Here is a 111,988-nt window from a genome sequence, read left to right as displayed (position 1 = left end):
AACTGATAGATCCAGGAAACTTTCTTGATCATCATATACTGCAAAACAAGATGATCTCATCCATTCCTGGGGCAACCCCACCCTCCTTGACTCCATGTGACCCAGTGGCACTGCCCTAGGATGCAAACACAGCTGTCCCATCAGGAAAAAGGACATGAGACAGGGCAGGTTGGTGCATGGACTCTGGAGCCAGGTCCTGTGGAGGCCTCCTCTCCTCTCAAAGCTTTTTCTAGGCTTAAATAAATATCAGATGCTACTTGGTCCAGAAATCATGTCCCATTGGCTCCCAGGGTCTGACATAAAGCTGCTCCCTAGCTAGGCCCCCTCCTCACCCCACAAACCATGTCTAATTTTCCCACCACTTTCTGCATCCCCCTACTGACCCAGCTTTTTCAGACTTTTTTTCCCCTTCTTCCTGGGATTAAGGGCAGGAGGTTTATTTAGCGCAAGTCACTGGGTGGAGACTAGAGTTTCTCATTAACCCCTTCCCTTCTGGCCTCCTCTGCTCCCCTATCCTGCCTGCTGCCACATTGGCTGTTCCTGTGTGCCATTCAAACCGCAGTGGGCTTTAGGTGCCCCACCTGCTGCATGGGGCTGGCCAGGTGAGCATGGCTGGGCCAGCCCGGAGCTGGTCAATTGCAAGGTCAAACAGAGAGGACAACTCACTGCGTGTTGTGGTGCATTCAGTGCAAGAGATGAGGTGCCACTATCCAGCCTCACAAAAGAGGGAAAGGCGGAGAAACTCCTCACTGGGACCCCGCCCCAAGCTGCATCCGGTATCTAGAGCCAGATGCTCTGACAGCACCCAGGCAGCTCTTGACCGAGAAGGAGGCTCCAGGATTATGTTACAGGGGCTCCCAGCCTGGCCACCCTGGGTCTCTCAAGTCAAGAGAGGATCCCACTACCAGCCAGGGCTGCAAACACCTCAGGAGCTGGGAATCCAAGCAGATTCTCTCCACTGCTCACGTCCCCAGAGAGAATAAAGACGGTGGAGCTGGGGAGAAGTCGGGAGCTTCGCTAACGCTGGGCAAGGGAGGACAGAGCCCTGCAGCACAGGACAGAATCCAGCTCTCTCCCTGCAGGGACAACAGTAGTCAGAGCTGGTGTCTGAGGTCCAAGGAAGTAGCTGGGACTCCAAAGGTCTGGGGTGGGAAGACTGGTCCAGTGGGCACTAAACTGGGGCTCAAGAACCCAGAGTCATTTTGGGCAAGTCCTCTAGGGGCTGGTGTCAGCGTATGCTCCAGCTGTAGTGTAGACACAGACTATGTGCCAGAAGGGGGTTTTCCGTCACTGTAGGAACTCTACCTGCCCAAGGTCAACGCAGCTACATCTCACTGGCAGAAAACAGCTGGTGCAGCCAGTTTAGGTGCTCAGGGTCCCATGCAACTTAGAGAGCCCTGGAAGGCTCCAAGGTTTTATTAAGGCTGCAGATCTGTTATGATGCAAAAAAAAGTCCCGGAGTATGTGCTTTTCCTGTTTGCCTGTGACTTGTTTCTGCATTCGTGACTTGCCCCAGAGCACTGGCTCCAGTGTCCCGCCACTTGGCCTGGCACCCTGCACTAGGCATTGCAACCTAGCACCTGGGGTCACAGCACAGGTCAGGTTTGGTGCCAGACCTGAGTGGGACTGCAACTGCACACATCAGGCTGCAACTTCCGGAGCAAAGGGCCAAGCCCTGCCCTGCGGAACACAGAAGCCTCTGCTGGGGGGGTGAGAACAGGGTTGGCATGCTCTCCAGTCCTGCGCCCCACTCCCCCGGCCTCCCCTCCAAATGGTGACAGTTAGAGTGATGGTGCCGGGCAGGGAAGGATACTGCCGCAGGCAGTGCTGCTGGAGGAGGGGGCCCATCTATCTGTTCCTGGGCACTGCTATGGCTCTCAGGGGTGGGACTTGTTAGTACAGACCAGGCCTTTATCCACCCTGCGCCTCCATCCCTCGGAGGTTCTCTGAGGACAGAGCCGTTCCGGATTGTGAAGTACCTGGAGAGGAAGCAGAGGAGACAGAGAAAGGGTCATTTATACAGAGTTTTCTGCCCCTGCACAGCCAGGGCTGGGGATGTACATGAGCTGGGATCTTCGGGGATTCCTCTGCTATTATCCAGAGCAGCCCCCATCAGCCCGGCTGTAAAGTGCTGACTCTTGGCTATCACACAGGCACCAATAAAATGGGGATCCACACCAGCCCAGTGCACCCTGTGCTCTCCGCTCACTGCTACACAACGCCCTGGCCGGCTGCGGGCTCTGGTGTCGCCTCTCAAAGGCTACTCGTAAACCTACTTGGAAAAGGAGGCCTCCCGCAGCGAGCTGCATGTGTGAACCATAGAATTTATCTCCAGGGTGGCTGGCAGGAGGTGGAGGAGCTGGACCAGCCAGGCTGGGGGCTGCCCCCCTCCAGCCCTAGGAGGTAGGAGCTGCGGGAACCCTTCGCCCAGCACAGAGAGGGAGCTCAAGGCAGCGCTGTGGAGCTAGGGGGTGGATCTAGTGGTTAGAACAGAAGACTGAGAGCCAGGACGCCCGGGTTCAATTTCTGCCTCTAGTTGTACCTGCAGGTGAGTGTTGTGCCTCAGTTTCCCCCCTTGCTATAAGGTCACTAATAGCATTTTCCTACCTCCCAAGGGATCTATTAAATTGGCCTTTGTCTCGTCAGTCCCCAGCCAGAGAAGGCCCTGGCCCAGATGAGCATTGTAGATGTCCCCCCCCCCCGCCCGATCCTAACATCAAAAGAGAAGCTTATCTGCTAATATAGCTGTTCTAAATAACATCACACACACACATTGCAGTTCCCTGGAAACCTTTTCTGACACCAGTCCCTCCCATAACCGGTCTGAATAAGTCAGGAAGTTCTGGGAAAGGTTGGCCCCAGGGTTGAGGGAAAAGGAAGCCCAGGTCACAGCTTACAGGGGCATTTCCTAACACTGGATGCCCTGCTGGAGCCCTGATGGGGATAAGTACACATGCCTCATTGTAAAAGCGCAGGACTCCTGGGCTGCCGCGGGGGCGGTTCTGTCACTGCTTGGTTTGTGGGGCGATTGTCAATGTTTGTTATGGCAGAAAGCAGAGAGATTTTGGTCTTTGATTAACACCTTCTTGAGCTGTCTAACCACGCCTGTCCACACTCAGCTGCCAACACCCAGATTGGTCAAGAGCTGGGGATTGAGACAGATTAGACCAGGAGTAGGCAAGCTATGGCACGTGTGCCAAAGACAGCATGCAATCTGATTTTCAGTGGCACTCACAGTGCTGGGGTCCTGGCCACGGGTGCAGGGCGGCTCTGCATTTTAATTTAATTTTAAATGAAGCTTCTTAAATATTTTAAAAACCTTATTTACTTTCCATACAACAATAGTTCAGTTATATATTATAGATTTATAGAAAGAGACCTTCTAAAAAGTTAACATTTATTACTGGCACACAAAACCTTAAATTAGAGTGAAAAAATGAAGACCCAGCACCCCACTTCTGAAAGGTTCCCGACCCCTGGATTAGACAGACTGGACTGAACTGGTGCCCTAGAAGGGAAAGACCCTATACCCATTCTCTGATCCCCCTGAGCCAGCCAGTCCCCCCAATTTGGGGTGGGATTAGAACTGGCACCCTCTACTGGTGAAAGACTCCATATCCCATTCCCATGCGCACACTCTCGGGGTCAGCCCGGACCCCTGACTTGGGGCTGTACTCTCTAGAGAGGCGAAGGACCCCGTACCCCATTCCCAATGGCCCCATCTTTCAAAGACCCAACCCCACCTATATATGTATAGGCGCATAAGGAAAAAAGAATCCCCTCGGTGGAGCCGTGCATTGTCTTGGACAGATCTGGCTCCAAAAGGACTGTGCTAGAATAGCTGCCAATGGTTCTGCTTAAAGCACTGAGGAAATTGGGCAAGATTTGCATTTCATACCAGTTGCGACAGCCACATTCTCACATATCATGGAGCATGAACACCCAGGCCTGTAACGGCATATCACAACCAGGCGCCTGCATTGGAAAGCGCAACCCTCTCCGCTGGCAAGTACAGCGTGGTGTAATATTTACCTATGTCCTATGGCCCATGCACAGGGGGCTGCATTAAAGCAAGAGATGGTAGTAAGGGTGTGAGATTTAGCACTGTAGTTACTGATGGCTTCGAAAGGAGTTACACAGCATGTGCCCCCAGAATCTCCCCAAGGAGCTGTAGCAGGACAGAGAGGTGCTGAGACATGCTACACCAGGGGATCAGAGAAGATTTATAAATGGATCATTAAAGATTCTGTAGCCCAGGTCAGGTTACCTGCATGTATTTCCACACTAGCTCTGCTCTAGAAATAACAGCATGACCTCTAGGGCTGAAAGCAATATCGAGTCAAGCCAGGAATACCAAGCCGTAAAACTGGGAGGGGGGGAAAGGAAAGTGCATTGCCTGGTGGCTAGAGCAGGGGGACTGGGATTCAGGGCTTCTGGGTCCTGTCCCCAGATTTGGGAGGATAGTGGAGTCCAGGGACTAGAGAAGGGTGGGCTAGGAGCGAGGACTCCTGGGGCCTTCTCTCTGCTCTGCCCCTGACTTTCTGCCTCTGACACTGGGCAAAAAAGGGGGATTATTATCTGATGCTTAGAGAGGCGGACTTGAGATCCGGACTCCCAGGTTCAACTTCCATCTCTGCCAGTGCTTTGCTGTGTGTGATACTGGGAAAATAATTTTCCCATACCTTCCTCTTCATCCATCCATCCCCCCATACCTACAGCTCTGTTCATGCATCCATCCACCCCCATATCCACCCCTCCCTCCATCTAACCCCATAACTACCCCTCCTTCCACCTACCCCATACCTCCCCTTCCCGCCACCTGAACCCATACCTACCCCTTCATCCATCCATCCCCCCATACCTATGGCTCTGTTCATCCATCCATCCTTCCCCATATCCATCCTCCCCTCCTACCTCCATCCCTCCCCCAGAGCAATCCCTCCCCGACCTACCCCCATAGCTACACTCCCACCCCCATAGCTACCCCCACACCTATCTCCATCCCTCCCCCAGAGCTACCCCTTCCCCACCTCCCTCCATCCCTCCTCCACCCCCATAGTTAACCCCCACCTACCCCCATAGCTACACTCCCACCCCCATAGCTACCCCCACACTTACCTCCACCCCTCCCCCAGAACTATCCCTCCCCGACCTACCCCCATAGCTACATTCCCACCCCCATAGTTACCCCCACACCTACCTCCATCCCTCCCCCAGAGCTACCCCTCCCCCACCTCCCTCCATCCCTCCTCCACCCCCATAGCTAACCCCCCACCTACCCCCATAGCTACACTCCCACCACCATAGCTACCCCCACACTTACCTCCATCCCTCCCCCAGAGCTATCCTTCCCCGACCTACCCCCATAGCTACATTCCCACCCCCATAGTTACCCCCACACCTACCTCCATCCCTCCCCCAGAGCTACCCCTCCCGCACCTCCCTCCATCCCTCCTCCACCCCATAGCTACCCCCCTCCTACTCCCATAGCTACACTCCCACCCCCATAGCTACCCCCACACTTACCTCCATCCCTCCCCCAGAGCTACCCCTCCCCCACCTCCTTCCATCCCCCCTCCACCCCCATAGCTACCCCCCCTCCTACCCCCATAGCTACACTCCCACCCCCATAGCTACCCCCACACCTACCTCCATCCCTCCCCCAGAGCTACCCCTCCCCCACCTCCCTCCATCCCTCCTCCACCCCCATAGCTACCCCCCCTCCTACTCCCATAGCTACAATCCCACCCCCACAGCTACCCCTCCCCCACCTCCGCCCATCCTCCCCCTCCCGGGTTCCGGATTGCGCTGGGGCGGCGGCGGCCAACCAGACTATTCACCCAGCCGCTCGCCCAGCCTCGCCGCGCCTCCTTTGTCCCCTCCCCGGCTCGGGGAGCCGCGGCCGGGCGCGCCAGGACCAGCGGGGAGCCGCAGCGGAGCCCCATGGCGCGGCCCCCCGCGCGCCCCCCGCCGCAGCCCCGCTGAGCCCTCGGGCCGCGCCTCGCCAGGATGCCCGAGACGGGCGCGCCAGCCCCGGGCTCGCAGGAGGGCGAGCGGCAGAGGCGAGCCCCGGGGGACGCGGAGCCGGCACCGGCCGGGGTCTTGGGTAGGCTGGTGCGCGCGGCCCGGGGGGGCCCTGCAGCGCTGCGGTAAAATCCCGCTGGCCCGGGCTTGGACAGACCCCCCCAGCGAGAGCAGCCCCTGCCGGGGCCCGGCTGCGCCTCCCGGGGGCTGGAGCAGCGCGGGGGGGGGCTCGTGTTCCTTGTAACTCGAAAGCTCCTTTGCGGGTTCCCTGCCTGCCCAGCAGCCCCGGGGGGGAGACGGCCAAGGCAAGCGGGGCGGGGGGGTCGGTTCTGCCTTTGCTTTGGGCCATACCCCACTGACTGTGTGCGGGGGGGGGGAGCGCTCCGTGCAGATGCCACCCAGCTGCTGTCAGTGAAGCCAGCAGGTGGGGAGAGCTAGGCTGGGGGGCGGGGGCAGGAATGCTCCTTCAAGGCAGTAGGATGGGGGAGGGGGTTTGGTCCTAAAACGCCCTGGACCATGTGGCCTCCCCCTGACTTCCTCAGTGCTGGGCCCCTGTTGCAGTCAGGGCCCGTCGGGGCGTTGTGGTTCTGCTCAGATCAGAGGGCTCAGTGTGGGGAGAAGAGGGGGAGACTCCCCAAAGGCCCAGGCAGCCGCAGGGATCTGCGATAAGGGGAAAACCCTGCAACTGAAATTCCCAGACAGATGCGGGCGCATGAAGAGTGACCTAATTTATGTCCTCCTAGGAACTGGGCATCTGTGGCAGCGTAATTGGCGATTAGAGCCTAGTAAACAGCAGCGCTGTGTGTCAGAGAGCTGCCTCCGGCTTCCCTGGGAGGCCAGGGCTGGTGGTGAATTGGTACCAAAGCGCTCTGCGGCTTCCGTGACCTTAGTGTGGCGAGTCCAAGGTTAGCTGCACGGGAGCTTGGTGCCGGGCTGGTATGAATGGGAAAGGGAGATGCAGCAGAACCAAAGAACGGGCGTTAAAGCCCCGAGCCAGCCCCTGGCGTGAATGGGAGGTTTCAAGCCCAAAAGAATCCATTGATTCCAAGGGGGTCATGCCAGCGCTGAGTGCGACCGGTTATTTCTAGAAGGCCAGGTTTTGCTCCCATTTACACAAGGAGAGCAATCTGGAGTCACTTCACTGGCACCAGGGGAATGACTCCTGAATTGCGGTGGTGGAACTGACACTAGAATTTGGCCTTGTCTCATGGGTTCTGCAGGGAGCTGTCAGCGTTGCCATTGTGTCTGTTCTCACAGGGGGACTGAACCAGGACTCCTGGGTTCTGTGCCCCGGCTCAGGGAAGGGAATGTTGTCGAGTGGTTAGAGCAGGGAGCCGTGAAAGTTGAGACGTCTGGATTCTGTTCTAGTCTCTGGGATGGAGCATGGTTAGAGCTGGGGGCTGGCAGTCAGGACTCCTGGGTTCTTTTCCTGCCTCAGCCACTTGCTTGTTCCGTGACCTTGGACAAAATCACTTCACGCCCCCTGTGCCATGAATAGAGTGAGGATAATATTTACCTACCTGCCAGGGGTCGGGTGGCAGTCGTCAGGTTTGCTGCATTCAGGTTCATAAAGTGCTTTGAGATCCTTGGTTGAGAAGCGCCAGAGATGGGCTCTGGATTATTATTCCCTGCTTGGTCCCCTGCATCAAGGATCTCTCCAAGGCCTGGAACAGGAGTGCTGCAGACCTCGCTGGCTGGCACATGATCCTGCCATGGGAGAAACAATTACATTACCCAGAAAGTCACGCTATTCAAGAGGCTTTTGTGATGGAGCAGTGGGGCTTCCTGGGAGCTAGAGACTGGAGCACAGGCTCCTGCGTAGAGCCAGGGTAGCTGCCCCTGATCGCAGAAGGGACCGGGCCAGGCATGATGCAGCTGCAGACTCAGCACTGAGGGCAGCTGGGCTCTGGCAGGACTTTCCTGCACTCAGTTCCCGTCTCCCGCAGTGGGAGCTGGAAATGAACCTGGGAGGGGGCTGGCTTTGGATGTCCCATTGTACCAGGGAGGGAGCAGGGCCCAACCTCCAGAAGAAGAGATGGTGCTGGCATGGGGGGAAATGTAAGGCCCTGGGCCCCTCCCCAGCTGGGTGGTTGCAGGGGGCTCTGCCTTGCAGGGGTGGTGGTGGAGGTTTTGTTCATTCACTGCCAGAGAGTGGAGCTCTGCCCAGCCTGTGCGGCCAAAGCAGAAAGTCTGAATCACAGACAGCAGCAGTGCTAGTCCTGGGCCCTCTCACCGACCCATCACACACATGCTCCCATTCCACACCGGCCTGGGAAGCGTGTTCACATCTGGGCATGTACGTTCACATGCACACTTAGCATGTGTATCTGTGTGCACTGGCTTACACTAGTGTGTGTGCTGGCGGATGCAGGGGGTCTGAATGCTGGCAGGTGCCTATCTGTGAACGCGTGTGTCAGCATGCCGGTATGTGTGAGTGTGCATGCGTGTGGGTGGCGTGTGCATCTGGACGAGTAGCACACACCCCTGCCTTCCCAGAGCAGTGCTGCCTGCCTGCCCGCTCGAAGCCCTTTGTTTCGCAGCCTGTAATCACAACTCTTGGAGCGAGGCTTTAATAATTCATGATCAGCAGGAGGATGAGCTCATCCCGCCTGGTGCGAGGAATCTGCTCCTTGGAATCGCAGCTTGGGCTCTGGGGGTTTCGTTTTGTGGGCCCGGCTGAGCCATCTCCCTGCTCCTGCAGTGCAGAGGTCCTTTGGAACCCGGCTACCCTGGACCCGTGCTGGCCTTAGGCATAAGCAGCATGTGTGCGTGGCTTGGATCTCTGCAGCAGTGGGGCCCAGCACAGACTCTGCCATGCGGGCTTGGGCCAAACCTCCTCCAGCAGTGAGACTGAAAGGGCAGGCAGCTCTAGCCCCATCTACCCCTTGGGCAGGGGAACCCCAGCTTCTGGCCCCAGGTCTGGCAGGAGATCGGGGTTCCATTGGGCTTTGAGTGTGCTCACAGCACAGGGGCTTGGAGTCAGGACTCCTGGGTTCTCTTCCTGACGATAGGGAGGAATGTTGTCTAGTGATTTCAGCAGTGGTGGGGAGTGAGACTCTGGACTTCTGGGTGCAGTTTCCAACCCTGCCGCTTGCTCAGTATGCGATTCTGGGGGAGTCCCTGTCCTGCTCCCGCCTCAGATTTCCCATCCGCAAAACAGGGGTGAGAATCCCCTACCATTCAAAGCCACTCACATGGATGGTGCTATGTACAGTCAAGGCAGAGCGTCATCAGCCAGACAACTGGCAGCATCCATCACTAGCAATGCCCCGGCTGCTGGTGCTTGCCTGTGAAGGAAGAGCCCTTGGGCATGACTTTATTCTCTCTCAGGTTTGCCGCGGGCAGGAGTTTATTTCTCCCTTCCTAGATGTGATGAACAGGATCTCGTTAACAATAAAGATCTGAAAGAAGCTCAAGAAAACAAATGTACTTGGGATCCGGGCGAAGCTGAGAAGCGAGTTGCCTCCCTGCAGAGATGGGAGAGGGCTGCATTTGGAAGAGAAGCCAAGACACCAGAAATGAGGCAGTTAGAAACAGAGAGAACCCGGCAGGGAGACAAAGCAGGGTGGGGACACGGAGCCGGAGATGTGGGGCTGTTTCTTTAACCATCAGAAGTTCTTTTATCTAAGCTGCTTTCTTCTCTGGGGTGGCACTGCTGGGACTTGGCTCTGGGCTGATAAATCAGTAAATGGCTAGTGTGGAAATGCTGGGAAAGCCCCCTGTGGCTGAAGCCTCTCTGCCAAGCAAACCTCTTCCATGTGGCTGGGAACATGGGGGAGGAGGATTCCCAGCTGCCCGAGCCACCGCTCTGGGTGTAGCTTATTCATGAATTCTATCCCGTGGCTGGGCTCAGCTCGCTTTAAAGCCATGCCCATGTGAACACCCCACTATGCTGGCACTGCCTTAGCAGCTCCTTGCCTTGTCGGGGCAGAGGGAGGCTCTTGGGCAGGGGTTCAGAGCTCCCGCTGCGCTGGGTCAGCGCTGGAGTAGGAGACTCCTGGGGCTGCATTGCTGCCTCAGCAGGTGCGCTCTGATACTGAGCTGATGCTGTCGAGGGTGCTGCTGCTGGTACTACCCCACTCGCTGGCAGTAGGAGGGGGCCAGTTCCATCATAGGCTAATTCCATCCTTCCACCCAAATCCCCAAGGTGGTGCTGACTGCATGCAGGAGCCGCCTTCACTTCCTGTCCTAAATTACTGGGTAGTGACTCTTTATAAGGCTCCGTGTATCCTTCAGGCTGAGTGATGAGTGTAGTCAGCAAGCTGAATGGGAGGTGTGTGCACACCGCTGCCCTCTATTGGATGGAACTAAACTGTTCATCAATATGTCATAGGCCCTATGTAGCTAATTGCCAGTGGTGAGTTTCCTTTGGCTAGAGGGGTAGGAGCTTTCAGAGCACAAAGATCAGAGTTCATGGTCAGTCGGTTATCATCAGTGAGTTCCAGCAGGGAGCCCTTTGCTTCCGAACACTCCTGGGTGGTTATTCCAGAACCTGGACTCTTAGGGCTGCTTGGTCCCTACTTCCCTTCAGGCATCTGACCCGGTGGTCCCCGAGCTCTCTGTGTCTGTGGCCCAGCGTCACCATCACCACAGGCTGTGATCACTCCAATCTCAGAGGCACGAGCTGCTCCGGAGCTGGGCTGCTGCCAGCATAAGCAGCTTTTCTGGTGGCTGGAAAGGAAGGGGTCCTGCTCTCCCAGGCAGGGTGTGCTGCTACCCTCTCCTCGGGAGCCCAGCTGGGTCCTCAGCCCCGTGCAGAGTCGTGAATTCGAGGGAGTCGGGCTGGGAGCTGTTTCCCAGAGCTGGGGGCAGTCAGACTCCAGCAATGGGGCGTGAAGCGGAAAGTCTGGTGGATTAGCAGGAGACCAACTGGGGGCTGGGTTCAGAGGCCAGGCCAGGCTCTGCAGGAGCCACATCTGCTGCGGGGAGGAACAGAGCAGAACGGCGTTTGTTGGGCAGGGTCCAGGGCAGGGACAGTCGCTCCCTTTACTGCACTGGAGCTTGGCGCTGGTGGATCGGCCCCCTGGAGATGAGAGGCCTCTGTTCCTGTGTCAGGTGCGGTACAGACATGCTCCCTGTCCAGCGCCCCACCAACGGGCTCCCAAGGATCCCCCGCAGGGGGAACAGCTTCAGTCACCGTGGCCTGTTCAGCCTGGCATTGCCAGTGCCCCAGCATCTCCCATCAGTCACTGTGACTCCTATGAGGACGATGACCCAGTGCAGGGCCTGGGAGCCAAAGACCGGATCCATCCCTCAGACCCAGCTCTGTCATGCGCAGCCCGAGCTGGGGCCGCTAACTCCCGCCTTCAGAGGGCTCTGCAGTCACGTGGCTTCCCCCTCCCACCGGAGAGAGGGCTGCGGTGCCCAGGCCAAGAGCGCTGGAGGAAGGGTCAGCGTGCAGGCTGCCAGGTCGGAGAGAGCTGCGGGACCTGCAGCTGCTGCTTCTGCTCAGGGGAGCTGGGGATGGGGCAAGAGAAAGCCAGACATGGGGAAAGTGACGAGCAGCCTCGTTACTGCGCATCGATCATGTGCCTTAACGAACCAGACGGCTGCAATGATGTGGACACCAGACAGGCCGACATGTGAGTCACTGACATACAAGGGAGCCCACAGTTTCATTATAACCCTGCTACCATGTCTGTGCACCGACGGGGTCCCTGGCAGCTCACCAGGCAGAATTCCAGTACCGGGCTCCACTGCCAGCCAATCCCGAGCACTGCTGGATGCAGGATTCTTCCTCGCTTCCTGCTCAGCTGCCACATCCCACCCCAGAGGTGGCTGCATTTCGGCCCTGCAGATCACTTTGTCGCATGCAGGATCCCTCAGCACCAAAGACCAAGGATTTTATTCTGCTTAGCGTGGCCGTGGCTAACCGCAGCGCAAGGGCTCTCAGCCCTCATGCTCCAGGGCATAAACGGATTGCTGGCTGTGGCCAGAACGAAGTGTCTTCTGCAATATCTGGCAACTGGATGCATGGCGTGCACCAGCCAGTACTGACCAGCGTCAGAGCCAGAACGCTGGGCTCTTCAGAATGCAATATGTGCTGTTCTGATGTGGCAGTTTCTTATGCTGCTCTGCTGTTCCATAAACGAGGTATTTGCATGAACAAGGCAAGATGGGGGGTGGGGTGCAGCCATCTACAATCGGGTGCTGGTGCTGCACCCCATTCTCTGCAGTCTCTTCTGGATGTCGGTACCAGAGGAATTCTCTGGGTTGTTTTTTCACTATCACGCAGTTCCTCCAGACATCGCTCCCGAGTCAGGTCTGATCAGAGGATCTGTCAGGCAGAGCTGCCGACACGAGCCCACATCCCCCATTCAGATGGCCTCTTGGCTCGAGATCCAAAGACTCCACTTCAAACAATGCTCTTTGTGAAGTTTCCTGTGGTGCGGCCGGATCCTCAGCTGGGAGTAAGTCTGTTGGAGCCGCATTGCTGCGCCCGCTGACAGCCATGGAGGAGCTGGTCTGCAGTTTGTTACAACAAGAAAAACTGATCAAGGAATTAAGAAGAATCCTTGTACTTTTCATCTCAAAGCGCTTTAAAAAGGAGTATCATTTATCCCCATTTTGCAGATGGGGAAACCGAGGCACAGGAAGGGGACATGATTTCCCACTGTCACCCATCAATTCCTAGGCCTGCCACTGGCTTGAGCCGATGCCCTTAGGTCGGTCCAGTGTTCTGTCCACTAGGCAACACTGTCTCCACTGCCATTCCTGCTCCTGCCCTCTCTAGAACAGGAGGGTCTTGTGTCGAGCATCTCTCTGTCCTTTCAAACTACCCTGATTTCCATGATGAGCTCAATGAAGCACTCAGAGCCTGTCATGCGACATGGAATCACAGGTGTTACACAGCTGTTGTTTGCATCTTTAGTTTACAAAAGCGTACAAACAGGCTTCCACCCAGCTTGAGTTCCGGCTTGTCTCCCTTGTTTTCCAGAAGCCGCACCCTTGTCTGGAACTATATATTAACATGCAGTATATTACTCAGCTAATCTTATTAATCTACTGTATTGTTATAGGGTGCAAAAGTTTACAGACAATCATGGAGTCTCCTGTCTGTAAAATGCACCATTTGTCCAGTTATCAAACCTGTTGCAGGCTTTACCTTCATTCGCTGTCCCAAACTGTTGAGTAGCATTGCTCTGCAGCTGTTAAAGAGCTGCCACATGTTCCACCCCAGAGGTGGCTGCATTTTAGTGACAACAGGAAATGATCCCTGCCAGGCACGGAGAGGGTGAGGGTCAGTACAAGGTTACACACCGCTCCAGGCCCACTTAAACTCTGGGCTTAAGTGGCACTTTAGAGTGTCCCATACACAGACTTTGTCAACTTCATCCAGAGCTCAAGTGGCATTTAGGGCTTGTGCTGCCAGCCCCGGGGGTGAACGTCTCCCTTAGGGATGAAATGATCCAGTGGGAAGTCAGATCTTATTCACCATCCATCTCCAGCATTTCTAGGAAAAATGAAAAGCAAGATGCTGCTGGTATTGGAGATCCTAGAGAGGGACCAAGCCGCAGGGAGAGCGGGCGCAGGGCACTGGCATGCTTCAGGGCGGTTATTGCTGCGTGCCTCATGCCGAGGGCCGTCGCTGATTAAAGGGAGAGCAAAGAGCTAAGGTTCTTCATAAACCACCACCTCGGGTTTGCTGGGGTTGTTTGGTTTGTTTCACTTCAAAGCTGGAGCTTTAAGGACTTGAAATGAAATGGAGGGTGGGGAGGGAAAGGTCATTGGAACAGACTCGCAGACACCTGCTGCAAAGCCTGAGATTAACCCCTGGCTCCCTGGGCCGGACAGCATCTGGCTGGCTCCGTGGGACGCTCAGAGGGATTGCCACTGGCACGTGCAGAGTTAAAGCAAGAGCAACAGTGGAGGGATGGGAGAGGGGCAGAAGGGTAGGTGGGTGCGAGGTGGGGTGGCAGGAGCAGGTGATGGGCCTGGGGGAGCCTTGCCCCTTCTGTCTGTGCAGTGCAGGGGGCAGCGCTAAGGGCTGGGGTAATCTACAGCCCCGGAGAACTCCCCATCTTAAGGAGGCCAGGAGCAGGAAACCTCCCAGCCACCCTCCGCACAGCTTCCTGCCCTCCCCCTCCCCTCCTGCTGCAGCTGTGCCCAGGAACCCTGGGCATCCACAATGCTGGGCTTGTGCTCACCATCCTGGAGCTCGGCTGCAGGCGCTCAGAGAGCCCTGCTTTGTTCTGTGCCCACAGTGGGCAGCCAGCAGTGCCTGGTGGGGAGAAGGGCAGTCTCATAGCCAGGGCAGGCAGGGGACTTTGGGAAGGTGTCTATGCCCAGGTGTGGCGCCTGGCCTGGAATGTACCCCGCAAGCCGGGGAAGCTGCATTAGGAGCTGTGGCATTGGCCCAGAGTAGGGTTTGCAGTCACAGCGCATGCCAGCCTGCCCCGCCCAGGCTCCCAGCTCCACCGCACAAGCCAGCCACCAGCCCCGCATCCAGTCTCCTGCCCCTCACAGGTCATAGGAACAGCCCCAAGAGCATCAAGTCCAGCCCCCTGTGAGGGCAGGGCACAAGCCCACCCCATCCCGGCTCCGGCCAGATCAAGCCATGGGGCTGCCTAGTATCAGGTGTCTGCAGGACGTAGCTCTGGCCCTGCAGATGGGACAGACCTCAGGATTGTTCCGTCCAGTGGATGCCTCGGTGCCTCTAGCAGCTAGCTCCTGTGGGGTCCCCACCCGCCCCTCGGGGAGATGACTGCCCAGGCTGATGGGCTGCTCACTCCTAGGACATGGTGCCTGACCATCTGCCTCTCTTTCCCCCTGCTGCCTTTCCTCCAATGGGGATCAGTCCCCAGACCCATGCCGGGAGCCTGTGGGAACCTCAGTGCTTAGACCCGGGGGTAAAGGGCAGCTAAACTGTTTGTACTGCTGGAGCGGGGGGCGGGGGAGGGAGGGCTGTGCAGAGGGCCATGGTGCCCGAGGGGTTAAACGAGGCCTTGGCCCACACCCAGCCAGAACAGGGCATCCTTTCAGCAGCACTCACCAGACTGGCGAAGTCTCAGGCCTGTTCTCGCCCCCTCTCCCACCCACACGTGAGGCTGCAGCCCAGGGAATGGGGCAGTGAATGGAGAGCGAGGCGCTCAGCCCCTGAGAGGACAGTGGGAAGCTGTGCCTGGGGAGGAGGGAGGTAAAGGGTTAATGCTCTGGGGGCTGGTGTCATGAAATGAGTTTGGTGAGTCTCAGCCTAGGTGCAGCACGGTCTGGCACAGTCAGTGGTGTTTGCTCAGGAGGGACCAAGGACTGGAACAGCCTGGGGGCTGCGGGTCAGGACTGAGGGGCATCGCAGACCTGGGGCCGAGGTCCGGGATAGCAGGGGAGCTCCGGGTCAGGACTGAGTGGCATCGGCAGAGCTGGGGGAGGGACTCGCCCCCCATTATACCTGTTCTGCTTGGGTCCAGCTCGTTTCTCTAAAACCTTCACTCTCCCAAGCACAGCGTCTCAGGGAGAGATCTGCTCCCAGGCCAGGGGCCTGTTGGGGCACTTCCAGCAAGGGTCCCTGGGGGTGGGTGGGCTGGGTCAGCTTGTGGGACAGTCAGTGCCTCCTGGGCAAGGTCACCCTGGCCACATGACAATGAGGCAAGTGCCAAGGAATAATGGGGTTCGGTGCCTGCGGATGAGTGGGGAACCGGGGAGGCAGCCGGGCCCGGATTCCCCTTGCCGCAGGGCAGATCCCAGGCAGGACCCAGCCAGCCGCGGGTGGTCTCCAGCCAAAGGCAGAAGAGACATGGCCAGGAGCCCCTGGGGCAGGGACCAGTCCATCTGTCTGCTAGCCTCCCCCCCCCAGATTAGGGGTGTAGCCCATTAGTGGGGTTCAGGCCTCAGCCCAGATGGCCCCAGGCTTCTGGCTCAGGACAGGTTCTGGGCGCTGCCCAGCCCTGCTACCTCATTAGAATTGGGGGCGGGAAGGGCGGGTGCTTCCTGTGTGCACCTGGGCCTGTGCCAGCCTCTGTGGCGATGCTCCCCACTGGGCCAGCAGGCACAGCCGGTTCCCCAGGGTGGGGCAGGCCCAGGGTCATTCCCCTCTCCCTGCCTGGTGCAGTGTGGGGCACGTTTGCCCAGACAGCACCTGCCTCCCCGGGAGCCCTGCTGCCACCCAGAGCACCTGGGGGGTGGAGCTGGGTGGGTCTGAGCCCAGATGCCCACCTCACCCCCTAGCACCAGACAGCCCCTTCCCTGGCAGACTCAGAGAGATGAATGGGCCTCAGCGACTGGCCTCCCCCGGGCTGGGCTGGGTCTTGTCTGTGTGCAGCCCAGTGCCATGGAGCTGGGAGCGTTAGCAGCTGAAGGTGCCAGGGGAGGGGCAGGGCTTCATGTCATTATTGTGGGGGGAGGGGTCACAGTTATAACCTCCCCTGGATTCCCCGGTCGCCCCTGCCATCTGTTCTGTGCTCCATGGCTTTAGGGGTGGGAGGGGGGTTGAAGTATCGGCGCAGTTTGGGCCACCGTTCCCAGCAAGGGGCAGCTTCCCCTGCCCCAAAGAGCTCCTGGTCCACGGGCCTGATCCTGCAAGGTGCTGGGGGCCCTGGTATCCCCCTGGCACTGATGGGAGACGAGGGAACACAGTCTGGTGCAGGATCGGGCCTTGGTGTGTGTCTGTAGTGCCAACCCGTCAGGGGCAGGGGCAGGGGTGGTGAGTTCCTCCTAGGGCTTCTACGGGAATCTCCGCTTTCTGGGGGCCGTTGCTGCGGTTTTGTGGCATTTAATTGCAGGCAGGACGGGCGTGATGTGGGTGAGGGGGCATCTGAAGGTGCAAGGGGCATGCAGTGTGCCCGAATATGGGGAGGGGGCTTGTGGATGCACAAGTGTAGAAGGGCATGCAAGCCAGGGGCACTTGAGCACAGAAAAGCCCAGCACGGGGCTCTGTATGCCAGGGCCGCTTCTCCCAGCCAGGCAGGGAGCCAAGGATGTGCCTGCCCAAAGAGGGGGCCTGGACCCCTACTCCAGGGGGTGCTGGTGGGGGCAGAGCTGGGCAGGAGCCAGAGGCCTCGGCAGGCAGCGGGGGAGAATTACGGGAGGGATTTTTGGCTTGTGCTGTCCAGCTGTGGTCCCCTTGCCAGGGCAGCTGAGTGGCACCCGGAGAGGCAGATTTGCCTCGAAGTCGGGGTTTCCTGGCTAAGCAAACGGGGAGATGAACAGGAAGAGCCGGAGGGAAGCGACCGGCTGGAAGGAAACAGGGACCGGCCCCCTGCTCCCATGGGGGCTGCGGTTTCCATGGAGACGGGTTGCTTTTGATCCTGTCAGTTCCCCTGAGCGAGTGTTTCCAGGCAGGGGCTGCGGCTGAGGAGGGGGCAGCTCTGCGGTGGGCCCGGCGCTGGGGAGGGGCGTAGGTAAGAAGCTGGGGGGAGAAGCGAGGGGATGGGGGATGGGCAAGGAGACACAGCTGGGCTGGGGGAGGGGGTGTAGCATGGAGCGTCATGGCTCCAGCAGGCTGGGACACTGGAGTGGGGGGGCAGGCTGGGAGATGGGGCTGTTTGACTGGGGGTGGGGCAGGATCTGGTGTTCTGCCACGTGCCCGAAGGGTGCATGGCCCCAGGTCGGTTCCGTCCTCCCAGGGAGGCCTCTGGGCTGAGCCTGGCTCGGGGGCACTCGCCGTCCCTTGGTGAACACGGAGCATTTGCCAGTCAAGCTCCTCTCGGGGCAGCTACCAGGGAGCCCGGCCCAGCCACCCGGGGAGGCCATGGAGTGGGGGCCATGGACTCACTGCCCTGCATGGTCCCTTCTAGCCACCCCCTGCGCTGGGCCCAGACCCAGAGCCCTTGCAGCTCTCTGGGCAGTCGGGGTCTGCAGGGAGCCCCCTTGCTGCGCTGCATTGTCAGAGCTTTTCACCCCCCGAGCTGTGGGGTCCAGCTGCATGCATGCTGATCTGGGGAGAGGATCTGGCCAGTCTCTGTTGGTGCCGGATCAGCTGGCCAAGCTGCCAGCCCAGCGACCTGCCCGCCGGGAACGGGGATGTCATGCTGCAGCCAGGGTTGCCCAGAGGATTCAGGGGGCCTGGGGCAAAGCGAGGGAGCTGCATCGCTTGTACTCACCTGGTGGTGGTCCGGGTGTTTGGTGGCTCTTCAGCAGCGGGGGCCCTTCAGTCGCTCCACGTCTTCAGCAGCACTGAAGGCCCCCCCCCCGGCTGAAATGCTGGCCAAAGACCCGGACTGCTGCTGGGCCAGGGCTCGCGGGGCCCCTGCAGGGCCCGGGGCAATTGCCCCACTTGCCCCACACTCTGGGTGGCCCTGGCTGCAGCCTGCGCCAGCTCGTTTCAGAGCTGGGTTCCCAGCCACCACCTGCCACCTCTGTCAGGAACAGCCAGGGAAACCCAGGCGAGTCTGGTGGAAGGGAAGAACCTGCCTTCCTGGGAGAGACCCCCGTATCCCGCTGCAAAGGGCCGACCTAGCAGGGAGCAGAGATAGGATTTCAGCAGAGACCTTCGGGTGGTGCCCCCTCAATGGAAGGGGAATAAGTGGGAACTGCCCCCTCCAGGGCTGGCTTTGATCCCCAGATAATCACTTCCGCTGAGCGCCAGCAGCTCTGGCTCATCTGTTCTGATGGAAGTGCCCCCGGCATGAGGCTTTGAAGAGACAGAACAGGTGGCCGTGAACAGGGAAAGATGCAAGAGGAAACCCCTGGAGCCTGCTGACTCGGCCGTCTGGCGACGTTCTAGACAAGGGGCCACGTGTGTCTCTTAGTCACGTCAGGAGAAGACTGAGGAACCCGGCTGAGCTAGGGGAACGGGAAGCCCGCTGACGGCAGAGGAGTCCCTCCGGCGAGCACAGGGCATTACCCGTTGGCAGGAATCCTGAGCCACGCTGACGCCTCGTTGGGTTCTGCACTAACTGTACTTGGCAAAGAGACCTGGGTGTCGATGGGGACGGCTTAATGGAGACCCGAGCTCAGTGCATGAGGAACGGGACAGAGGAGAATGTGACCATGCCATTATACAACCTCCACCCCCATCACTGGGGTCCCCTGACCCGGACTGCTGGTCCCATCACTTCCAAAAGGACAGAACAGAAGTGTGGGGGAGGGAGGCGGGCGGGAGACAGGAAATGAGAACGTCGGTTAGTTATTTGTATTGTGGTGGGGCCTAGGAGCCCCAGTCATGGAGCAGGGGCTTGGTGCTGTATCACCCAGAACCAAGAGACAGCCCTGCCTCTGAGGGTTCAGCTGCCTGGAGCGACTCCTACAATGGCACTGTTTAGAGAGGAGGCAGCTACGCAGGGACAGGATGAAGGCAAACCACAGGCGTCTGGTTGACTTCTCCCCATCAGGGCACAGCCATGCCTCAGTTTCCCTTCTCTGGCCTGCAGTTGTCCTCTGACGACAGTCCCACTCGGGCCCAGACTGATCGGGGGGCTGGTGATACATGTCCAAGAGTCCCCGTGTGTCTGTGTGAGGATGGCTCTGGTTGGGTTTGGGGTGGCCTAGTGCACACGTGTGTGTAGGGGGGTGTATCTTGGGCACATGTTGTGTAAGGTGTCGAGGGGGTAAGTGTACGTTTTGTGTGTATCATGCATGTCGTGCCTGTGTCATGAGTTGTGTGCATGCTGTGTTGTAGGGGTGTTGTGCCAGCCCTCAGCCCTGGCCAGCTGCTGGCAGCTTGTGCCCACCTTGGCATGGCCCCATCCGGCCAAGACTGTGGCTCAGTCTAAGCGATGCTGGTCACTGCCCTGAGGGTGAGACCCAGCGCCAGCCCCGGCTCAGTGTAGAGTTTCCCAGCCCCCTCTTTGCTTTGACAAGCCAGAGCTCGGTCTGCCCCCACCCCATCACCCCCTCCTCCTGGGACCGCCTCATCCTTCCTCCATCCCCTGGAGGGATCAGTGTCCCCGGCTCCTTCCCTGCCCAGCTCCTTCTCTGCCGCACCCTGACCCCCTTGTTCTGGCTCCCTTGGCAGACAAGCTTTTCGGGAAGCGACTGCTCCAGGCCGGGCGCTACATCATGTCCCACAAATCCTGGATGAAGACGGTGCCCACTGAGAACTGCGACGTGCTGATGACCTTCGCTGGTAAGGGGCCACTCAGCAACACGCGTTGCGAGCGCTCTGCCTGCCGCTCTGCCTGCCGCTGGAAGGCAGCCACCTCTGGGGTGGGACGTGGCAGCTGTTCGGCGCAATGCAACGGTGTCACGACAGGAAGAGGCAAAGGCGGTTGCATCCGGTGGACGCTGCACGAGGGGGGCAGCATGGGATGATCTCCGCTGGGATAGGGCAGGATGCCTGGGCTAACACCCTAGCACTTGTGGAGAACGCCGGGGGGTTAGGGATCCCAAATGCTTAGGCTTTTAGCTCATCGGACAGAGATTGCACCCTGCAGCGCAGCACCCCCTAGCGAGGGCCTCGAGGTCACACTGCCTGGGAAGGGGGAATGCCCCTCCTACTCCCTGCAGCACCGGGGTCTAGCAGAGGGTGCTACCTCGTTTCCTGCAGCAGCCAGAGATTTTCCTCGTAGCCGACCCTTCCAAGCCTTGGCTCATAATGGCCTTTTGGCCCAACCCTGGTGTCCGGGGGGGGGTGGGGGGAGAAGGGAGGGGCTGCAAGTCAGGACTGAGGGGCGTTGGCAGAGCTGGGGCAGGGCCAGGAACAGCAGAGTTCGGGGTCAGGATCGAGGAGCGGGGGCAGGGCTGGAACAGAAGAGTTGGGGTCAGAGGAGCTGGGCCAGGGAAGAGAGCAGGCCCCTGACTGCTCCCCCCAGGCTCTCACTTGGAATCAGCGTTTGCACTCCCACGAGCCTTGCACGATATCCCCAGAGCCCACAAAGCAGGACGGTGGGGGGGGGGGTACCCGCTCCCTGCCCGAGCTGCTGCCTACCTGCGTCTCCCTGCCCCCCTTCCCTCAGACACGACGGACGACCACACGCTGCTCTGGCTCCTGAACCACATCCGGCTGGGCATCCCCGAGCTCATCATCCAGATCCGGCACCACCGGCACACCAAGGTGTATGCCTTCTTCGTCACCGCCACCTATGAGAGGTAGGCAAGTATCAGAGGGTAGCCGTGTTAGTCTGGATCTGTAAAAGCAGCAAAGAATCCTGTGGCACCTTATAGACTAACAGACGTTTTGGAGCATGAGCTTTCGTGGGTGAATACCCACTTCCTCAGATGCATGCATCTGAGGAAGTGGGTATTCACCCACGAAAGCTCATGCTCCAAAACGTCTGTTAGTCTATAAGGTGCCACAGGATTCTTTGCTGCTTTTATGAGAGGTAGGTCGCACCCCTGCCTGCGCTGGGATCTCTCTTTGGGTCACTCCCACCCCATTGTCTTTGGGGAGGGCTGGAGGAGGAGAGGTGTGTGGGTTCATCCTGTGCCCTGCTCCATGTCACCCAACCCTCATGGTTCCCCCCCTCTCTCCGGGGCAGCTTGCTGCGTGGGGCGGATGAGATCGGGCTGCGGAAGCCGGTGAAGGCCGAGTTCGGGGGGGGCACGCGCAGCTTCTCCTGCGAGGAGGATTATATCTACGAGAACATCGAGAATGAACTCTTCTTCTTTACCTCCCAGGTAGGCACTGCTGGGCCAGCCCCGGGTCTCTGGGATTGGGGGGGCACCCTGGCACTGCAGTGGGGTCAGACCTCCCCCCTGGCAGCTCTCCTTGCCTGCAGGGCTGGCACGGGCGCCATGGAGTAGAAGCGGGATTGGGAATCCATTGGGGAAGGTGGCTTTGGAGTTAATGTCCTGGGCCTCTGGTGGGAGTACTGGCTCTCCCTACACAGCCTTCCCTGTGCGCATCGGGCGATGCTGTTGGAAGAGACGTGGGGGGATGGTGGTAAAGCAGGCTCCTTTCGTGCTGCGCACCGTCCCTGGGGCTCACTCCTGCCTCTCCCTGTCCGGCCGCAGGAACGGCAGAACATCATCAGGTACTGGCTGGAGAACCTGCGAGCCAAGCACGGGGAATCGCTGCACAACATCCAGTTCCTGGAGGGGCAGCCTGTCAGTGAGTGCGGCGCCCGGCCCGCGGGAGGGAACCGATCGGTGCCCACTGCCCCCTTGCAGCCCTGCCCATGTCCATCACAAGCCGGGCTTCAAAAGGACTGGCCCTGGCTGCTCTAGTGCCAGCTGAAAATAAGTGGTCCGGCTCATCTGGCCCATTTCCAAACATGCTGGAGTGGTGGCGTGTGCATGCGTGTGCGTGTATATGAACATGCGTGTGCGTCACATAGGCCATGGCCTGACCACTTTGGGCTGGGCCAAACCTGAGTGGTGCTATGGCCCCGGGCGCCAGGTCACGAGGCCACTCGCTCAGATTTTTGAGCAGGTGGTGGAGGGGCTCATGTGCCACCGGGGTCAGGCTGCTGGGGGCGGGGAGGGCTAAGAGAGTCAGAGGAGGTTCAGATGGGGGGAATCTATGCCCCCCCCCTTTAAATGATGTTTGGCAGCCCATGAGTGCATGTGTGCATGTGTATGTGCGTGTGCATGCATGTAGCAGCAGGAGCCTCAGAGCCGTGGGGAGGTGGGAGCTGCTTATCCTGTGGGGACTATCAGTGACTTGCAAGCCCTAAATCATCCCTTAGCACCTGTCCCCAGCTCGCTGCCCTGGCTGGAGCCCGGGGCAGGGAAAAGACCCCCGCGTCTTCTTGGCCAGGGCTGCATGGGTCAGGGAGTGGCTGGCCGAGTGCCTGGCCCCTCACTGCTCTCCCTCCTCACGCAGTCCCCGAGTTGGTGGCCCGCGGCGTCATCCAGCAGGTGTTCCCTGTCCACGAGCAGAGAATCCTCAACCGGCTCATGAAGTCCTGGGTGCAGGCGATCTGCGAGGCCCAGCCCTTGGGTATGTACCCGCCGCCGCTGGAGGGCTCAGTTACCCCCCATGGGAGGGGCCAATGCTGCAGCATCACCATGGTGATCCCACCACTGCCAGGCCCCTCCGGGGTCCTGATTCCAGGGGGTCAGGAGAGGGTCTGAAAAGGGATTTCCCCCCAGAGTTGCTAATAGCCAGTCCATACACGTGTTCCTTGCGGGACGTGCCTCTTGCTGGACATGCCCCAGCCGCGCACGTGTCCCTCGCCAGATGTGCCCCGTTCCGTACGTGTCCCTCGCTGGACGTGTCCCTCACCGACATGCCCCAGCCACGCATGTGTCCCTCGCCAGACGTGCCCCATCCGCACACATGTCCCTTGCTGGATGTGCCCCAGTCCATATATGTGTCCCTCGCCGGACGTGTCCCTTGCTGGATGTGCCCCAGCCGTGCACGTGTCCCTCACTGGTGTGCCCCATCCACGCACATGTCCCCAGACAGACATAAGCACCCAGAAACCCAGACACTAAACACAGTCATCCAGGAAGGTCAGTGCCCACTTTTCAGTGCCTGGATTCAGAGCCCGGCTCAAGGCACCGGAGCATCTCCTGCCCCTTCTCCGTCCACCCCTGCGGCCGTCTATGGGCCCCAACCTGGCTGCTGACTCCTGCTCTCCCCTCGGCAGACGAGATCTGCGATTACTTCGGGGTGAAGATCGCCATGTACTTTGCCTGGCTCGGCTTCTACACCTCGGCCATGGTGTACCCCGCTGTCTTTGGCTCCATCCTCTACACCTTCACCGAGAACGACCAGGTGAGGGTACTGCGCCCGGGGAAGGGCTGGGGGAGCCCCGGGAGATGGAGCACTGCAGTGGGGCAGGGAACTGCGGTACCTGCTAGTGCCCCCTTGGGCTGACGCTCAGTGCTGCGTGCATTTCCCCCTAGCCTACAAGGTGGGTCATTTCATTACGGGAGTCGGGACTCCTGGGGTCTGTTCTCAGCACTGGGATACAGGAGGGCAGTGGAGTCTAGTAGTTAGAGTAGTGGGGACTGGGTGTCAGGACTCCTGGGTTTGATTCCTGGCTGTGCTGCTCATTGCTTGTTATTTGTAACCTGTCCCCACCTGCCCTTTGCCCCCATGCCTGTCCCTCCCAGACCAGCCGCGATATCTGTTGTGTGGTCTTTGCCATCTTCAACGTCATCTGGGCCACGCTCTTCCTGGAGGAGTGGAAGCAGCGGGGGGCTGAGTTCGCCTACAAGTGGGGGACCCTGGACACGCCTGCTGAGTCCATTGAGGAGCCCCGGCCACAGTTCAGGGTGAGTGACGGGAGTGGGCAACCCTTTGCCTGAAGTGAAGTCACTCCTGATGGCACCAGGCTATTCCAGGAGCGGGGCAGCCGTCCGCAGAGCCGAGCTCAGGCCCTCCTCACCCGCAGGGAGCCCAGGCTCCGGCGGCAAAGGCTTCCCCATCAGCCAGCGCCCAGAGCTCCCGCCACATCCTCAGCTGGCATGAACTGGGACAGCTCCCCGGAAGCCCCCCGGGCAGGACCACTTCACACCAGCTGAGGATCTGAGAGCTGGGCTCTGATGCTGACGGGAGCCAGCGAGGGGCAGGACCCCCGTCCAGCTGGGCGAGAGGGCTCCAGGGCGTGGTGAGAGAAGACAGGAAGCTGTTAGCACGCTGGCATGTGTGTTCATGTGCGTGTATGCACACACGTGTGCATGTGGCTGGGAGAGTTTTCATGGGCCCATGTGCATGTCTGTGGACGTGCATCCGCAGGAAGGTTTGTGCACGTGCGTGTGTAAGTTAAATCCCACCATGCCTGGGAGGGAGACTCTGGGGCACGTCTCCTTCCCCCCCGGCACAGGGGTCTCCCGGGAACTGTGAGGCAGATCCCCAGCTTGGTTGCTCCAAAATCCTGGAGGGATCTTCCCAGGTGTGTGTGGGGGTGGCTCATGGAGGGTCACAGGCTGCCATCTCCCCCTCCAGGGCCTCAAGAGGATTAGCCCAGTGACCAACGTGGAAGAGTTCTACTACCCGCCATGGAAACGTCTGCTCTTCCAGTGCCTGGTCAGCCTGCCCGTGTGCCTCATCTGCCTCTCCTTTGTCTTCCTCGTCATGCTGGGGTGCTTCGAGCTGCAGGTGGGTGACGGTCTCCCCAGCCCAGCCCCGCTGGCCGCTGCCAGGTGCCTCTCCTCCCGCCAGGAGCGAGTGCTAAATCCTCCACACTCCTGGCAGCAGTGCGGGGGCACCACGAACCCCTGGCTCCGTCACGATTCGGCCCAGTGCAGGGTCTGCTCGGCCCGAGGAAGTGGGGGCTGATGTTTGCTGAATGGGGCAGGGTGTGGTGAGAGGAGACACGAAGCTGTTAGCACACCGACATGTGTGTTCATGTGCGTGTATGCACATGTGTGCGCATGTGTCTGGGAGAGTTTTCCTGGGCCTGTGAGCGTGTCCGTGAACGTGCATAACGTGTCCGCAGGAAGGTTTGTGCACGTGCGTGTGTAAGTTAAACCCCACCGTGCCTGGGAGGGTGACTCTGGGGTGCTTCCCCTTCCTCCCCGGCTGGCTGGCCGGCATCATGCCAGCCCCACACCCTGCTGGCTCCATGTCCCCTTCCTAGGGCACAGGTTGGGCAGAACCAGGTGCAGGTGCCATCCCAGCAGCTACTCACCACCCACCCTGGGGCTCCATCGGTGTCTCCGCGCCCTTCAGAGTCCCCGGCCCCTGGGCTGACGCGGTCCCTGCCCCTCGTGTCCCCGCAGGAGTTTGTGCTGAGCATCAAGGAGCTGCCCCGGCTCATCCGCTTCCTGCCCAAGATCGCCTTGGCCCTCATCGTCACAGCCTGCGACGACGTCTACAGGAAGATCGCGTACTGGCTGAATGACATGGGTGCGTCATTGGGCACTGGGGAGGCCTGGGGATTCTGGGATCAGTCTGCAGCCAACACGGCAACAGGGTTGGGATGTCAGCACACACCCAGCCCACTCTGTCCCCCACGATCCGGCCCGCCTCTTCTGAGCTGGGGCAGGCCAGCCAGCAGCCCCCAGGAAGACCCTGACCCCATCCAAGCTCTGCTGACTCAAGTTTGGGAGAAGCATTGGGGTTCTGGGGACTTCTTCAAACCCGCGTCCTCTGTGGTCAACTCCCCGGGCCCAGCAGCTCCTAGCGGGAGGTCCCGTCCTGCTGTAGGAGCCGGGAACTGGTCATTTGCTTTCGTAAGACATCCACACTTGCAATCTGCTGCATGTCCAGGGGTTGGAGACACTCCAGCTCGTCCCAAGGGCTAATCCGGCCTGGCACGGAGTCCCCGGGCGATGCTCTGGAACTGCTCCTCACAAAGCCAGTCAGGACTTTCAGGAGCCTCCTTTCTCTTGTAAAAGCAGCAAAGAATCCTGTGGCACCTTATAGACTAACAGATGTTTTGGAGCATGAGCTTTTGTGGGTGAATACCCACTTCGTCGGATGCATGTAGTGGAAATCTTTCCCTTGGAGCAGACTGTCTCCAGGGCAAGAAGCTCACATAGCTTCACCTCCTGGATCTCTCCTTGGAGCATTCAGCATCCTCTGCCCCTCTGTGCGCTTCCCACAGCGAGTCTGCCCAGGCGGGGTCCTGGGGAAGCCACAGGGTCCTGCACCCCCAATTCGCAGTCAGACGTGACTCTCAGCCAGCCAGTAAAACAGAGGTTTAGTAGATGACAGGAACACGGTTTAAAACAGAGCTTGTAGGTACAGAGAACTGGACCCCTCGTCCGGGTCCATTCTGGGGCCCAGTGAGCCAGACCCCCACATCTGCCCTCACTCTTTGTCCCCAGCCAGCTCCAAACTGCCAACCCCCTCCAGCCTCTCCTTCTCTGCTGTTCGTTTCCCGGGCCAGGAGGTCACCTGACCTCTTTGTTCTCCCCTACCTTTAGCATCCCCTTGCAGGGGGGAAGGGCCAGGCCATTAGTTGCCAGGAGACAGAGGGTCAGCCAGAAACTGAGGCACCCACACAGTATTCAGAGGAAACATTAAGAACAGTCCCACTTCATCAGAGGCCTCGGGTATCCCAGTTCTCACCGGGGCATGTGCATCCCTGAGGTCAGCGCTTGGGCCCAACGGAGCGCGGCTGGAGCCAGGCACTGAGAGGTCTGGTTACTTCTCCTCGGGGCCCTGACTCTCCCCCCACCCCACCCCCTGGCCTGAGTCTCTCTGTTCTCGTTCCAGAAAACTACCGGCTGCAGAGTGCCTATGAGAAACACCTCATCATTAAAATCGTCCTGGTAAGCTAGAGTGGGGTTGCTGCCGAGGAGGAGAGGGTGCCCTTGCTGGGAGCAGCCGCAGCGGTGCATGGTGGCTACCGCAAGGAGCCGATCAGCAGCCGCGGCCGGCGGGAGAATCCTTCAACCCAGGTGACCCCAGCTCCATGCAGCCACCACACCACCCCCTGCTGGTTGGCAGCAGTGACAGTACCAGCCTGTGGCTTTCTGAGAGCGAGGGGAGCCTCCCTTTAGCTCTGGCAGCGCACACCCAGTTTGTCATGCTGAAGGGCCCTGGCTCAACCCTGGCTGCTGACCACTGTCCCCCAGGACCCCCCGCGCCAGAATCCCAGCAAGCCAGAGAGATTCCTGCTGGTCACAACCACGCTGGAGGATTAAGAACAAGCTGGGATTCTAGGGCCTGCTTGGGACCTCAAGCTGCCCCCAGGCCTTTTGGGCATGAGTCAGATGTGGGGTGGGCTGGAGGCCCCGAAGCCCAATCCTGAGGGGGGCTTGACTTGCTGTTTCACACTGACCCTCCCTCTCTCTCCCCGGCAGTTTCAGTTTGTAAATTCATACCTAAGTCTTTTCTACATCGGTTTCTACCTCAAAGACATGGAGCGGCTGAAGGAGGTAAGGGGTGTCTCCTCCCTGGGAGCCTGTGCTGGGCTGGGGAGGGGAGGGTGGGGTCCCTGCGGAGGTAAATCCATCTGGACTCTCAGCTTGGTCCCAGGCACCCAGCATGGCCCCCTCTGCTGGCACCCAGGGCTTGCGCACCCACAGCCCCCGTCGCCTTCAGACAGAGCTGTGGATGCTGCTCAGACACACGGCGTCTCAAGTCGGGCCCCCCGAATCACTGGCCGAAACTTTCCATTGGCTCCCGCTCCCATCCACATGCTGGGCCGCCCTAAGCCCTGCCTTGATTTGGAGTCTCAGTTGATTTCTCCTTTTCGTTGTCTCTCTCTCTGTGTTCGTCTGTCCCTTCCGCAGCTCCTGCTCATCTTCTCTCTCTCCCAAAGCCTCGTGCGTCAGCTCAGAGACGCTATCCTTCCCTTCATCACCCTTCAGCTCCACCTCTTTCTCATCTCCTTTAAGGGCCTCCTGAGCTTTGGCTGGAGCCTGGCAGTATCCAAAGTAGGAGGGGTGGTGGGCAGGGGCAGGCTGTGCAGGCCACCCACTGGCAGATTCATCCCACGCCATGGAAAGTTCGGCCGCGTGGGTCAGCCCAGCTGGCTGGACAGTCTGACCGTCCACCCGGGGAACAGCCACGGGACCGTTCCGGTCTCACTGGGCGCAGGGGAGCCTTTGAAAGCAAAGGAGCAATAACGCGGGGCTGGGGGGTGAGATATGGGCCTTTCCCCTTTAGGGGGCACCAGCTCTGGCCCCAGGCGGGGGGACTGGCTGGCTCAAGGGGGCAGGAAATGGGACATGGGGCCTTTCACTCAGGGCAGTTGGTTGCAAGTGACAGGGAAGGAGGCTCCATGTCTTTTGCCTCAAGTTTCCCAGTTCTAATTACACCCACCGGCAGCAGACTGAAATTTTCCGTCCTGTGCCGGCTGGTTGGGGGGTCTGGTGTGATGAGTTTGGCGCATGTCAGCTGCCAGCTGAAATTAACCCCTCCCCATCCCAGCAGCCTCAGCGGGGAGGCTGATCAACATCATATGATCAACTGCCACCCTGTGGGCCCCTTTCACCCCAACTGTGGTGGGGTTGCTGAGCCTAGTGTGCACCCCCCGATCGCCCCCGCCCTTTGTCTCCGGGGCAGGGTAAGCCTCTGTAAAGTGGCTGCTTGAGGCCAGCCTTGGGCGGTGCCGGCAGGATGGAGACAGGCAGGGGAGCGGGTTCCCCAGATGTGACCCGCCTTCCCGGCGCATCTGTCCCCTCCCCAGATGCTGGCCACGCTGCTCATCACCCGCCAGTTCTTGCAGAACATCAAGGAGGTCTCCCAGCCCCATCTCTACCGCAAGATCCAGCGGGGCGACCTGAGCTTGCAGAATATCCGCGACGTCTCCCACACCATCTTCCGCCTGCTCGCCCAGAGATACACGGCGCCCAGACCGGGCCCTGAGCCCCGGCCTGCAGAGCAGCCGGCTAGGCCGGGCCCCGAGCCTGAGGGGGCAGGCAAGGGACCCCAGGGGGAGAAGTGCCTCAACGGGGGTTGTGGCGTCCCCGAGGAGGAGGAGAAGCAGGAGTCGGACTCGGAGGACGAGAGCGTCCTGGACTGCGGGCTCAAGCTGAAGAAGGTGAGCTTCATTGAGCGGGCCGAGCGCCGGGGCCGGGAGCTGGGTGCCATGGAGGACGCCAGCTTCCTGGAGGAGGGCAGCCCCACCATGGTGGAAAAAGGCATGGACCCTGCTTCCGTCTTCGAGCTAGCTGAGGACGAGGAGGAGAGCGACGGGCCCTCTGGCAGTCCCCTCCCAGAAGCCAAGGAGCTGGCGGTGACCCTGCGGGCCCGGCGGGGCCGGGTGGCCGAGAGCCAGGAGGAAGAGGAGGAGGAGGGGGGCAGGAAGCGGAACCGGGCTTCCTGGATTGACCCACCGGAGGAGAACTACTCCCCCCACCTCACCCAGGCCGAGGTGGAGAGCTGCATGAAGAAGTACGAGGTGAGGGGCTGCCGGGAGCAGGGAGCCCCGTGCACTGGCCTCTCGCCCCGGGGGGCTCCATTTGAATCCTGCCTCAAACAACAGGCAAGAGGAGTCTCAGTAATTGCCCAGAGTGCCCACGTCACAAAGCGCCCTTGGATCCACCTTGCTTGGTGTTCTCATTGCCGGGGCGGGGCAGGATTGAGGGGCATTGGCAGAGTTCGGGGTTGGTGGTGGGGGGCAGCCCAGGGCTGGAATTGCAGGGGGAACTGTGGGTCGGGATCATAGGGCATCAGGGACTCACACCAGCATGACTTGTCTCCCGCCAGGACACGTTCCAGGATTACCAGGAGATGTTCATCCAGTTTGGCTATGTCGTTCTCTTCTCCTCCGCCTTCCCCCTGGCCGCCCTGTGCGCCCTCATCAACAACATCATCGAGATCCGCAGCGATGCCTTCAAGCTGTGCACCGGCCTGCAGCGCCCCTTTGGCCAGAGGGTGGAGAGCATCGGGCAGTGGCAGGTAGGGAGCGGCTGGGCTTGTGGCCGGGTCCCCATCCCCGCAGGGCAGCGAGAGCCACCGGGAGGGTGGGCACTCGTGTGAGGGCCCACGCATGGCGCTTTCAGTCCCAGGAGCGGCTGTAGAAGGTCCGGATCGTGGCCTGCTTTGTGCTGCCAGGGGACTAGCCTGGCACAGGGGATCCCTGCAGGGCACAGAGCTGGCACAGCCAGGCACCCAGTCCTGAGGATCTGTTACCCTTGGGAAGCAGAAGAGGAGCCAGGGTCTATATGATGCAGCAGGAGCCAGGAGGCTCCCCCCCAGTACCCTAGGCATCCTCCGCGTTCACCTCCCTAGTCTCCTTGGCTATTTCAGATGGATACAGAACTGCGCTTTCCCCAGCGCTGTGCTGTGCTCCACCCCAGAGGTGGCTGCTTGTCTCTGGCAGGAGAAACAACCATGTATTCTCTGTCAAGAGCTGTATGGCAGGAAACACGAGTTACTGTTTGTTAAGGTTTCGGCACAGGCCTTGCCATCCCAGAGTGTCCCTCGGGGACAATCCTGGCCTTGCAGCCTTTTCGCTTTGCTCTCTTCCTCAGGCTCCCGGTGTCTGGGGTGGCGACTTGACTCTCCAGATGGGTCGCTCTATGCTCTCGCCCCAAGCCGGGGCCAAAAGACTCTTCAGCCCTGCTGGGGTCAGCCTTCAGCCCCGTTCTTCACCAGCAGGCCCCAGTGGCAATGGCCTGTCTTACTGTCCAGCTGCTGGCTCCTGGGCGCCAATCATCCCCACCATCCAGGCCAGGTCTGCCCTCCTAGCCAGGGCCTCTGGCAGATGGGAATGATCAGACAGTGTGCAGCCCAAGCCAGGCTCTCAGCCCCCACCTCACCCCCAGTGCTGGGCTGTCTTCCTCTTAAAACCAACGCCCCCACACAGGTGTAGTGGGGTGAGGCTCATCGACCAGAGCTGGCTGGCCCCAGCTTGCTGGCCCTTAAGGGGGCAGGCTGCCCTGTTACATGTGATTCTATCCAATGACAGGCAGATAGGGGGACAGCTCAGCCTATCCCATAGGGCTGGAGCAAAGAGGTGCTGAGTGGAATCAAAAAGGCCCCAACTGATGACAACTGAAATGAGGAAGCACTTGTTCAACCTGTGGAACTCACTGCCACAGGATGTTACTGGGACAAATACCTCAACAGGAGGAGAGAGTGCTGATTTAAGGATTTCACTGGCAGTGGCACAAGCTGCGTGCCCCTGCTCCAGGGGACAAGCTGGGGAGCTATTGCCACGTTCGGTGCGGCTCAGAGATCTCGCGCCTTCCCCTTCAGCATCCGCAGGGACCACTCAGGACACCCTCGGCAAAAGTTCAGTGTGTCTCCTGCGTTGTCTTAGGCCTAGGGCCGCAGATTTGGCTCGGCCATTCCGCCATCGTGACAGAGGGGCGGCCAGGCCAAATCTGAGTCAGTGGCATTGTGACCTGGTACACAGGATCCTATGGCCACTCAGATTTGGCCCGGATGCCCCTCCAGGAGAGGGGCTTGGCAAGATAGGCTGGGTTCCCAGCTCAGCGCAAGAGCCGGCCCGCAGGTGGCGGGTGTGAGTGGCGCGTCTCATCCCAGGGTGTTTGTCTTGCAGAAAGTGATGGAGGCCATGGGCGTCCTGGCCATCGTGGTGAACTGCTACCTGATCGGTCAGTGCGGGCAGCTGCAGCGGCTCTTCCCATGGCTCAGCCCGGAGGGAGCCATCATCTCCGTGGTGGTGCTGGAGGTATGGAAGTGCTAGCAGGGCTGAGGTTTGTTATTGTAGGGTCTTCTGTGAGTGCTGGGGCTGTGCATGTGGTTTGTTATTGCATGGTCTCTGGTTAGAGCTGGAGCGATGCATTTGCTTTGTTGTTGTAGGGTCTCTTGTTGGAGCTGGGACTGTGTATGCTGCTTTGTTATTGTAGGATCTGTCACTGGACCTGGAGTGGTGCATGTGCTTTGTTATCGTAGAGTCTCTCCTTGGAGCGGGGCTGCTGCTGTTTGCTTAGCACAGACTGGAACAGCATTTGCCTGGGAGGGGCAGCTCAATAGAACTGCTCCGGGCTGGAATCAGAGGGCGAGGAACCCAGAGGGCCGGTCATATTTCGGGCTTCTAGCCCCATGCCGTTTCTAAAGCAGCTGTGCAGTGCCCTCCACTGGCACGGCCAAGACCCTCCCCACAGCTCTCTGCCTGTCTCCTCCCCACAGCACTTTGCCCTGCTCCTGAAGTACCTCATCCAGGTGGCCATCCCTGACATCCCAGCCTGGGTGGCGGAGGAGATGGCAAAGCTGGAGTATCAGCGCAGGGAGGCCTTCAAGGTGAGTCCAGATCCCAGGGGTCGAGCATCCGCAGCTCACACATCCCAGCTGCCCCAGCTGGGCACACGGCGCAAGCCTGGGGGGTGTCTCAGCCTAGACGTCATGTCCCCAACCCCTCCCCTGTCCCCTTGCTGGTCGTCTCAGCGGAGACGCCAGGGGTGGGGTGGATCGTGCACAGTCACTGGTCTGCCCTTTAGCTGCTGGTCTGGGGTGATGCACGTCAAGGAGCAATGTGGGGGTTGCCCTCCCTGCCACGGCCCCTCTTCTGCAGAGTCACCCCTGCCGTGCTCACATGGCCGGGGCTGGAGGCACTGAAACCCCAGGGGAGAGGCACCCGGAGCTGCGCCGTGACGAGCAGGAGGCTCCCCAAACCCCCGGACGTCCCATGCCCCTGCCACTAACCAGCTGCTCCCCCCTCCCTCCAGAAACACGAGCGGCAGGCGCAGCACCACTACCAGCAGCAGCAGCGGCGCAAGCGAGAGGAGGAGGAGCGGCAGCGGCAAGCCGAGTACCACGCCCGCAAGGAGCGGGAGACCAGCCGGGACGAGGGGAAGCCCGAGGCTGCCGGGCAGGACCCCGGCCACGAGAAGAGCCAGGCCAAAATTAAAGGGCCCAGCGGCTCGTCCCACAGCTCTGAGAAGCCCAAGAGGCCCAGCTCTCTGCTGGCCACCAACAATGTCATGAAACTGAAGCAGATCATCCCGCTGCAGAGCAAGTTCCTGTCGGGGGGCGGCGCCGGGACAGCCAGCACCGCCACGGCCCAGTCCCCGACCGGCAGCGAAAACAAACTGCCCGGCTTCCTGAGCTTCAAATTCCTTAAGTCGCCGGAGACTAAGAGGGACGGGGGCACTGAGAAGGTCCAGTCACCCACCAAACCATTCAACCCGGGCAAACTGTTCAACTTTGGCAAGTCCGAGGGGGCTGGGGGAGGCGGGGCCAGCGGCAACGGCACTACCGCCCCCCCGCCGCAGCGGCCCGGCCCATCCTCCGAGGGTGCTGAGAAGCAGCCGCCCAGCAAAGCCCACCTCAACGGGTTGGTGGACGAGGGTGGCGTGGAGGAGGGTGAGCTCAGAGCCGAGGAGGAGAGCACAGGCCATAAACTCTAACCGGGCGGACGGCGGGCAAAGGAGCCACGGATCCCGAGTCTGTTCTTCAAGCAGAATTAGGACGTGCCCAGCCTGGCGTGGGGCTCTTAGGACACCTGCTCCCCCCTGTGCCATCAGGAGAGTGGAGGTGGGTGCGGAACGTGAGCGGTGACCGTCCCATCCGCCGCAGCACAGGAAAGCAGAGCTCGGCGCCTTGGGCCTTGAGACACCAGCTTTGGTGATGAGATCAGTGGCCTCAACTCAGTGCCAAGAGGCAGTTCAGCATCCTGCAGGAGTGGAATCGGTGGGGGCAGCAAGGCAGGGTTGAGGGGCGTCGCCAGAGCCCAGGACTGGAAAACTAGCCGGGGGGGCTGAACGTTGGGGGGTAGAACTGCGTTGCAGAGGGGGTCCATGACACACAAGTCCGGTGTCTTGACAGAGCAGTGCCTGTTGAATATTGTGGGGGAGTAGCAGGGGGCTTGGGTTGGGAGCGAGGGGCATTGGTAGAGCTCCGTGTGTGCAGGGGCAAGTCGGGGCTAGGATAGGTGGCGGGGCTGGGGGTCATGCCTGAGGGGCAGCAGCAGGACCACAGGTGGATTTTCCCCCTTGAGCATGGGGGGTTTTCTCCCTGTCTCCTAGCTGAGTCGGGACCCGCTGCGGCCCTGTGCTCTGCGCACAAAGGGCTTGGGGGGCGGGATGTGTGTGTGTGTGTGGGTGCTGTATGTGCATGTTCCCCAAGTGCTCCCTGTGGGAAATCTGCCCTAATGCAGCACCCAGAGCCAGGCACAGAAGCTGGCAGTGCAACCAGGGGGAGCCTGAGCTTAAAGCTGGAGGGGTGAGTCAGGCAGATGGGGCTGGGTAAGCAGAGGCAGCAGCAGCCCACAGCGGCCTTGCGCTCAGGAGCTCAGCTGGGGTGTGCTCAGAACTCCTTTCCCTGGCGTCCCAGGGTGAGTCAGGCTCCCAGGTAGGACTCTCCAAAGCTCCCTTGGCTATGCCCTCTTGCTGAGCCCCTGGCATCCCCTGCACCGGGTTCCCTTTCCTGCCAGCTTTGTCCCCGACTGCAGGCATTTGGGCTGGTGTTGCTACTGCAAGCACACACCAGAAGGGGGCGCTCCCTGCCTGCATCCTCATAGGGCTCAGCCTTTGCTGCCACAGCTGCCCCAACCCCTGAATCTGACCCCGTGCTCAGGTCCTCCTCAACCCCTGCTACATGGCGCCAACATTGCCATGACGGCCAGCTTGTGTGAAGGGTGGGTAAAGTGTCCAGTGCCCCAGGCAACAGCTGGCAATGGACTGGATGAACTAATGGGCTTTTCGCATCCCTAAAGTCCAGGGTGGCATGAATGGGGTTGGCATCACACCCGCCTGACTCGAGTGGCAGCCATCCATCAGCCGGGGGATGGGGATCTAGCTCATAGGCCACCCTTGTCAAAGTCTCTAGTCCCTTTGGCCCAGCTGGCTCAGTGCTCCAAGACCAGGCCGGAGCCACCAATCCTGCTGGGGCTGGCAAGGAGTCACGAGCATCCCAGCCAGGGGAGCACGGTGGGAGGAACAGAGTGGGCGAGCCCAGGAATGAGGGGATGGGGGCACCGGCCTACAGGGGCGATGTGGAGGCAGAGATCAGGAGGAAGGGGAGGTGGGTCACCCCTGAATCACTCACCCCTGCGGTCTCACCAGGCGGCAGCTGGCAGAATCCCATCTGCACTGGATGCAGAGAGGAAACTCGCCCCTGTTCCAGCTCACCACCCCCAGAGCTTCCTCCCAACTCCGCAGCCTCGGAATGATGTGATTTTTCCAGTGCCAGGACATCTTTCTGCTTGAAGAACAGACCAAGGGGTGGGGCAGCGAATTTGAGCCACATAAGTTCCATGCATGGTCGACATTTCTTGCACTAACCCCCTCCACCAACCTAACAGACTCTATTCCGTTCTTCTTTAGACAGCTTAAAAGGCGGAGGCAGAATCTGGGAGCTGCTGCATCCCCAGGGTCTGGAAAATGTTGAGCTTTACAGTTTCCAGAACAAAGAGCGAGCTGTAGTTATTTCTTCAGATTTCCATTGGCAGGGAAGACGGGTATCCAGCCCTCAGTGACTTTGGAAGAACTGGGACGTTTCCCCTCTCCCCGATAAGGAGCTTGCACATAAACATCTTGGCAGACTGGGGAAAGAATCTGCTCAAGGTGGGGGGCTCAGTGGGGTGGGGAAGGATAAATAACCAATGTTCTTAGCAACCAAATAATTGCAGGGTCTGTGGAATTTGGGGTGGGCGGGAGGGATTGTCTTCACTTCAGCAGCGGGGAAGTTTTTACCATAATTAGTTTATAGTTTTAGCTAGTGCTTTAAAGACTGAATCTCAGAGGGTGGTTCCAAGGTCTGCAGATCACCCAGCGTTTCAGCAACACTAGGATTAGCAATTGAGCTTTCGGTCTGCTACAGCTAGCTCCCTACATTGACAGGTCAGTGGCTGATCCACCTCTCTGCTTGTGGCTGGCTTAGCTTTGTGATATAGTTTTGGACGGGGACGGAGGAATGTTTGAATATTTACCATAGGGATGCTGTATGAGGAGGAAGGAGCTGGAGAGTCGGCAGGGCAGGAAAGGAACTGCCAAAGAGGCAAAGTGTCTATAGGACCATCCTGCCGGGTGGTGGCAAGGGACAGCATCCACCAGGCTGAGTCTGGGGACTGATAGGCAGGTTTACTCTTGGACGTTTTGGATTAACTCTTTTTAAAGATGTCAGTGGTCCCTCTGCTGCTTTATCATAGGAAGGAGACAAGGCCAGAACCTCTAGAAATGTTGTCCCTGCCCAATGCATGCCCACAGCAAGCTGTGTCCTCTGACGCACACTGACACGTGAATCACTAGATGCGCAGAGCATCTGGAACTAACATTTCTGGAAGGGGACATGCCCACAACATCCTGAGCAGAGAGATGGGGCTTGGCTGGCCCAATCTCTGACATCCAATCTTTAGCGTACAAGTGGGGTTTGAAAGCAGCCAGTCTCCCCAAGTAGAAGGGACCTGGAGTTCTCGGAGTGGGTCCTCCAATGGCTTATTTGCAGCTCCATCTTCTGCGACTAGCCCAGTACTGTGACATTCCAGGCCTGGGGACACCAGGAGATATCTCCCAGGCCCGGAGTCTTAGGAAACAACAGTTGCTTTTTTTTTATTCTCTCTCCACAAAAAATGGTGTTTCTGTCTTATAACCAAGCCATTCTGTAGCAGCAATAAAATAGGCCAAGGTGTGTTGATCTAACCGGAGCCAGAGAGATGTAACATAGGCTGGGGTGGTGAAACTTTCCAGCGAGGGCTCAGCCCTCTCTCACCTTCCACTGTCTAATGGACAAGAAGGGAGAGAATCCGTGTGTAGAAAATACCTTGCTACCAGCCACAAAGGATAGGCAGGGTGCGGAGGCAACAGCTGGTGAAACTGCTACAATTACCTGCCGTTACTCAGTTTGCTTGGTCACATGGTGAATGGATGTTTAATGCAGCTGCATGGGGGCCTAGTGTTTCCTTAAATGCAGGTAACCCTGGTATCTCCTCTTTGCAAGATCAGACAGGGCTGAGTCATGCTGCTCGGAGCCATGAAAAGCCTTATGGACATGAAGGCTGGGGCAGAGTTATCTGACGAACAGGGAGGGGAGTCCCCTCCAGTTACGTGCCTGGATTTCCCTTCCTCAGAGATCTGCCAAGAACCTTCTGATCTCTCCCCTGCCCTCTTCGCAGCCTTGATCATAGCCATTCTCTTCTCACTGAGATGGACTAGAAGGGGCCTCTCTTGGGGCGGTTATTACTGAGCAACTCAGCATCTCTCTCGTGCCCCCCGGCCATTGAGTGCACTGCTTTGTAGCATGTCAGCCCAGGGACTTGGGGCTGCTAGGCTCCCTGGCTTCGTGTCAGCAGACGCATCCTGGGTCCTACGATAGATGGCAGGAGCTGTGACTGTCTCAAACTGTGGTGTTTTGGGGTGAGGGGTGGATACGGGGTCACCTGAAGAAAAATCGGGACAATCCCAGAAAGAGCAGGAAGGATGGGAACTCGGGATTCCAGGGGGCCAAGCGGCCGTGGAGACTGGGCATCAGAAATCCAGCGGGTGCTGGGAACAGCTGCTGTATCAACTCCTCCTGGCTGCCAGAGGCGAGAGCAGTACCTGCTCTGCAGACAGCAGGTCGGCCTATCTACCTCTCCCCTTTCAGCTGCCATGGAGCAGCAGCTAGAGAGCAGAGCAGTGGCAGCTGTAAGGTGGGGAGAGAGCACCCCTCCCAACCTTACCTTAGCCCAGAGAACCTTCCAGGCATCCCAACTCCATCCCAAGGCCCAGGGTGGGATGGAGGAGGAATCTAAGAGGCCTTTTCCATCTGCCTCTGCTACACTCATAGGAAATGCTTGTCACTAGCTTATTCCTCTGCTGTCAGTGGTGCTGATCCCATGCCAGCAGCTGGGCTTTGTGGCCCTACAGAAAACCTGGGCCCAAATCTTGCCCTCCCTTCCAACCTCTTTGACCCAACCAGGGCAGACTTTGACCCTAGTTCTACTAAATTAAGGTCTGGATAACACCAGAGGTGGCAAGGTTCCTCCCAACATTCAGTTTCTCTGATGACCCAACTCTGATGGCCATTACATACACCCAACATTATCACCTTTCCAGAGGGAGATCATCTCCCCTTTGGGGGCTCCCAAGGCTTCTCCACCCCTCCAATTATTTTCCACTGCTTTATATGTTCACCCTCCCAGGAGCGGAGAGCTAGGCAAGAACCCTTCCATGGCTGGAGAAGCTGCTCTGCAATGGCACAAAGTCATTCCTCAACTTCTTGGCGCCACAGGCAGTCCAAGGAGGGAACCCCCATGTGGCTTTATTGTGTTCAAACATCATTTTAATTTGTTTTTATAAATGATCCATGTTCAGTTTGTTGAAGCCAACTCTTGTGTTTGTCATTATTTAAATCACGCTGGTCTTAAAAGGAGCAAGCTCTTATTTATTATGTTCACATGAGAGTAATACTCCTGAAACTATATCCTACAAGCGCCACTTACCAGGGCCCCAGCTGTCCAGGGAATTTTTAAAACATGTTTCTCTCTAAATGTATTTATATGAATATCTGGCTGTCTGATGTTCTTTTTTCCTGGGCAATTACTGTACAAAGAGGGAAAAGTTTTTTTTTTTTTTTGCTGTTTTATTTCTTTCAATTGAAATTTTAAAAAAATAAAGGGATTATTTATTTCTTTTAATTTGTCATATTTTTGTAAAACCTGCAGAAATGCAATAAAAATATATTTCAACAACGTGGGTATTGCCATCTGCTGAATCGACTGGACAGTTGCAGGCTGCGTCAGCCCCGGGGAATCACTTCTCCCAGTTTCTGGGCCTATGCACTGTTTAGTGGATGTCTCCAGTGTCCCATTGGCTGTCACCAATAGCTTCTGCCATGTGAGGATAATAAACACAGGATTAGCAGATGTAAGGGCAAAAAGGACCCTGGCGATCATTTTACCTGACCTGCAAAACGCAGGCCATAGGTTTCCAAGTATGAGAGATGGGGAAAGGTGTGTGTCTGAGAGGTCGCTTCGTCTGCCCCGAGGGAGCCCAGCGAGGTTGCTTTCGTTTTGAGGGTGACTGGATTAAATGCAGGAGTGGGAGCCAGGATTTGTGGGTTCAGTCTCAGCACTAGGGCAGGTAGCCCAGTGTGGGGTTAGAACAGAACGGGGAGTCAGGATTCTGGGTTCTAGTCCCAGCTCTGCCAGTGACATGTAATGGCCTTGAATGAATCACTTCCACTGGCCCTGTCTCAGTTTCGCCAGCTGTAGAACTAGGGATAAAGAATCTTACAAGGGCCAGGGCCAGGGCCAAGGCCTGATTTTCCCCTCATGAGGAGACAAGATGCGGGACATGCTGTTCTGTGCCCCGCCTTCCCGACTGATGTCAAACACAGCAGGAACAAAGGGGAATGGGTGCCAGTGCCAGGGCAGCCATGAGCTTTGCTCCTATCCTGCCCCAAGCAGTGAGAACACAGGGCTAGAAGCGAGGACTGCCAACCCCAGCAGTTCAAAAATCACAAGTCTAGCCCCCACAAAACCACAAGATTGCCTTAAAAATCATGAGGTTTTAACATCACACATGCTGGGTTCTGGTTATTTGCCTCCTAGTGACCAAGCCCCCCTCCTTTTAGGAGGGGCAGTCTCCCCAGCCAGGGGCTGGAAATGTTTGATTGGCATATATGAAATCAGAGATCCTCCCCAGCACCACACACCCCGATTCCAGGAGCTGGAGCTTAAAGAGAAACACCCAGTCTCTTAGAGGTTGGCAACACTGACGTCTTCCACCCCACCCACACCCTCTCATACACAGCCTGTTTGGGCCAGGGAAGGGGCTGCACCCACCCTGGACTGGCTCTGGAGGACACCCTCTGAGTGGGATGGACTGACCAGGCCCAGCCAGCTCCAGTTGGAGAGCTGCCAGCCCCTCAGCAGCAAGTCACCAGAGGCCTCAGGCCAGGCCCTCAGCATGGCACAGAAAACACACAGCTCCATCCAACATAGCACTGGAGGCTGGTGAGCAGCTGGCAGCTCCAATCACCTCCTCCATGCACTTGTAGGGCATTCCCTCACCCCAAGGGCATAGTGCACAGGCCTCTGGGACCCATAGCTTGCCATGGCTGGCTAAGGGCAGCACAAAAGACTGAGGGAAGTGTAGTTCACCGGGGCAAGCAAAGCTGATACTTCGTGACCTCCAGCAGGTGGCTCAGTGATCCTGGGGGCAAATGTATCCCTTCACTTTTGCAGCCTTTGGCTGCACTTCCTCGTCTTTCCTCCCCTGCAGACGAAGCCACATTAACTGTGATGGTGTTGCAGAAGTTACAGGTTTGGGCATGGAAATGTGCCCCAGGGATGAGGTTGCCTCCACCTATTCCACAAAACAGTTAAATCCACAGTAGGCCCTGGACTGTAAGAGCTCTCTGCATCCTCCCTAAGATTAGGAGGTGCCACCACACAGCCCCAAGGAACACGGGGACGATATCTACCTTGGAAATGTAATCCGGTTGTTCTACAGCCCACCAGCACTGCTTAGGCTAGTGGGCCAGTCCAGCAGGCCACCAGCATCACCAGACAGTAGGGCAGACTGGGGTGAGCAACTCCTGAGAAAGGCATGAAGTTATCCTGGTGACTATTCTATACCTTTCAAATAAATGAGTAAAACAGAGCTTCCTGCCTCTTCCATCTGTGAAGCAGGTTATAAAACTGCTATGAATATGCTTGGAGCAGAAAGGGAATGCAAGACCCTGTTTACTCAACAAATAAAAAGGGGTAGGAGGAAGTCACAAGATAGACTCACACTCCATGACTTGTACCTGAGAGATAAAGGGGTTAGCACACTGCTGATGGAGCTTCAATTCCTGGATTGTCACTAATGAAAAATAAAGTACGAGCGGTCACCTACAGCTAACAAGGAAAAACGTATCTGGGATGAAGGGTAGTTTCTGCCCTGCTCCAAGTGCCATTTCCAACTCTGAAGCAGGGCACTTGGAGCAGGGCAGACTAGAGAAGCTACAGCATGGCATTTCTAAGGGCCTTCACCCACCCACGAAGAAAAATAATAATTAAAGCTGGGCGGAGAACAGAATGCTCTTTCTGTAGGATTTGTAATTTGTTCTCATTTTGACTGAAAATTGAAACAAGTTTCAAAGTCCTCAGCAAGAAATGTTCACAGAATTTTGTTTTAACATAAGAACGGCCATAGCAGGTCAGATCAATGGTCCAATAGCCTGTCTTCCAACAGTGGCCAATGCCAGGTGCTTCAGAGGGAGTGATTGGAACAGGTAACGAAGTGACCCATCCCATCATCCACTCCCAGCTTCTGGCAAACAGAGGCAAAGACACCCAGAGCCTGGCCTTGCATCCCTGACCATCTAGGTTAGTAGCTGTTGATGGACTGATCCGCCATGAACTTATCCAATTCTTTTTTGAACTCTTATAGTTTTGGCCTTCACAACATCCCCTGGCAACGAGCTCCACCAGTTGACTGTGTGTTGTGTGAAGTACTACTTCCTTTTTTTTTTGTTTTAAACTTGCTACCTATTAGTTTCAGCGGGCAAGCTATGGTTCCTGTGTTAGGTCAGTGGTTCCCCAACCTTTTTTATCTGGCGGGTGCCAGATGACGAGCCACGGAAGACCATGGTGGTGGACGAGCATCCGCCGAAATGCCACCAAGTGGCAACGTCAATAGACGTTGCTGCCAAAATACGACTGAAAAGCAATGTCCTCCAGAGGCATCGCCACTGATTTTTGGCAGCATCTTGGCAGCAACGCCTCTGGAGGACGCTGTTTGTTGGCAACATTTCGGTAGATGCTTGTCTGCCGGCCAGTCCACAGGCACACTTAAGACGCCCCGGTGGGTGCCATGGTGCCCCTGGGCACCGCGTTGGGAACCCCTGTGTTAGGTGAGTAGGAAGTGTTCATTTACTCCTTCACTTTCTACACCCGAGTCATGATTTTATAGACCTCTGTGAAACCCCTCCGTAGTTATCTCTTTTCCAAATTGAAGAGATCCAGTCTTTTAAATCTCACATGGAAGCTGGTCATACCTTTAATCATTTGTTTCCCTTCTCCGTACTTTTTCCAAATTTGAATATATCCTTTTTGAGATGAGGCAACCAGAACTGCATGCAGGATTCAAAGTGTTAGCATAACATGGATTTTATACAGTGGCATGATGATATTTTCTGTCTTATCTATCCCTTTACTAATGATTCCTAACAGTGGTAGCTTTTGATTGTTGTGTATCAACCTAAATGTTTTGTTTAGGCAAAAAACAAAAACTTTCCCTTTGACTGTTTTATAATCTGTAATACAACAAATTCAAAATGAGCAGCTGTTGCTATAAGAAATGTTTCATTTAGAAAATATCAAAATGGAATGTTTCACTGTTGTTGAATTCTTTCTGCCTTTTTCCTCCAAAACAAAATTTCCTGCAAAACTGGCAACTGATTTTGATTGAACTGGGTTTTCCCATGGAAAATCTTCACTCAGTTTTTCCAAGCAGCTCTATCAGTAACAGTTCTGTTTTCCTTGTGTACCTATTATTCCGTGCACTCACACAAGATAAAGTTATGGGACAGGAATATAGCATTTAAAACAAACAAACAAAAAAAAACAAACAACCAAGCCTGTAGTGACAGCTTGATTTGGGAGTCCACCAGTCACTCATGTACCAGTTTCTGCAGTCAGGCAGCAGTTGTCTCACCCTACTGAAGTAAAAACGGTAGAGGAGGAATGGGAAAGAAACACATTGTAATCCTCTACTTTCTGCAAATTTATTATACACAGTATCAAACATGAAATAGTTTAAAAATAAATGCAAAATCCAACAGCTGTGACATTCAACTAGAACAGAATATTTACAGTCGCTCCAGTACAGCAGCCCCTCTATCGCCACGCAACTCCTCAGGAGAACACATTGCCCCCTGCCCCACAGACACAGTGTTTGCAAAAAGAGTAAGGGGGAAGAGGCTGAGTTGGAACGCAGCAGGTATTTCTTGTCCACAAGCAGAAAGACGGGTTGTAAGTGATACAGGCTCCAAGGGATACACTGTGTATTGCCAATAAAATCATCCTGGGATTTTGTATTCCAGACTGTAACGGACGTAAAAGCAATTTGGGATGGCTAGAAAGATAAGGCCCAATCCCATACATTCAGCTGTTACATGCAACTGACCAAGGAGACTACATAGATTAGTCTTAATAAAAAACCCAGTAAAGCCTTTTTAACTATACACATTGCACTAAGTCATAAGAAACATGTATTTGGAAGTCCAGCCCAGCCGTATTGTGCAGGGTGATGCAGTGCCGACAAGCACCACGGATCATTCCTTTCAGATTGCATGGCAGTATTTTCTGTCACTTCTTCTACGTGAAGAATCAACATCCATTTTTGTCAGGACTCTTCTGCAATCCAAGCCAGACAGCCATCGTCACAGAACAAAGCAGGTGGCTAGCAAGTGAAGTAGTTTACTCTGCCCTCCTCCAACAAGTATGCGTGTGTATTTAAATAACTAAATGGCCAATCATTGCTAGTATCTCAGGGATGAAGATATCGATCTTTAATCACAGGTTACTCAGCAAAGCAAGGAAAAGTATTTGACTAATTACACTGTTAGAGCTCCTTCCACTTCCCAAAGGAAGAAAAGCAAAGCACATTTAGATTTGTGTTATACACAACCAACCACAAGATTACAGCACTGGGGTGCACTGGACAGCTACAGGGACCAGTTATCAATGTAGTATTCATAATATGGGAAACAACAAGCTGGCCAGTGAAAAGTCATCACTATATACCCAGCAAGAGGATTTCGGTTCACGCTCAAAACAGAAAACTTTTCCACGCACGTAAGAGTGCCAAAGCAGTAACTCCAGCCAGATATGGTGCAGGTTAACCTCCCCACCATGCGCAGCTCATTGTTAAGGCAGATTCATCCTTCCAACATGATGGCTATTCTAGTCTGGATGTTCATCTCTCACCACAGAATGCCAATTGAGTTAAAGTGTGTGCTTGTTTGGCAGAGGAGACAAAAAGATAGTGACACACAAAACTTCATTTGTACACAGGTGGCCTGAACAGCATTAGAACCCAGGACCACAGGTGGGGGTTGACTCATGCCATTTTATTTACTCAACCACCCCACCTCTGCTATCAATTAATTTTTAGATGAAAAAAAGCAAAAAAGTTGTGACAACATGGCCCTTTTATCCCACCAGCTGATTAACGACTCCCAGGTTAACAATGATAAAAGCTGAACTCAGTCATAAAAGGATAAGTCCACCAGGGCTTCTCCAAAAAACATTGAGACCTTCAGTAGTAGTTTGCCCTTCTACAGAACCTAAGAGTCATCACTAGAATTGCACCAGTTTGAATGAAAAGGCCAATCCGTACATATGATTAATCTTTTCACTCACCACATCCAGGCACAGACGGGGCAGAGAAGCTTTGCTTTAAAAAAAAAAAAAAAAAAAAAAAAATCTTAGTGCAGAACAAATGGGAAGGTTGGCATTTGTCCATTCCCACTTTTATAGTCACAATTACAAAGTTGCTCTCCTGTACAGACCAAGTTCAGTCCTCTTTACACCCGAAGGAAATATTCATCCCAAACTTGTAACAAGAAAACTAGAATTAACAGAGAAGTGCAAGTTCAACTCTAATGTTGCTAGTGTGATGTTGAACTCCACTGAAGAATCCACATACATCCATGAACACACAGCTCAGCAGCAATGCAGGAGAGAGCTACAATGCTGCTGGTGGATATAAAACGTGAGTACTCCAGGGAGCCAGTAGTACTGTTCTAATGAGCACATCCACCTATATAAGCTTGCAATTGGCAGTAAGGAAGTCAAGTAGCCTACCTGCAAATGTGGCTTTGGTCCCACATTTCTCAGCAGGTTAGTGGTACTAAACAATGCTCCAAACCAGATCAATCTTTAGAGGAGATTCCATGACTAAATTCTCCACTACAAGGAGGACAAGCATTCATCTGTGAACCAGCTGAGTGGAGATCGCTGACTGTGCATTCAATATGGTATGAAGGATAGTCTGCTTGAGTAAACAAATGATGCAGTATCCTTTATTGGGCATGTTTATCAACCTAATCCTCTCTCACACACACCCCAAACCAAATACACCTGGCCCCCTAAACAAAAATATCACACACTTTTTATACATCGGAAGTTATAACACACAAAAGTTACAGAGGACAATCACCAAGAATCCTTCCAGTCAAAGCCATAGTGTAGCATAACTTCCCTGCTGCCAGATGCCAGTCAATAAATCAGGGAAAGAAAAGGCCATTATATAAGTATAGTTGCAAAACTAAAAAGAAAAAAACTTTTGAACAGAAAAATAAAGTCACATTAGTGGTATAAACATACTAATGCTAGATGGTAACTGGCAGCTTTGCTTATGACCGAGGCCCATTTGTATGACCTGTCCACGATAAGCAGAAGTTGACGATGTATAGTCAGATCTATTTTCAAAAGGTATATTCTGAAATGAGCTCCTCCAAAGTAATCCTAGCTACTGCAGCAGCAGATTTAGGATTTTTCCAGCAAGCTCCCAAAGTTCTGCCTCAACACAGGAAACAGTCCAAGTGTTAACAACTGAATTACTGTATAAGGCACAAGAGTCACGATGCCTGGAGAAAGAGACACCATCCAACAAGAATCCAGGAGCTTCTGAACCCTGTAGCCCCCAAGAAAAGCGAACAAAAAGCAGCACTTCGATTTAGTAGGTTTAAACCACCCCCCAAGTGACAAACTGTACACAAGAGATTTCTTTGAACAATGCAAATAGCATACAGCTTGGTACGTAGGCCCTCATCCTCTCTGGAGCTCCAGACCATAATAAACAGTGTTCAAAGAATTACACGCCACTCTGCAGGGTCAACCAGAACCACGCTCAGCACCTGGTTCTGAACATGCTTTCAGCTTGTATGGTTTGGTACTTAAGGCCCAATCTACACTACAGCTACAAGTGTTAGGGGACCAGCGGTTGTCAGTGAACCTGGTTACAACACAGTTCCATTTTAGTAGTACTGGTGAATCTTCACCCTGCCCTCTCAGAGTACATTTACCCTGCAATTAGACACCCAAGGCTGGCCCATGCCAGCTAATCGGGCTTGTGGGGCTCAGGCTAAGGGGCTGTTTAATTGTGATGTAGATGTTTGGGCTACAGCCTGAGCTCTAAGAACCTCCTACCTCACAGGGTCCTACAGCCTGGGCTCCAGCACAACAAAACAGCCTCTTCGGCTAAGCCAGCTGTGAGTTTTTCATTGCAGCGTAGACATCCCCTACCTATGCTAAAGCCTCACGCCCTGTCTAGGCTGGGAAAATAGGTCAGAGTCTAGCCAAAGTTTTAAACAGATAGGGGAGTTGGTCGATTCTTCCTCACAAACACACCCTGTCCAGCAGGGTTTTCACAATGTTTCTGATCACCATTGTAGCTTGGTTTGTAACTGAGTACAGATCCAGTGCTCTTATGGCTAACGGCATTCGAAAACATTCTCAGACTCTAAGCGCCAACAGTGGCACTTACCAGCCTGCCAGTTTTACTCAAAACAGATCATCCTCCCTCAGCAGTATTTGCAATATTCCTTTGTATGTCCCTGTGTTTGCTCAAGGAAACGTCTTGAACACTGAACAATGTACCCAGATAATAAAGCAACTGGCAAGTCTGAAGAACCAACCACTGATATAAATAAATAGGGCCTTTGCAGAGCAAATGGGACCACTTATGACCACTGGAATGGAACATGTGCCAAAGTTTATTTAAAAAACAAAAAAACAAAAAAAATCCCAAAACTTCCCTTTCGAATTTCAATAGTTGATTAGGAGCCAGGGGAGGGGAAGAGAATAAAATCCCTTCGAACACTCCTCTGAAGTCAACATTTGATATCTGGAGTTAGTTTAAGACATCTTTGGTTTTGCCTTGTCAGTCACTAATCCTGTGATAACACCCACTAACTACATCCAGTCTTTGTTTAAAAAAAAGGCGATGGTTGCTATTGAAATAACTGAGATTTACCCATCACATCCAATTGCTCTGAGGGATTACTAAATAGAGACAGCACAAACTTCAATGCTATCCAGTACAGGAGCTATCTGCCTTGCAGGGGAGAGCAGATGCTTGCTAGGCTATTCCTAGGATTCAGCGTCCTCTATATTTCTCATTGAAATAAAGAGGGAAATATGTTCCTGCAGCTCCAATTTCTGCTAAAAGTCGCACTATTCACTCCAAAATTCTCTTCTGATCTTTTTGACAAGCTTCTAAAGTTTTATAAAAATTTTGTACAATATACCTCAATATCAGAAACAATAAAAATACCACTATGTGGACATACACAAAATACCCGTTTAGGGTAACTAAATCCCAGTCACTTTGTAACAAGATAATCAGAAAGTATTAGAGGAGCTACATATTATACAAACTGAACACTGTTGGAGAAGTTCTGGATCTCTGTTTAATGTACGATTTGCCTAAGACACCAGACAATCAATTGGGTGAGAGGGTTTTCACATGCAACACAAACCTAATATACATGTATTAAACAGCAGTGGAAACATTTTGAATGTGTGGCAGCTTGAAGGTGGCATTTTCAAGCCATTACCAGCATGGAAACTGGATGCTGAGGGAGGAGGCTTTCAGTTCAGATTAGAGAACTCTGACCAGCTGAGCAAGACACCAAAACTTTCAGTAAAATGCAATGATACCTGTTTGAGAGCATCAGAAATCCATGCTGCTTGTGTACAGCTAACATCAAAAGCAAAATGCAATAGTTTGACTGAAAGGACAAGAATTTTTGTTTAACTAAAGTTTTTTTCCCCCCATTGCTTCAGACTTGCTCTCAGGAAACTAAAAGCAACTATTTTTTTCCCCTAAGAGTGTGAATTGCAGAGATTTTTAGTAAATTAAACAAAATTTTATTTGTAAGATTTCAAAGGCTCCACTACCAACAAGGTCCCATTTACTGTAAAAGGAACAAAGATGGGGGTATAGAACAGGACGGTACTGCCAACTCTTTAATGGTACTTCACTTGCTGTACCAGAGAGGTCAGCAAAGCTCCAAATTCTCTATTAGCAAGGAATTAAACAGCACTTGACAAACGAGACTGGAACTCTCAGATGTAGCTAAAAAACACAGCATTCGTTAAACTTCTGTCATCAGCACTACGCCCATTTCCTCCTTTGGTATCTTACAAACCTTTCAACATGTCCTTGAAGCTAACATAGCATTTTCCGTTTACTTTTTGTATTTCACATGACACCATCTTTTTTGGCAGCACAGCTCTGGGTAAAGAAGTTCTGTTAAGTTGCAATTGCCAGTAGAACAAAATTGTAAAACCATATTTTCGTCCTCACCAACACAGCTGGTGTTTGAACCCGATAATCTGGAGGGGAACTGCTGCAGCAAAACGTAGCTATTTTAAGGGCAGGTACAATTTTAGGTTTAAATAACAATGATCTTTACTGAAAAAGTGAGATGAAGAATAGTAGAATAAGAGCTTAGCGCCTTGTACATACTTGAAAAAAATGCAGCAATAAGTGAGACTATGTCCTGCTTATAAGATAAACTGTGCTGCTGATGGCTTTCACTCCCATCATGCTTTTATTCCGAACAAGTTCTGTCCACTGGCCTGATTCGGACACAGTAGTGAAGGAGGCGGCATGAGCCCTGTCTTCACAAGTCTTTCATCTGAGTTTAACCACCACGGTCAAACTCCCTGCAGAACTAGGCTTACCCATGGTTTTCTAGAAAGAGGCTCACATGGCTTCTGGACTCAGTTTGTTTAGAATTTGCGGATGAGCAGAGATGCTGGGAAAAGAGTAATGGAAAGCAACAATCTGGATATCAACCTAAAAACAGACTCAGCTTTTCACATTAAAAGCAGAATGGACAGTCAATAGTGAGAGAGAGAGAGACCTTCAACCAACTATGCTGGTTTCCTTTGACGCCGCTTAGACATCTTGAGGGTTTTGTATTTGGTGCCTACTGAAGATAGCCAGCAAAGGGTTACAGGTGACGGTAACTGAACTGTCATTGTCCAAATGAAAGAGGGTCTGTCTTTAATATAGACTGTAGAAGCTCATCTTGTTCAGCTACTTTGCATCCAGAAGTCCTGGACTCAGCTCCAATCATGCAATATACGATTTTTCAGAATCACTGGTTGGCTACTTCCTCTCTCACAATCTAGATGCCCAGCTGTACCCATTTTGATTCTCAAATTTAACAAACAAGATTATAAGGTAGACCTACCAATTCCATTCCACCTGCTGCCATTTTAAAGACACTGTTGATCAAATACTCAGTAGGATAAAAGTATCCTTTTTATTCCAGTGGAGAAGTTGCACATACCAGTCCATTCAAGACCAAAAGGCTGTTAAAATGTAAGAGCAACCAAAGCAACACACCTGTCACTTGAATTCTCCATGACCATTGATGCGTGTGATAACACATGCTGCTGAACAAAAAAACCCACAACTGTTCTATCAAGCTGACCACATTTGATAAGATCAGCATAACCCTAATGACCCCCCAGGATTTCCTAGTACAGTGCTGATTTTAGGATCAACATTTCAGAGCGGATGAGCCCTTTCATCCCCCGCCCTCCCCCCCCAAAATAAAAAAATTACTGCTAGACTGGTTACAGCCAATACAGAGTTGACTACTGTAATATACCAGTGGGTATATGAACCAGAAAGCCTATACCACTGGAATTTGCATGCTGTAAAATCATGTCTCCTCTCCAGGCTTCCACGGCAAACTGGGTTAATTAAGCAACAGGTTTAACAAAATCTGGAAAAGTGACAATGTATGTTTTTTAAAAAAGGATTAAAGTTACAATACATCATTTGCTGACTTGTTCCACCATTGATTGCTCCATAAGTTTTACAGCATAAATAAAAACTGAAGAAAAAATAAATACATTGGCTCCTATGAAGTCAGAAGTGGTTTGGGCTGCATAGTGGAGGAGGGGAAGGGGCGCGGAAATTTACACATTTTGAGACAAAACAGGAAGCGCCTGCAAAATAGTGTAGGAGAGAGCAAGAGTTTAAGTGTCCTCATTCATGTCCTGGCTGTCTGTCCGAGCAATTTTCCGTGGTGGTGCCGAATTCTCACCTTCTATTTCCACTTGCTCTTGATCCCTCTTCTTTGCTGCATTCTGATTGAAGCAAAGAGAAAGGTACGTCAATGAAGTCCTCCACAACATTCCACTCCAGAGACGGCTACATTTCCGTACTGAATGATACATCTTGCATAAGTAGTTGGTAAAGGTCTTTGGGAGGGAAGATGCTGATGTAGATGAACTAGCAGAGGCATCTTCTTGTGAACAGAGTTCTGTCCAAAGCTGGACTATATTATGTACTGAATTGTCCTTGTAAAATGCTCTCCTGCCCCAGCAGAGCTGCTAAAGGACAATCCTTTGTTCTTAGCTTCTTTTTATTCCAAGGAGCTCAAGTGCTTTATAAACTTTAATAAGACCCTCTTTTTCTCCTATTGCTCTGATCCAGTCTCCGAACTTCTCAAACCTCCCAACTGGCTTCCATCATCACTCTGAAGCACCTCATTATCAGCTTCAGACTCCTAACAACTCTGCTCCCATCTCTGTTTCCCCTTTCAACTCCTCCTCCATCTCTATGCTTTGCCCAAACTTCTCTCAGTTGCTCCTTGTCTCTCCTTCACCCACCCCGTCTCCGACCTGCTTTCTTGCTGCTCTGTACCTCTGAAACAGCCTTCATGTACTCCTCCCAAACACACACATTCTGAAGTTACATCTGCTCTTGGAAGCTTTGTGGCTATGACCATTCCTCACGGTATGTGTGTCTGTAGAGCACAAACTCGGAGGCAGAGTGTGTGCTAGGAATTTTTTTATAACACATGTGCACCTGGCATGTACTATTACTGTGACCCTGTGACGTAAGCAAGATATATGATTTTACAGGTCAGTACGTGGAAATGATTCACTGCGTGCCTTTGAATGTGCCAACAGCAGCCAGAAAAAGAACCCAGGAGTTGTGGCTTCCACTCTCCTGTCCTATCAGTCTAATAAAAGACTATGGTCTCAAGGGGAACTGAGGCACAAAGAGGCTAAGTGACTTGCCCAAGGTCATGCAGAAAGTCTGTGGCAAAAATCAAACCGAGACCTCCCAATTCTAAGCTACCGCCTTAGTCATTGGACCATCTTTTCTCTTTCTAGAATATGAAGAGTGAGAACATAGTCTACCATGGATAGAAAATTTATCACAAGCACTTTCTGGTAGAATTGAGAAATTCAGGGTTGGCTCAGTCTTCCACTTAATTTAGTATCTATGTATTTTCCATGACTAATTACAGGCATTGGTGGTCACACAGTAGAAGCAACCGAAACAAATTGCACTTTAAAACCAGATATGAAGTTTTAAATTTAAAAATAGTCATACCTTTTTGTCCCATTGCTGATGTAGATAACGCAAAAGTATGTTTGTCTTTTCTGTTACTATGACTGTTGAAGAAAGAAAACACACTCTGAAGGCATTTCTAAGAGATAACATTTAAAACAAACTACAGTGACCAAGACTTCATAGGGGTACTGAACCTTTTAAGAAGGAGTGACAGCATCGTCATTTTAATTGTCCTTACAATCATTCAACAAGCATAGAGAAAAAGATGTGCACAAGCGGACACAAAAGTTAAGCATCCGTACTCTTCTGAGCCACATAAATCTGACACAGATTTAAAAAACAATTCTGTTTTGTGCTATCAAATGAGATTGAGCACATGCCAGATTTTTAACATTAAACACAAAATAAAAGTTCTAGTTCACCTGAAGCTTCAAGCACAGAAGGAGCATACTTACTTTGTTCAGATGGATATTCCCTTGTGGGAAGATATACTGACGGTCTTCTGTTCTGTAGAAGTATTAGAATCGTTACAGTGCAGAGGAAAAAAACACACACAAAATTTCCACATACAACTGAGGCTGCTGAACGATCTCAGTCCTGACAGCAAGTTCATCTCAACTGCAATGCTATAAAATTGTGGCAATGCAGTATACCACAGTCTCTCTGAACCATGCAGCTGCAAATTCTCTCACATGTAAAAAGAGGTCCTTTTATCATATATGTGCCCCAGTCCCAATGTTAAACTAAGAATGTAAAAACGTGGGGAGGGAATGCCACATAGCTTTGGCTCTGCTGATATTGCATTTTTCTGAAGTACATTAACTTCATGTCTGGGAAATCTCCCCTCCTAGGATTCCAATCTCAGATGAGCAGTTTTGTAGCTCAGGATGATACCAGTAATAAATTTTAAGAGACCCAAGCCCCAGTTAGAGGCCATACGAAGCACCAGTGTCCTCTGACAGTTTGAATTTAGATATAATACTCACCGATGCTTTACATACAGAGTCTGCATGAAATCTACTGAAGTTGCTTTTGTTGTAGACTGGTAATCCTTTCAAAAAATCTGCCTAAAATGACAGAAGACGGCTTTGGTTAAACAGTGAAGCAAGTAAAGAAAAAATTAGTGGATGAGCAAAAAGTTCAAGGGAGTTGCACATGTCAATAATGCTTCCTTTTTTTAAAAAAAACCATTTGGAAGTATGTTGACAGCTATGAGGTCAAATACCAAATATTCAGAACAAACACTGGTTTTCTTAAAACAACCGGCAGTCCTATGTGTACATCTCATCTCTATTTCCCCAACCTAAGTGATGTATGACTCTCCAGTGAAAGGCTCTGTTGTAGCTACATCCATTTTGATGGGGAGGGCTTTTTTTTTTTTAAAACCAACAACAAAAACTAGTTAAATGTAGATGTGCAGTAAGGTCTCATTTTAAGACCAGGATGGTAAACTGGGGAAATCACTTTTTAAGAGGCATAATGACTGATTTAAAAGGGGGCAACTCTCAAGTTAATCATTTAAAGAAAATTAGTGCTCTTAAATAGGTTAGATTAAAACAAAACTTGAGCTATTTATGTTGCACACTCTTTTGTACCTCAGCTTGAACAATGAAAATAGATCGATATTTTTACTTTTAAATACAAGCAGCTTTGATTTCTTGGCTCATATGCACTAGTACAATGCTGTTACATTTGAGTTGCAATGTTTTATTAAATTAAAAAAAAATCACAGCAGCATTTATTTTGGTTTCACTTTGCTAACGTTCTGGGCCAATTTTGACTTGACCGTGTCTTTGAGTTTTACTTAGAGAGAGATCTGTAACTGCGCAATGAAATACTGAATCACTGTGTACTCAGTAAAGCAAAGAGAATAAGTAGGAAAGAATTAATTTGCCCAACCTGTAGCAAGCAGCCATCTATCTAAAAGATCTCAACAGCCAAAACACATCCTTAATGCCAACACTCTGGATTTGTTATGGCCTGAAAAGTGAGGGAACCTGACAGCCGAACTAATAACCTTCCACCTAATACATCATAATTATTCTACAAAAGATGTTTACTCATTAAAATGAGCTGAGTTCTCAAATGAGGTAGCTACACTGAGGCAACCCTCTAGAATATATGTATATACGTAAACCTGTCTGATGAAACTTACCAGTGCAACTCATGACACAATCTGCACACTACGGGCCTACTCCAGTATAGCTACACCAGCAGATAAAATCCTCAGCACAGAGGCCTAGGATGCACAGTCAAACCAAAGCTGTTACTAGAGCTGCATAAACACAAAGGAGCCAGTCTCAGGAAGGCAAAAGAACTATACAGCCTCAATGGCCTAATCCTGCAGCTCCTGCACAGAGGTAACTCCTGGTGGCGTCAATGATAATTGCGTGCAGGATCCAGCCCACAATCTGTGGTGACTTCCATGCAAAGAATCTCAAGTTCTTGAGGAGGTCTGGTTCAGTCTTCATAGCAGAGTAACACACTTGACCAACAGCAGCATTGCCTCATGGGAAGCATTCCAGCATAACAGCAGCAGTGGCCCTGAAGAGGCCCTTTACCCCCAGGGTACGTCCAGACTACCTGCCGTATTGGGGAGCAGCAATCAATTTATCGGGGATCGATATATCGTGTCTAGACGAGACATGGTATATTGATCCCCCAACGCACTCCCTGTCGACTCCGAAACTCCACCAGCACAAGCGCGGTAGCGGAGTCAATGGGGGAGCCGCAGCCATCGATCCAACGCCGTGAGGACGGGAGGTAAGTTGGAATAAGATACGCAACTTCAGCTACTGGAATACCGTAGCTGAAGTCGACGTATCTTACACCGACACTCCCCCCCCAGTGTAGACCAGGCCCCAGTTAACCAAGCTAAACCAATATGGATGGAGGGGTGTTTGTCTTAAAAGCAATAAAGGGGGCATTATGGTAATCAACTCAGCAGTATACCAGATCCAGAACCACTCTAAAGCCTCTTCAGTCACAAAACAAAGACTCCTGACAACAGCTGCATCTTTTAAGTAGCGGGAAGCAAGGGGACAGATATCACAAGAAGCCATTAAGTACACTCTCTTGGGAAGGAATTGTCTTTTTTTGTGTGTTTGTATAGTGCTTATTAACATGGGGTCCTGATCCATGAATTGTGGGTCCTTAAAATAACTAAGGAAGATGAGTGTATGAAAGGCCACGAAGGAAAATAACTAGCCTAAATCCCTATCTCTAAAAGCAGATTTAATATCTGCACTGGAGTCAAGCCTAGAGGCCCCAGTCAAGGATTATGGCCCCATTACGCTAGGCACAACACATGCATGTAACAAAGAGACAGACCCTGCTCCAGAACTTTCAATATAAGCTTAATATATTATCTTTTTTAGAAGCAACTCTAAAGATTAGAAAAGAAGCAGATAATTCTAATGAGCAGAATTATTCAACCCATGTCACATGCAACAAGGAGAAGACAGAGTCCTCCGGTAATGCTGCTGTTGTGGAAGGAGTTAAAAATCTCTTTTAAATGGGAACAATTACTTTTCTGTTTGTAACTGTTACAGCTTACTCAAAGCAATAGGCTCTAGTCAAGACGCCTCCAAAGCACTATTTATACTTTGATCTTGTTTTAAGAAAAGTTAATTACACTAAGGTTTCCAAATTTATTCCCTCCCAAGCTTGATTTTAGGAGAAAAACAGTCCTATGATTACAGCACTGGACTTAGACTCAACCAGTTGAGTCTCAGTTTCCAGTTCTGCCACAGACTTTTTGCGCAACCATGAGCAAATAACGAACCTCTTTTGCCCATCTGTAAAATGGGGACAATACTACTTCCTTTCTCCCACTGTTTATCTGTCTTGTCTAACTAGCGCTTGCCAGCTCTTCAGGGCAGGCTCTTGTTTCTCTGTACAATGACTAGCACAATGAAAGCATGATCTAAATTGGTCTTTATTTCTATTCCAGTAGAGCCTAAACTTGTTTTCAGATTCTGCTGTGCACGCCAACTGTTAGGAGGACCCCAAGACATCATCACGTTTCTGTAGCACTCCTTGACTTTACACAAAATATACAGAACAGAACTAGAACTAGTAATTTTATTCAGGAAATGGTGGCAGAAAACTGAAAAGCTGGTCTTGGCTCCTGATGAATCCTAAAGTAAGACTATCTACATAAAGAGTGAGACTACTGGGCCTGAAATTGGATTGTATCATCCACTAAAAAGCAATGTTGCTTCCTCACTGAGAACCATTATAAGTACTTAAAGATGAGAGCTAAATATTTCTCCAAGATGCGAAATAAACTCCTTGGCATTGCTTTGGACAGGTTGCAAGACAGCTTAAAGCAACATTAGTTTTCAATCATTCTGCCATGCCCCCATTCACGCATTATACGTTTTGACCTACTAATGTACAAATGCCATTTAAACAGTGAATCAATTATTGTAAAGAACACAGTTGGAATCCATTTTGACAGAGGGCAATAAAAACTGATCAAACATCCAAAAGCAGCAGTTCTTCCCTCCCCTTACCCTCAGAATAAGAGGGAGTAGCAAGCACCCTAGTTAATTACTTCCATGGTAATGTGTTTCTAGTTGCCTACTAGATTACGTACAGCTGTCCCACATTTAAGCATCTCGGCTTATGAGAGTCCAAATATAGGATGAAGCCTCAAAATGACAGCCATTAAATTAATGGTATGAAAATCATGCAGGATCTTTTTTAAAGGAATAATTTCTGCAGATTTTGTTTCATTGTTCAGCTTCTCCAATTAAAAATGACAAATGCAAGACAGACACCAGACTTGTGCAGGCCAAAGAATTACACACCTGCAAACAAGAACCTAGCTAGTCATTTAACACTACATGCAGCACCAAGATACCTTAGCTCCAGCCTAATGGGAATAAGTGAGAGCTGGAGTTTCCCTGGTTACTAGCCACCACTCTATTTTTTCCCAGGGCAGAAGTTATTTGAATGATTCAATCCCAACACCACTGGAAATGTTTACTGGGCAACCACCATAACTGAGATATTAGCAGGAAACAAAAGTGATTCTAAAAAAACCACAGACACATTCAAAGGGGCACTTCTCTACTTCAGCTTTCTGCTTTTTTCTTCTCCTTAGGGCAAAGAGGGAAAATGCCCTGGTCAAACCAAAAGAGCTAAGGAATCTCCTGAGGAGTCAAGAAATGAAGCAGATCCTCAAATTTGAGGCATTTCCCCATTTATTTTAGGGGAAGGTGCCACAGCAGCAACCGCAGATGGAACTATGACTATGCTGCTGCCTAGAGATTCTCTTTCGAGTTTCCCACTGCTATTGCTTTGAGGAGGGAGGCAGAGACAAGGCTGTATCTGCCTCTCCCATGTCAGCAAGACCCCACCTCCAAGCAGTTTCCTGAGAATGTGACCAAAAATCCCATTAGGGCTGGAGCCCACCGCTCTAAGCAGAGAGATGGAGAGGCCATTTCTGCCCCTGTCCCCATCCTAAGGAGGGAACGCAGCAATCCCGCTCAGACACATCAGGCCCCTGGCGGGTGGAGATGCTGAAGATGAAGCCGGGGGTGGGGGGCGGAGAGAACCGCAGACGCAGGAGCCCCACCCCCGAGCCCAGCGCCTGAAGGGCCCCCCCCCGCTAACCAGGCCCAGGAAGGAAACACCGAAGCCCTTTCCCTAGGAAGGGTCATATGGCTGCAAGGGAGGGCGAGCAGGGGAAGCCTACGGCTACTGCAGCCCCTCCCCCAGTCACCCCCTCCCCTGAATACGCAGGCCCAGAAACTGCTCCCTAGGGAAATCCCATGGACGGGGGCCCCTGGGTGCCGTGGCTGCCCCCCCCCAAGGTGCTGGCCCTGGGGGGCGTTGGCTCTGCCCTGAGAGGCGAGGCCCGTGGCTGCTGGGGGGCTCCCCTCACACCCCCTCCCCTCAGGGCGCCTGCCCCACAGCCCAGCCGGCGGGCGGGGGGGGGGTGCCCGTGGCGGTCCCACCCCAGGGGAGCCTCGCCCCACTCAGGCCGAGGGCGGGGCCCTCTCCCCGGGGGTCCCCATGGCTACTGAGGCTGCAGCCCCAGCACCCCGCCTCCCCCACCCGCCATTTTGTATCGGGGGCGGGGAGGGCACAAGCCACCTACCATCTTCCCCGCCGCTGCCTCAGCCGCACGGCGACTTCTAACAGCCCACTCCTCAGCCTAACTTGCCTCCTTGCCAGGACCGCCCCTCAGCCCGGATCCGCACGCTCCCATTGGGTGGTTCTGGCCAAGGCTGCAGGCCTATTGGCCACCGGACCTGTCCCTCAAAGCAGCCAAGAAAATAGCCATTTAGGTTGAGGCAGGAAATACCCGCCCTGGCCCCTAAGACTCGCGGGAGGAAGAGGAAAGGACCCGGATGTGGGGCCGGCCGCGCTACTTCATGGGAGCTGTAGTCCCAGTAACGAACACTTGGCTTCCCACTTCCCACGAAGGAGGCCATTGGCTGCTGCCAGGATCAATACAGTAATAATTTATGGTTCGTTCTTAATAAACAAGTATTTAATAATAATGAATAATATATATGCAATACATGTTAATCAATTATTAATAAGTATCAATATTCAAGTCATAATTAGTCAATTATATGTTACTAATTATAATGAATTAACCTATCAGTAATGGCTTATAACCACCACCATTTGATCAAACAGCCATAGATTCCAAATAGTAAACATTAATAACCGATACTTCATAATCAAAATCACTAAAATTAAGTCACTGATTATCAAGCACTCATAATTAAGAACTCAATTAATTAATAAAGCTCTGATCTTGCAAGCTGCTGTGCCTGGGCAAACCCCTGTATCCACAAAGTGTCCGATTAAGGGGTGCAAAGGTCTGCCTGGGTGAAGCAGCTTGCAACATTGGGGCAAAAGTCTAGAATATTTAATCTTTTATAATGAGTCAGAAATTAATTATCTCTGAATAATCTGAGTTATTCGGATAACACCCAAAATGTGTTGGGCACATTGCAATACAGACATGTAATAAGACAGGTCCCTGCACCAACGACCTTGCAGTCTGAACAGAGAAAGGATTAACAAAAGACACAAGGTACATCAGAGGGAGGGATATACAACAGTTCAGTGCTGCTTGATCCGATTGTCAGATCTGACTCTAAGTCAAGACTGTTAAGGTCAATAATCAGTATTAAATCAGTAATCAAAAATAAGCTATTTCATAGGTGTTCTCCACTCCCTGTAGCAATTACAGATGACAGGATCATCTGGTCAATCTCCAGTGCTAAATTCCTGGTGGCCTGGTGTACATATGTTGCCACTAACAATGCCATTGAGGGAAGTGATTCACCATCACTACCTTCCATGTGGGCCAAGGGGACATCTTCATACCATTCCACAGGAACTGGTGCCATTACCTGGGGGAACCCACATTTGACAAATGAGGAAGCATCCTGCAAAGGGGCTAACATGAAAAACACCAACGCAAACAGCATTTTCAGGTTAATTTTGAAAATAAGAAGCAATGAACTGAGACAAAGACCTCCTGAGAACCTGTCCCATATCCTAGGAGTTGCCACAGCAAAGGTCAATTTAAGATACGATAGCTAAACTCCTAAAAAGCAGCTCGACATCAGATGAAAAACAGAATATGAAAAACAGATGCTGCTACCCCACTCATATAAAACTTTGGCTTAGGCTAACTGGGACATTAGACTGAACACTGGGGAAAGTTCCTAAGGATGAGTATTCGATTAGGCTGTGAGAAATTACTCCTGAAAGAGTGCAAGCTTCCTAAACAGAGGCATTTAAAACTAGGACTTGCCAAATCCCAGGCAAATAAACTGTGGGAAACAATCCTGCATTGGCCACTGATCTGATAGTGTTAGTATCTTCCACCTCTAATTTCTCCATATTCCATGCAAAAGATCCATTAAAAAAAAGAGACTGAAGATATGTTATAAAAACATTGTTGTCTCTTACTAATGCCTTTTTCCATCCTTTCTCTGGCTGAGTTGGCAGGCGTTTTGCTCGACTTCTTTCAATTGGACTTTGCTTTCTGCATATAGAATCATAGAATACCAGGGTTGGAAGGGACCTCAGGTCAATATTACATGGGTTATAAACACAGCTGGAATTACGCTCTGTAGGAGTCCCTTCATTTCAAGGAAGCGCACCAGGGCCTTTTAAGATAGGCACTGTGGTGTTTGCACACTGTCCTGAGATCAAGGAGCTGCTGAGTTCTGATTCCAGCTGTGGTCTTAGGTAAGTGACTTTTCAGCAGTGCTGCAGACCTGAATCTCCCATTAAATGGAAGCTGTGGTTGCTCAGCCCTTTCTTAAATTCAGCCTGTGCCTTAGTTTCCTCTTCTGACAAATAGGGAGAATGATCTCTCTCTGCCACTAGGGGTTGTGAGGCTTAAATAATTAGCACACTACTTTGAGATCCTTGCATAAAAATATTAGTATTGGGCCCTAGCAGGCATTTTTGCACATCACAAGACTCCAAAAAATCATGTACAGTTGGCAGTCTTTGCTTAAGAGTCCCAAGTCATTCTCAATCATCCAGCTTCCTTCATCCTGTTTCTCTTTCATTATTAAAGTATGCTTGAAATGCAATAAACAGAGGCTGTGCTATCAGGGGAAAGGGAAAGCAACATAATCCTTCTATTTATAAGTTGTACTCTGCCTACATGCCTCTGGAGCACAACCTTTAACAAAATGGTATGTTGTGCTCCTTGAACAAGTACCAAATGAACAAGGTCCCTCCCCACAAAAAACTCACTCGCTCCAGCCAGCCATCTCAGTAGTTACACAATTGATATGGTACCAACCATTGTACTAGCTAGTAATCCTCTCAGGGATCATGCCAAACTGATTGTTTATCATAGGCAGAGGAGCTGTCAGATGTTTGGGGTGTTGAATTATTAGTTCTGTTCTTAGGTTCCCCTACAGCTGATTCCCAAGCACAACTGACCACCTTCCTCCTATTGGATCCCATTTTTCAAATTGAGGGCTCTGGAAATGACCATGACTAGTGCTCCTGGAGACTTCTACATATGATTCCTCCAGCTACTAGGGAGTCTCGGTAAGGAAGTTATGTTGTTGAACTTCTTCTGGAAGATGACATGCGTGAGAGCTGTGTCAGACAGGCCCCAACTCCTTGCCCCACATGCTGTCCCAAAGAGGTTCAGGCTCCTCTCCACTTTCAAGTATCAAGGCCAACATTTTTAACGGTCATCTTGAAAGGTTTATAAAATCAGCTCAAGAGGTCTCATGCTCAGTCCCTGATGAGTAAGGAACCTATAATGGGCACTTCGTGGCTCCAGGCCTTCCTGTATTGATTGTTAATCTGGCTAAATTCACTTTGTGGTACAAAATCTCAAATCTCTGGAATTTCCTGAATATCATGAACATGAATCTCACCTTTACTGCTGCATTAGTGGTAGTTTTTGCATCTAATTTCCCCTCAAGTAAGCCATGCATACTTGTCACACTGCATTAAACTTGGAGAGGGAAATTAAAACTTGTCAGCTTTACAGTCTGTCTTATGCTTGCATCTGCAACAGCTTAGAGGAATGTTTACATAGCTTTTTAAAAATCAAAAATTGTTTTAATTAAGATACCATGGGGACATTTCTATTCAATGTCAATTTTTTTTAAATTGAACAAAACCTGCATTTTGATCCACGTACTTAGAGAATCCTGAAAATAGACTGTAGATTCTGTTCTTAAAAGCTTTCACAGCCTCACACTCAGTGTGAAATTTACCCCAGTACAGAAGGTCTTTGCAAAGCCTATTCTCCAAGGAGTGTTAAACTGAGGGACTAAGTGGAAAACTTAGGCAATGCAGAGGGGCCTTGCATGGACTCTGGGGCACAGATGTGAATTTCACCCCCACACAGCAGCAGACTAAGCCAAAGTGTGCTAAGTGAGGTGTTGGGGCGCTTTTCAGGTGCCATTAAGAAGCTGAGCATTGGAATCTTTACCCAATGACAAAAGGAATTCTTGCTAACAGAGCAATAGGAAAACAAAACCAACATGTACTGCTGCTGTAGTTTATAACAGGACTGCAGCTTCACCACTAGGTTCAGATCCTGCAATTAAGCCTACGCAAGTAGATTCTGTGGCCTCCTGGACTTTCTACAACGGAACTCTTCGTGGGCACATATTCCTTTGCAAGATTTGGCCCGAAACTGACAGAAAAAAGAACCCTACCCCATGCTTGCTTTAGGCTCCAGTCATGCAAGGTGCTCATTTTCTTCAAACGGCTCTGAGGGCACTCAGCACATTGCATGATAGGGTCCTTAGTGAGTAACACAGGCAGGGTGGAGTGGAGTCAACAGCATACCATTCGCTGGGTACACTGGGGAGTAGTCACAGACCTTGTCTTGTGGTTAATGCTAATTGCACATCCACAGATTGAAAACTCATCCCTTAAGGCTTCTAGAGCAAGAAGAAATCATGCCTGCTACTCCCACAAGAAAAAAAAGAGAAAAAAGATTTTTCCCCCCCATAGCTTTGCATTAACAAACTTAATGCAGGACGCTTGATATGTTTTTTTTTTATTATTTTGTAATTACGCCTCATGGATGCACAGTTTTTACCTTAGAACTACTCCCACCAGTTGTAATAATTTTGCCATTAGAAATAATTAGCCATCAAGTGAAGCCAGTGGAAAAGAAAAGCAGCATCCTACATCTGTCAAAGTAGCACTCAATAATTCTTCACCATACGTTATAACATGATGAGAATAGCAGTCGCCCATGCGTGTTACACAGAGAAGAAGGCTGGTTCACTCTAAAGGTCTAAGCTGTGGATGATTATTCAGGCTTGACTGAAACATTTCATGCTCAACAGATCCTGCAGCTACAACACTCAGTGGCTCAGCGATTTCCTGCCTTTCAGCATGCGTCGGAGGATCACCTCGATCCCACTGGGAGTTCTAATACGCTTGATCCAGCCATGGGTCCGCTTGCGCTTGAGGTTCTTTGGCTGATATTCATTCCCGCGTGCCTTGGTGCGTATTTGTTGAAGGCTCCATGGCGACAGGTGTCTAGGGATGCTTTGGAAGATGCCTGTAGATCTGAAGGACAGGCTGGTGCTTGGAGGCTGCCCCAAAGCATCCGAGAGGATGGAAATTGCCCTGGGCTGCGAGGGAGAGGCTGGAACGTGCTGCAGCAGGAAGAATCTTGGTAGAGTGAAAAAACAACAGAAAGAGGTTAACAGGAAGTAAGACAATGACCTACAGAGTTTGGAATCTAAGCACCATGTGTAAAACACAGTATGGTGGGCTGTTTGGAACTTCATTCTAAAAATGCAATTTTGGAGGTATAACGGGTTAAATAAGGGCCTCTGATAATTCATTCGAGCCAAACATAGTGAAGAGAGATGCTGGCCCTGCTTCGGCAACAGTTTTGCCAAGGGTACCACACTCTCCTGCCCCCCACTGCGGCCATCCATCTCTCTCTTGGCTCTGCCAATGCAGTGACAAACAGCACCCCTCTGATCAGATAGTCATCACTGCTTCTGACCTCCCATCCTCCCCATCTGCAGCCAGCCCCCGCTTCCTCCCAGCCACGCTTACCCCCTCTCTCCTGCCCTCAGCTTCCACTCGCCCCATTTCCAGTCCCCCTTCTTCCACTCTGACCTCCCCCTCACCTCCTGTCCCCTCTCCTGAGTCCCCTTTTTTCTGGCCTGCCTCCCTCACCTCCTGTCCCTCACCCTATTTCCAGTCCCTTTCTCCTGCCCCCCCGCCTGTCCTGCTCCATTTCCAGTCCCTGTTCTCCTGCCCCCCCGCCTGTCCTGCCCCATTCCCAGTCCCAGTTCTCCTGCCCCCCCGCCTGTCCTGCCCCATTCCCAGTCCCAGTTCTCCTGCCCCCCCGCCTGTCCTGCCCCATTCCCAGTCCCAGTTCTCCTGCCCCCCCGCCTGTCCTGCCCCATTCCCAGTCCCAGTTCTCCTGCCCCCCCGCCTGTCCTGCCCCATTCCCAGTCCCTGTTCTCCTGCCCCCCCGCCTGTCCTGCCCCATTTCCAGTCCCTGTTCTCCTGCCCCCCCGCCTGTCCTGCCCCATTTCCAGCCCCTGTTCTCCTGCCCCCCCCGCCTGTCCTGCCCCATTTCCAGTCCCTGTTCTCCTGCCCCCCCGCCTGTCCTGCCCCATTTCCAGCCCCTGTTCTCCTGCCCCCCCGCCTGTCCTGCCCCATTTCCAGCCCCTGTTCTCCTGCCCCCCCGCCTGTCCTGCCCCATTTCCAGCCCCTGTTCTCCTGCCCCCCCGCCTGTCCTGCCCCATTTCCAGTCCCTTTCTCCTGCCCCCCCGCCTGTCCTGCCCCATTTCCAGTCCCTTTCTCCTGCCCCATTTCCAGTCCCTTTCTCCTGCCCCCCCCGCCTGTCCTGCCCCATTCCCAGTCCCTGTTCTCCTGCCCCCCCGCCTGTCCTGCCCCATTCCCAGTCCCTGTTCTCCTGCCCCCCCGCCTGTCCTGCCCCATTCCCAGTCCCTGTTCTCCTGCCCCCCCCCGTCCTGCCCCATTCCCAGTCCCCCTTTCTCAGTCTCGCTGCCCCCCGGGGAATGGGGGGGTCTCCGGCAGCCGCGCGATACCTGCCCCCGCGAGGCAGAGGCCAGAGGCGGCCCAGGCGGCCTGTGCACAAAGCCATCCTGAGCCCCAACAACGCCCGGGCCTATTGGCTCCGCGCCGGGCCTATCGCAACCCGCCGCCACGCGGGGCTGGGGCGCCGCAAGGGCCTCTGGGACCTATAGTTCTCGGGGTGACGCCAAGGCCGCAAGGGCTTGTGGGGTCTGTAGTTCTCCGTGCCAAGCCGAGGCGCTGTGGGGTGCGCTGAGCCCCAGGCCCTGGCCGGCTGGCCCGGTGTTCCCGCCCCTCCCCACACGGGCCGGGGGTCGCCATGGAAACGGGCCCCGCCCCCTGCCCTGAAAGAGGGTGGCCTGTGGGTTAAAGCCTAGGAGCCCGGACTCCTGGGTTCTATCCCAGCTATGGGGGGTGGGGTCTAGTGGTTAGAGTGGAGGGACTGGGAGCCTGGACTCCTGGGTTCTGTCCCAGCTATGGGGGGTGGGGTCTAGTGGTTAGAGTGGAGGGACTGGGAGCCTGGACTCCTGGGTTCTATCCCAGCGATGCGGGAGTGGGGTCTAGTGGTTAGAGTGGAGGGACTGGGAACCCGGACTCCTGAGTTCTGTCCCAGTTATGGGGGAGTGGGGTCTAGTGGTTAGAGTGGAGGGACTGGGAGCCCAGACTCCTGGGTTTTGTCCCACCTATGGGGAGGGAGTGGGGTTTAGTGGTTAGAGCGGAGGGCTGGGAGCCAGGACTCCTGGGCTCTTCCCCTGGCTGTGGGGTCTAGTGGGTTAGAGCAGAGGAGTCAGTACTCTTGGGTTCTCCCCGTAATAGTTCGAGATGCGGGAGGCTAGGAATTGCCACAAGCTCCGCGCAGGTACAAGAGGCTGTCCGCATAGAATGACTTGCAACACAGTGGCCTTAGTCTGGTTAAAGTGGGAGTTTCCTGGAGAGGGCAGGGACAACCACCTCAAAACATCTCTTCCGTTCCTGCCAAAGAATCCTGCGTGAAATTTCATTTGCACCTGGGGCACACGGCAACAGGAGAGGGCACAATCTTTTATGGAGCCAAAGGCCCAGTATGAACCAGTGGTGCAAGGTGCAGCTACAGAGATCCCAATCTGGCCTTTAAATGGTGCACTGAAGGCCAGATTTAACCCTGGTGCAACTCTCATTGGGTTCAGTGAGGTTGATCAGCTTACAGAAGTGCTGGATTTGGCCCTGTGTGGTGAAGTGAATTACTGCAATTTGCTGTTCACCTCTGGAGCCCTGAGTTTAGACCTGCCAGAAGTTTAAGTCATGAGATATCAATGGGCCTGATCCTTCTGCCTTCATTGATCTCAATATGAGGATGCTCAGAATCTCTGAAAAATCAGGCCAATGGTCTCACATAAACAAAGATGAAGGTTATTGTTAGTAAGTCACCTTTGAAAAGCCAGATCTCATTCAAAGTTGTTTATTGCATAGGGTGAAGGCAGTGAGTGACAACGAAGTGGCTGATGTTTTGTGTCTTATAACACAAGAATTTGGTGCCTGGAAAGGATCTAAATTAAGCATCAGCTAAGCAAAGCTTCTGTATGTGATGCCTTAACCACAGCGTGAGATGTTCCCCTCTACCCCACAAGGTAAGGAGCTCCTCATCTGTCATATTACGCACTGTGCAATAATAATATTTCATAGAATCCCTTATCCATGTATGATGCCTTCATGCAGTGGCACTGAAGGGTGAAATTTTTTTAAAAAGCCTATGGGAGTTAGGCACCCATCTCCCATTTAATTTCAATAGTGGTGGGGTGCCTGATGCACTTACACATCTTACCCAAAGCAGGTTGCAAACAATGAATTGAGCTTTCCAATCCCCGTTCCCTCCTGTCAGGTAGGTGTGTCTCCCTTTTTCAGACAGGGGGATTGAAGCACAGAGAGGAGATTTACCTAAGGCTGTGCAGAGCCAATGGCAGAGCTGAGAAAAGATGCCGTTCCCCTACTTTAACCCCTGGACCACACATGCACCTACAGCAAGGAATAGTAGAACTTAAGAGTCCTGACTCCCAGCCTTCTCTGTTCTAACTACTAGATACAACTGACTTTAAATAATAATTTGCATTTATATGATCCCTTCCGTTGTTCTTATCACATCTCTCTCTGTCCCTGTTCCTCATCCCTCAGAAATGGAGATAGAAGCACAGAACTGATGTTCATAAACAAGGAACTGTCCTGCAGTTCCCTGGCTGTCTGGCACCCTAATGTATCCAACGTCACCACAACACACAGGGCTGTGGGCTCTTTGCCATGATGGATTATTAAAAAACTCTTAATACATTTTCTGTCAAAATTATTTTGCTGGCAACAGTTCTGGGCTGTTTCTTTGCTTCTGTTAGCTCTAGGATTGAAGAACCAATTTGAGAGGCACAGGGCTGTGCAGTGGAAGTGACACAAAAGTGCACAGGCTTGGTGTTTGTTATGGCTGCAGGAGATGCTTTGCCCTTTTCCTCATTGCTAGGCCTCTTAGAGTTATCATTTAATTGTGCACTTACTATATATATGCCTGGAATAGTGCTTTCATTCCCTGATCCTGTTATTGAAATAACTGGAGCTGTCCAAAGAACAAAGAGAATTGGAGATGAATATTGTCTTGTACTTAGAGGAGGGAATGGGAATCAGGACTCTTGGATTCTATTCCTGCCTCCATTGCAGAGCTGCTCTATGATATTAGCTAAGTCACTTTAAAAAACCCAGCTCTGTGCCTGGAATGATACCACAACTTCCCCAGGGGAGTTAGGAGGTTGGATGTTTGTAAAGCAGCTGTTCTTGGGCCAGTTACTCTAGCCAACAGGTTTTCTGACTTGTGATTTCCCCAGATGAAACTATTTGGTGAATTATTGCAGGAATTAAAACTACAGCAGATTATCCAATGTAGGTACACTGTATGCTGATTTGGAGTATGTTGTATACACTGGTTTTTACTTTCACTTAGTAACTGCAATTTTTAGTAACAAAAAAGGGATTATTTGAAAGACTCCCCGTTTTCATGGCTCTTCCTTCAAGTTAATGGGAACCAGCAGCAGAGTTGTTAGAGCTCTCTCTCTCGCTGGACTTGATCCTGCACTATTCAGGTCAGTGGGGAAAGGATCAGGCCCTGTTCCAATTTAGCTCTGGCTGCCCAGGAAAGGGGGTAATTTAATAATAACATGGAGAGGTCAGAAAAATGACAATTTCAGAATTGCATCTACTTGCTTCACAAATCTATCTCCTGTGTGTAACAGTCATATCTGCTGATATTAGCAACGTGTTACCAACACCTATGATGCACTTTATCTGGATCAGAATTACTAGGTTGGCAGCACTGGTAGTTAGAAAAAGCATTGTTTTACTTGTAAACTGAGCACATTTGATCTGAAGTCCTTGAGACAAAATAAATCATTAACTTCCTTTAGAAAATGTAATTCATGGCAAGCCGTGGATCCATAGGTGGAGCAGAAATTGTTTCCATGCTACTGATTACTGGATGGAAAAATAATCAGTTCCACACTTTCAGTTACTTTATATCACAGGTAATTGATTATTCATTATTGCTCTTTGATTTTGGATGCCTTAAATATCATGTCCATATAAGAAAAACGTTTCTATAGTCATAGTGGACACCATGGTAATATACTAAGTGTAGTACAAACTGGTGGGGGAACCAGCTAGTAGATATAAAGGGGCCAGCACCTTCCCCTCCACTCCCCAAAATCTAATCCAGACACTCCCTTTAAATAATAATACTTTATAAACAATGTTCTCACTGCACCTTATAAACAGAATTAATTCTCCAATCATTCCTGTATAGGTGAATATAATTATCCTAATTTTACAGAGCAGGGAAACTGAGGCACAAAAAGGCTAAGTGACTCATCCAAGGTCACACAATGAGTCCGCAGCAGTCAGGAGTAGAACCCAGGAACCCTGGCTCCCGGTTGCCTGGTCTAACTCTTAAAGAAAAGGCCTTGTTTTCAGAACATTCCTTTCCATTGGCGAAGGCAAAGATAGCTGGCTTGTCAGAAGAGTTTGCATTTTGTGTATTGCCAACCTCAGGCATTCAAAACAAATGAGTCAGCCCCTCTCCATCCCCCAAACTCATAAGATTTAAAAAAATAATTGTAGGGTCTTTTTATTTGCTTTTAGTGTCATATTCTTCAGGGGGTCATGTTTTCAAACTTTTCTGCACGAGGGCCAGAAATTTACTTTTGTTTTGACATGAAAACTGAGATTCTCACGTAATCACGTGAATCCAAGAGCTACCGCTTTACAAAAAGCACCAAATATTTGCGATGAAATCGTGAGTGTTGGCAACACTCATAAAACCATATGAATGAATTGGAACAGTCTTGGCAGTAATGTGTTTTCAGGAGATTAACGGCCAAATTGTCACAAAGAGCCAGATTCCCTAGAGTTGTGTCAAGAGCCGCTGCCCTCGTGCAATTGCAAAAAAGGTCCTGCCTCGCAGCTTCAGCACTGGCAAGAGGACTGGTGCACTTTCCACCCCCGTGCCAGGCCTTGCCCCTTTTTCTCCCCCAAGTTCTCCATAGGCTGTAAATTGGGGGCTTGGTTGCTTCAATTGGTAAGATTTCTGGTCTGTCATCGTGAAACTCCTCCTCGGTGGGAGGGATTTAGGGGGCTTCCTCTGGCTACAGAATACAAGGGCAAATAGCTCCCCCAAGTCCCGCAGAGCCCGGCTATGGTGTTTTCCTCTCCACTGTGGCTCGTGGAAAGAAGGTGGGAGGAGAGATTCCATCTTAAAGCAGATGATCTGAGCGGAAGGGAAGGCTCCATCCTTCTTACTGCCCATGCAACCAGCCAGCCATGTAATCAGAGCAGCCCAAAAGCTGAGCATCCTGCCAGCGCTCGCTCCTTGCCCAGGCGGCTGCTGACTGCGGCTTTTCTCCTTCCCCCCTTTTTGCTTTCTTCAGGATTAAGCCTTTTATTTGCAATCTCAGCCGCTGACAATTCTTGTCAATAAATGAGGTGAGCCTGGTGTTCCGTCTCTCTCTGTGTAAGGGGCCTGAACGTACAGCTGGAATTTGGGTCAGGCACAGGGGAAAGGGGGAGGGAGGTATTCTGCACGGGGAGCAAAATGGCCAAAAGACCCACTCGAAAGCTTGAGATCAAAGGGGATTTGAGAGGCGTTAAATCGGATGGCGGGGAAATAGGGGAAGGCAGTAGCTGTCCGAGTGACGCCAGGTTGTTTGCACATAAATAGCTGTAATATCCATGCATGCTTAGGCAGGGAAAAAGGCAACCCACCAGCAAAACTTCGGTGCATGCATCTCCGGTTGTGATGCAATTGCAGTAAATTATCGTTGGCTCTGAGCAAGGCACCACTGTTGCTGTGCGTTGCAGATCTGTTTGGATTTTTGGTTTGGGAAAGAGGCAGAGGGGGCATCTTAATGTATTGATTTGGACTTGTTTGGGTTTTTTTTATCCTTCCTCCTCCAACTGGTTCGCTACTTTCTGTCGTTCAGGGCTGTGGCATTTGCTGCTTCAGGAACTGCAGCTGGGTTATTTTGCGGCTGTGCATTTTGTGTGTGTGTGGTGGGGGGAGAACAAGGGGAAAGGGTGAAACATCAGGATATCTCTGGAAGGGATGAGGGGGTGAACTGACCACTAAATCCAGGAAGGGTCAGGTACTGGTTGTTTCGTTGTGCATTGCATAATCTTCTGTGTTTCTCAAGGTCTGACTTCCTAGGGAGAGAGACTTGTGTGGCAGCTAGCTAGCCATGGCTCCCAACCTGCCTGGCACGTTACAGAGGTTTTTATTTTTGTGTGATGCCATTTCTCTTCTGAACATAATTTATCTGCATTGTCATTCTGTGGGGTCCAAAGCAAAGTCCTGCCACTGGCCATGGAACTCCCCCCCCTCCACTTCTTACAAGGATGCCGCATATTTTAATTGCATCCCTGTGCAAGAAGGCTGGAACAATTTGTATAGTGGGATTGCTGAGAGCCATTGAATCAAACTGTAAACCCTGTATATAATGGAATCCACTTCAAGCCAGGGGGTGCAGCAGCCCCCCTAGTTCCAGGACCTATGTCCCTGTGTATGCTGAGAATTTCACCTTTCAGGGCTTGGTGAGAACTGCAAGCTGATCTGAATCTCTTGGGATCCCATTTCTATTGCTTGCAAAATCCTCCCAAATACTTCCCAGGATCCTAATAAACCAGCTAGTGATGCAATCAGCATACAACAGGAGTTCTCAAACTGGGGGTCAGGACCCCTCAGGGGGTTGCAAGGTTATTATCTGACGAGTTGCGAGCTGTCGGCCTCCACCCCAAACCCCACTTTGTCTCCAGCATTTATAATGGTGTGAAATATATTTTAAAGTGTTTTTAATTTATTACGGAGATCACACTCAGAGGCTTGCTATGTGAAAGGGGTCACCAGGACAAAAGTTTGAGAACCACTAGTATACAAGAAGCCAGGCACAATGTAAAAAAACACAGATGATAGCCTCCCCAATACAAAATGTTTGCTCCCTCCCCAGTGGGAACATTGCTTAAAAGGCACTGAGATGGCTCACTAAAAATTAGTGGTGCAAATGATTAGCTCCTGTGTGCTCATTAGAGATCCCGGTTTAATTGTCATTACATTTGAATGTTTTCTCTGTACCTCCTTTTTTTCCACCGGGGGGGCAGGAAGAGGGTGTGAGGGGAGGGAGAATAACAATATTTGTGTATTCCTTGGGGTGTTGTTTAGCGCCATTCATATTTGTGATTCTTGGATGGAAGGGACGAGAGATGAGCAAATTATTGTTGCAATTAGAATCCCAGCTTTGGCACATCTAATATCATTCTCCATTTCCAGGGCACTTTACAAATATTAAGTCCCCCAACTCCCCTGCAAATATTACTCCCAGTGTGGGAAACTAAAGCACCAAGAAGGGATTTGAGTTTCCCCAAGGTCACGCAGCAGGTCAGTGGCAAAGCCAGGAGAAGAACCCAGATCTCCTGGCTTCCAGGTTCCTGCTCTAACCATTAGACATGCTCCCTAGTGAATAATATTCTTGATTCATCTGTTGGGGTCAAACGCTCCTCTTGACTTCCATGAGCAAAGATGAGCCAAAAGCTAAGGATGCAGAGGGGCTGTGAAAGGACATTTCCAACCCCCTCCCACTCTTTGGCCTGTGGATTCTGCACTGGGGACAGGACAGGGGAAAACACTTTCCATCAGCAGCAATGCTAGCTGGATATGAAAGCTGACCTGCTGGCATTCTCATTTATACTAGTTCCCCCACTGCTGGGAGCAAGCCTTCCAAAGAGGCAGGATGGGCAATCACGGTTGTGGGGGGCAGTGCTGCGGTGGCTGTCCAGAGTAGCCAGGAGGCAGTTCTGGGGATCCCCTCCTCTGCTGTGAGCAGGCAAACCCAGGTCCCTGATGGAATGATCAGTCAGGAACCTTGCGATCCTGGCCTGGAGCAGCCCGCATAGGGGATGGTTTGGTCCTTGGTCTTCAGTTGGTTTTTGTATCCTGCATAGTAGGTGTTGATGTTGGTTGTTAGCCTAGCACCTCTCTGGGGGTGGGTATGGTATAAGTGTTGCTGCGACATACCGACCCCATGTACTGTGAGCCTTGCACGCATGTGTTAACTGGATCCATTTTTCTTGCCCTCCAGCCCGCCCTTTGCATCTTGGCCCTCTTTTTCTCTGACTGTGATGTTTTGCCATCACGTTATATAAAATTCAAGGCGTTTCAGCTCAAAGTAGGTCAGTAAGTTGTTTTTCCTCGGCCTGCCTGTTCTGCCAGGCACGAACATCCTGGAAGTGGGGGCGGCAGACGGGGAGAAGACAAGTCAGGGGGCTCTGCAGTGATTCAAATGCAGAAGGCCCAAGAGCTGAGCTCGGAGACCAAGCCTGGGCTTGGAGAGCAGACAAGACTGTCTGTTTCTATGCAGGACTAGCCATCAGCATTATGGTGGTCCGGGACATCTCTCTACTGCAGAATCAGGGCTCATTTTCCCAGGGGAAGCTGTGGTGCTGGCAGGGAAGATGCTTGTAACAATGTTTTTGTCTCATCTATACAAGCGAGATCAAACGCTGTAACAACACCGTCTGGGGGCTACCATGCGGTAACCCCATCCCCAAGACTGTTGCTTCTGCAATCTGCACGAGCCCTTAGTGAACTGTGACTTGACTTCTGGAGGTCGTGTGGTAACATTTCTGTCCAGAGTCTTAATGAAAAGGGTTTCAGTGAGAGGAATCCAGAGGCCCCTGCAGTGGTTTGAAGCAGAGGATTCCAGCTCTGCTCCATCCCTTCTCTGTGATGTTTCACCTGAGCCTGTCCCAGGTGGGTTATGCAGGGGGCAGAGATGCAGAGAAAAGGGGGTTTATGTAAAGCTCTTTGCGCCTGACTCACTGTTGTGACTGGCATTATGTAACTAGTGCTCAATTCTTTGTGCTGGGGATGGCAGATGAATGTACCCAGGGCTTGTTGCCATGGTTACCAGCATCTTTACAAAGTTCTGTACAGTCCATATGGTTTCGTTTTCAATCTTTTCATCCTCTGCAGAGAAGAGGCCTGGATTTTTGGCTGCCCTTGAGGGAGGCAGAGTTCTCTGGTGGTTGGAGCAGGGGAGTGGGAGGTGGGAGACTTGGGGACAGTTCCCAGCCCTGCCACTGACTCGCTGGGTGATTTTCCCCACCCGAGTGGAGTGCTCTGAGATCTGCAGCAGAACGGCTCATATAAATGCCGTATTTATCTGCCACACTTGCTGGGTGGCCTTTCCTCAGTTTCCATAAATTCCTTTACCGAGCAAGGGCTGTCACCCCTTGAAATGTGAGCACCAGGCTAATCGTCAGGAAGGGATTTGGAAGGAATCCCCTGCCCTGTCCTGTGGGAGGGCAGAGGAGGGTGTTGGTTTGAGCAGCAGGCCGGCGCTGGAGGCAGCTTGCTGGGCTCCCGCTAATCTTCCCTGCTGGGTATATAAGAGCAGAGGTGTCCCAGCTGAAGAAACTTCAGAGGAAACAGCCCTGTATTGTTCAGAGGGGGCCTGCCTCCCTTCTGAAATATCCTCTTCCTCCAGTTCTGGTTGATTGTGCAGTTAACTCTTTCTCCCCCAAAGCAGTGTTTCCTCCTAAAAGGGGTGGTGTGTGGTGGGATAATGGCTCTAAGACGCTGTCAATAGGTTAGGTCAGTAACAGGCTGGGGTGTGGGGAGGGTTCCTTCTATGCTGCGGCATTGTTCAAAGTTCACAGTGTGGAAAGAACATCCCAGTACCGACATGTGATTGCTTGGGCTCTGTGCTTCATCATTCTGTACATCTGTTTTTGCCTGATCTATATTTTTCTCCTTCAGCCTCTCTCTGCCTGGTCAACAAACACCCCTGATCTGTGCCTAGTGTAGGGAGGGGGGCAGGGAGGAGTTAAATGGGGAGCAGGGGATTGAGAATCAATCCGTGGCCTAAACCAAAGAAGCATTTATCAGCTTCCCTTATCCTTAAGGACCTAGGTTCTGATCCTTCCCACTGACTTCAGTGGGCTCTGGATCAGGCCTCTAGTTCTGCTGGCCTCAGGTACTTAAGCAGTGTCATTGCTGCCAATGGTGATATGTGGCTTCTAATCTGCAGCGCAAGCAGCCTTCCTGCTGCAGGATTTGGGCTAGCACCACCAAGAAGGCCCACGAGCCACCTGGGAACAGGTAGCAACTGTGAGAAGGCTGGAGGGCTGCTGTGTGTGTCTGTAGTCAAGAGGTGAGAAGAGGCAGGAGAATTTGCTTCTCCAGTGAATCTCTCTCCAGCTAGCAGAGTCAGGGCTGCCCAAAGGGGGGGTGCAATTTGCTCCAGGCCCTGGGCCCCATAGGGGCCCCCTCGAGAATATAGTATTTTATAATATTGCAACTTTTTTTTATGAAAGGGGCCCCCGAAATTGCTTTGCCCCAGCCTCCCTGAATCCTCTGGGCAGCCCTGAGCAGAGTCGCTGCCTGAGACATGGTGATGGAAAGTTTCCAAGGAAATCAGGTCTGGAAATGAGCGAGATGGGCTAATTGAGTTTATCCTGGTAAATGAATCAAATTCTAGCAGATCAGCCAGAAATCCTATTAAGTTCACTAGCCTATTACCCATATGGAGATCATTAATACCTGGTGTTATTGAGGGCATATCCTAGGAAAATGACCTTTCTAGTGAGGTATGAGGTGAGCGTTGGCTCCTAGTAGCCTAGGAGTTCAGAAGACTGCCTGTCAGGACTCTTGGATTCTATTCCTGGCTCTGCCACTGACTCCCTCTGTGACCTTCGACAAGTCACATCTCTTTGCACCTCAGTTTCCCCATTTGTAAAATGGGGGATGATGCCTTGCTTACAAGGGTGATGTGCAACTTAAGCATGCAACTTAAAGCATGCAAATGGAAGATTCTGCAAAGGGGAAAGGATGGTGGAGTCATCTTCCAGGGAGATATCTGAGACTGACTCCATCACTCATGGGCTCTATTAGGGAAATCTAAGCAAAGATTGCACACCATGGTTACCACTGCTTCAGCCCCCCTGGCACCAGCAACATTGGGAACCCTCATAGGAACGCTCCTGCTGGTGTTATAAGCACTGTATCGTGTAGCCCACCTCTGGCTACACTGATCTTCCCACCATTTCAGTAAGGTATGTGCAGTGCAAGAGGGAGAGAATCTAGGAAAGAGTCTAGTGCAGAGAAAGCCGAGGGGGTCTCCTTCCAGACCACGATTCCCTGCGCTGCACCCGGCTTCCTTCTGTTCTGCCTTTTCATATTGCAGTCCAGCCTCATTAGAGGCTGAGTTTAGCTGACTCTTGGCTTTGCAGCTGTGCTAATTTGCCGGTTGTCAGGGCTGATGGCTGACCGCTGTCCCACGCTGAGCATTGCCAGGTGGGAGTCAGGCACCCAGCACAGTGGGAAGAATTAGGGAGAAAATCTTCCAAGGGCTGTCTCAGCAGGTTGTGAAATAGACAAGCCCTGCCTTGGTTTCTGGCATCCTGTTTTCACTGATGTGTGGGGAGGGATTTGGAAGCCTTTGGATGATTTGGTTCCTGGGGTTTTCAGTAGGGCTCCCTCTCAGTCGTGATTAGAGCCCCACTGGCAATATTGGGAGAAGGCAGGCAGGACTGAGTGCCCTACCCCCAAATCTGCTGAGCCCCATGTGAATGAGCAATGTCCCTGTAGTGAACTGCTGAAAACTCCCATTTCTACCACCCCTTGTATTTATTTCTTCTCTGCAGCTGATGTAATAGTCAAGTTATTCATTCAGCATGTGTCACCCGTGGTTAGAGCAGTGAGCTGGCAGGCAGGATTCTTGTGATCTGGTCTCACTTTTCTTCCTGACTCACTATGTAAATTCTGTGCCTCAGTTTCCCTAGCTGTACTATGGGATAGTACAGACCTCTTCGGAGGTGGCGGGTAAGTAAAGTTGCATTCATGAATGTCTGCAAAGTGCTCTGAGATCCATGTATGAAAGGAACTAGAGAAGCAACAGCACAATTCTTCTGGACAGGCTCAGTGATCAATGATCACAGCTTCCAGGAGATCAGATTCAGCAGGGGTTGGGAGCACTGGGAAGGGAGGATTTCTGTCTGTAACCCAATAACAGCTGTAGGGAATCTGGCATCCTGGGGGCCTGGATCAGGTGAGCCAGGGTGGTGCAGAGACCTGTTGAAGGGAGGGATGGACTGAGCACTACCCTCTCTGCATTGGGAGCAAGTCAGGGACAAGGATCAGCGCTCCTTTCCTCTTGAGGAAGTCTGGGTCACAGCTTCTCCTTGCTTTGCAGGGGAACTGAAGAGAGTGGGGGTTGGCTCATACACACATGTGCAACTTTGCAAAAATCTGCTTGCTTGGGAGAGTAAAGTTTTTTAATGGGCAAGGGAGACCTCCCCAGCTTTCCTGATCCATCTTCCTGGGCAGGTAAAATGGTCCAGATGGTTCCTTCCCCCCTTGCCCCCCGTGGAGGAGCTGCGGACACCATCTTGGCTGCGGGGAAGACAGTGTCAGCATGAGGGCAGCGAATGTGTGTGTGTGACTAAGCAGCGAGATCCATGCAGCAGTGGAGGAGCAGCCTTGCAAAAGCGTTTAAGAGATCAGCTCAGCTTGTGAAAAGCGGGTTTCTTCAGCCAGAGCAAACGCAGGCGGGAAGGATATGCTGTATCCGTTTAGCCGCTCGCTCCGCTCCTGCTGCAGCCTCTCCATTAGTATTTGCTGAGAGCCGCAATCCTGTGCTGGCAGATCAAAGGCCTTATTAATTTCCTTCTGATGGCATTTGGGCTTGAGAGGAAGGAAAAGAGGATCACTGAGAGATGAATAACATACGGGCACTGCAAAGAGGGGTAGGGGGCAGGAAGCGGGGAAATCGACAGCCAGACTGAGGGTGGCAGGAGCTCTTGTAGCAGTTAGAGCAGCAGGCTTGGAGTCAGGACTTCGGGATTATAGTCCTGGCTCTGCTGCTGAATCACCATGTGACCTGTGGGGTAAGTCACTTCCCCATCCCATGCCTCAGTTTCCCTGTCTGTAATACTGGGGTGATAATACCTACTTACAGGGGGGTTGTGAAAATTCAAGTGTGTAAATGGCTTTGAGAGCCTCACAGGGAGAAGAGGAAAGGGCAGAATGAGAGGGATTTATTTGGGGTCAGAGGGAGGTATATGTTCTATAGGGGCAGTCCAGAAATCTCTGTTTCCCCAGTGACCCCCTGAGCAGCCTAGGCAAACTCTCCTCCAAGTGACTCTGGTACTGATGGGCCTCTTCTGTCTCCCATCCAGGCTACTAAGCCCGCTGAACCAAAGGAGTGAGTGAGGATTTAGCCAAGTGAGGGCTGGGCTGGAAGCCCCACTCGTGCTGGGAGCCAAAGGCAGAAGGAGGCAGTCGGTCTCCGCTGTGCCAGAGGAAAGAGAGGCCAGTCTGTGGGATCTGCTGTGCTCATTCAGAGGGCTCCTTTAATTGAAAGGCAGTTAAGCTAATTATTGTCTGTATTCAGAACAAACCAACAGACCCAGAGGTGCATGAGAACAGGGTTTGAACCATTAACCCTTTGGGCTCAGTGCTGCCTGGTGACCACAGCCTGTCTACTCTCTGAGCAGGGTCAGCATGGGCAGTGGCAGAGTTAGCTTCTCTCAGGCAGGGCCCTCTGTCCTGCCCAGCCCTGCCCTGGCAGCCCCTTTCTGAGGTAGGTGGGGAATTCAGGCCCCATTCAGCCCTTGACTCCTGGCCAAGGGGCTTGTTGCCATTTCATTTCCATAACAAAGCCCAGATTTGGAGCTGTGGCCAGTCCTTCCCGGCCCCCTGGGGTAGTCTCGTTTCCCCCATGCCCACATTGTCCTGTACCAGCTTCCTTGCAGCGCTGTTGCAGGGACGAGGGTGGACATTGCAATCCCATCGTGCCCTGGAGCAAGTGCTCAGACAATACCTCACCGCTGCCTCCACTGCTCAGAAGCTCAGACACTGTCCCCTGCCCTGACAGGGCCCCAGGCCTGTGCCAGACGAGACATTTGGTGCAAATTGTCAGTTTAACTCTTCTAATGGGGCCTTGATCACCAGCCCAAATCTGGCACCAACTTGCCTGTCTTCCAAAGCAGGCCAATACTACCTGCAGCACTGCAGAGCAAAGTGTCTCCTGCTCATCATAAAGGCAGTAAGTGCCATGTCATGGCAAGGTGTGTCCTTTCCCAACAAGCAAAGGTATATATGCACCTCCCTTTGCTTTTGGTCAGGGAAGGAAAGAGGGTCCAATTCCTCATCGTCCTGCAGCTGAGTGCAGCAAGCGACCATCTCTGTGTAGTAGGCTGTTAAACCTGCTTGGCCCCGGGTGTGACGAGTGCCGAAGGCACCGGGCAGTGCTGGCTGACCGCTGGTGTTGGTTAATGTATTTCTATAGGACATAGGTGTTTCTCAGCTTGTTTTTGGTCAATTTGTGGTCGCTGTTCCCATGTTTGTAAGGATCCTGACATGCATTTAATCAAAACAGAAGAGGTTTTCCCAACTCCCACCAAAGGTATTTGACCTAGTGTGGGAACAGAACTGACCCCTGCTGGTCACAAGACACCGACTGTGGCAGGGGACCGTAAAACAGCTGGAGAAAATTCCCTGTAAATCTGATCCTTAATAATACAGCTTAGCTCCTGCCGTGACTTTTTTCATCCATAGATCTCAAAGCACTTTGCAAGGCTACTACAGATGAGGAAACTGAGGCATAGAGAGCAGACATGATCCGCCCCCGTGGTCACACATCAGATCAATGGCAGAGCTGAGACTACAACTCAGGATCCTGATGGGGACCCATCCACCAACGGTTTGAAAATCGGGGTCAGCAAAACAAATTTACGCTGCTGGCTCCACCCCCAAAATTTCCCCAAGTTATTCCCATGTCTTACCCCACTGAACCCTCTTTTCATATGATGGGAAGTCTCCTGCTTTGACTGCCGTTTGCTGTGTCAGCCGGGGAAGGGGCTGTCCCTTTAAGAGCAAAAAGAACTGGGGTGGATGTCACAAGCTGGTTTAGTGCAGCTATTAACAGTTACAGGGATTAGGAAGCTGCCAGAAAGACCTTGGCATTCTAGGGATTGTGCTGCATCCTGCATGGGTGCCCATGGGGCATGTCTGCGCTGACGAGGAGAGGACGCCCAGAAGTGAACTCAGCTGGGTCCAGAAATCACAGCACAAGGGCACTGGCTTGGCATTGCCTGGCCTGTGTGCGGGTTGCAGTAGCGCAGGGATCTGCTGCTCCACCATGTGATGGGAAGAGAGACCCGCTGGCTGCTTTCAGGGTAAGTTCTCTAATGCCTCCACTGGTGTCTTCTTCCTCACTGGGGCAGAGATGTGAACTAACCTGGATTCCTTAGGGTCCGTGAGCCACTTCCATGACTCTGAGGGCCAGGAGCCATTGGAGGTGCTGCTGTATTCAGTGCACAGAGCAGAGCCCGTGGGTCCAGCAGCTGGATCTTTATATACCCTGTCACCCTGACAGCAGGCAGGTTTTAATGTGTCCCTTTGGGAAGCATGGGTTCTGCTAACACGGACACAATAGCAAAGGGACGTGGCAGGTTTAGACGTGGGACCTGATTCTCCTCTACCTTGCACTGTCAGTGATCCCCGTGCAAAGTGAGTGCATTCCGATCGGGTAGCAGCATGTACCTGCTTTGCACGAGTGACACAAGTGCCATTTGAATTGGGCACATTGTACCTCGGATGATCTTGGCAGGATATAATTCAGGAATTAAGGAACGTGTACACACTTGTGCAATGTATTATGGATCTTGGCATACAATGTGCACATGTGTGTTTGTATCAGGCACAAGCTAAAATATAGTAAAACTCTTATCTGCGGCCCCATGGTTTTATTATTTGGATTGTGGTCCCGCCAGGGGGCGGGGTGTGCGTGTTTCAGCCAGTGTCTGGGCTCCGTTGTGTTTGGCATGGTACCAGTAAGTCAGTCCCTGACCAATGGGGACTTCACAATCCAGGCTAATGGCATGATGCCAGCTATTCAGGAGGAAGTTGTGGAGAGACCACATGTCAAGTCCTGTTGGTACATTTCACTGTCCAGATTGTTACATGGCATGTGTGTGGGGGGTTTCCACTTTCTGAGCCTTGATTTCAGAACTCAGAGAGAACTGAATTGTAGCTACTTATCCCAAAAGGAAGAAGGGAATTGACAGGAAACTCCCCTTGCATAAACCCTCTGACTTTGCTAAGGGAACTGGTGCTCAGATGGGCTGCGTGAAGTAAACAGGCTGCCCTTGTGGTGAGAAATCCCCAGGACTGGTCACTTATGCTGGGCAAAACCACTTACTGGGACTAGCTGCCGATACTGAGCTGGCATATGGCACATCTAGTCTGTTCCGCTCAGAGCTTCTGGACTGGCACTGTGAGGGGGGAGGTTACTTCTGATGGATGAAAGTTTTATTCTCCAGCAAGTGCATTTGGATGTTCTTTGTCGGAGTCCCTGTGGCGTGGGGGATGGCTGATACAGTCTGGATGGCGGGCGGGGTGCTAGGGTGGTCTATAATGCAATGCCAAGGCCGTTACGGGCAGCAGAGCACAGGATCCAACATGTAAAAAAGTTTTGGATCCCTTCCCCTGAGCTGATAGTCACCCCCTGTCCTGTCCTCCCTTCCAGTCAAAGGCCTCCCGGTGCCTTACAAAGACGAACCGGTGTAGCCTGACCAGTCCCTGCTGGGAGGCAGGGCTGGGTCGTTATCTTCAGCTTGGTTAAACTGGCTGTGGGAGACTGCAGATGGGTCTAGAACCCAAGAGTCTTGAGGCAGAGTCCCTTGCTTTGCCCTCCAGCTCCCGTTCCTCACCCAAAGCTGAGAACAGAACTCAGGAGTCCTGACTTCAACCCCCAGGTCCAACCGCGAGACCACCTGTCCCCCAGGATTTATTTTGACTGCACTAATTCCTTGTCCTGCTGTCTGTGAACAAAGCTCTTGTCATCCTGCCGGCGGGTGGGTTTGAAGTGCGTTGGTGAGTGAAGTGGCCAGCTCCTGACAGCCTGGCTGGAATTTATACGCTTAATTCCCTGCTGGAAGCATACGCTTCCCTCCCTCCATTCTGCAGGGATTTGCTGGCTGGCTGGCAGTAAGTGCAGGCATTAGTTCCTGGCGGAGGGAGCTCTCAACAAGCCAGCCCCCTCTGCACAGAAATGGATCCAGCTGTGCTCTCCTGCCCTAACAGCCCATCAGCATCAATAATTCACTGCACCAGCCTGGGCTTGCTAAAGAAGAAATGCACTTCAACCTGCCCAGTGGGAGGGGGAATCTCCCCAGCCCCCCTGCAAAGACTGCGTCCTACAGGCTGCCTGACCCTGGACTAGTTTGGCTCCTGCAGGGAGGGGGACAGGACCTGACACAGATACTAGATGTGGATCCTTTGATAGCATCTGCTCTGTTTACCTGGGCCCTGGGGCCTCTCTCTGCGGGGATGGTGGGTCTCTGTGCTGACCCAGGTTACGCTCCCAGGATCCCCTCTGGAACTGCTCTTGGCATTCAGATTACAGATGAACTTCGGTAATAGACGAGCTCTTCATCTTGCCCTCTGGGCTTCCGCCACGTGTTGCCATGTGCATGGACCAGCCTCCCTCCACACGCACCAAACGCTCACCCATAAGCCAGTGCATCCAGCAGCAGCAGTTCAGTCCCTGGCCTTCAGCGTTGGGTTTTGCTTCTCCAAATCCAACAGTTTGACATAAATCCAACAGCTAAACCCTGTCCTGTTCTCCACAGGGGCTGGCCTGGCTCTCTCCCCGCTGGCTGCTTGTTAGCCAAGGACCAGCTGACCTGAATCTTATCACCTGATCCTCAGACTATTCACCTGGGAGGCAGCTAATTAGTCATAGGTGGGGTGCAAGCCAAGCCCCCTCAAAGGGCCATCCCACTGTATGACACCAGCCCCCTGGTCCTCCTTCCAACAGTGGTGATGATCCTTTGACCTACTGTTTTCTCTGGAGGGCTAAGCATTAGAGTGGGTGTCAGGAACTCCCAGCTTCTGATCCCTGCTTTGCCCCTTGGGCAAGTTCCTACCACCCCTCTGGACCTGTTTCCCCATCAATAACAAGGACAATGACCCTGGCTCACCTCCTGGGGCGGCAGGTTGTGGGACTTGAGAGCATGGCTAGTATGAGCTCATTGCACTAATTTCAGATTTCCAAGCATATGGGATGAAATTCAGCCCTGTGCAGAAGGGCCAGGTATCGCTTAAAACCCATAAGGCCTCTGTTCCTCTTCAGTCCAGGGTGACTTAGATGGGAGACTAACTTTGCTGTCTCCCTGCAATGGCGTGAATTTCCCCCCCAGTGCACAATCTAGCATCCCAGTGTCGCAGCAGATAGGAGCTACTTTCCCGTATATCCATCTTACTGGTGCCAAAATGCCCCCCCCATCCCATAGCAACAAAAGTCCAGCAAGAGTCCACCCAAACAAGAGTTCTTCCACCCCACTTGGGATCTTTGTCAATCCACTCCCAGCCCCACCTGGCCGCAGTCTCTTCCCTGCAGAAGCCTCTCTGGGGAGCAGTGACTCGTGCTTCCCACCTGGAGTCTCAAGGTTGCAGGAACCCTCCTCTCCAACCAGCTCTCAGCTGGGCTTTCCTCCTTTTCAGTCCCACAGCCCAGGCAGGTGTAGCAGGCTGGGGCTGACTGAAAAGGGCTGGCAGGTTGCCCTGTCACACACCAGCAATGCCCCAATGGCCCCTGCTCCAGAGAGGTCACAGGCTAAGACAGGCCCCATCCCATCGCTGGTTTGGGATGGTGAAGGCAGACATCGTAGCTTGGCCTGGGTCCTCTTACTGGGGGTGGCCCGGACTAGGATGGTCTCTCACTAATCTGTATCCTTAGCTGGGCCTTCAAGTTCTAAGGTCTGGTCCTTGGGGTGAGGCTGGGAGGCCAATAAGAATGCCACCAGCCCCCTGAGGAAGAGGAGCCATAATTACAGCTCCCGCAAACTCCCCTTCCACATGGTTTTCAGACTTGGTTTATGGAACGACTGTAATTAAACCCTCCAACCACAATTTGAGGGCTTCAGTAACTCAGACATAGGTGAGGGGTTTGTTACAGGAGTGAGTGGGTGAGATTCTGTGTCCTGCATTGTGCAGGAGGTCAGACTAGATGATCATAATGGTCCCTTCTGACCTTAAAGTCTATGAGTACTCCATTCCCTGTAATTTCAAGCTCCCAATATTTGTACTGGTGGTTTTGACTGGAGATGCATTATTCAGACCATTCAAATCTAGATATGTTGGTGGCGGTAGCTGCCTTTCCTCAGCGGCTAACCCGGGGCCAGAATTCAGATGTAGATATTTTTTAATGTGCTCTTCTTTGGGAGTTTCTCTGTTGGCAAAAGTCAAAGAATCTGATTTAAACGATTCCCTGACAGTGTGAGCTGATTCAGAGCTGAGCGGGGATCGCAAAGGTGTGTGTGTTACCAGGGTGGGGGAGAAGGGGTGTCTGTGGAGGGATGGGAGGGTGATTCGTCAGAAGCAGCAATGGAACTGTGTGTCACAAAAACCATTTACATTCCCCTTGCTGTCTGGCTCTGCAAACAGGTTCCTTTCCCAGCCTGCATTCCAAACTCATCCCTTCCTGGGATTTGGCTTTAGCAGTAACCTAAATTCCAGCTCAGGCCTTCCCTTCAGGCTTGGCTACACCTGTTGTTCCTCCCTCAGGCCTGTTCAACCCACACCCTAGATCCTCGCTCTCTTTCTTTCTGTCCAGAACCCACTTAAACCTTTCTCAGCAGAATCAGCCCTCCTCAGAGGGTGGGGAAGTTTCAGGTTTAAACTGCCAGCTGGGCACAGACTGGTCTGTGGTCTCAGGTAAGTCCCTTCTCTGTGCCAGTGACCGTAATAATCTTCCTCTGCTCTCATGTTTGTTGTAAGTTCTGATTAATGAGTGTGTCTGTAAAGTGTTTTGGGGTGTGTAGGTGCTAGGAAAGAGCAGAGGAGTAGTATTAGCGTGTGTGTGTGGTGTCCTAGATGCAAATCTCCTCTGAGGCCTGTCTCTGCCAGTGTGGGTGGCTGCGAGATGCCAGGGATTGTTGCTGTCCAGATGTGGGTTTAGTGCCACTTGAGTTTCTCTCCGGCCAGGCTGGCTGTGCGTCACACCCGACTTGCTTAATCACAGTTGCTAGCAATGGAAGGGACTTATCCACAGCCACTCAGCAAGTCAGGCCCAGGAGTCCTGACGAAAGGGGACTAGATACATCCAAGTGTATTCCTCAGTCGCCTGTAAAGCATGTCTGGTGACCTGGGCAGCAGGAAGGCTGCAGCAGTGAAGGGGGGACTGTTACTGTGCTTTGTGCGGCAGGACACCGGGGTTCTGTTTTTGACACTGTTCACAGGACTTGAATCTCCTCTGACTTTCACTGAGGTGACTTTGCTGGTGCTCCAGTAGCACGAGGAGAGACTCGGGCTGCGTCTCGTCGCCAGTGCCCCATCTGGGCATTTGCAGTGTCTCTGCCAGGGGGCATCTGTGCTAACACTCTGCACTTAACATCTCCAGAGCACGTTGCCCAGAGCCAGCGGGCCCCATTCTGAGCTCATTTCCCCGGGGCGACTCCGCTGGCTCCACTTGCTGCTGATTCACACCAGTGTAAGTAAGAGCAGAATCAGGCCCCCTGGGGCCACATTGGGGATTTCTCTCTTCTGATTTTGGGCGAGGGTGACACAGAGCTCTGGCTGCAGTGGCCTGATTCCCCGCTGCTTGCACTTGGGGGGCTGTGAAGTGCTACAGAGCCCAACGGCAGCATGTCCCACTCCCTCTGCACGGCGAGGACACACGGTGCAGGGCAAAGAAGAACCAGACTCAGTCGTGTCCTGCTCCCACTGTGGTGCTTGGCTCTCCCTGCCCGGAGACAGGCCAGACCCACAGCTGCTGTCAGCGGAGCAGTGCGGATTCACACCCCGCTGCGGCTCTGGCCTGGGACGGGAGCCCCGGGGGCGCGGATGGGTTCAGTGGGAGTCGGTCTCCTTGCTAACAGCTCTCCTTCTGGCCTGTCTTTCGCCCCTTCCCAGGAAGCATCATGCTGACCAGTATCGCCGATGGGATCATGTGTTGCCTGATGGGCAAGACAACCAACGCAGTGGGGCCCGTGGACAGCGTTGAGTCCAGCGACGGCTACAGCTTCCTGGAGGTGAAGCCTGGGAGAGTCCTGCGGGTGAAACACACCCTGCCCACCCACCGGCCCGAGGACGGGCCCGAGGAGGGGCCCAAGCGGGGCGTGGTGCACTGTAAGCGCAAGATCACCCTCTACCGCAATGGGCAGCTGGTGATCGAGAACCTGGGCGATGCGATCCGCTCCGAGCTCCTGCACTGCCAGAACGGCCCTGTGGAGCCCCAGAGCACCATGGAACTGGAGCTCTCGGACGTTGCCGGCAATGCCTCCACCCAGGGCACTGCTGCCAACCCAGGCTCCGGCGCCCGGCAGGCTCCAGCGCCCAGCAGGCGCCGGAAACGCAAGCCCAAGAAGGTTGTCAACATCGACTGCAAGAAGCAGATCAGCAGCTGCAAGGGGACGCAGAGCGACGTGGTGCTGTTCTTCATCCACGGCGTGGGCGGCTCCCTGGACATCTGGAAGGAGCAGCTGGACTTCTTCAGCAAGCTGGGCTACGAGGTGGTGGCCCCGGACCTGGCCGGACATGGCTCTAGCTCTGCCCCGGAGATCGCGGCCGCCTACACCTTCTACGCCCTGGCCGAGGACATGAGGGCCGTCTTCAAGCGCTATGCAAAGAAGAGGAACATCCTGATAGGCCACTCGTATGGGTAAGGCACCAGCGGGCGGCAGAGAGGCTGGCACGGCGGGTGCCCAGGAGGGGAGAGACTGGGGCAGGTAACTCCCCATCCCAGCATAGTCTTCCCTAGGGAATGGGTCTCTCAACACACCGGGTGGGTCAGGACTCACCGCTGAAAGAAATATGATAGGACAGAGGTCTTTCAGTTCCAGATTGGTCCATCCGGTCTCATGGCCCACCTACCCATCAAGCTGGATCACACCACTGGGCCACTCCTGGACTGGCCCTTTGGAAGCCCCCCATGCAGCTGGCCCCTTATCCCATCAAGGAAACTAGCAGCTCAGGGTGCGGCTGCATCGATTGTGCAAGGCCAGAGGAAGCAGGAATGCAACTCAACCTCTGTGGCTCTGGCTCTGATTGGTAGGGCAGCTCTGTGGCCTGTCTCTTCAATGAGAGCGTCTCCCCAGGGGGCTCCTTGTCTGTGTCCCTGTGGGGGGTGGCTGGGTCAGCCTCCTTCCTGCTCCCTTGATTATTATTTTTATTTGGTTCTTATATCTGAGAGGAAACCCTGCAAACCCAGCAGCAGCTGCAGCAAAGCCCAGACTAAGCTTGTTAAGTTTATGGAAGGGATGGTATGATGGGATAGCCTAATTTTGGAAATTGATCTTTGATTATCAGCAGGTAAGTATGCCCAGTGGTCTGTGATGGGATGTTGGATGGGTTGGGATCTGAGTTACTGCAGAGAATTCTTTCCTGAGTGCTGGCAGGTGAGTCTTGCCCACAGGCTCAGGGTTTAGCTGATAGCCATATTTGGGGTCGGGAAGGAATTTTCCTCCAGGGCAGATTGGCAGAGGCCCTGGAGGTTTTTCGCCTTCCTCAGCAGCATGGGGCACGGGTCACTTGCTGGTGGATTCTCTGCAGCTTGAGGTCTTCAAACCACAATTTGAAGACTTCAATAACTCAGACATAGGTTAGGGGTTTGTTATAGAAGTGGATGGGTAGGGTTCTGTGGCCTGCTTTGTGCAGGGGGTCGGACGAGATCATCACATTGGTCCCTTCTGACCCTAGAATCTATGAGTCTATCTCCCCTCCTCTCCGCTCTCTAATGCTGGAAGCCAGGCAGCACAAAGACCCCCATCTGTGACCTCCGGGGAGGCTGCCGCAGGGGCAGTGACTGCACACAAGCAGTGCCGATGACCTGTCCTGCCAGGGAGAGGGGGCCCTATAAATAGCAGTAAGTCTAAGAAAGTCAATTAGGCAGCAGTTAAGCAGTGCAAAGAGCAGGGCGGGAGCAGGCCCTTGCTGCAGCCCCCCCGAGGTATTTAATGGCGTGGGCAGGACTAGAGGAGACAGAGCCTGGCTCCGAGCCGGGGAGTGAAAGGGGATTAGGTTTGAAAGGCAGCTGCAGAACATGAAGGGATCTTGGCTCTGAACTAGATGAGAGGTGAAACACTCCCACCCCTCGCTGCCACCCGGGTCCTTGTGTCATGGACACTCTCATCCGTGCTGTCTGATGTTTGATGTGCAGTGCAGCAAGGATCAGGCACTCATTAGAGGCCAGCCCTGGCCCAGCTCTGGAGCGTCGCTGTGATTCAGACCCCGAGCAGAGACGGCCTAGCAGCTCCCCAGGGAAGGCTGAGTTCAGGTGTGGGACTAAACCGATCAGCTCCCTCCCGCCCTGGGGCTCAGAATGTGTCCCAGGCAAAGGAAATGGTACAAGCTGGAGCAAAGATATTGGGGTTCCTCAGCTCTGGGTCAGCCCACATGTTTCCAGTAGGACTGGATTAGCAGGGGAGGACTAAGGGCAAGCGGCAGACTGGTGTCTGGGGAGCCCAGTCGGCTAAATGTCCCATCTCCTCCTTGCAGGGTTTCCTTCTGCACCTTCCTAGCCCATGAGTACCCAGACCTGGTCCACAAGGTGATCATGATCAATGGGGGCGGCCCCACCGCGCTGGAGCCCAGCCTGTGCTCCATTTTCAACATGCCAACCTGCATCCTTCACTGCCTGTCCCCCTGCCTGGCCTGGAGCTTCCTCAAGTGAGTTGCCAACTCTTCTACAGCTGTTGCTGGAGCAAATTAACCCTGGGAAGGCAGAGGTTTGCAGAGGGGTATGAAAAGCTGCCCCCACTTCCGCTTGGTAGGATGGGCCGTACCGGCAAGGGCAGAGGCAGCACTGGGGAGGTGCCAGGACAAGGGCAGGGGCAGCCACATCTGGTAGCAGCTCCCCACATCTGCTCACCCCCCCTGCCCAGCTTCACCTATTGTCCTGCTGAGCATGGCATCTGAAGGGGCTAGTATGTACCCATGACAGAGGCCCGCCCGGCCTCTTGCAGCCCCAAGGGCCCGGCTCCAGCTGAACAGAGACGTGCAGGGGGAGATCCTCTGGGCTCTGCCATTACCCAGACACAGGCAGTCTGTCTGCCCAGCAGGCAAACGGCAGCTCTCCCTCCCCAGCCCATGGCCTGGGCTCACTCCCTGCACCAGCTCTCTGTGCTATTGCAGACCCAGCTGGGCTCCCCCTGACCTGGGCCATGCTGTTAACTCTGCCCCGCTCTCTGTCATGTGCCCGGCAGGGCTGGCTTCGCTCGCCAGGGTGCCAAAGAGAAACAGCTGCTCAAGGAAGGCAACGCCTTCAACGTCTCCTCCTTTGTCCTGCGGGCCATGATGAGCGGCCAGTACTGGCCAGAGGGCGACGAGGTCTATCACGCCGAGCTCACCGTGCCAGTGCTGCTGGTGCACGGCATGCATGACAAGTTTGTGCCAGTGGAGGAGGATCAGCGGATGGCCGAGGTACGGTACCGGCAGCCAGACCTGCGTGGGCTGAGGAGCACAGCATGAGTTAGAAGTGATGGGATTTGCTATGTGGCATCAGGTCATTGGTCTGTGTAGTCAGCATCCCCCATCTTGCAGTGCTGGACCAGACCAGTGGGGTTGTATCGACTGGTTTTCTCTGCCTCTCCCCTGCTGCCCCCAGCGAGCCCTCTTCCTGCTGTACTGACTCAGGCTGGGACCCGGAGTGGGCTGGAAGCAACACATCCTGCAGGTGCAATGTCCCCTGACCCCACACTCATTAGGCCAATCTAGCTGTTGCAGCCATTGGATGAAATGTGGTTCTGATTTGCATATGCAAATACAACATCCTTCCCTTGAACTCCCCTGGCTGCCATGGCGAAGGGGCAGAGTAGGGGTCCAGCTGAATGCAGTCCTTGGGGCAGAGCCACCCCATGTGGACAGTCATGTGCAACACATGCTGGTCAACTTGGCCATGGACTCCCACCGTCTGCCCCCCTTCCCTGCCCCAATCAGAGAGGGCACGATGGGCTCAGGGCACATCTCCTCTCTGGCTCCTGTGCTGCGAGCCAGCGGCCCAGGCCAGCAGTCACCTCCCTGGAGGTCACCCTGCTCCCCGAGGTTAGCTGGAGCATGAGCGATGGCTGACGCCTGCCAGCGCGTGAACAGACAGGCAGAGCCCTTCAGCTGCCCTTGCCCGGCGTTATCTCCTCTTCCTCCGGGGACAAGCAGCATGGAACGTGTTGCTGGCAGGGGCAGGGCGGCTCTCGCGGCAGCTTGCGTCCCAATGAGATAAGCCCAGAGCTGGGTGCCAGGACTAAAGCTGGGGAGGGAATCAGTCCATGCCCATTGAGCCTGACCTTAGCCCCAGGGTTCTGCCCTTGAGTCTGACCACTCCAGCCTTCCTCCTTGCACCATCAGGGGTTCAGACCTGGTATCTGCCCTCCTCACCCCCGCTAGTGTCCAGCTGTGTGGGAGGGGGAGCTGCTGGCTAGGAGCCCGACTGTACCAGTTTCCATAAGCCCTGATGGCCATCCTGGGCCATGTCCTCTATTCCCAGATCCTGCTGCTCGCGTTCCTGAAGGTGATTGACGAGGGCAGTCACATGGTGATGATGGAGTGTCCGGAGACGGTGAACACCCTGCTCCACGAGTTCCTGCTGTGGGAGCCCGAGACGCCCGCCAGGGAAGGGCGAGAAGTGGAGAAGAAATAAGCCAGGCAGCGAGTGGTGACCCGGCTGCGGTGCTGCTTTGGCGGGAGGGACATTTTGACGTGGAGAGAGATGGGGTCTGAGTGCCGACACAGAGGGGGTGTGGTGGAAAGCCCCCCCCCACATATGGAGCTGTTTCCTTCCCTAGATACAGCTGGATTGGAAGCTGGGCTGGCTGGCAGCTAAGCACAATGGCTTCAAGGGGCTGGCGTGTGCAGGCTGGCGGCAGGAGTAGGGGTGCACTCCCTGGGAGGCCATGGCTGCTGCTGGAGCATCTTCATCCTGTTTCCTTGTAGTATAATTTCTCTCATGCAATGGCCCCATTTGGGGCAGGGGGTAGAGAAGCGAGACTGTGGGGAGGAGCTCAGACCGGTTCCTCTGCTCCTCAGAGCATCCCACCTCCCAGTCACCAAAGGGGGGCTTTAAGGGGGAAGCCAAGAGATGAGGATGGCTCTGCCCCCTAGACAAAGCCACAAGGGGCAGCATCTTCCCAGGAGCTCTTAGCAACTAGATCCCCCCTTTGCTTCGGCTGAACGTGTGCCAGCCCCGGGCAGCTGGAGCCGCTTGCCGGAGGGCCAGTGGTGGGCTTGACCCTGCCTGACACAGGAGCTGCCCCAAGGAGCTCACAACCCGACGGGTGTGCGGCTTTTGTCCCGGCGAGAAGAGGCAGAGAAGTGAGCACTGGTCACCGCATGTCTGGCTGGTAGCAGAGCACGGCAGGAGAGTGACTGGTGGGGCCAGACTCCGAAGAGCAGCCCTAGTGCCTGGCTCTGGCACAGAGGGGCGGCTCCTGCCAACCGCTAGCTGCCCTGCCTTGGGACAGGGCCCCTAGATCTGCTTGACAGGAGGGGGCAGCTCAGCAAAGGACGAGCTGTCCAGCAGCAGGCTCTCCTGTTATTTCGCAGCACCCCCCAGGCACACCTTCCACCTCCTGAACCACCAGAGCTTTAGGTACCTTTCCCCTGGCTTCATCCACACTACGACCGTTTCCCCACACAACCTTCAGTGAACCAATGAGGCCGGAGGAGGGTCTTGGGAACTGATTTTGAAGCTGCCCCCTGATCAGTCAGACCGGAGGTCAATGACACTGCATCCGGATGCACTGCGACTCCAAACTGCTCCCTTCACTGTGGCCAGGCCCTGCCTCAGAGCATTTTCCTCGCCTGCTGAGCGGCTCCTGAGCACACAGTTTGGTAGCCCTGCCGGAAGCTGAGCGCATACGCATGCAAAGCGGAGAGGGAGCCGTGACATGTCATCTTCTAGCCATTAACACACTGTGTCCGTCCAGCCCCGTTAGTGTTGCCTTTTGCATCAAAACCTGTCGAGTAATCTAGCCCAGGGTTAGGGTGGGGAGGGGAACGCTGCAAGTAATGGAAGAAAATCAGTCACGTTCCTGTAGCTGCAAGTACTATGGAAAAACAACCCTTGGACCTGGTCCATGTGGCTTTTCCTCGAGCCTGGCAAATCCAGCAGTGGGGCAGGCACCGTCTGGGAGGGGCTGAGTCCGCTGCAGAACAGGGGCTATGAAGAGTTGAAAGTTGAGTTCTGAGGCCATCCTCCACTTTGACAGCAGCAACCATTTCATCCATTCCACCGCGGGGTGCACAGGAGCTGGGGCCCGTTTAACAGTGTCCAGCTGCAAGCCAGACTGACCCAGAGTCTCCCCCCACCCCTCATTTTCAGCGACTAGGAGTGAGGGGATGGGTGGGGGCTGCTATGTGCCAAAGGCCTGGCTGGGACAGCCGTGCTGGCCTTCTGTCGGCTCCCTGTATAGGCTGTCAGCTGGCAATAATCCAGCGTGGGGAAGGAGGAACAGCGCTTCGTGGGCATACGGCTGCACAGCCAACCCTGTGCGACATCGCCTGGGCCACCAGAGCCCACGCCGGGCTCAGGGATCTCCCTTCCCTGCTCTGTCATCAAAACCAAAGAGATACAAACGAGCTCCTGCACTCTGCAGAGAATGGAATGGGGTGGGGCGGGGCAGATCTTCGCCCCGAGAACAAAGGTTGAGCCGATCCTCCACTGGAGCCAGATCGAGTTGCTGGAAGGACCTTGGGGGGCCTCGAGTGCCACTAGCCCCCTGCTCTTCTGCACAGCCAGGGCTGAGGTGCTTCCAAAGTGCCAGGCCATGAGAGGGGCTTCTGCGCCCACCTGTGTGACAGCACCGCTGCTCCAGGCACGCTTGGCCCTGCCATGGACTGCAGCGGCCGTGGGCCAAGACAAAAGCCACTGCTGAGCTTGGCTCGTCCCCGGGGAGCACAGCCCCAGGGCCTCTGACACGACAATGGTAACGGCCAAAAGCCTAGCGATGGCCCAGAACATAACTCATCTCCTGAGACAGCAGCTTCTAGTGGGGAGGAAGCCTGAGTGTGGCAACCCACCATATGCGAGAGCAACCCGACTCCCTGCCCGCGGCTCCCCGGGAACCAGCGGGTTTTGATCACTGACTGAAGGGCGTCACGCCCGGGTGCTCCTGACCCATGCAGCCGTGGTGAACTGGCGCCTGCCCAGGGCTCTGCTCTCCGTACTGGCTTGTCTCATAATGAGAATTTTAACGACTTTACAGGTCCATTTACACAGTAGATTTTGCCTCCAGTGAATTGTGTGACCAAGTGGCTGCTATTAACCTGGGGAGGCAGGAATTTCTAGACTAATGCCATCTAGACACCCTCATCAGCAGTGACATGTCTGGACGACCCCCGGGTTACAGCATCTCTATTATCCTTTGTGTCCTTAATTCTTAGTGGCCGCTACCTAGCACTTCAGCCTTCTCATGTTTTCTTTCAGACCAGCTGCAGAAATGTGCAGAGAGCTGTCATAACCTTCCCTTTGCAAACTGAATCCTCGGCAGTTATTGCTCTGGGGCTCGGAGGCACTTTGCTTTTGAATGAAACGTAGAAATGGTCAGGACAGATCCTCCAGCTCCTTAGGACAGCGCAGGGGGATGGTAACCTGTGCTCTAGTCCAGTCCCACTCTGGGTAATTACTTCGTGCCTGCTTAAAATTAACTCCGCCATTTCCAGTTGAAACTGTTGCGCAGCCTTTTGCTGCATGCTATAAAACAGCTGCTGCATTTCGGTGGGCAGTGAACTTATCCCGCTGTGGGTCAGACAGCCCTGGCTCACTGGACACTACAAACGGATTCTCTTTGCAGGGGATTTGCATGGGCATCTCGGAGAGAAGCAGCAACTCAGCCAGCCCTGGGCCCGAGCAGCAAGAAAACGACACAGCAGCTTCCAAGGAGGAAGGACTAAATGGCAGACCGGCTCCTGGCTCTAGTTCATAGTTCTCATGGGGTCCGGAAACGCTAACACCGAGGGATCTGTCAGACATACCCCGGAATAAGGAATGTGCAGTAACAATCCCATTGCCAGGAGTGGGTTTGCACTGGACCCTGTGCTGAGTGCAGCCTGGGCGATGGCTGCAGCACCAGCCAGGCAAAGGAGAAAAGTCCCTGTAGCTCAAAGAAACCTCTGCTTACTGCAGTAGACAGACGTGTCTCCCTCCCACCCCCCAACACGGGCAGCAGTGGGCAGCCATGGACCATGGCAAAGCAAGAAGCCCTGCACCCAATTCCTCCTCCCTGACACCAGTGGGTATAAAATGCTACCCACTCCAAACAGCACCACCTTAGCACTGGGGTTAAGGGCTGCCCCAGGTGTGGGGTGAAGAGGATGTGGGTCACCTGGGTGCAGCCCTGTCCCCCCCGTTCCCCTCACCATTAGAGCAGGGTGTGTTCAACTAGCCCCACTGATGGAGGGCGGGAAGCTGTTCTCCGGTGAGGAGGGAGGGAGAAAAGGCCAATGCTTTGGTTTAGGTTCTCTCCGCTAGGTGCAAGGGTGAGCTTCCCAGAGAACTGTCTCTAACCACCAGCACCAGGCAGGCTGTGGCCCTGCAGACGGAAGCCTGCTGCTGGCACTGGTCTGCCAGGCTGGCTGATTTGACCATGAACAGTCCCTCCCTACAGCTGGGCCCCAAGAGAGGCTTCCCCCGGCCTCCTGATTTGTACTTGGAAACACAGGGTTGACCTTGCCGCTTCTTTTAAGTGTCTGTTGCCATGAATTCCGCAGTCTGTGCCGCTTGTACCTGACCCTGCTTGTGCTGAAGCAAAAGGGAAGTTGTGCGCTGTAATCCACCCTGTAAAGATGAAACCCTAACCTGTGAGCGTGCCATTTCATACAGTAAAGAGTGATTCTATTCTCGGCATCCGTGACTTTATTGACACAGTGATGGGCTCCTGCAGCCCTGGGGCAGAGTCTGCTCTGTGCTCAGACATAGGCCAGAGTCTGTCACTGCCACTCTGTCACTGCTGGTCACAAGGAGAGTCCCACTGGGTTTTAAAGCATGAGCAAGGGAGCAGAGTGTCTCACAGGCCAGGCAGGAGTCTTATTGCTCTCCAAGGAGCCTGTTAGAGCTAGGGCTGAGAACAGCCCAGAGCGGTTCAGAGGGGTGGGAGAAAACCAGCTCTTAGCCTGAAGATTGCTACAGCACAATGGACCAAAGAGATTAAAATGTGGGAGAGAAGGAACAGGGAAGCCCAACACCTCTCCCTGCTTCAGGAGGGGAGGAATGATCCTGCACTCTTTGCTTCACAAGGCAGAACAGAGGCTAGGGGATGGACTGAGACGAGAGACAGTTCAGATTCCTGCAGACAGACAGGCCGAAAAGCTGCTACTTCTGTGCTAAGAGCCATCCACAGTGATTTATTTTTTAAAAAGAAACCTCTTTCCTCTTTTGGAAAGACTAATAAAAAAATACAAACCTTAAAGCAGCACAGAAACTAGCAGTGTGTAAAAGGTCGTGCTTCCCACGTGCCCTCTCCAGCAGAGCTTTCTCCATGCCCAATTCCACAGACAGAATCAAGAACATGAGCAGCCGTTAACAGGTCTGTTTAAAACTCCCCTGCCCCTTGCAGGCCGGTCAGCACGTGACACTAGGGAACGAGTCTGCTTGCTACAAACACTGTAAAACCCCCAGGTGTTCTCTGTGCCTGACTTCTCTTGAGCCTCCTGCCAAACCTCAGAGCAGTGAGATAAAAGACAAATTTAATTCACGTTTTGGTGATTAAAAATCCTGCCTCCGGCAGGCAGGAGGCACCTTCCACGACCAGTTAGTTAAGAGCAATTTAATGCTCCCCCTTCTCTAGGGAGAGGAGCAGGCTTCAGTTCCGCAGCAGCTTGGATCCGCCCTTTCCTTGAGCGGCAAGTTTCAGCCCTGCTGCTGCTGGTGAATGACTCCAAGCCCCCATCTAGCTAAGGGCTCCATTATCCCAGCGCCCCCTGCGAGCCATACACCGCCCTGGCTCACCATACGCAGCCATCTAATTAGAGCTGCAGCCGCCAGCCAGGCGAGAGGATGGTTGGCAGGAGCAGCCTCACTGCCCAATCTGGATGTCTGCCGGACGCAGCTGCCGTTCCCCTTCCGCCAGGAAGATCTGCATGGCCCTGTGCAGCATGTGAATCCCCAGGCACCGGCGACGTTTCATGGCCCAGCTCGCCACCACGCCGTAGTAATTCCCCTTCTTCTGATTGGTGAGCATCTTTAACCCTGGAAGAGGAAGCATGCTCACTAGAGCCATCTGCAGTGAGCGGGGGTGGTCAGAGGGTTCCACTAGCAGGGGAGCACACAGCTTGATCCCCCCCGCAATCCCTCAGCAGAATCACCCTCATCTTGTGCCAGCCACGGGAAACTTCGCCCTGGTTGCCCCCATGGGAAGGCTGCTAAAGGAGGTGTGTTTCCACGGAGGGCAACAGAGTCACAGCTGCTTGGATCAGGAGTGAGTTCAACTCAGTGACAGCCCCATCCCCACCTTTCCACCATGAATAGGGCAGGGAACGTTCAAGCTAGCCCCCCAAGACACAGACCTCAGAGGATGGGATGGCTAGAAGCTCAGGAATAGATCGAGGTTCACATGAAACCAAGAAAAAATATTTCATCTTCAAAGTGCTTTAAAAACAAGCCAACCCTGCTCGCCCTAGTAGGAAGCAAGTCATCATTGCCATTCTGCCTTTACAGATGGGGAAACTGAGGCACAGAGCTGGGAAAACTTCCCCAAGCTCATATGGGGGGGGGGAAAAGAAATTCGGTTTCAGAGTTGGGGCTCCCACTCGTGGGCTCAGAGCCCAGCCCCTCCCCTTCTAAACCACATCCCCGGGGGGCTATGGAGGGAATGGCCAGATCAGGGACATCTCTGAAGGCTCTCTTGGGGGGGAGGGAGGAAGCTCATGTAAACTGAGGACAAAACCATCATGGCACTTGCTGCTGCCGTACCAATCGCATCCACCAAGCAGGCCTCCCGCGTGTAAGCTTCCACCGGGATGACGTTCTGGAAGCAGTGCACGGAGATCACGCCCTGGCCGCCTGCCCAGATGTCCAGGATGTGCTGCACTTTGGGGCACGCCTGCGGGACATACAGTCGGTGGTGACTACAAACCTCCTAACATGGTGGTTTTCAAATTTCATTCATCTGTGGACCCCTAAAAACAATTTTGAATGGAGGTGCAGCCCCCTTTGGCTGCGGACCCCCAGAGATCTGCAGACCACAAGTTGAAAACCACTGGTGGGGGCAGGTGAGTTATCCCGACAGACACACTGAGTGTGGGCTGTTCCCAGAGATATTTAAACCCAAGCAATTTTATTCTTCCAACTGGTTCTCGGCCAGATCTGGAGCAGCCAGCTCACTGTCCCCTGGCAGGTTCCTGGTCGTTCTCCCAGGGATGGCACCTCCCCAGGCCCTCAGTGACAAGTGGTGCAAATGTGAACGGGGCCAGGTAACAGCCCTTAGGCCCGAAGCCCTGTCCATCCACAAAGCAGGCCTGCTCCGGCACCCAGCCATCAGCTGGTACCAGTTTCCTGTCACTCCCAGGTGGCGCAGGAGTCAAAGTGGCAAACTTTGAAGTTAAAGGGCTCTCCTGAGGCATGCAACCCCACACCCCTTTCCACAGGGGACTAAACAGCTTTGGGCCGGTGTAAATCAGCGAGCTCCAGCTTCCCGCTGATCTCATGATCTGGACAGAGCTTGTGTTAAAGTGGTTTTTAACCTCGGGCAGAGCAGAAAAGTCTCGCTTAGGGCTTATCGCCACCTAGTGGCAGTTTGTTTTAGGACTCCCCTGCCCAGTTACCTGCTTCTTTCCACCTCTGTAGTGAGTTAAGGCCTGGTAGAGGTGGCTGTAGGGTCGGGAGCGTTTCCCTTTGCCCACGTAGAAGACGGCACTGATGAAAGTCCTAAAGCAGTCAGCCTGGCTCAGGCGGTGGCAGCGGAAAGGTAAGTTCTGAGTCACCCTGCAGGAGGAGGCAGCGCTGAGCGTGGAAGGCTTTGGTCTCATCTGCCGTTCCTTCCACACGCCCCAAGTCTCCGGCTCAGCAGCGCAGCGCTCTGCTCCGCTGGGGCCCCGGCTAGTCTCTAGGTATTGTTATTAGCTCAGGCTCTTTAAGGTTTCTCAAGCTGCACACCCAAAAACCACCAGTCACTCCTGAAAAGCTTGGTCAGTGGTGCAAACACAACATAACCCACTCACCCACCACCGCCCTGCACAGGCCCTGCGGGAACAGGAGAGTAGAGTCACTCTTGCCATTGGAGCAGGAGGGTAGAAGAGAAAGTTCTCCTGGTGGGCTTTCCCCAGGAGATGGCAGCTTTAAAGCAGGTCAGATGCAGGACCTGCAAACCTTGTCCCTAAGGGGGAAGAGTTCAGAGAGACGGCAAAAGCCGCCCTGTGAGGACACGGTGCAGGGAGAGAGGCCATACCTGGGGTCCAACAGCAGATAGTTAAAGCTGGACTTGAGCACGCCCTCCCTCCACTTCCTGTTCTTGTCGGGCTGGTCAAACTGCCTGGAGAGAGTCATTTCGTCGTCCTTGCAGTCCGGGATCTGAAAGGTCTCTAGTACAGAGGCCAGCTCAGGGCTGTGTCCTGTGCCAGTGCAAGAAGCAGCCCGTTTCCCTCCACCCCCCAGAAAGGGGGGAGAGGGAGAGAGAGAACATACAGCTAGGTTAGACAGGGCAAGGCGAGCCAGAGATGGCTAGGCAACGTGGAGTAATGTGCACATGCCAGGGAGCACGCAGCTATCACCTCTTCCCAAGAGACACCGCCATAGCAGAAATCTAGTGACTGCAGCACTTTGGGCTGTAGATTACCAGGTTCGTACACTCCGGATCTGGGCTCTCGGGTTTGTGTTTCCTTACACCCATTACCATCCTCTCGGCCTTTGGATCACCAGCCTTTACTAGACCTTTCAGTGAACGTCACCACATCACAGCGGGGGCAAAGCTACAAAGGAATCCGGCCATTCCAAACTGCCTCAGCAGCAGTCAGCTCCAACTGGGTTTTATGCCACTTAATTCCCTGGCTCTGAGTATCTGACTAGGTGCTGCAGGCAGGTCACTACAGTGAACTGGGAGTGTTTAGGGCCTCAGAGTAGAGCCCAGGCTTGGTAACAGAACAATGCAACACCTGGAAGGGACCCGCGGAGGAGGGGAGAGCAGGTGCTTTCTGATGCTGCCGAGGAATGATTCCTCTAGCAGTGATGCTTTGAACGGAAGAGAGCACATGGACCAAACCCAGGGGGTTGGCATGGTGGAGGGGAGGAAAGGGGTCATGTAAGTGGTTGCTTTCTTTGGGGGCAAATGCACCTTTAAAGAAACCTCTGTACACAGGAGCTGCACTGGTTTCATTTGAGGTGAAAGTTTAAACTGATTTTGTTAAACTGGTGACAAAGGTCACTTGGGACTTTACTTCAGGGTAAAGCAGACTGAGGCCTGGCCTACACTAGAAAGTTTGGCTGACCCAGCCATGCTGCTCAGGGGTGTGAAAAATCACCCCCCCCCCCGAGTGACGTAGTTACACTGAGCTGTGCCCCGTGAAGACAGCGCTAGGAATTCTTCCATCGATCTAGCTCCAGCCTCTCAGGGAGGAGGATTAGCTGTGCCCTCCGTCAGCACAGGTAGCATCTACACGGAAGCACTATACTTCCACTGTAGCATTTCAAGCGTAAACAAGCCCTAAGTCTATTAGGAACAGATTTAAACTAAACCAAGATTATAGCATCCACACTGTGGTCTGAACTGGTTTAACAAACCCAGTGCAAGTTTGTGTGTAGACAAGATCAGGCCCCAGAACTGGAAAAGCAGGAACAGAAAAAATCTGTTAAAATGTTAATGCTGCAGACCTTGTCCACACAGGAAAGCTGCACTTTTTAAAACTGATTTAGTAAAATCAGTGCAAACCCCTGTGTTGACACTGATTTCAGTTGGCGAGGGGCTTTTTTCAGGTTCCTAATCCTCTTTAGCTAAACCAAATACACCCAGTTTAAATTGGAGCAGAACTTTGCATGAGTTTAACTAAATCAATTTAAACAGATGCAGCTTTTCCATGCTGACTTGGCCTAAATGCTCCATCTCTGACAGAACAGCTTAGCGAGAAGCTCCACACCCACCTGTTCCCTGATAGAAACTGCTTACCTACAGACCTCTTCCTGGCCTGGGAGTTTGGGTCTTTCAGCAGTTTGTCGAGCAGCTCCAAGTAGAACTTCCTCGTTCGACTTGTAATGGGCCCTGGGTTTGTGCCCAGGTTTCTCAGCTTCCTAATGAGGGCTTCATCAGAGAGGAGATGTAGCTTGGAGGTTGCCATTGGTGACTTGCACTGCAGGGGCTGGTTCTCCTTGTTCTCCTGCTCCGCCAGTTTGCTCTGGTAGGCTTTCCAGTCATAAACAATAGTGTCATCAGAGCTCGTAGTGTCTATGAGTACAGATGCGTTGTCCATGCACGGGACATGACGCTCGATCAGCGCGTACCCTTCCTCCTCGTCCATGTAGAGATATTCCACTGGCTCACGGGTGCTGAGGTTCATAGGCCGGCCGCCGGGCGAGAGGGGAAAGTCCTGGCTGCACGAGTCCAGCACGGGGCTCAGCCTCCCCGAAGTGTGGTCGGTGGCAGACGTTGCCCGAGAAGGCCTCCTGGAGGACAGCCGACTGAAACTAACCCTGGAGCCACCAGGCTGCCTCTTGGCATCCAGCTGAGGCTGACGGTGCTCCTCTTGCAGGCACGCGCTGGGCAACACACTCCCACATTCCTCATTTGCAGCATCTGACTCAGCCTGGGAGAAGGCTGTTGCATCAAGGGGCCTGGTGAGAGCAACCTGCCGTGTTGGGTCTGTGCAGTCACTCTCCCCATCCTCCGTCAGCCACATGCTGTCTGGTGGGGGGTTGTCTGTATCGAAGCTTGGGAGGCAGGGAGGGAGGCCAGGGTGGCAGGCAGCACCTGGCTCGGCTTTCCCCTTGTTACCGGAAAAGGACTGCTCATCAGTGCCCTTGTCAGAGTCTAGCAGCACTGTGGGGCTGGCATGTGGGTAGCTGCTATGACCAGCAGAGGACCCCAAGTGGCTGATGGCTTTTATGATTAATTCAGTATCATCCAGATCATTAGTCTCTTCTGCTTCCCAACAAGATGCATTTTCACCCCCCTGAGCGACACAGCTTGCCCTCGCGGTATTACCTTCCAGACAGGCAGCAGGGCCAACTGGCATCCAGCGCATCCCTGGAGGGCTCCTAATTCTCCTGGGCCGCCTTGGCATCTCCAGTGTCTCCTCAAAGAGTGATGAGGAGGAGATGCTGTCACGCGCCGCAGATGCCAAGCGGCTCTTTGTTCTGGGGGTGACGTGGCAGGGCCTGGGGCGCATCTGAAGCAGTGGGGAAACATCTGAAGATGTGGGAAACATCTTCTGTTTCTCGTTCAAGTGAGTGAACTCGTCTTCTCCAGAACCGTCAGCGGGACTGGCAATGTGCTGGATCACTAAGGTGTCAGCTTCACTGCTCAGACTGGGAGGCTTTACCGATCTCCCTCTGAATGGGTTGCCATTTATTTCTTCCTCTGTGTTATTCTCTTCCATGTCCCCACTTGGCATCCCTATGTCCGGCGTCCCACTCGTGGCCCCACCTAGCAGCACCGTGTCTGGCATCTCTGGGTCAAACTCATTTGCAGAGGGATCCCATTCCTGAATATCGGCTTTTCTTGCTACCCACTGGCTACTGGTCAGTCCTGTCCTTGCAGAGAGACTGTTGTCCGTGGAAAGCAGCATCCTCTTCAATTTACCCTGCAATTTCCAGTCTGCAATAATTTGCCTGTAGTTCACAGAGGCAGAAGCTTCCTGAGGACCAGCTTCCTCAACCACATCATCAGCTGGGGTCAACTGATGTGGTTCCTGAGTCGACAAGATGCTTGAGTCTCTGTCATTCTGCTTGTGAGAGACACACTCAGCCTGTAACTCTTGGGAAGGGCTTGATACCCCCGTGTCTTTGAGAGATTTATGTGCAGTGCCGCAGATACACAGCTCTGAAGCTGGCTTCCCAGCGGAGGTCAAACCAGAACCATCCCTGCTAATATGGGATGCTTCAGAACTAGCATATAAATGCCTTCTTCCTGCCATCTCTGTGTTCTGTGACCCGGAGGGCGGCACGTGCTGCATAACTGTTTCCACTGCAGATGGCATTTCTACCAGCTTCTCGCAGCTCTGCCCTGCAGTGCTGGCCACCAACCCTTTGCCTAAGTGCACTCGCGAACTCCCATCTTTGCTGCCAGCGCTGTTGGAATCAGCACTTGCGTCTCCGGCACACAAAGAGCTGCAGCACTGTGTATCTCCACCGGTACAGCCCTCGTTCCCTTCCAAGCATTTCTTCGGCTCACTGTGGTCAGAAGCGTCTGCGGCGCTAACGTAACAGTCGCTGTCACAGCTGCTATATTGGCTGCTGCCGCTCTCAGAGCTTCTGCTAAGCACCTGTCCAGTAGCGAAGGGAGAGTCTGAATTTTCGTGTGTTCTGGCCAGGAACGTTGGATCCATCACTGTCTTTTCCAAGTCACAAACGGCTGTGGAGTTGGCCCGACAGAACAAGTACACGTGGTCTGGGGATGTGACGTCCAATCCTTCCTGGCCATTCACCTTCCCTAACATTTCGAGATCGAGGAAGTCACTGAGCTGGGACTGGCCCAGAGTCCCATTGGCAGCACTAACTCTGGGGTTGCAGCGTGGCCCAGAAGGCCTTTCCTTCCAGTTCCCATTGTTACGGAGGGGGAAAATTTTAGGGGACTCACAGAAACTGACACTTCTCCGTGCCTGCGCTGCATGGCTCATGCTGCAACGCTGTGACTGAGAGATCACAGACTCCTTTGAAATGGATTCATCCTGGCAAGGCACTGGCTGGGAAGATAGACCGTGACCACTATCTGTTGTGTCTTCATAGCCAGGGCCAGGTGGTGTCAAACTATCGTCTGTCTCTGAGGAAGGAGAAGCAGAAGTTTCATCCCCAGGAAAGCCCGGTGTTGTAGTCAGACTTGAAGTTAGTTCTCGAGGCTCATTACTGGCTGAAAGCCAAGTGCTGGACAGCACTGGCTGAGGTAGGCCACGACGGCTGCATGGACCATTGTCAGACAAAGTGGCAGGTCCCTGGGAACGCCCCGGGTGCGAATAGGCACAAAAGGCCAACGTGGATGGAGGCACTGAACAGCACGGATTGTCCTGGAGATTCCCTGGGATACAACTCAGTTGGCCACTTGCATCAGCAGCTGCTGCGTTGTTAACCGTGATACCCAGCCCTGCATTACTGGGACTCCCGTCCGGCAGACACTTTTGGGTGCTGCTAAGTGGTCCAGGATCATCCCACGCTTCAGAAAGTCTTGAGATGAGACCAGTTTCCGTGCAGTCGTCAGTCAGAACGGAAAGGAAGCTCTCAGCATTTCTCAAGCCTTCGTGGCAGACTGTACAAGACAGAGTGACACACTCACTATTCAGTGTTTATTATATTAAAACAGCAAACATCAATGTATCTTTGTGTCTTACAAACCATGCTAAGGAAACACACACAGCAGTTCATCTGCAGTACCACCTTGCTGGCAAGGCAGACAGTCGGGCACCAGCATTCCTAGAAACTATTCCCTGCTCTATCACTGACTCCATGTGTGACCTTGAAAGAGTCACTTCACCTGTCTGTCTCAGTTCACTCGCGTGTAACGGGGGGAGCACCTCACAGCATGCTGTCAGGCTTCGTTTTTAAAGTGCTTTGAGATCAAATAAAAGCAAAGTACAAATCAAAAGGAGGCAGTGTGGCCTAGTGGACAGCGCACAGAATCAGGGCTTAGGAAGTTGGGTTCTATTCCCAGCCACTGGCCTGCTAGATGATCTTGGTCAAGTAATTTCTCCTCCCTGTGTCTCAGTTTCCCCATCTGTAAGATGGGGATACTACTGCTGCTCTCCTTTGTAAAACGCTTTGAGATCGACGGATGAAGAGTGTTACATATGAGCTGGGTATTGTTATTATCGTAGCAATACGGAGCATTAATCCAGTTTGCTTTGCCTTTTCTAGACTGCAGATAAGTGAAAATGCTTGAGAGCAGTTTATGGGATTGGGTCAGGGGATAGAGGGGTCCAGAGCCCTTCATTTCTAGGTCATATCAGGCAACTAACAGATGAGGACTCTTGCTGTTCGTTGTTCAGTACCTTGCTAGGTCAGTAGAGAGACCAAAGACTGAAGGGCCACAGACTTACAGTACCCTCCCAGCGCCATGGAGATGGTCCCTCCAGGTCAGGGCTGAGACAGACGGCGTGTGGGAGGAAGTTTGCAAACAGATGGGTGATTCTCCCATGGCAGCGGAAGCCCTTACAAATGAGGGCATTCACAGTTCACAAGCACTGGCCCAGCACTCATTCAGAAACGCTTACTGCACTTACATGTGTGCTTATGTGCTCCATCGGCCTTCTCTGGGAGCCAGGCATACTGGAAGCCCTGCAGGATTTGTACACACATCTTGTTTCCCTGTTCCAAGGCTAAGTCGATTGCTCTGTTTCCATCCTGAAGAGCAAAGGCACAACCCCCCCACATTTTACTATTAAATGTATTAAACACAAACCACCTTATCATGCTCTGCTTCTCAAGGGGAAACACTCTGCAGGGAACTACCCAAGTATAAAGGTGGGACCATGCTGCACTACTCAGCTGGAAAGCCACATTTGGAGGTCCGCCAACCTTAGGCTGGAAGAAGATTACAATTATGCAGGTGATGTACGTAGTTTCCAGAGACAAAGCGTCTCAAGCTAAACAGCAAAGGGTTCTAGCGGAATAAGGAGAAGCTGTATTTAAATAGTGCTGATCACACCAAAGCACTTTACTAATGGAGGAATCTCTTCATTCATTACTGAAATGCAGCCACCTCTGAGGTGGAACGTGGCAGCTGTTTAACAGTGCATAGCAACACAACAGGAATGGAGGTGTAGAAGAATATTGTACCCAGGTGAAGCAAAAGGCTCACCATGGGGTGAATGAATATAGGTGAGTCCTCCTGTTGCGAACACAGCCATGAGAGGTCAACTCCTCAGGGCAGGGACCATGCCTTTATTTGTGCCTTGTACTGAACTGGCAGTTAATTATAAGCTTTAATGACAAGTGCTCAGGGCCACGGACAATTTAATACTTTAATATTTCCGCTCTTGCTCAAAGTGACAAATGGAACAAATCTAGCGGCCTCTAATCCCTTAAAGACATTCACCCACATCATAAAATCACCAGTCAGTTCAGCACAGGCAGTAATCTCTGCTCAGGAGTATAAGCAGACATGGCTGTCCATTCAAGGTCCCTCACTGGTTATAGATTCATAGATCTTAAGGCTAGAAGGGACCATTATGATTATCCAGTCTGACCTCTGACATAACCCAGGCCACAGAACATCACCCAGCAAGTCTTGCATCACGCCCACAAGTTTAAGTTGAGCTAAAGTGTATCAGTTAGAAAGAGCCAGTCTAGAAGACTGGATAAAATGAGAGAATCCATCATACCCCTAAGAAATGCCTGTCCCTAAGTTAGTTAGCAAGACCTTGGGGATGACAACACTGAAATCATAATTATACGAACCTGGTCTTCGAGATTTGGGTCCCCTCCATTCCGCAGCAGGAGCTTCAAGCATTTGTAACATCCCCAAGAAGCTGCTACATGCAATGGCGTGAGTTCCTCTACTGACCTGAAATACACAGTACCCAGGTTTACATTCCAATACCTTTATGTGCCTTAAGGAAAAAAAATCTTTAAATGCCATTGCGTGTCTATTAAAACGCAACAAAGGAAACAGGAGATGATGATACAGTATAGTGAGGAACACCCACTGATTGGTGTATATTTTGGTACATACCATTTTGCAACTACTTCCAATCTTATTTGACAAAGGAAGAGACATTTCATTTAGTACTGTCTTATCAAATGTCTGATTGATTCTAGTGGAGGAATGGACTGCAACCACGCTCAATATTGGTATATCAACATGATAAGACACACAAATGTTTCTTTTTATATGTAAACAACGTCTGAATGAGCTCTCTGCTGCCAGCTAGTGATGAGCTGGTGGGGGAAAAGGCTTCAGGATCAGATGGTATTTACATGAACACCCCTACTCTGCCTAGGTATCCAGCAGACAGAGCTGTATTGCCAAAGTGATCAATTTTGGTCGGTGTTGGGTTAGAAATCACTGATTACTAGGTGGGGGCTCAAGCCGGTTCTGTGTTATATTGTTAAGAGGGGCCCCGGGATATTGAACCAGGCACTTGTTACTGCTGACTCCATCTTGCAGAAGGGTTACATATACTACTTGCACAACCTGTCATGATATAGACCATAAAAAGGTTTGTGACAGTTTGTATTATTGCAAGCTTTCTAAGAAACACATAATTCAGGGGAAGTTTATTACTGTTTTATAAGAGACCCAAGTTTCATATTTTGTCTGTCTTTGCATATGCAACGTCTAAAAGAGTGACAAACGTTTAAAATTTAAGAGGGTGATTTAAACGGCAATTCTGTGGCAGGCAAATCCTGGAGACATGTTATCACACTGAATGCAATTCTGAACATTGGCCCACAATCCCCTGGCTGAAACAGTAACACTTCTCACAAGTTTACAATTTACAGCTATTCGTCTCTGATCAAACTTCACATGCATCTCATCTTTTCAGCTGTGCAAAAAAGGCAAAAAGTCATTCCAGCATCTTTCAGTTCAAGTGTGATTCAACAGGACACAGCATACTTGGATCTCATTTTCCACACTGGGCTGGAGCAGAGACTACGTACCTCCCTGATTGTCCTGCCTTTTCAGCAGGTGAGAAAAAAAGCCACACAGTTCACACTGAACACATCTGTGTCCAGTTTGTCAGTTTCAACACTCCCAGAGAGACCCTTGAGCAAGAGTCTCTCGTACATCAGCACACTGTGATAATCCACCAAACAGAAAGTCTTTCATTTTGTGCTTCCAAGTTTTTTTCAGGCATACACAAGGAAAGGCAGATGTTAACTTATTCCAGATCACAGTTTGGGGGAGATTTCCCAATGATTACAGCACAAAAGTAGGGGTCAGGACTCCTGGGTTCTATCCTCAGCTTTGCCAATAGTTTAGTGTGGGACCCTGGGCAAGATACTTCATCTCTCAGTTTTTCTATCTGAACAACAAAGATGTTGCTTTGCACTGGAAAGGGAGAAGGATAATTCATTAATGTCTGAAATGCACAAAGTATTAAATGGGCTTCATCAGCTAACTAAAACCCACCCCCCTTCTCCCCAAATCAAAAAGCTTCCCGATTACCTGGCATTTGGGTTTCCACCATACTGGAGAATCAGCTTCAGACAACGAACCCCGCTTTCCCTTTCTTTGCCAGCAGCCAGGTGGATCGCTGCAATTCCCTCTGGCAGAACCAGGTTAGGATCCGCACCCTGCTTCAGCAGTGCTTCCACAACCCTTCAGATGTACAACAGGACACCAAGTTACACGCTACCCACGTGGGATAGTCACACAGCATGACTAGTCAGGGACCATTCAACATGAGACTCAGCTCTTCGGGGCAGGGACAATGTCCTTTTAAAGTTTCTACAACAGTCATTCCACTATGTGAGTATCAGATAACAATACTGTAGACCTGTAATTGATTGGAAGTCTATCATCTGATGTGAGTGGGTGTGCCAGAAGATACATAACTTCAATGTTGAAAGATGCATCTTTCAACTGAGCTTACACTGCTGGCAAGAATCTCTCCTTATTCCCAAAAATCTACAGACATGCTGGTTAGGGACTGGCGTTCCCTAGAATATGTAATCACCTGACAAATGTCATTTTTGTAACAATCTTTTACTTTTTTTAATCTCTTTTAGGGTTTTGTGTTTCTGCCCCTAGCCATGGTATCCGAGCACCTGCCACATAAAATCTGTTAGCAATTGCAAAGTCCCTACTGGACTTCATTGAATCTCATGCATATTTCCCATTTCAGGATAAACTCTGCATCGGAACCACGTTAAACATACTTTAAATTGTATTAAATTTACTTGTTTGTTTTTCTTTAATTGATTTGGGTCAGGTTTTTCTCCCTTGGATTGTTTTTTCCTTGAGGAGAGGGGTAGAAAGTGATTCTTACAGTAAAATGCACTTTTTGAAGAGGAAGATTTTGGCAGCAGTTTATAACAATAATTTGTTTGTCACTAAAACGCCTGCCGATGCACACCTTCTCTTCTCACTCTTCGAGTGGGGAAAAATATACTTGTAATTCACAAGTAATTCAAGATTGTTGCAAGTTTTGCAACAAACTCCTGACTCTCAAAACAATGGGCACAAGGAACATCTACTACTTTATCAGTAGCCTTCACTTGTCACAAGCTTCCTGTTGCCTCTGGCTGCTGACTTTCCAGAAGCAAACCTGGTGGGGTGTGCCCCCCTTCGGATAGCTTTCCTCTGCATTGTAGACTTATGCTTCCGTTTCTCCTGATTACTTGTTTAACCCGGAGGCCCTATTTTCAGTGAGAAGGCAAAGGCTCCGCCCCTTGTTATAGTCAGACAAACCTCAGGCTTCTACTAACAAGTCCAGACATATTTTCTTGCATTCTGAGATTAGCTAGCTGGTTGTTTTCAGCAAGATACAAGGGCTTTTGAATCCTCTCATTTCTACCATACAATCATCAGAGCAGCCTTTTGCTCCCCACGCTTTAGAGAGACTTAATCCCCCTAGGCAAGAACAACTTCCTCTCTCTGTGCCTCAGTTTCTCCATCTATAAAATGGAAATAATGATACAGATCTGCTTTGTGATCTACTGATGAAAAGCATTATTACCACCTCTTAAAACACACCAAGGTGTGAAATAACCACGAATTACCACGATACAACCTGTTCCTTTCTTGATAAGCATAATACAAGTATAATTAATTGCTTTACACTGGAATTGCAATGACTATTAGGTATAATTTGCAAAAAGGTATCAGATATTTTTGCACATGTTCAAGCAAAGTATAATGTAAATAGCATTCGGCTACACTCTATTGTATGCTTTGGCTCATATCAGCAGGGAGGCTCAGAGCTGCAATGAGTGCAAGGTTACTACTGCTTATTTATATACCCTCTGAAGCATCTTAGGTACTTGGAGACATACAAAGACACAGGCTCTGCCCAAGAAGGTTAGTCTACCCAGATGACACAAGCTCAGGCAATGTGACCAGAAGCAAGCCACCAAGCAGTGAAGGCTCCTCAATGCCTGGCTACTGCTCCACCATATGTTTTATTAGTGCTGCTTTGTGACAGAAGGATGGGCAGAGCAGCTGGCAGACGCACACCCACACAAGCACCATAGGCCTGTATTATTTGGCTGTGTCTCCATAGGGGTTGAGTAGAAACCAGGGAGTAACAGCATTAGAGTCAGTGGCAGGGGACAAACTTGCTAGGTAGTTAGTACAGGGAGCCCTCCCCTCCCCAGTGCTGCACATCCCTTTCCCTTCCCCCAGTGGGAGGAGTCTCCCAGCAATGCAATGTGCATGGTGAGCAGCCATTCCTCCAGTGCACAGAGATAACTCCTGTCACCAGTGCAGTGTGTCCCCAGTAGCCCCATAGCAGCAAGATGCCCTCCCCCCAGTGCAGCAACCCCCACTGCACACTAAGCCTGTCTGCTGACCCATTCTAAATGCAGTGTAGTGACACCCCAACTGCTACCTATAGATTGACCCCCCCAGTGCAGTGAAACCCCCACTACCTATGGATTAACACCCCTCCCCGAGTGCAATGTGTGCAGTGACCCCCAGTGCTATCTATGGATTGACCCCCTCAGTGCAATGAATGCAGTGACACCCCCACTGCTACCTATGGATTAACACCCCTCCCCGAGTGCAATGTGCGCAGACATCCCCACTGCTACCTATAGATTGACCCCCCAGAGCAGTGTCACCCCCCCCGCGCAATGAATGCAGTGACCCCCCCAGAGCAGTGTCACCCCCCGTGCAATGCGTGCAGTGACCCCCCAGAGCAGTGTCACCCCCCCGCGCAATGAATGCAGTGACCCCCCCAGAGCAGTGTCACCCCCCCGTGCAATGAATGCAGTGACCCCCCCAGAGCAGTGTCACCCCCCCGTGCAATGCGTGCAGTGACCCCCCAGAGCAGTGTCACCCCCCCGTGCAATGAATGCAGTGACCCCCCCAGAGCAGTGTCACCCCCCCGTGCAATGCGTGCAGTGACCCCCCAGAGCAGTGTCACCCCCCCGCGCAATGAATGCAGTGACCCCCCCTGAGCAGTGTCACCCCCCCGTGCAATGAATGCAGTGACCCCCCCAGAGCAGTGTCACCCCCCGTGCAATGCGTGCAGTGACCCCCCCAGAGCAGTGTCACCCCCCCGCGCAATGAATGCAGTGACCCCCCCAGTACAGTGTCACCCCCCCGTGCAATGCGTGCAGTGACACCCCCCCAGTACGTACCCCTCCCCCCCCGCAGCGCGCCCCTCCCCCGCTTACGGGGCCTCCTCGCCGCGCAGCGCCTCGCACAGGCGGGCGGCCAGGCCCGCGCGGCTCATGCCGGCTCCGTGGGGGACCCGCTCCCCTCAGCGCATGCGCGCACAGGGCCGATCCCCGCCCCCTCCCATCTCGCGGAGGGCGGGGCCGCCGCCGCTCCTCCGCCCGCGGGCAGGGTCCGGAGCCGCCCCGGGAGCCTCCCGCTCACGGCGGCGCCATCTCGCCTCAGCCCCGGGCTGCCTCCGGCCGCCCGCTTCGAATCGCCCTCCCGCCCCGACTGCGCCTGCGCGCCCGCTCCTCATTGGCCGCCCCGGCTCCTCCCTGCCAGCCAATGGGCGAAGGCGCGGCCAGAGCGCGCCCGGGGCTCGCGCGCTGCTGGGGGGATCCCCGGGATGAGCTGTGCCCGGGGCTCGCGCGCGCTGCTGGGGGGTTCCCCGGGATGAGCTGTGCCCGGGGCTCACGCGCGCTGCTGGGGGGTTCCCAGGGATGAGCTGTTCTGAGCTCGGGGCTGCGCGCGCTGCTGGGGGGGTTCCCAGGGATGAGCTGTGCCCGGGGCTCGCGCGCGCTGCTGGGGGGATCCCAGGGATGAGCTGTGCCCGGGGCTCGCGCGCGCTGCTGGGGGGATCCCAGGGATGAGCTGTGCCCGGGGCTCGCGCGCGCTGCTGGGGGGATCCCAGGGATGAGCTGTGCCCGGGGCTCGCGCGCGCTGCTGGGGGGTTCCCAGGGATGAGCTGTGCCCGGGGCTCACGCGCGCTGCTGGGGGGTTCCCAGGGATGAGCTGTTCTGAGCTCGGGGCTCACGCGCGCTGCTGGGGGGATCCCCGGGATGAGCTGTGCCCGGGGCTCGCGCGCGCTGCTGGGGGGTTCCCAGGGATGAGCTGTGCCCGGGGCTCGCGCGCGCTGCTGGGGGGATCCCAGGGATGAGCTGTGCCCGGGGCTCACGCGCGCTGCTGGGGGGTTCCCAGGGATGAGCTGTGCCCGGGGCTCGCGCGCGCTGCTGGGGGGTTCCCAGGGATGAGCTGTTCTGAGCTCGGGGCTCACGCGCGCTGCTGGGGGGATCCCCGGGATGAGCTGTGCCCGGGGCTCGCGCACGCTGCTGGGGGGATCCCAGGGATGAGCTGTGCCCGGGGCTCACGCGCGCTGCTGGGGGGTTCCCAGGGATGAGCTGTTCTGAGCCCGGGGCTCGCGCGCGCTGCTGGGGGGTTCCCAGGGATGAGCTGTGCCCGGGGCTCGGGCGCGCTGCTGGGGGGTTCCCAGGGATGAGCTGTTCTGAGCCCGGGGCTCGGGCGCGCTGCTGGGGGGGTTCCCAGGGATGAGCTGTGCCCGGGCTCACGCGCGCTGCTGGGGGGTTCCCAGGGATGAGCTGTTCTGAGCTCGGGGCTGCGCGCGCTGCTGGGGGGGTTCCCAGGGATGAGCTGTGCCCGGGGCTCGCGCGCGCTGCTGGGGGGATCCCAGGGATGATCTGTGCCCGGGGCTCGCGCGCGCTGCTGGGGGGATCCCAGGGATGAGCTGTTCTGAGCCCGGGGCTCGCGCGCGCTGCTGGGGGGATCCCAGGGATGAGCTGTGCCCGGGGCTCGCGCGCGCTGCTGGGGGGATCCCAGGGATGAGCTGTGCCCGGGGCTCGCGCGCGCTGCTGGGGGGATCCCAGGGATGAGCTGTTCTGAGCTCGGGGCTCACGCACGCTGCTGGGGGGATCCCAGGGATGAGCTGTGCCCGGGGCTCACGCGCGCTGCTGGGGGGTTCCCAGGGATGAGCTGTTCTGAGCCCGGGGCTCGGGCGCGCTGCTGGGGGGTTCCCAGGGATGAGCTGTTCTGAGCCCGGGGCTCGGGCGCGCTGCTGGGGGGGTTCCCAGGGATGAGCTGTGCCCGGGCTCACGCGCGCTGCTGGGGGGTTCCCAGGGATGAGCTGTTCTGAGCTCGGGGCTGCGCGCGCTGCTGGGGGGGTTCCCAGGGATGAGCTGTGCCCGGGCTCACGCGCGCTGCTGGGGGGTTCCCAGGGATGAGCTGTTCTGAGCTCGGGGCTGCGTGCGCTGCTGGGGGGTTCCCAGGGATGAGCTGTGCCCGGGGCTCGCGCGCGCTGCTGGGGGAATCCCAGGGATGAGCTGTGCCCGGGGCTCACGCGCGCTGCTGGGGGGTTCCCAGGGATGAGCTGTTCTGAGCTCGGGGCTGCGTGCGCTGCTGGGGGGTTCCCAGGGATGAGCTGTGCCCGGGGCTCGCGCGCGCTGCTGGGGGGATCCCAGGGACGAATCGGGCGCGCTGCTGGGGGGATCCGAGGGATGAGCTGTGCCCGGGGCTCGCGCGCGCTGCTGGGGGGATCCCAGGGATGAGCTGAGCCCGGGGCTCACGCGCGCTGCTGGGGGGTTCCCAGGGATGAGCTGTTCTGAGCCCGGGGCTCGCGCGCGCTGCTGGGGGGTTCCTAGGGATGAGCTGTGCCCGGGGCTCGGGCGCGCTGCTGGGGGGTTCCCAGGGATGAGCTGTTCTGAGCCCGGGGCTCGCGCGCGCTGCTGGGGGGTTCCCAGGGATGAGCTGTGCCCAAGGCTCGCGTGCGCTGCTGGGGGGTTCCCAGGGATGAGCTGTGCCCGGGGCTCGCGCGCGCTGCTGGGGGAATCCCAGGGATGAGCTGTTCTGAGCTCGGGGCTCGCGCGCGCTGCTGGGGGGATCCCAGGGATGAGCTGTTCTGAGCTCAGGGCTCGCGCGCGCTGCTGGGGGGTTCACAGGGATGAGCTGTTCTAAGCCCTGGGCTGCAGCAGGGGATGAGGGGGACCGGGGCTCACGCGCGCTGCTGGGGGGTTCCCAGGGATGAACTGTTCTAAGCCCTGGGCTGCAGCAGAGGACCTGGGCTTGTGCGCGCGCTGCTGGGGGGTTCCCAGCAATGAGTTGTTCTGAGCCCTGGGCTGCAGCAGGGGACGGGGGGGTGGGGGGACCTGGGCTCACGCATGCTGCTGGGGGGTTCCCAGAGATGAGCTGTTCTAAGCCCTGGGCTGCAGCAGGGGATGGGGGGGACTGGGGCTCACGCGCGCTGCTGGGGGTTCCCAGGGATGAGCTGTTCTAAGCCCTGGGCTGTAGCAAAGGATGGGTGGGACCG

General features: G+C 53.4%; 5 protein-coding genes across 8 annotated transcripts; 2 read left to right on the top strand and 3 right to left on the bottom strand.

The window, feature by feature from the left end:
* The first annotated feature begins 2,445 nt into the window (after positions 1-2,445).
* Positions 2,446-35,731, top strand: ANO8 (anoctamin 8). 2 transcript variants are annotated; one of them, XM_050934044.1, is made up of 18 exons: positions 2,446-2,548; positions 19,916-20,026; positions 20,856-20,988; positions 21,378-21,516; positions 21,853-21,949; positions 22,664-22,780; positions 23,433-23,560; positions 23,902-24,063; positions 24,737-24,889; positions 25,513-25,639; positions 26,954-27,009; positions 27,544-27,618; positions 27,976-28,119; positions 28,875-29,588; positions 29,897-30,088; positions 31,698-31,829; positions 32,291-32,401; positions 32,827-35,731. In XM_050934044.1, the coding sequence occupies exons 2-18, from the start codon at positions 19,960-19,962 to the stop codon at positions 33,505-33,507; spliced, it is 3,228 nt and encodes a 1,075-aa protein (XP_050790001.1). In that variant the 5' UTR covers positions 2,446-2,548; positions 19,916-19,959; the 3' UTR covers positions 33,508-35,731. The 2 variants fall into 2 exon arrangements, with proteins under 2 accessions (XP_050790001.1, XP_050790002.1); XM_050934045.1 differs by lacking the exons at positions 2,446-2,548; positions 27,976-28,119 and adding an exon at positions 6,010-6,106.
* DDA1 (DET1 and DDB1 associated 1) lies at positions 7,655-57,698 on the bottom strand. 3 transcript variants are annotated; one of them, XM_050934111.1, is made up of 6 exons: positions 57,515-57,698; positions 52,392-52,472; positions 51,861-51,912; positions 51,445-51,506; positions 50,144-50,186; positions 7,655-7,731 (listed from the first exon to the last, which is right to left on the bottom strand). In XM_050934111.1, exons 1-6 carry the CDS (start codon positions 57,515-57,517, stop codon positions 7,670-7,672), a joined length of 303 nt encoding a protein of 100 aa, XP_050790068.1. In that variant the 5' UTR covers positions 57,518-57,698; the 3' UTR covers positions 7,655-7,669. The 3 variants fall into 3 exon arrangements, with proteins under 3 accessions (XP_050790068.1, XP_050790069.1, XP_050790067.1); XM_050934112.1 differs by lacking the exon at positions 7,655-7,731 and adding an exon at positions 42,780-43,424 and having other exon boundaries at positions 57,515-57,693; XM_050934110.1 differs by lacking the exon at positions 7,655-7,731 and having other exon boundaries at positions 46,159-50,186; positions 57,515-57,685.
* Positions 57,699-61,916: 4,218 nt separating this feature from the next.
* MRPL34 (mitochondrial ribosomal protein L34) lies at positions 61,917-64,050 on the bottom strand. The gene is made up of 2 exons (XM_050933689.1): positions 63,963-64,050; positions 61,917-62,559 (listed from the first exon to the last, which is right to left on the bottom strand). The coding sequence occupies exons 1-2, from the start codon at positions 64,016-64,018 to the stop codon at positions 62,247-62,249; spliced, it is 369 nt and encodes a 122-aa protein (XP_050789646.1). The 5' UTR covers positions 64,019-64,050; the 3' UTR covers positions 61,917-62,246.
* Positions 64,051-68,605: 4,555 nt separating this feature from the next.
* Positions 68,606-93,702, top strand: ABHD8 (abhydrolase domain containing 8). The gene is made up of 5 exons (XM_050933858.1): positions 68,606-68,934; positions 84,419-85,166; positions 87,002-87,172; positions 87,709-87,925; positions 88,986-93,702. The coding sequence occupies exons 2-5, from the start codon at positions 84,427-84,429 to the stop codon at positions 89,136-89,138; spliced, it is 1,281 nt and encodes a 426-aa protein (XP_050789815.1). The 5' UTR covers positions 68,606-68,934; positions 84,419-84,426; the 3' UTR covers positions 89,139-93,702.
* Positions 93,703-93,829: 127 nt separating this feature from the next.
* Positions 93,830-108,973, bottom strand: ANKLE1 (ankyrin repeat and LEM domain containing 1). The gene is made up of 9 exons (XM_050933691.1): positions 108,909-108,973; positions 105,736-105,888; positions 104,025-104,130; positions 102,848-102,968; positions 98,590-101,877; positions 96,880-97,042; positions 96,257-96,416; positions 95,406-95,535; positions 93,830-94,682 (listed from the first exon to the last, which is right to left on the bottom strand). The coding sequence occupies exons 1-9, from the start codon at positions 108,965-108,967 to the stop codon at positions 94,510-94,512; spliced, it is 4,353 nt and encodes a 1,450-aa protein (XP_050789648.1). The 5' UTR covers positions 108,968-108,973; the 3' UTR covers positions 93,830-94,509.
* Between the last annotated feature and the right edge of the window lie 3,015 nt (positions 108,974-111,988).

Source organism: Gopherus flavomarginatus, chromosome 24 (genome assembly GCF_025201925.1).
Source record: "Gopherus flavomarginatus isolate rGopFla2 chromosome 24, rGopFla2.mat.asm, whole genome shotgun sequence".
In the NCBI taxonomy this organism is placed as follows: domain Eukaryota; kingdom Metazoa; phylum Chordata; order Testudines; family Testudinidae; genus Gopherus; species Gopherus flavomarginatus.
This window is presented reverse-complemented; position numbering and strand designations above follow the sequence as displayed.

Excerpts from the sequence above, each read along its gene's own strand:
- MRPL34 (XM_050933689.1), bottom strand. The coding sequence starts at position 64,018 with ATGGCTTTGTGCACAGGCCGCCTGGGCCGCCTCTGGCCTCTGCCTCGC. Across the intron at positions 62,560-63,962 it reads CCTCTGCCTCGCGGGGGCAG|ATTCTTCCTGCTGCAGCACG; the intron begins GTATCGCGCGGC and ends CACTCTACCAAG.
- ANKLE1 (XM_050933691.1), bottom strand. The coding sequence starts at position 108,967 with ATGAGCCGCGCGGGCCTGGCCGCCCGCCTGTGCGAGGCGCTGCGCGGC. Across the intron at positions 105,889-108,908 it reads CTGCGCGGCGAGGAGGCCCC|GGTTGTGGAAGCACTGCTGA; the intron begins GTAAGCGGGGGA and ends GTACATCTGAAG. Across the intron at positions 102,969-104,024 it reads ACCCAAATCTCGAAGACCAG|GATGGAAACAGAGCAATCGA; the intron begins GTTCGTATAATT and ends TTTGCTCTTCAG.
- DDA1 (XM_050934110.1), bottom strand. Across the intron at positions 51,507-51,860 it reads GGAATATCCATCTGAACAAA|TCATAGTAACAGAAAAGACA; the intron begins GTAAGTATGCTC and ends TTTCTTCAACAG. Across the intron at positions 50,187-51,444 it reads ATCAGCAATGGGACAAAAAG|AATGCAGCAAAGAAGAGGGA; the intron begins GTATGACTATTT and ends TGCTTCAATCAG.
- ABHD8 (XM_050933858.1), top strand. The coding sequence starts at position 84,427 with ATGCTGACCAGTATCGCCGATGGGATCATGTGTTGCCTGATGGGCAAG. Across the intron at positions 85,167-87,001 it reads CTGATAGGCCACTCGTATGG|GGTTTCCTTCTGCACCTTCC; the intron begins GTAAGGCACCAG and ends TCCTCCTTGCAG. Across the intron at positions 87,173-87,708 it reads CTGGCCTGGAGCTTCCTCAA|GGCTGGCTTCGCTCGCCAGG; the intron begins GTGAGTTGCCAA and ends TGTGCCCGGCAG.
- ANO8 (XM_050934044.1), top strand. The coding sequence starts at position 19,960 with ATGTCCCACAAATCCTGGATGAAGACGGTGCCCACTGAGAACTGCGAC. Across the intron at positions 21,950-22,663 it reads CCTGGAGGGGCAGCCTGTCA|TCCCCGAGTTGGTGGCCCGC; the intron begins GTGAGTGCGGCG and ends CTCCTCACGCAG. Across the intron at positions 22,781-23,432 it reads CTGCGAGGCCCAGCCCTTGG|ACGAGATCTGCGATTACTTC; the intron begins GTATGTACCCGC and ends TCCCCTCGGCAG.